This window comes from Symphalangus syndactylus, chromosome 21 (genome assembly GCF_028878055.3).
Source record: "Symphalangus syndactylus isolate Jambi chromosome 21, NHGRI_mSymSyn1-v2.1_pri, whole genome shotgun sequence".
NCBI classification, from domain to species: Eukaryota; Metazoa; Chordata; class Mammalia; order Primates; family Hylobatidae; genus Symphalangus; species Symphalangus syndactylus.
Window position 1 is genome coordinate 89,816,527 of NC_072443.2, and position 144,179 is coordinate 89,960,705.

Consider the following 144,179-nt stretch of genomic DNA (forward strand, 5'->3'; position numbering starts at 1 on the left):
ATACTTTTGATTGAGCAGATCTGAACACTCTTTCTGTTGAAAATGCAACTGTACATTTGGAGCGCTAAGAGCGTAGTAGTGGAAAAAGGAATATATTCAAATATAAACTACACAGAAGCATTCTGTGAAACTTCTTTCTGATCTGAGCATTCAGCTAACAGAGTTAAACCATACTTTTGATTGAGCAGTTTTGAAACACTCTGTCTGTAGAAAATGCAACTGGACATTGGTAGCGCTAAGTGGGTAATAGTGGAAAAAAGAATAAGTTCAAATATAAACTACACAGAAGCATTGTATGAAACTTCTTTCTGTTCTGTGCATTCAACTAACAGAGTTGAACCTTACTTTTGATTGAGCCGTTCTGAAACACACTTTCTGTAGAAACTGCAATTGGACATTCTGAGCACTAAGAGGCCTATATTGGGAAAAAGAATGTCTACAAATAAAAACTACACAGAAGAATTGTGTGAAACTTCTTTCTGTTCTGTTTGTTCAACTAAAAGAGTTGAACCTTAGTTTTGATTGAGCCGTTCTGTAACAGTCTTTCTGTAGAAAATGCAAGTGGAGATTCGGAGCGCTAAGAGGGTAATAGTGGAAAAAGGTATGTCTCCAAATATAAACTACACAGAATCATTCTGTGAAACTTCTTTCTGATCTGTGCATTCAGCTAACAGAGTTAAACCATACTTTTGATTGAGCAGATCTGAACACTCTTTCTGTAGAAAATGCAACTGGACATTTGGAGCGCTTAGAGAGTAGTAGTGGAAAAAGGAATATATTCAAATATAAACTACACAGAAGCATTCTGTGAAACTTCTTTCTGATCTGAGCATTCAGCTAACAGAGTTAAACCATACTTTTGATTGAGCAGTTTTGAAACACTCTGTCTGTAGAAAATGCAACTGGACATTCGTAGCGCTAAGTGGGTAATAGTGGAAAAAAGAATATGTTCAAATATAAACTACACAGAAGCATTGTATGAAACTTCTTTCTGTTCTGTGCATTCAACTAACAGAGTTGAACTTTACTTTTCATTGAGCCTTTCTGAAACACTCTTTCTGTAGAAACTGCAATTGGACATTCTGAGCGCTAAGAGGCCTCTATTGGGAAAAATAATATCTTCAAATAAAAACTACACAGAAGCATTGTGTGAAACTTATTTCTGATATGTTCATTAAGCTAATAGAGTTAAACCATACTTTTGATTGCGCAGTTCTGAACACTCTTTCTGTAGAAAATGCAAGTGGACATTCGGAGCGCTAAGAGGGTAATAATGGAAAAAGGAATATATTCAAATATAAACTACACAGTAGCATTCTGTGAAAATACTTTCTGTTCTGTGCATTCAACTAACAGAGTTGAACCTTACTTTTGATTGAGCCGTTCTGAAACACTCTTTCTGTACAAACTGCAATTGGACATACTAAGCGCTAAGAGGCCTACATTGGGAAAAAGAATATCTTCAAATAAAAACTACACAGATGCATTCTGTGAAAATTATTTCTGATCTGTAAATTCAGTTAACAGAGATAAAACATATTTTTGATTGAGCAGTTATGAAACACTCTTTTTGTAGAAAATGCAAGTGGAGATTCGGAGCGCTAAGAGGGTAATAGTGGAAAAAGGAATGTCTTCAAATATAAACTACACAGAATCATTCAGTGAAACTTCTTTCTGATCTGTGCATTCAGCTAACAGAGTTAAACCATACTTTTGATTGAGCAGATCTGAACACTCTTTCTGTTGAAAATGCAACTGGACATTTGGAGCGCTAAGAGCGTAGTAGTGGAAAAAGGAATTTATTCAAATATAAACTACACAAAAGCATTCTGTGAAACTTCTTTCTGATCTGAGCATTCAGCTAACAGAGTTAAACCATACTTTTGATTGAGCAGTTTTGAAACACTCTGTCTGTAGAAAATGCAACTGGACATTCGTAGCGCTAAGTGGGTAATAGTGGAAAAAAGAATAAGTTCAAATATAAACTACACAGAAGCATTGTATGAAACTTCTTTCTGTTCTGTGCATTCAACTAACAGAGTTGAACTTTACTTTTGATTGAGCCGTTCTGAAACACACTTTCTGTAGAAACTGCAATTGGACATTCTGAGCGCTAAGAGGCCTATATTGGGAGAAAGAATGTCTACAAATAAAAACTACACAGAAGAATTGTGTGAAACTTTTTTCTGTTCGGTTTGTTCAACTAAAAGAGTTGAACCTTAGTTTTGATTGAGCCGTTCTGTAACAGTCTTTCCGTAGAAAATGCAAGTGGAGATTCGGAGCGCTAAGAGGGTAATAGTGGAAAAAGGAATGTCTCCAAACATAAAAGACACAGAATCATTCTGTGAAACTTCTTTCTGATCTGTGCATTCAGCTAACAGAGTTAAACCATACTTTTGATTTAGCAGATCTGAACACTCTTTCTGTAGAAAATGCAACTGGACATTTGGAGCGCTAAGAGAGTAGTAGTGGAAAAGGGAATATATTCAAATATAAACTACACAGAAGCATTCTGTGAAACTTCTTTCTGATCTGAGCATTCAGCTAACAGAGTTAAACCATACTTTTGATTGAGCAGTTTTGAAACACTCTGTCTGTAGAAAATGCAACTGTACATTCGTAGCGCTAAGTGGGTAATAGTGGAAAAAAGAATATGTTCAAATATAAACTACACAGAAGCATTGTATGAAACTTCTTTCTGTTCTGTGCATTCAACTAACAGAGTTGAACCTTACTTTTGATTGAGCCTTTCTGAAACACTCTTTCTGTAGAAACTGCAATTGGACATTCTGAGCGCTAAGAGGCCTCTATTGGGAAAAATAATATCTTCAAATAAAAACTACACAGAAGCATTGTGTGAAACTTATTTCTGATATGTTCATTAAGCTAACAGACTTAATCCATACTTTTGATTGCGCAGTTCTGAACACCCTTTCTGTAGAAAATGCAAGTGGACATTCGGAGCGCTAAGAGGGTAATAATGGAAAAAGGAATATATTCAAATATAAACTACATAGTAGCATTCTGTGAAAATTCTTTCTGTTCTGTGCATTCAACTAACAGAGTTGAACCTTACTTTTGATTGAGCCGTTCTGAAACACTCTTTCTGTAGAAACTGCAATTGGACATTCTGAGCGCTAAGAGGCCTATATTGGGAAAAAGAATGTCTACAAATAAAAACTACACAGAAGAATTGTGTGAAACTTCTTTCTGTTCTGTTTGTTCAACTAAAAGAGTTGAACCTTAGTTTTGATTGAGCCGTTCTGTAACAGTCTTTCTGTAGAAAATGCAAGTGGAGATTCGGAGCGCTAAGAGGGTAATAGTGGAAAAAGGAATGTCTCCAAATATAAAAGACACAGAATCATTCTGTGAAACTTCTTTCTGATCTGTGCATTCAGCTAACAGATTTAAACCATACTTTTGATTGAGCAGATCTGAACACTCTTTCTGTTGAAAATGCAACTGGACATTTGGAGCGCTAAGAGAGTAGTAGTGGAAAAAGGAATATATTCAAATATAAACTACCCAGAAGCATTCTGTGAAACTTCTTTCTGATCTGAGCATTCAGCTAACAAAGTTAAACCATACTTTTGATTGAGCAGTTTTGAAACACTCTGTCTGTAGAAAATGCAACTGGACATTCGTAGCGCTAAGTGGGTAATAGTGGAAAAAAGAATATGTTCAAATATAAACTACACAGAAGCATTGTATGAAACTTCTTTCTGTTCTGTGCATTCAACTAACAGAGTTGAACCTTACTTTTGATTGAGCCGTTCTGAAACACTCTTTCTGTAGAAACTGCAATTGGACATTCTGAGCGCTAAGAGGCCTATATTGGGAAAAAGAATGTCTACAAATAAAAACTACACAGAAGAATTGTGTGAAACTTCTTTCTGTTCTGTTTGTTCAACTAAAAGTGTTTAACCTTAGTTTTGATTGAGCCGTTCTGAAACACTCTTTCTGTAGAAAATGCAAGTGGAGATTCGGAGCGCTAAGAGGGTAATAGTGGAAAAAAGGAATGTCTCCAAATTAAACTACACAGAATCATTCTGTGAAACTTCTTTCTGATCTGTGCATTCAGCTAACAGATTTAAACCATACTTTTGATTGAGCAGATCTGAACACTCTTTCTGTAGAAAATGCAACTGGACATTTGGAGCGCTAAGAGAGTAGTAGTGGAAAAAGGAATATATTCAAATATAAACTACACAGAAGCATTCTGTGAAACTTCTTTCTGATCTGAGCATTCAGCTAACAGAGTTAAACCATACTTCTGATTGAGCAGTTTTGAAACACACTGCCTGTAGAAAATGCAACTGGACATTCGTAGCGCTAAGTGGGTAATAGTGGAAAAAAGAATATGTTCAAATATAAACTACACAGAAGCATTGTATGAAACATCTTTCTGTTCTGTGCATTCAACTAACAGAGTTGAACCTTACTTTTGATTGAGCCGTTCTGAAACACTCTTTCTGTAGAAACTGCAATTGGACATTCTGAGCGCTAAGAGGCCTATATTGGGAAAAAGAATGTCTACAAATAAAAACTACACAGAAGAATTGTGTGAAACTTCTTTCTGTTCTGTTTGTTCAACTAAAAGTGTTTAACCTTAGTTTTGATTGAGCCGTTCTGAAACACTCTTTCTGTAGAAAATGCAAGTGGAGATTCGGAGCGCTAAGAGGGTAATAGTGGAAAAAAGGAATGTCTCCAAATTAAACTACACAGAATCATTCTGTGAAACTTCTTTCTGATCTGTGCATTCAGCTAACAGATTTAAACCATACTTTTGATTGAGCAGATCTGAACACTCTTTCTGTAGAAAATGCAACTGGACATTTGGAGCGCTAAGAGAGTAGTAGTGGAAAAAGGAATATATTCAAATATAAACTACACAGAAGCATTCTGTGAAACTTCTTTCTGATCTGAGCATTCAGCTAACAGAGTTAAACCATACTTCTGATTGAGCAGTTTTGAAACACACTGCCTGTAGAAAATGCAACTGGACATTCGTAGCGCTAAGTGGGTAATAGTGGAAAAAACAATATGTTCAAATATAAACTACACAGAAGCATTGTATGAAACTTCTTTCTGTTCTGTGCATTCAACTAACAGAGTTGAACCTTACTTTTGATTGAGCCTTTCTGAAACACTCTTTCTGTAGAAACTGCAATTGGACATTCTGAGCGCGAAGAGGCCTATATTGGGAAAAATAATATCTTCAAATAAAAACTACACAGAAGCATTGTGTGAAACTTATTTCTGATATGTTCATTAAGCTAACACAGTTAAACCATACTTTTGATTGCGCTGTTCTGAACACTCTTTCTGTAGAAAATGCAAGTGGACATTTGGAGCGCTAAGAGGGTAATAGTGGAAAAAGGAATATATTCAAATATAAACTACACAGTAGCATTCTGTGAAAATTCTTTCTGTTCTGTGCATTCAACTAACAGAGTTGAACCTTACTTTTGATTCAGCCGTTCTGAAACACTCTTTCTGTAGAAAATGCAATTGGACATGCTAAGCGCTAAGAGGCCTACATTGGGAAAAAGAATATCTTCAAATAAAAACTACACAGATGCATTCTGTGAAACTTATTTCTGATCTGTAAATTCACTTAACAGTGATAAAACATATTTTTGATTGAGCAGTTATGAAACACTCTTTTTGTAGAAAATGCAAGTGGAGTTTCGGAGCGCTAAGAGGGTAATAGTGGAAAAAGGAATGTCTTCAAATATAAACTACACAGAATCATTCGGTGAAACTTCTTTCTGATCTGTGCATTCAGCTAACAGAGTTAAACCATACTTTTGATTGAGCAGATCTGAACACTCTTTCTGTTGAAAATGCAACTGGACATTTGGAGCGCTAAGAGCGTAGTAGTGGAAAAAGGAATATATTCAAATATAAACTACACAGAAGCATTCTGTGAAACTTCTTTCTGATCTGAGCATTCAGCTAACAGAGTTAAACCATACTTTTGATTGAGTAGTTTTGAAACACTCTGTCTGTAGAAAATGCAACTGGACATTCGAAGCGCTAAGTGGGTAATAGTGGAAAAAAGAATATGTTCAAATATAAACTACACAGAAGCATTGTATGAAACTTCTTTCTATTCTGTGCATTCAACTAACAGAGTTGAACCTTACTTTTGATTGAGCCGTTCTGAAACACTCTTTCTGTAGAAACTGCAATTGGACATGCTAAGCGCTGAGAGGCCTACATTGGGAAAAATAATATCTTCAAAAAAAACTACACAGATGCATTCTGTGAAACTTATTTCTGATCTGTAAATTCAGTTAACAGAGATAAAATATATTTTTGATTGAGCAGTTATGAAACACTCTTTTTGTAGAAAATGCAAGTGGAGATTCGGAGCGCTAAGAGGGTAATAGTGGAAAAAGGAATGTCTTCAAATATAAACTACACAGAATCATTCGGTGAAACTTCTTTCTGATCTGTGCATTCAGCTAACAGAGTTAAACCATACTTTTGATTGAGCAGATCTGAACACTCTTTCTGTTGAAAATGCAACTGGACATTTGGAGCGCTAAGAGCGTAGTAGTGGAAAAAGGAATATATTCAAATATAAACTACACAGAAGCATTCTGTGAAACTTCTTTCTGATCTGAGCATTCAGCTAACAGAGTTAAACCATACTTTTGATTGAGCAGTTTTGAAACACTCTGTCTGTAGAAAATGCAACTGGACATTCGTAGCGCTAAGTGGGTAATAGTGGAAAAAAGAATATGTTCAAATATAAACTACACAGAAGCATTGTATGAAACATCTTTCTGTTCTGTGCATTCAACTAACAGATTTGAACCTTACTTTTGATTGAGCCTTTCTGAAACACACTTTCTGTAGAAACTGCAATTGGACATTCTGAGCGCTAAGAGGCCTATATTGGGAAAAAGAATGTCTACAAATAAAAACTACACAGAAGAATTGTGTGAAACTTCTTTCTGTTCTGTTTGTTCAACTAAAAGAGTTGAACCTTACTTTTGATTGACCCGTTCTGAAACACTCTTTCTGTAGAAAATGCAAGTGGAGATTCGGAGCGCTAAGAGGGTAATAGTGGAAAAAGGAATGTCTGCAAATATAAACTACACAGAATCATTCTGTGAAACTTCTTTCTGATCTGTGGATTCAGCTAACAGAGTTAAACCATACTTTTGATTGAGCAGATCTGAACACTCTTTCTGTAGAAAATGCAACTGGACATTTGGAGCGCTAAGAGAGTAGTAGTGGAAAAAAGAATATATTCAAATATAAACTACACAGAAGCATTCTGTGAAACTTCTTTCTGATCTGAGCATTCAGCAAACAGAGTTAAACCATACTTTTGATTGAGCAGTTTTGAAACACTCTGTCTGTAGAAAATGCAACTGGACATTCGTAGCGCTAAGTGGGTAATAGTGGAAAAAAGAATATGTTCAAATATAAACTACACAGAAGCATTGTATGAAACTTCTTTCTGTTCTGTGCATTCAACTAACAGAGTTGAACCTTACTTTTGATTGAGCCTTTCTGAAACACTCTTTCTGTAGAAACTGCAATTGGACATTCTGAGCGCTAAGAGGCCTCTATTGGGAAAAATAATATCTTCAAATAAAAACTACACAGAAGCATTGTGTGAAACTTATTTCTGATATGTTCATTAAGCTAACAGAGTTAAACCATACTTTTGATTGCGCAGTTCTGAACACTCTTTCTGTAGAAAATGCAAGTGGACATTCGGAGCGCTAAGAGGGTAATAGTGGAAAAAGGAATATATTCAAATATAAACTACACAGTAGCATTCTGTGAAAATTCTTTCTGTTCTGTGCATTCAACTAACAGAGTTGAACCTTACTTTTGATTGAGCCATTCTGAAACACTCTTTCTGTAGAGACTGCAATTGGACATGCTAAGCGTTAAGAGGCCTACATTGGGAAAAAGAATATCTTCAAATAAAAACTACACAGATGCATTCTGTGAAACTTATTTCTGATCTGTAAGTTCAGTTAACAGAGATAAAACATATTTTTGATTGAGCAGTTATGAAACACTCTTTTTGTAGAAAATGCAAGTGGAGATTCGGAGCGCTAAGAGGGTAATAGTGGAAAAGAATGTCTTCAAATATAAACTACACAGAATCATTCGGTGAAACTTCTTTCTGATCTGTGCATTCAGCTAACAGAGTTAAACCATACTTTTGATTGAGCAGATCTGAACATTCTTTCTGTTGAAAATGCAACTGGACATTTGGAGCGCTAAGAGCGTAGTAGTGGAAAAAGGAATATATTCAAATATAAACTGCACAGAAGCATTCTGTGAAACTTCTTTCTGATCTGAGCATTCAGCTAACAGAGTTAAACCATACTTTTGATTGAGCAGTTTTGAAACACTCTGTCTGTAGAAAATGCAACTGGACATTCGTAGCGCTAAGTGGGTAATAGTGGAAAAAAGAATATGTTCAAATATAAACTACACAGAAGCATTGTATGAAACTTCTTTCTGTTCTGTGCATTCAACTAACAGAGTTGAACCTTACTTTTGATTGAGCCGTTCTGAAACACTCTTTCTGTAAAAACTGCAATTGGACATTCTGAGAGCTAAGAGGCCTATATTGGGAAAAAGAATGTCTACAAATAAAAACTACACAGAAGAATTGTGTGAAACTTCTTTCTGTTCTGTTTGTTCAACTAAAAGAGTTGAACCTTAGTTTTGATTGAGCCGTTCTGAAACACTCTTTCTGTAGAAAATGCAAGTGGAGATTCGGAGCGCTAAGGGGGTAATATTGGAAAAAGGAATGTCTCCAAATATGAACTACACAGAATATTCTGTGAAACTTCTTTCTGATCTGTGCATTCAGCTAACAGAGTTAAACCATACTTTTGATTGAGCAGATCTGAACACTCTTTCTGTAGAAAATGCAACTGGACATTTGGAGCGCTAAGAGCGTAGTAGTGGAAAAAGGAATATATTCAAATATAAACTACACAGAAGCATTCTGTGAAGCTTCTTTCTGATCTGAGCGTTCAGCTAACAGAGTTAAACCATACTTTTGATTGAGCAGTTTTGAAACACACTGTCTGTAGAAAATGCAACTGGACATTCGTAGCGCTAAGTGTGTAATAGTGGAAAAAAAATATGTTCAAATATAAACTACACAGAAGCATTGTATGAAACTTCTTTCTGTTCTGTGCATTCAACTAACAGAGTTGAACCTTACTTTTGATTGAGCCTTTCTGAAACACTCTTTCTGTAGAAACTGCAATTGGACATTCTGAGCGCGAAGATGCCTATATTGGGAAAAATAATATCTTCAAATAAAAACTACACAGAAGCATTGTGTGAAACTTATTTCTGATATGTTCATTAAGCTAACAGAGTTAAACCATACTTTTGATTGCGCAGTTCTGAACAGTCTTTCTGTAGAAAATGCAAGTGGACATTCGGAGCGCTAAGAGGGTAATAGTGGAAAAAGGAATATATTCAAATATAAACTACACAGTAGCATTCTGTGAAAATTCTTTCTGTTCTGTGCATTCAACTAACAGAGTTGAACCTTACTTTTGATTGAGCCGTTCTGAAACACTCTTTCTGTAGAAACTGCAATTGGACATGCTAAGCGCTAAGAGGCCTACATTGGGAAAAAGAATATCTTCAAATAAAAACTACACAGATGCATTCTGTGAAACTTATTTCTGATCTGTAAATTCAGTTAACAGAGATAAAATATATTTTTGATTGAGCAGTTATGAAACACTCTTTTTGTAGAAAATGCAAGTGGAGATTCGGAGCGCTAAGGGGGTAATAGTGGAAAAAGGAATGTCTTCAAATATAAACTACACAGAATCATTCGGTGAAACTTCTTTCTGATCTGTGCATTCAGCTAACAGAGTTAAACCATACTTTTGATTGAGCAGATCTGAACACTCTTTCTGTTGAAAATGCAACTGGACATTTGGAGCGCTAAGAGAGTAGTAGTGGAAAAAGAAATATATTCAAATATAAACTACACAGAAGCATTCTGTGAAACTTCTTTCTGATCTGAGCATTCAGCTAACAGAGTTAAACCATACTTTTGATTGAGCAGTTTTGAAACACTCTGTCTGTAGAAAATGCAACTGGACATTCGTAGCGCTAAGTGGGTAATAGTGGAAAAAAGAATATGTTCAAATATAAACTACACAGAAGCATTGTATGAAACTTCTTTCTGTTCTGTGCATTCAACTAACAGAGTTGAACCTTACTTTTGATTGAGCCGTTCTGAAACACTCTTTCTGTAGAAACTGCAATTGGACATGCTAAGCGCTGAGAGGCCTACATTGGGAAAAATAATATCTTCAAAAAAAAACTACACAGATGCATTCTGTGAAACTTATTTCTGATCTGTAAATTCAGTTAACAGAGATAAAATATATTTTTGATTGAGCAGTTATGAAACACTCTTTTTGTAGAAAATGCAAGTGGAGATTCGGAGCGCTAAGAGGGTAATAGTGGAAAAAGGAATGTCTTCAAATATAAACTACACAGAATCATTCGGTGAAACTTCTTTCTGATCTGTGCATTCAGCTAACAGAGTTAAACCATACTTTGGATTGAGCAGATCTGAACACTCTTTCTGTAGAAAATGCAACTGGACATTTGGAGCGCTAAGAGAGTAGTAGTGGAAAAAAGAATATATTCAAATATAAACTACACAGAAGCATTCTGTGAAACTTCTTTCTGATCTGAGCATTCAGCAAACAGAGTTAAACCATACTTTTGATTGAGCAGTTTTGAAACACTCTGTCTGTAGAAAATGCAACTGGACATTCGTAGCGCTAAGTGGGTAATAGTGGAAAAAAGAATATGTTCAAATATAAACTACACAGAAGCATTGTATGAAACTTCTTTCTGTTCTGTGCATTCAACTAACAGAGTTGAACCTTACTTTTGATTGAGCCTTTCTGAAACACTCTTTCTGTAGAAACTGCAATTGGACATTCTGAGCGCTAAGAGGCCTCTATTGGGAAAAATAATATCTTCAAATAAAAACTACACAGAAGCATTGTGTGAAACTTATTTCTGATATGTTCATTAAGCTAACAGAGTTAAACCATACTTTTGATTGCGCAGTTCTGAACACTCTTTCTGTAGAAAATGCAAGTGGACATTCGGAGCGCTAAGAGGGTAATAGTGGAAAAAGGAATATATTCAAATATAAACTACACAGTAGCATTCTGTGAAAATTCTTTCTGTTCTGTGCATTCAACTAACAGAGTTGAACCTTACTTTTGATTGAGCCATTCTGAAACACTCTTTCTGTAGAGACTGCAATTGGACATGCTAAGCGTTAAGAGGCCTACATTGGGAAAAAGAATATCTTCAAATAAAAACTACACAGATGCATTCTGTGAAACTTATTTCTGATCTGTAAATTCAGTTAACAGAGATAAAACATATTTTTGATTGAGCAGTTATGAAACACTCTTTTTGTAGAAAATGCAAGTGGAGATTCGGAGCGCTAAGAGGGTAATAGTGGAAAAGAATGTCTTCAAATATAAACTACACAGAATCATTCGGTGAAACTTCTTTCTGATCTGTGCATTCAGCTAACAGAGTTAAACCATACTTTTGATTGAGCAGATCTGAACATTCTTTCTGTTGAAAATGCAACTGGACATTTGGAGCGCTAAGAGCGTAGTAGTGGAAAAAGGAATATATTCAAATATAAACTGCACAGAAGCATTCTGTGAAACTTCTTTCTGATCTGAGCATTCAGCTAACAGAGTTAAACCATACTTTTGATTGAGCAGTTTTGAAACACTCTGTCTGTAGAAAATGCAACTGGACATTCGTAGCGCTAAGTGGGTAATAGTGGAAAAAAGAATATGTTCAAATATAAACTACACAGAAGCATTGTATGAAACTTCTTTCTGTTCTGTGCATTCAACTAACAGAGTTGAACCTTACTTTTGATTGAGCCGTTCTGAAACACTCTTTCTGTAAAAACTGCAATTGGACATTCTGAGAGCTAAGAGGCCTATATTGGGAAAAAGAATGTCTACAAATAAAAACTACACAGAAGAATTGTGTGAAACTTCTTTCTGTTCTGTTTGTTCAACTAAAAGAGTTGAACCTTAGTTTTGATTGAGCCGTTCTGAATCACTCTTTCTGTAGAAAATGCAAGTGGAGATTCGGAGCGCTAAGGGGGTAATATTGGAAAAAGGAATGTCTCCAAATATGAACTACACAGAATATTCTGTGAAACTTCTTTCTGATCTGTGCATTCAGCTAACAGAGTTAAACCATACTTTTGATTGAGCAGATCTGAACACTCTTTCTGTAGAAAATGCAACTGGACATTTGGAGCGCTAAGAGCGTAGTAGTGGAAAAAGGAATATATTCAAATATAAACTACACAGAAGCATTCTGTGAAGCTTCTTTCTGATCTGAGCGTTCAGCTAACAGAGTTAAACCATACTTTTGATTGAGCAGTTTTGAAACACTCTGTCTGTAGAAAATGCAACTGGACATTCGTAGCGCTAAGTGGGTAATAGTGGAAAAAAGAATATGTTCAAATATAAACTACACAGAAGCATTGTATGAAACTTCTTTCTGTTCTGTGCATTCAACTAACAGAGTTGAACCTTACTTTTGATTGAGCCGTTCTGAAACACTCTTTCTGTAGAAACTGCAATTGGACATTCTGAGCGCTAAGAGGCCTATATTGGGAAAAAGAATGTCTACAAATAAAAACTACACAGAAGAATTGTGTGAAACTTCTTTCTGTTCTGTTTGTTGAACTAAAAGAGTTGAACCTTAGTTTTGATTGAGCCGTTCTGAAACACTCTTTCTGTAGAATATGCAAGTGGAGATTCGGAGCGCTAAGAGGGTAATAGTGGAAAAAGGAATGTCTCCAAATATAATCCACACAGAATCATTCTGTGAAACTTCTTTCTGATCTGTGCATTCAGCTAACAGAGTTTAACGATACTTTTGATTGAGCAGATCTGAACACTCTTTCTGTAGAAAATGCAACTGGACATTTGGAGCGCTAAGAGAGTAGTAGTGGAAAAAGGAATATATTCAAATATAAACTACACAGAAGCATTCTGTGAAACTTCTTTCTGATCTGAGCATTCAGCTAACAGAGTTAAACCATACTTTTGATTGAGCAGTTTTGAAACACACTGTCTGTAGAAAATGCAACTGGACATACGTAGCGCTAAGTGGGTAATAGTGGAAAAAAGAATATGTTCAAATATAAACTACACAGAAGCATTGTATGAAACTTCTTTCTGTTCTGTGCATTCAACTAACAGAGTTGAACCTTACTTTTGATTGAGCCGTTCTGAAACACTCTTTCTGTAGAAACTGCAATTGGACATGCTAAGCGCTAAGAGGCCTACATTGGGAAAAAGAATATCTTCAAATAAAAACTACACAGATGCATTCTGTGAAACTTATTACTGATCTGTAAATTCAGTTAACAGAGATAAAACATATTTTTGATTGAGCAGTTATGAAACACTCTTTTTGTAGAAAATGCAAGTGGAGATTCGGAGCGCTAAGAGGGTAACAGTGGAAAAAGGAATGTCTTCAAATATAAACTACACAGAATCATTCGGTGAAACTTCTTTCTGATCTTTGCATTCAGCTAACAGAATTAAACCATACTTTTGATTGAGCAGATCTGTACACTCTTTCTGTAGAAAATGCAACTGGACATTTGGAGCGCTAAGAGTGTAGTAGTGGAAAAAGGAATATATTCAAATATAAACTACACAGAAGCATTCTGTGAAACTTCTTTCTGATCTGAGCATTCAGCTAACAGAGTTAAACCATACTTTTGATTGAGCAGTTTTGAAACACTCTGTCTGTAGAAAATGCAACTGGACATTCGTAGCGCTAAGTGGGTAATAGTGGAAAAAAAATATGTTCAAATATAAACTACACAGAAGCATTGTATGAAACTTCTTTCTGTTCTGTGCATTCAACTAACAGAGTTGAACCTTACTTTTGATTGAGCCTTTCTGAAACACTGTTTCTGTAGAAACTGCAATTGGACATTCTGAGCGCTAAGAGGCCTCTATTGGGAAAAATAATATCTTCAAATAAAAACTACACAGAATCATTGTGTGAAACTTATTTCTGATATGTTCATTAAGCTAACAGAGTTAAACCATACTTTTGATTGCGCAGTTCTGAACACTCTTTCTGTAGAAAATGCAAGTGGACATTCGGAGCGCTAAGAGGGTAAAAGTGGAAAAAGGAATATATTCAAATATAAACTACACAGTAGCATTCTGTGAAAATTCTTTCTGTTCTGTGCATTCAACTAACAGAGTTGAACCTTACTTTTGATTGAGCCGTTCTGAAACACTCTTTCTGTAGAAACTGCAATTGGACATGCTAAGCGCTAAGAGGCCTACATTGGGAAAAAGAATATCTTCAAATAAAAACTACACAGATGCATTCTGTGAAACTTATTTCTGATCTGTAAATTCAGTTAACAGAGATAAAACATATTTTTGATTGAGCAGTTATGAAACACTCTTTTTGTAGAAAATGCAAGTGGACATTCGGAGCGCTAAGAGGCTAATAGTGGAAAAAGGTATATATTCAAATATAAACTACACAGTAGCATTCTGTGAAAATTCTTTCTGTTCTGTGCATTCAACTAACAGAGTTGAACCTTACTTTTGATTGAGCCGTTCTGAAACACTCTTTCTGTAGAAACTGCAATTGGACATTCTGAGCGCTAAGAGGCCTATATTGGGAAAAAGAATGTCTACAAATAAAAACTACACAGAAGAATTGTGTGAAACTTCTTTCTGTTCTGTTTGTTCAACTAAAAGATTTGAAACTTAGTTTTGATTGAGAAGTTCTGAAACACTCTTTCTGTAGAAAATGCAAGTGGAGATTCGGAGCGCTAAGAGGGTAATAGTGGAAAAAGGAATGTCTCCAAATATAAACTACACAGAATCATTCTGTGAAACTTCTTTCTGATCTGTGCATTCAGCTAACAGAGTTAAACCATACTTTTGATTGAGCAGATCAGAACAATCTTTCTGTAGAAAATGCAACTGGACATTTGGAGCGCTAAGAGAGTAGTAGTGGAAAAAGGAATATATTCAAATATAAACTACACAGAAGCATTCTGTGAAACTTCTTTCTGATCTGAGCATTCAGCCAACAGAGTTAAACCATACTTTTGATTGAGCAGTTTTGAAACACTCTGTCTGTAGAAAATGCAACTGGACACTCGTAGCGCTAAGTGGGTAATAGTGGAAAAAAGAGTATGTTCAAATATAAACTACACAGAAGCATTGTATGAAACTTCTTTCTGTTCTGTGCATTCAACTAACAGAGTTGAACCTTACTTTTGATTGAGCCTTTCTGAAACACTCCTTGTGTAGAAACTGCAATTGGACATTCTGAGCGCTAAGAGGCCTGTAATGGGAAAAATAATATCTTCAAATAAAAACTACACAGAAGCATTGTGTGAAACTTCTTTCTGTTCTGTTTGTTCAACTAAAAGAGTTGAACCTTAGTTTTGATTGAGCCGTTCTGAAACACTCTTTCTGTAGAAAATGCAAGTGGAGATTCGGAGCGCTAAGAGGGTAATAGTGGAAAAAGGAATGTCTCCAAATATAAACTACACAGAATCATTCTGTGAAACTTCTTTCTGATCTGTGCATTCAGCTAACAGAGTTAAACCATACTTTTGGTTGAGCAGATCTGAACACTCTTTCTGTAGAAAATGCAACTGGTCATTTGGAGCGCTAAGAGAGTAGTAGTGGAAAAAGGAATATATTCAAATATAAACTACACAGAAGCATTCTGTGAAACTTGTTTCTGATCTGAGCATTCAGGTAACAGAGTTAAACCATACTTTTGATTGAGCAGTTTTGAAACACTCTGTCTGTAGAAAATGCAACTGGACATTCGTAGCGCTAAGTGGGTAATAGTGGAATAAAGAATATGTTCAAATATAAACTACACAGAAGCATTGTATGAAACTTCTTTCTGTTCTGTGCATTCAACTAACAGAGTTGAACCTTACTTTTGATTGAGCCTTTCTGAAACACTCTTTCTGTAGAAACTGCAATTGGACATTCTGAGCGGTAAGAGGCCTATATTGGGAAAAAGAATGTCTACAAATAAAAACTACACAGAAGAATTGTGTGAAACTTTTTTCTGTTCTGTTTGTTCAACTAAAAGAGTTGAACCTTACTTTTGATTGACCCGTTCTGAAACACTCTTTCTGTAGAAAATGCAAGTGGAGATTCGGAGCGCTAAGAGGGTAATAGTGGAAAAAGGAATGTCTCCAAATATAAACTACACAGAATCATTCTGTGAAACTTCTTTCTGATCTGTGCATTCAGCTAACAGAGTTAAACCATATTTTGATTGAGCAGATCTGAACACTCTTTCTCTAGAAAATGCAACTGGACATTTGGAGCGCTAAGAGAGTAGTAGTGGAAAAAGGAATATATTCAAATATAAACTACACAGAAGCATTCTGTGAAACTTCTTTCTGATCTGAGCATTCAGCTAACAGAGTTAAACCATACTTTTGATTGAGCAGTTTTGAAACACTCTCTCTGTAGAAAATGCAACTGGACATTCGTAGCGCTAAGTGGGTAATAGTGGAATAAAGAATAGGTTCAAATATAAACTACACAGAAGCATTGTATGAAACTACTTTCTGTTCTGTGCATTCAACTAACAGAGTTGAACCTTACTTTTGATTGAGTCTTTCTGAAACACTCTTTCTGTAGAAACTGCAATTGGACATTCTGAGCGCTAAGAGGCCTCTGTTGGGAAAAATAATATCTTCAAATAAAAACTACACAGAAGCATTGTGTGAAACTTATTTCTGATATGTTCATTAAGCTAACAGAGTTAAACCATACTTTTGATTGCGCAGTTCTGAACACTCTTTCTGTAGAAAATGCAAGTGGACATTCGGAGCGCTAAGAGGGTAATAGTGGAAAAAGGAATATATTCAAATATAAACTACACAGTAGCATTCTGTGAAAATTCTTTCTGTTCTGTGCATTCAACTAACAGAGTTGAACCTTACTTTGGATTGAGCCGTTCTGAAACACTCTTTCTGTAGGAACTGCAATTGGACATGCTAAGCGCTAAGAGGCCTACATTGGGAAAAAGAATATCTTCAAATTAAAACTACACAGATGCATTCTGTGAAACTTATTTCTGATCTGAAAATTCAGTTAACAGAGATAAAACATATTTTTGATTGAGCAGTTATGAAACACTCTTTTTGTAGAAAATGCAAGTGGAGATTCGGAGTGCTAAGTGGGTAATAGTGGAAAAAGGAATGTCTTCAAATATAAACTACACGGAATCATTCGGTGAAACTTCTTTCTGATCTGTGCATTCAGCTAACAGAGTTAAACCATACTTTTGATTGAGCAGATCTGAACACTCTTTCTGTAGAAAATGCAACTGGACATTTGGAGCGCTAAGAGCGTAGTAGTGGAAAAAGGAATATATTCAAATATAAACTACACAGAAGCATTCTGTGAAACTTCTTTCTGATCTGAGCATTCAGCTAACAGAGTTAAACCATACTTTTGATTGAGCAGTTTTGAAACACTCTGTCTGTAGAAAATGCAACTGGACATTCGTAGCGCTAAGTGGGTAATAGTGGAAAAAAGAATGTGTTCAAATATAAACTACACAGAAGCATTTTATGAAATTTCTTTCTGTTCTGTGCATTGAACTAACAGAGTTGAACCTTACTTTTGATTGAGCCGTTCTGAAACACTCTTTCTGTAGAAACTGCAATTGGACATTCTGAGCGCTAAGGGGCCTATATTGGGAAAAAGAATGCCTACAAATAAAAACTACACAGAAGAATTGTGTGAAACTTCTTCCTGTTCTGTTTGTTCAACTAAAAGAGTTGAACCTTAGTTTTGATTGAGCCGTTCTGAAACATTTTTTCTGTAGAAAATGCAAGTGGAGATTCGGAGCGCTAAGAGGGTAATAGTGGAAAAAGTAATGTCTTCAAATATAAACTACACAGAATCATTCGGTGAAACTTCTTTCTGATCTGTGCATTCAGCTAACAGAGTTAAAACATACTTTTGATTGAGCAGATCTGAACACTCTTTCTGTTGAAATTGCAACTGGACAATTGGAGCGCTAAGAGCGTAGTAGTGGAAAAAGGAATATATTCAAATATAAACTACACAGAAGCATTCTGTGAAACTTCTTTCTGATCTGAGCATTCAGCTAACAGAGTTAAACCATACTTTTGATTGAGCAGTTTTGAAACACTCTGTCTGTAGAAAATGCAACTGGACATTCGTAGCGCTAAGTGGGTAATAGTGGAAAAAAGAATATGTTCAAATATGAACTGCACAGAAGCATTGTATGAAACTTCTTTCTGTTCTGTGCATTCAACTAACAGCGTTGAACCTTACTTTTGATTGAGCCGTTCTGAAACACTCTTTCTGTAGAAACTGCAATTGGACATTCTGAGCGCTAAGAGGCCTATATTGGGAAAAAGAATGTCTACAAATAAAAACTACACAGAAGAATTGTGTGAAACTTCTTTCTGTTCTGTTTGTTCAACTAAAAGAGTTGAACCTTACTTTTGATTGACCCGTTCTGAAACACTCTTTCTGTAGAAAATGCAAGTGGAGATTCGGAGCGCTAAGAGGGTAATAGTGGAAAAAGGAATGTCTCCAAATATAAACTACACAGAATCATTCTGTGAAACTTCTTTCTGATCTGTGCATTCAGCTAACAGAGTTAAACCATATTTTGATTCAGCAGATCTGAACACTCTTTCTCTAGAAAATGCAACTGGACATTTGGAGCGCTAAGAGAGTAGTAGTGGAAAAAGGAATATATTCAAATATAAACTACACAGAAGCATTCTGTGAAACTTCTTTCTGATCTGAGCATTCAGCTAACAGAGTTAAACCATACTTTTGATTGAGCAGTTTTGAAACACTCTGTCTGTAGAAAATGCAACTGGACATTCGTAGCGCTAAGTGGGTAATAGTGGAATAAAGAATATGTTCAAATATAAACTACACAGAAGCATTGTATGAAACTTCTTTCTGTTCTGTGCATTCAACTAACAGAGTTGAACCTTACTTTTGATTGAGCCTTTCTGAAACACTCTTTCTGTAGAAACTGCAATTGGACATTCTGAGCGCTAAGAGGCCTCTGTTGGGAAAAATAATATCTTCAAATAAAAACTACACAGAAGCATTGTGTGAAACTTATTTCTGATATGTTCATTAAGCTAACAGAGTTAAACCATACTTTTGATTGCGCAGTTCTGAACACTCTTTCTGTAGAAAATGCAAGTGGACATTCGGAGCGCTAAGAGGGTAATAGTGGAAAAAGGAATATATTCAAAAATAAACTACACAGTAGCATTCTGTGAAAATTCTTTCTGTTCTGTGCATTCAACTAACAGAGTTGAACCTTACTTTGGATTGAGCCGTTCTGAAACACTCTTTCTGTAGGAACTGCAATTGGACATGCTAAGCGCTAAGAGGCCTACATTGGGAAAAATAATATCTTCAAATTAAAATTACACAGATGCATTCTGTGAAACTTATTTCAGATCTGTAAATTCAGTTAACAGAGATAAAACATATTTTTGATTGAGCAGTTATGAAACACTCTTTTTGTAGAAAATGCAAGTGGAGATTCGGAGTGCTAAGAGGGTAATAGTGGAAAAAGGAATGTCTTCAAATATAAACTACACGGAATCATTCGGTGAAACTTCTTTCTGATCTGTGCATTCAGCTAACAGAGTTAAACCATACTTTTGATTGAGCAGATCTGAACACTCTTTCTGTAGAAAATGCAACTGGACATTTGGAGCGCTAAGAGCGTAGTAGTGGAAAAAGGAATATATTCAAATATAAACTACACAGAAGCATTATGTGAAACTTCTTTCTGATCTGAGCATTCAGCTAACAGAGTTAAACCATACTTTTGATTGAGCAGTTTTGAAACACTCTGTCTGTAGAAAATGCAACTGGACATTCGTAGCGCTAAGTGGGTAATAGTGGAAAAAAGAATATGTTCAAATATGAACTGCACAGAAGCATTGTATGAAACTTCTTTCTGTTCTGTGCATTCAACTAACAGCGTTGAACCTTACTTTTGATTGAGCCGTTCTGAAACACTCTTTCTGTAGAAACTGCAATTGGACATTCTGAGCGCTAAGAGGCCTATATTGGGAAAAAGAATGTCTACAAATAAAAACTACACAGAAGAATTGTGTGAAACTTCTTTCTGTTCTGTTTGTTCAACTAAAAGAGTTGAACCTTACTTTTGATTGAGCCGTTCTGAAACACTCTTTCTGTAGAAAATGCAAGTGGAGATTCGGAGCGCTAAGAGGGTAATAGTGGAAAAAGGAATGTCTTCAAATATAAACTACACAGAATCATTCTGTGAAACTTCTTTCTGATCTGTGCATTCAGCTAACAGAGTTAAACCATATTTTGATTCAGCAGATCCGAACACTGTTTCTCTAGAAAATGCAACTGGACATTTGGAGCGCTAAGAGTGTAGTAGTGGAAAAAGGAATATATTGAAATATAAACTACACAGAAGCATTCTGTGAAACTTCTTTCTGATCTGAGCATTCAGCTAACAGAGTTAAACCATACTTTTGATTGAGCAGTTTTGAAACACTCTGTCTGTAGAAAATGCAACTGGACATTCGTAGCGCTAAGTGGGTAATCGTGGAATAAAAAATATGTTCAAATATAAACTACACAGAAGCATTGTATGAAACTTCTTTCTGTTCTGTGCATTCAACTAACAGAGTTGAACCTTACTTTTGATGGAGCCTTTCTGAAACACTCTTTCTGTAGAAACTGTAATTGGACATTCTGAGTGCTAAGAGGCCTCTGTTGGGAAAAATAATATCTTCAAATAAAAACTACACAGAAGCATTGTGTGAAACTTATTTCTGATAGATTCATTAAGCTAACAGAGTTAAACCATACTTTTGATTGCGCAGTTCTGAACACTCTTTCTGTAGAAAATGCAAGTGGACATTCGGAGCGCTAAGAGGGTAATAGTGGAAAAAGGAATATATTCAAATATAAACTACACAGTAGCATTCTGTGAAAATTCTTTCTGTTCTGTGCATTCAACTAACCGAGTTGAACCTTACTTTTGATTGAGCTGTTCTGAAACACTCTTTCTGTAGAAACTGTAATTGGACATGCTAAGCGCTAAGAGGCCTACATTAGGAAAAAGAATATCTTCAAATAAAAACTACACAGATGCATTCTGTGAAACATATTTCTGATCTGTAAATTCAGTTAACAGAGATAAAACATATTTTTGATTGAGCCGTTATGAAACACTCTTTTTGTAGAAAATGCAAGTGGAGATTCGGAGCGCTAAGAGGGTAATAGTGGAAAAAGGAATGTCTTCAAATATAAACTACACGGAATCATTCGGTGAAACTTCTTTCTGATCTGTGCATTCAGCTAACAGAGTTAAACCATACTTTTGATTGAGCAGATCTGAACACACTTTCTGTAGAAAATGCAACTGGACATTTGGAGCGCTAAGAGCGTAGTAGTGGAAAAAGGAATATATTCAAATATAAACTACACAGAAGCATTCTGTGAAACTTCTTTCTGATCTGAGCATTCAGCTAACAGAGTTAAACCATACTTTTGATTGAGCAGTTTTGAAACACTCTGTCTGTAGAAAATGCAACTGGACATTCGTAGCGCTAAGTGGGTAATAGTGGAAAAAAGAATAAGTTCAAATATAAACTACACAGAAGCATTGTATGAAACTTCTTTCTGTTCTGTGCATTCAACTAACAGAGTTGAACCTTACTTTTAATTGAGCCGTTCTGAAACACTCTTTCTGTAGAAACTGCAATTGGACATTCTGAGCGCTAAGAGGCCTATATTGGGAAAAAGAATGTCTACAAATAAAAACTACACAGAAGAATTGTGTGAAACTTCTTTCTGTTCTGTTTGTTCAACTAAAAGAGTTGAACCTTAGTTTTGATTGAGCCGTTCTGAAACACTCTTTCTGTAGAAAATGCAAGTGGAGATTCGGAGCGCTAAGAGGGTAATAGTGGAAAAAGAAATGTCTTCAAATATAAACTACACAGAATCATTCGGTGAAACTTCTTTCTGATCTGTGCATTCAGCTAACAGAGTTAAACCATACTTTTGATTGAGCAGATCTGAACACTCTTTCTGTAGGAAATGCAACTGGACATTTGGAGCGCTAAGAGAGTAGTAGTGGAAAAAGGAATATATTCAAATATAAATACACAGAAGCATTCTGTGAAACTTCTTTCTGATCTGAGCATTCAGCTAACAGAGTTAAACCATACTTTTGATTGAGCAGTTTTGAAACACTCTGTCTGTAGAAAATGCAACTGGACATTCGTAGCGCTAAGTGGGTAATAGTGGAAAAAAGAATATGTTCAAATATAAACTACACAGAAGCATTGTATGAAACTTCTTTCTGTTGTGTGCATTCAACTAACAGAGTTGAACCTTACTTTTGATTGAGCCTTTCTGAAACACTCTTTCTGTAGAAACTGCAATTGGACATTCTGAGCGCTAAGAGGCCTCTATTGGGAAAAATAATATCTTCAAATAAAAACTACACAGAAGCACTGTGTGAAACTTATTTCTGATATGTTCATTAAGCTAACAGAGTTAAACCATACTTTTGATTGCGCAGTTCTGAACACTCTTTCTGTAGAAAATGCAAGTGGACATTCGGAGCGCTAAGAGGGTAATAGTGGAAAAAGGAATATATTCAAATATAAACTACACAGTAGCATTCTGTGAAAATACTTTCTGTTCTGTGCATTCAACTAACACAGTTGAACCTTACTTTTGATTGAGCCGTTCTGAAACACTCTTTCTGTAGAAACTGCAATTGGACATGCTAAGCGCTAAGAGGCCTACATTGGGAAAAAGAATATCTTCAAATAAAAACTACACAGATGCATTCTGTGAAACTTATTTCTGATCTGTAAATTCAGTTAACAGAGATAAAACATATTTTTGATTGAGCAGTTATGAAACACTCTTTTTGTAGAAAATGCAAGTGGAGATTCGGAGCGCTAAGAGGGTAATAGTGGAAAAAGGAATGTCTTCAAATATAAACTGCACGGAATCATTCGGTGAAACTTCTTTCTGATCTGTGCATTCAGCTAACAGAGTTAAACCATACTTTTGATTGAGCAGATCTGAACACTCTTTCTGTAGAAAATGCAACTGGACATTTGGAGCGCTAAGAGCGTAGTAGTGGAAAAAGGAATATATTGAAATATAAACTACACAGAAGCATTCTGTGAAACTTCTTTCTGATCTGAGCATTCAGCTAACAGAGTTAAACCATACTTTTGATTGAGCAGTTTTGAAACACTCTGTCTGTAGAAAATGCAACTGGACATTCGTAGCGCTAAGTGGGTAATCGTGGAATAAAAAATATGTTCAAATATAAACTACACAGAAGCATTGTATGAAACTTCTTTCTGTTCTGTGCATTCAACTAACAGAGTTGAACCTTACTTTTGATTGAGCCTTTCTGAAACACTCTTTCTGTAGAAACTGTAATTGGACATTCTGAGCGCTAAGAGGCCTCTGTTGGGAAAAATAATATCTTCAAATAAAAACTACACAGAAGCATTGTGTGAAACTTATTTCTGATAGATTCATTAAGCTAACAGAGTTAAACCATACTTTTGATTGCGCAGTTCTGAACACTCTTTCTGTAGAAAATGCAAGTGGACATTCGGAGCGCTAAGAGGGTAATAGTGGAAAAAGGAATATATTCAAATATAAACTACACAGTAGCATTCTGTGAAAATTCTTTCTGTTCTGTGCATTCAACTAACCGAGTTGAACCTTACTTTTGATTGAGCTGTTCTGAAACACTCTTTCTGTAGAAACTGTAATTGGACATGCTAAGCGCTAAGAGGCCTACATTAGGAAAAAGAATATCTTCAAATAAAAACTACACAGATGCATTCTGTGAAACATATTTCTGATCTGTAAATTCAGTTAACAGAGATAAAACATATTTTTGATTGAGCCGTTATGAAACACTCTTTTTGTAGAAAATGCAAGTGGAGATTCGGAGCGCTAAGAGGGTAATAGTGGAAAAAGGAATGTCTTCAAATATAAACTACACGGAATCATTCGGTGAAACTTCTTTCTGATCTGTGCATTCAGCTAACAGAGTTAAACCATACTTTTGATTGAGCAGATCTGAACACACTTTCTGTAGAAAATGCAACTGGACATTTGGAGCGCTAAGAGCGTAGTAGTGGAAAAAGGAATATATTCAAATATAAACTACACAGAAGCATTCTGTGAAACTTCTTTCTGATCTGAGCATTCAGCTAACAGAGTTAAACCATACTTTTGATTGAGCAGTTTTGAAACACTCTGTCTGTAGAAAATGCAACTGGACATTCGTAGCGCTAAGTGGGTAATAGTGGAAAAAAGAATATGTTCAAATATAAACTACACAGAAGCATTGTATGAAACTTCTTTCTGTTCTGTGCATTCAACTAACAGAGTTGAACCTTACTTTTAATTGAGCCGTTCTGAAACACTCTTTCTGTAGAAACTGCAATTGGACATTCTGAGCGCTAAGAGGCCTATATTGGGAAAAAGAATGTCTACAAATAAAAACTACACAGAAGAATTGTGTGAAACTTCTTTCTGTTCTGTTTGTTCAACTAAAAGAGTTGAACCTTAGTTTTGATTGAGCCGTTCTGAAACACTCTTTCTGTAGAAAATGCAAGTGGAGATTCGGAGCGCTAAGAGGGTAATAGTGGAAAAAGAAATGTCTTCAAATATAAACTACACAGAATCATTCGGTGAAACTTCTTTCTGATCTGTGCATTCAGCTAACAGAGTTAAACCATACTTTTGATTGAGCAGATCTGAACACTCTTTCTGTAGGAAATGCAACTGGACATTTGGAGCGCTAAGAGAGTAGTAGTGGAAAAAGGAATATATTCAAATATAAATACACAGAAGCATTCTGTGAAACTTCTTTCTGATCTGAGCATTCAGCTAACAGAGTTAAACCATACTTTTGATTGTGCAGTTTTGAAACACTCTGTCTGTAGAAAATGCAACTGGACATTCGTAGCGCTAAGTGGGTAATAGTGGAAAAAAGAATATGTTCAAATATAAACTACACAGAAGCATTGTATGAAACTTCTTTCTGTTCTGTGCATTCAACTAACAGAGTTGAACCTTACTTTTGATTGAGCCTTTCTGAAACACTCTTTCTGTAGAAACTGCAATTGGACATTCTGAGCGCTAAGAGGCCTCTATTGGGAAAAATAATATCTTCAAATAAAAACTACACAGAAGCACTGTGTGAAACTTATTTCTGATATGTTCATTAAGCTAACAGAGTTAAACCATACTTTTGATTGCGCAGTTCTGAACACTCTTTCTGTAGAAAATGCAAGTGGACATTCGGAGCGCTAAGAGGGTAATAGTGGAAAAAGGAATATATTCAAATATAAACTACACAGTAGCATTCTGTGAAAATACTTTCTGTTCTGTGCATTGAACTAACACAGTTGAACCTTACTTTTGATTGAGCCGTTCTGAAACACTCTTTCTGTAGAAACTGCAATTGGACATGCTAAGCGCTAAGAGGCCTACATTGGGAAAAAGAATATCTTCAAATAAAAACTACACAGATGCATTCTGTGAAACTTATTTCTGATCTGTAAATTCAGTTAACAGAGATAAAACATATTTTTGATTGAGCAGTTATGAAACACTCTTTTTGTAGAAAATGCAAGTGGAGATTCGGAGCGCTAAGAGGGTAATAGTGGAAAAAGGAATGTCTTCAAATATAAACTGCACGGAATCATTCGGTGAAACTTCTTTCTGATCTGTGCATTCAGCTAACAGAGTTAAACCATACTTTTGATTGAGCAGATCTGAACACTCTTTCTGTAGAAAATGCAACTGGACATTTGGAGCGCTAAGAGCGTAGTAGTGGAAAAAGGAATATATTGAAATATAAACTACACAGAAGCATTCTGTGAAACTTCTTTCTGATCTGAGCATTCAGCTAACAGAGTTAAACCATACTTTTGATTGAGCAGTTTTGAAACACTCTGTCTGTAGAAAATGCAACTGGACATTCGTAGCGCTAAGTGGGTAATAGTGGAAAAAAGAATGTGTTCAAATATAAACTACACAGAAGCATTGTATGAAACTTCTTTCTGTTCTGTGCATTCAACTAACAGAGTTGAACCTTACTTTTGATTGAGCCGTTCTGAAACACTCTTTCTGTAGAAACTGCAATTGGACATTCTGAGCGCTAAGAGGCCTATATTGGGAAAAAGAATGTCTACAAATAAAAACTACACAGAAGAATTGTGTGAAACTTCTTTCTGTTCTGTTTGTTCAACTAAAAGGGTTGAAACTTACTTTTGATTGAGCCGTTCTGAAACACTCTTTCTGTAGAAAATGCAAGTGGAGATTCGGAGCGCTAAGAGGGTAATAGTGGAAAAAGGACTGTCTCCAAATATAAACTACACAGAATCATTCTGTGAAACTTCTTTCTGATCTGTGCATTCAGCTAACAGAGTTAAACCATACTTTTTATTGAGCAGATCTGAACACTGTTTCTGTAGAAAATGCAACTGGACATTTGGAGTGCTAAGAGAGTAGTAGTGGAAAAAGGAATATATTGAAATATAAACTACACAGAAGCATTCTGTGAAACTTCTTTCTGATCTGAGCATTCAGGTAACAGAGTTAAACCATACTTTTGATTGAGCAGTTTTGAAACACTCTGTCTGTAGAAAATGCAACTGGACATTCGTAGCGCTAAGTGGGTAATCGTGGAATAAAAAATATGTTCAAATATAAACTACACAGAAGCATTGTATGAAACTACTTTCTGTTCTGTGCATTCAACTAACAGAGTTGAACCTTACTTTTGATTGAGCCTTTCTGAAACACTCTTTCTGTAGAAACTGTAATTGGACATTCTGAGCGCTAAGAGGTCTTTGTTGGGAAAAATAATATCTTCAAATAAAAACTACACAGAAGCATTGTGTGAAACTTATTTCTGATAGTTTCATTAAGCTAACAGAGTTAAACCATACTTTTGATTGCGCAGTTCTGAACACTCTTTCTGTAGAAAATGCAAGTGGACATTCGGAGCGCTAAGAGGGTAATAGTGGAAAAAGGAATATATTCAAATATAAACTACACAGTAGCATTCTGTGAAAATTCTTTCTGTTCTGTGCATTCAACTAACAGAGTTGAACCTTACTTTTGATTGAGCTGTTCTGAAACACTCTTTCTGTAGAAACTGCAATTGGACATGCTAAGCGCTAAGAGGCCTACATTGGGAAAAAGAATATCTTCAAATAAAAACTACACAGATGCATTCTGTGAAACATATTTCTGATCTGTAAATTCAGTTAACAGAGATAAAACATATTTTTGATTGAGCCGTTATGAAACACTCTTTGTAGAAAATGCAAGTGGAGATTCGGAGCGCTAAGAGGGTAATAGTGGAAAAAGGAATGTCTTCAAATATAAACTACACGGAATCATTCGGTGAAACTTCTTTCTGATCTGTGCATTCAGCTAACAGAGTTAAACCATACTTTTGATTGAGCAGATCTGAACACACTTTCTGTAGAAAATGCAACTGGACATTTGGAGCGCTAAGAGCGTAGTAGTGGAAAAAGGAATATATTCAAATATAAACTACACAGAAGCATTCTGTGAAACTTCTTTCTGATCTGAGCATTCAGCTAACAGAGTTAAACCATACTTTTGATTGAGCTGTTTTGAAACACTCTGTCTGTAGAAAATGCAACTGGAAATTCGTAGCGCTAAGTGGGTAATAGTGGAAAAAAGAATATGTTCAAATATAAACTACACAGAAACATTGTATGAAACTTCTTTCTGTTCTGTGCATTCAACTAACAGAGTTGAACCTTACTTTTGATTGAGCCGTTCTGAAACACTCTTTCTGTAGAAACTGCAATTGGACATTCTGAGCGCTAAGAGGCCTATATTGGGTAAAAGAATGTCTACAAATAAAAACTACACAGAAGAATTGTGTGAAACTTCTTTCTGTTCTGTTTGTTCAACTAAAAGAGTTGAACCTTAGTTTTGATTGAGCCGTTCTGAAACACTCTTTCTGTAGAAAATGCAAGTGGAGATTCGGAGCGCTAAGAGGGTAATAGTGGAAAAAGGAATGTCTTCAAATATAAACTACACAGAATCATTCTGTGAAACTTCTTTCTGATCTGTGCATTCAGCTAACAGAGTTAAACCATACTTTTGATTGAGCAGATCTGAACACTCTTTCTGTAGAAAATGCAACTGGACATTTGGAGCGCTAAGAGAGTAGTAGTGGAAAAAGGAATATATTCAAATATAAATACACAGAAGCATTCTGTGAAACTTCTTTCTGATCTGAGCATTCAGCTAACAGAGTTAAACCATACTTTTGATTGAGCAGTTTTGAAACACTCTGTCTGTAGAAAATGCAACTGGACATTCGTAGCGCTAAGTGGGTAATAGTGGAAAAAAGAATATGTTCAAATATAAACTACACAGAAGCATTGTATGAAACTTCTTTCTGTTCTGTGCATTCAACTAACAGAGTTGAACCTTACTTTTGATTGAGCCTTTCTGAAACTCTCTTTCTGTAGAAACTGCAATTGGACATTCTGAGCGCTAAGAGGCCTCTATTGGGAAAAATAATATCTTCAAATAAAAACTACACAGAAGCACTGTGTGAAACTTATTTCTGATATGTTCATTAAGCTAACAGAGTTAAACCATACTTTTGATTGCGCAGTTCTGAACACTCTTTCTGTAGAAAATGCAAGTGGACATTCGGAGCGCTAAGAGGGTAATAGTGGAAAAAAGAATATATTCAAATATAAACTACACAGTAGCATTCTGTGAAAATACTTTCTGTTCTGTGCATTCAACTAACACAGTTGAACCTTACTTTTGATTGAGCCGTTCTGAAACACTCTTTCTGTAGAAACTGCAATTGGACATGCTAAGCGCTAAGAGGCCTACATTGGGAAAAAGAATATCTTCAAATAAAAACTACACAGATGCATTCTGTGAAACTTATTTCTGATCTGTAAATTCAGTTAACAGAGATAAAACATATTTTTGATTGAGCAGTTATGAAACACTCTTTTTGTAGAAAATGCAAGTGGAGATTCGGAGCGCTAAGAGGGTAATAGTGGAAAAAGGAATGTCTTCAAATATAAACTACACGGAATCATTCGGTGAAACTTCTTTCTGATCTGTGCATTCAGCTAACAGAGTTAAACCATACTTTTGATTGAGCAGATCTGAACACTCTTTCTGTTGAAAATGCAACTGGACATTTGGAGCGCTAAGAGCGTAGTAGTGGAAAAAGGAATATATTCAAATATAAACTACACAGAAGCATTCTGTGAAACTTCTTTCTGATCTGAGCATTCAGCTAACAGAGTTAAACCATACTTTTGATTGAGCAGTTTTGAAACACTCTGTCTGTAGAAAATGCAACTGGACATTCGTAGCGCTAAGTGGGTAATAGTGGAAAAAAGAATAAGTTCAAATATAAACTACACAGAAGCATTGTATGAAACTTCTTTCTGTTCTGTGCATTCAACTAACAGAGTTGAACCTTACTTTTGATTGAGCCGTTCTGAAACACACTTTCTGTAGAAACTGCAATTGGACATTCTGAGCGCTAAGAGGACTATATTGGGAAAAAGAATGTCTACAAATAAAAACTACACAGAAGAATTGTGTGAAACTTCTTTCTGTTCTGTTTGTTCAACTAAAAGAGTTGAACCTTAGTTTTGATTGAGCCGTTCTGTAACAGTCTTTCTGTAGAAAATGCAAGTGGAGATTCGGAGCGCTAAGAGGGTAATAGTGGAAAATGGAATGTCTCCAAATATAAACTACACAGAATCATTCTGTGAAACTTCTTTCTGATCTGTGCATTCAGCTAACAGAGTTAAACCATACTTTTGATTGAGCAGATCTGAACACTCTTTCTGTAGAAAATGCAACTGGACATTTGGAGCGCTAAGAGAGTAGTAGTGGAAAAAGGAATATATTCAAATATAAACTACACAGAAGCATTCTGTGAAACTTCTTTCTGATCTGAGCGTTCAGCTAACAGAGTTAAACCATACTTTTGATTGAGCAGTTTTGAAACACTCTGTCTGTAGAAAATGCAACTGGACATTCGTAGCGCTAAGTGGGTAATAGTGGAAAAAAGAATATGTTCAAATATAAACTACACAGAAGCATTGTATGAAACTTCTTTCTGTTCTGTGCATTCAACTAACAGAGTTGAACCTTACTTTTGATTGAGCCTTTCTGAAACACTCTTTCTGTAGAAACTGCAATTGGACATTCTGAGCGCTAAGAGGCCTCTATTGGGAAAAATAATATCTTCAAATAAAAACTACACAGAAGAATTGTGTGAAACATATTTCTGATATGTTCATTAAGCTAACAGAGTTAAACCATAGTTTTGATCGCGCAGTTCTGAACTCTCTTTCTGTAGAAACTGCAAGTGGACATTCGGAGCGCTAAGAGGGTAATAGTGGAAAAAGGAATATATTCAAATATAAACTACACAGTAGCATTCTGTGAAAATTCTTTCTGTTCTGTGCATTCAACTAACAGAGTTGAACCTTACTTTTGATTGAGCCGTTCTGAAACACTCTTTCTGTAGAAACTGCAATTGGACATGCTAAGCGCTAAGAGGCCTACATTGGGAAAAAAATATCTTCAAATAAAAACTACACAGATGCATACTGTGAAACATATTTCTGATCTGTAAATTCAGTTAACAGAGATAAAACATATTTTTGATTGAGCAGTTATGAAACACTGTTTTTGTAGAAAATGCAAGTGGAGATTCGGAGCGCTAAGAGGGTAATAGTGGAAAAAGGAATGTCTTCAAATATAAACTACACAGAATCATTCGGTGAAACTTCTTTCTGATCTGTGCATTCAGCTAACAGAGTTAAACCATACTTTTGATTGAGCAGATCTGAACACTCTTTCTGTTGAAAATGCAACTGGACATTTGGAGCGCTAAGAGCGTATTAGTGGAAAAAGGAATATATTCAAATATAAACTACACAGAAGCATTCTGTGAAACTTCTTTCTGATCTGAGCATTCAGCTAACAGAGTTAAACCATACTTTTGATTGAGCAGTTTTGAAACACTCTGTCTGTAGAAAATGCAACTGGACATTCGTAGTGCTAAGTGGGTAATAGTGGAAAAAAGAATACGTTCAAATATAAACTACACAGAAGCATTGTATGAAACTTCTTTCTGTTCTGTGCATTCAACTAACAGAGTTGAACCTTACTTTTGATTGAGCCGTTCTGAAACACTCTTTCTGTAGAAACTGCAATTGGACATTCTGAGCGCTAAGAGGCCTATATTGGGAAAAAGAATGTCTACAAATAAAAAATACACAGAAGAATTGTGTGAAACTTCTTTCTGTTCTGTTTGTTCAACTAAAAGAGTTGAACCTTAGTTTAGATTGAGCCGTTCTGAAACACTCTTTCTGTAGAAATTGCAAGTGGAGATTCGGAGCGCTAAGAGGGTAATAGTGGAAGAAGGAATGTCTCCAAATATAAACTACAAAGAATCATTCTGTGAAACTTCTTTCTGATCTGTGCATTCAGCTAACAGAGTTAAACCATACTTTTGATTGAGCAGATCTGAACACTCTTTCTGTAGAAAATGCAACTGGACATTTGGAGCGCTAAGAGATTAGTAGTGGAAAAAGGAATATATTCAAATATAAACTACACAGAAGCATTCTGTGAAATTTCTTTCTGATCTGAGCATTCAGCTAACAGAGTTAAACCATACTTTTGATTGAGCAGTTTTGAAACACTCTGTAGAAAATGCAACTGGACATTCGTAGCGCTAAGTGGGTAATAGTGGAAAAAAGAATATGTTCAAATATAAACTACACGGAAGCATTGTATGAAACTTCTTTCTGTTCTGTGCATTCAACTAACAGAATTGAACCTTACTTTTGATTGAGCCTTTCTGAAACACTCTTTCTGTAGAAACTGCAATTGGACATTCTGAGCGCTAAGAGGCCTCTATTGGGAAAAATAATATCTTCAAATAAAAACTACACAGAAGCATTGTGTGAAACTTATTTCTGATATGTTCATTAAGCTAACAGAGTTAAACCATACTTTTGATTGCGCAGTTCTGAACACTCTTTCTGTAGAAAATGCAAGTGGACATTTGGAGCGCTAAGAGGGTAATAGTGGAAAAAGGAATATATTCAAATATAAACTACACAGTAGCATTCTGTGAAAATTCTTTCTGTTCTGTGCATTCAACTAACAGAGTTGAACCTTACTTTTGATTGAGCCTTTCTGAAACACTCTTTCTGTAGAAACTGCAATTGGACATGCTAAGCGCTAAGAGGCCTACATTGGGAAAAAGAATATCTTCAGATAAAAACTACACAGATGCATTCTGTGAAACTTATTTCTGATCTGTAAATTCAGTTAACAGAGATAAAACATATTTTTGATTGAGCAGTTATGAAACACTCTTTTTGTAGAAAATGCAAGTGGAGATTCGGAGCGCTAAGTGGGCAATAGTGGAAAAAGGAATGTCTTCAAATATAAACTACACGGAATCATTCGGTGAAACTTCTTTCTGATCTGTGCATTCAGCTAACAGAGTTAAACCATACTTTTGATTGAGCAGATCTGAACGCTCTTTCTGTAGAAAATGCAACTGGACATTTGGAGCGCTAAGGGCGTAGTAGTGGAAAAAGGAATATATTCAAATATAAACTACACAGAAGCATTCTGTGAAACTTCTTTCTGATCTGAGCATTCAGCTAACAGAGTTAAACCATACTTTTGATTGAGCAGTTTGGAAACACTCTGTCTGTAGAAAATGCAACTGGACATTCGTAGCGCTAAGTGGGTAATAGTGGAAAAAAGAATATGTTCAAATATAAACTACACAGAAGCATTGTATGAAACTTCTGTCTGTTCTGTGCATTCAACTAACAGAGTTGAACCTTACTTTTGATTGAGCCGTTCTGAAACACTCTTTCTGTAGAAACTGCAATTGGACATTCTGAGCGCTAAGAGGCCTATATTGGGAAAAAGAATGTCTACAAATAAAAACTACACAGAAGAATAGTGTGAAACTTCTTTCTGTTCTGTTTGTTCAACTAAAAGAGTTGAACCTTAGTTTTGATTGAGCCGTTCTGAAACACTCTTTCTGTAGAAAATGCAAGTGGAGATTCGGAGCGCTAAGAGGGTAATAGTGGAAAAAGGAATGTCTCCAAACATAAACTACACAGAATCATTCTGTGAAACTTCTTTCTGATCTGTGCATTCAGCTAACAGACTTAAACCATACCTTTGATTGAGCAGATCTGAACACTCTTTCTATAGAAAATGCAACTGGACATTTGGAGCGCTAATAGAGTAGTAGTGGAAAAAGGAATATATTCAAATATAAACTACACAGAAGCATTCTGTGAAACTTCTTTCTGATCTGAGCATTGAGCTAACAGAGTTAAACCATACTTTTGATTGAGCAGTTTTGAAACACTCTGTCTGTAGAAAATGCAACTGGACATTCGTAGCGCTAAGTGGGTAATAGTGGAAAAAAGAATATGTTCAAATATAAACTACACAGAAGCATTGTATGAAACTTCTTTCTGTTCTGTGCATTCAACTAACAGAGTTGAACCTTACTTTTGACTGAGCCTTTCTGAAACACTCTTTCTGTAGAAACTGCAATTGGACATTCTGAGCGGTAAGAGGCCTATATTGGGAAAAATAATATCTTCAAATAAAAACTACACAGAAGCATTGTGTGAAACTTATTTCTGATATGTTCATTAAGCTAACAGAGTTAAACCATACTTTTGATTGCGCAGTTCTGAACACTCTTTCTGTAGAAAATGCAAGTGGACATTTGGAGCGCTAAGAGGGTAATAGTGGAAAAAGGAATATATTCAAATATAAACTACACAGGAGCATCCTGTGAAAATTCTTTCTGTTCTGTGCATTCAACTAACAGAGTTGAACCTTACTTTTGATTGAGCCGTTCTGAAACACTCTTTCTGTAGAAACTGCAATTGGACATGCTAAGCGCTAAGAGGCCTACATTGGGAAAAAGAATATCTTCAAATAAAAACTACCCAGATGCATTCTGTGAAACTTATTTCTGATCTGTAAATTCAGTTAACAGAGATAAAACATATTTTTGATTGAGCAGTTATGAAACACTCTTTTTGTAGAAAATGCAAGTGGAGATTCGGAGCGCTAAGAGGGTAATAGTGGAAAAAGGAATGACTTCAAATATAAACTACACAGAATCATTCGGTGAAACTTCTTTCTGATCTGTGCATTCAGCTAACAGAGTTAAACCATACTTTTGATTGAGCAGATCTGAACACTCTTTCTGTAGAAAATGCAACTGGACATTTGGAGCGCTAAGAGCGTAGTAGCGGAAAAAGGAATATATTCAAATATAAACTACACAGAAGCATTCTGTGAAACTTCTTTCTGATCTGAGCATTCAGCTAACAGAGTTAAACCATACTTTTGATTGAGCAGTTTTGAAACACTCTGTCTGTAGAAAATGCAACTGGACATTCCTAGCGCTAAGTGGGTAATAGTGGAAAAAAGAATATGTTCAAATATAAACTACACAGAAGCATTGTATGAAACTTCTTTCTGTTCTGTGCATTCAACTAACAGAGTTGAACCTTACTTTTGATTGAGCCGTTCTGAAACACTCTTTCTGTAGAAACTGCAATTGGACATTCTGAGCGCTAAGAGGCCTCTATTGGGAAAAATAATATCTTCAAATAAAAACTACACAGAAGCATTGTGTGAAACTTATTTCTGATATGTTCATTAAGCTAACAGAGTTAAACCATACTTTTGATTGCACAGTTCTGAACACTATTTCTGTAGAAAATGCAAGTGGAGATTCGGAGCGCTAAGAGGGTAATAGTGGAAAAAGGAATGTCCCCAAATATAAACTACACAGAATCATTCTGTGAAACTTCTTTCTGATCCGTGCATTCAGCTAACAGAGTTAAACCATACTTTTGATTGAGCAGATCTGAACACTCTTTCTGTAGAAAATGCAACTGGACATTTGGAGCGCTAAGAGAGTAGTAGTGGAGAAAGGAATATATTCAAATATAAACTACACAGAAGCATTCTGTGAAACTTCTTTCTGATCTGAGCATTCAGCTAACAGAGTTAAACCATACTTTTGATTGAGCAGTTTTGAAACACTCTGTCTGTAGAAAATGCAACTGGACATTCGTAGCGCTAAGTGGGTAATAGTGGAAAAAAGAATATGTTCAAATATAAACTACACAGAAGCATTGTATGAAACTTCTTTCTGTTCTGTGCATTCAACTAACAGAGTTGAACCTTACTTTTGATTGAGCCTTTCTGAAACACTCTTTCTGTAGAAACTGCAATTGGACATTCTGAGCGCTAAGAGGCCTCTATTGGGAAAAATAATATCTTCAAATAAAAACTACACAGAAGCATTGTGTGAAACATATTTCTGATATGTTCATTAAGCTAACAGAGTTAAACCATACTTTTGATTGCGCAGTTCTGAACACTCTTTCTGTAGAAAATGCAAGTGGACATTCGGAGCGCTAAGAGGGTAATAGTGGAAAAAGGAATATATTCAAATATAAACTACACAGTAGCATTCTGTGAAAATTCTCTCTGTTCTGTGCATTCAACTAACAGAGTTGAACCTTACTTTTGATTGAGCCGTTCTGAAACACTCTTTCTGTAGAAATTGCAATTGGACATGCTAAGCGCTAAGAGGCCTACATTGGGAAGAAGAATATCTTCAAATAAAATCTACACAGATGCATTCTGTGAAACTTATTTCTGATCTGTAAATTCAGTTAACAGAGATAAAACATATTTTTGATTGAGCAGTTATGAAACACTCTTTTTGTAGAAAATGCAAGTGGAGATTCGGAGCGCTAAGAGGGTAATAGTGGAAAAAGGAATGTCTTCAAATATAAACTACACAGAATCATTCGGTGAAACTTCTTTCTGATCTGTGCATTCAGCTAACAGAGTTAAACCATACTTTTGATTGAGCAGATCTGAACACTCTTTCTGTAGAAAATGCAACTGGACATTTGGAGCGCTAAGAGCGTTGTAGTGGAAAAAGGAATATATTCAAATATAAACTACACAGAAGCATTCTGTGAAACTTCTTTCTGATCTGAGCATTCAGCTAACAGAGTTAAACCATACTTTTGATTGAGCAGTTTTGAAACACTCTGTCTGTAGAAAATGCAACTGGACATTCGTAGCGCTAAGTGGGTAATAGTGGAAAAAAGAATATATTCAAATATAAACTACACAGAAGCATTGTATGAAACTTCTTTCTGTTCTGTGCATTCAACTAACAGAGTTGAACCTTACTTTTGATTGAGCCGTTCTAAAACACTCTTTCTGTAGAAACTGCAATTGGACATTCTGAGCGCTAAGAGGCCTATATTGGGAAAAAGAATGTCTACAAATAAAAACTACACAGAAGAATTGTGTGAAACTTCTTTCTGTTCTGTTTGTTCAACTAAAAGAGTTGAACCTTAGTTTTGATTGAGCCGTTCTGAAACACTCTTTCTGTAGAAAATGCAAGTGGAGATTCGGAGTGCTAAGAGGGTAATAGTGGAAAAAGGAATGTCTCCAAATATAAACTACACAGAATCATTCTGTGAAACTTCTTTCTGATCCGTGCATTCAGCTAACAGAGTTAAACCATACTTTTGATTGAGCAGATCTGAACACTCTTTCTGTAGAAAATGCAACTGGACATTTGGAGCGCTAAGAGAGTAGTAGTGGAGAAAGGAATATATTCAAATATAAACTACACAGAAGCATTCTGTGAAACTTCTTTCTGATCTGAGCATTCAGCTAACAGAGTTAAACCATACTTTTGATTGAGCAGTTTTGAAACACTCTGTCTGTAGAAAATGCAACTGGACATTCGTAGCGCTAAGTGGGTAATAGTGGAAAAAAGAATATGTTCAAATATAAACTACACAGAAGCATTGTATGAAACTACTTTCTGTTCTGTGCATTCAACTAACAGAGTTGAACCTTACTTTTGATTGAGCCTTTCTGAAACACTCTTTCTGTAGAAACTGCAATTGGACATTCTGAGCGCTAAGAGGCCTCTATTGGGAAAAATAATATCTTCAAATAAAAACTACACAGAAGCATTGTGTGAAACTTATTTCTGATATGTTCATTAAGCTAACAGAGTTAAACCATACTTTTGATTGCACAGATCTGAACACTCTTTCTTTAGAAAATGCAAGTGGAGATTCGGAGCGCTAAGAGGGTAATAGTGGAAAAAGGAATATATTCAAATATAAACTACACAGTAGCATTCTGTGAAAATTCTTTCTGTTCTGTGCATTCAACTAACAGAGTTGAACCTTACTTTTGATTGAGTCGTTCTGAAACACTCTTTCTGTAGAAACTGCAATTGGACATGCTAAGCGCTAAGAGGCCTACATTGGGAAAAAGAATATCTTCAAATAAAAACTACACAGATGCATTCTGTGAAACTTATTTCTGATCTGTAAATTCAGTTAACAGAGATAAAACATATTTTTGATTGAGCAGTTATGAAACACTCTTTTTGTAGAAAATGCAAGTGGAGATTCGGAGCGCTAAGAGGGTAATAGTGGAAAAAGGAATGTCTTCAAATATAAACTACACGGAATCATTCGGTGAAACTTCTTTCTGATCTGTGCATTCAGCTAACAGAGTTAAACCATACTTTTGATTGAGCAGATCTGAACGCTCTTTCTGTAGAAAATGCAACTGGACATTTGGAGCGCTAAGGGCGTAGTAGTGGAAAAAGGAATATATTCAAATATAAACTACACAGAAGCATTCTGTGAAACTTCTTTCTGATCTGAGCATTCAGCTAACAGAGTTAAACCATACTTTTGATTGAGCAGTTTGGAAACACTCTGTCTGTAGAAAATGCAACTGGACATTCGTAGCGCTAAGTGGGTAATAGTGGAAAAAAGAATATGTTCAAATATAAACTACACAGAAGCATTGTATGAAACTTCTGTCTGTTCTGTGCATTCAACTAACAGAGTTGAACCTTACTTTTGATTGAGCCGTTCTGAAACACTCTTTCTGTAGAAACTGCAATTGGACATTCTGAGCGCTAAGAGGCCTATATTGGGAAAAAGAATGTCTACAAATAAAAACTACACAGAAGAATAGTGTGAAACTTCTTTCTGTTCTGTTTGTTCAACTAAAAGAGTTGAACCTTAGTTTTGATTGAGCCGTTCTGAAACACTCTTTCTGTAGAAAATGCAAGTGGAGATTCGGAGCGCTAAGAGGGTAATAGTGGAAAAAGGAATGTCTCCAAACATAAACTACACAGAATCATTCTGTGAAACTTCTTTCTGATCTGTGCATTCAGCTAACAGACTTAAACCATACCTTTGATTGAGCAGATCTGAACACTCTTTCTATAGAAAATGCAACTGGACATTTGGAGCGCTAATAGAGTAGTAGTGGAAAAAGGAATATATTCAAATATAAACTACACAGAAGCATTCTGTGAAACTTCTTTCTGATCTGAGCATTGAGCTAACAGAGTTAAACCATACTTTTGATTGAGCAGTTTTGAAACACTCTGTCTGTAGAAAATGCAACTGGACATTCGTAGCGCTAAGTGGGTAATAGTGGAAAAAAGAATATGTTCAAATATAAACTACACAGAAGCATTGTATGAAACTTCTTTCTGTTCTGTGCATTCAACTAACAGAGTTGAACCTTACTTTTGACTGAGCCTTTCTGAAACACTCTTTCTGTAGAAACTGCAATTGGACATTCTGAGCGGTAAGAGGCCTATATTGGGAAAAATAATATCTTCAAATAAAAACTACACAGAAGCATTGTGTGAAACTTATTTCTGATATGTTCATTAAGCTAACAGAGTTAAACCATACTTTTGATTGCGCAGTTCTGAACACTCTTTCTGTAGAAAATGCAAGTGGACATTTGGAGCGCTAAGAGGGTAATAGTGGAAAAAGGAATATATTCAAATATAAACTACACAGGAGCATCCTGTGAAAATTCTTTCTGTTCTGTGCATTCAACTAACAGAGTTGAACCTTACTTTTGATTGAGCCGTTGTGAAACACTCTTTCTGTAGAAACTGCAATTGGACATGCTAAGCGCTAAGAGGCCTACATTGGGAAAAAGAATATCTTCAAATAAAAACTACACAGATGCATTCTGTGAAACTTATTTCTGATCTGTAAATTCAGTTAACAGAGATAAAACATATTTTTGATTGAGCAGTTATGAAACACTCTTTTTGTAGAAAATGCAAGTGGAGATTCGGAGCGCTAAGAGGGTAATAGTGGAAAAAGGAATGACTTCAAATATAAACTACACAGAATCATTCGGTGAAACTTCTTTCTGATCTGTGCATTCAGCTAACAGAGTTAAACCATACTTTTGATTGAGCAGATCTGAACACTCTTTCTGTAGAAAATGCAACTGGACATTTGGAGCGCTAAGAGCGTAGTAGCGGAAAAAGGAATATATTCAAATATAAACTACACAGAAGCATTCTGTGAAACTTCTTTCTGATCTGAGCATTCAGCTAACAGAGTTAAACCATACTTTTGATTGAGCAGTTTTGAAACACTCTGTCTGTAGAAAATGCAACTGGACATTCCTAGCGCTAAGTGGGTAATAGTGGAAAAAAGAATATGTTCAAATATAAACTACACAGAAGCATTGTATGAAACTTCTTTCTGTTCTGTGCATTCAACTAACAGAGTTGAACCTTACTTTTGATTGAGCCGTTCTGAAACACTCTTTCTGTAGAAACTGCAATTGGACATTCTGAGCGCTAAGAGGCCTCTATTGGGAAAAATAATATCTTCAAATAAAAACTACACAGAAGCATTGTGTGAAACTTATTTCTGATATGTTCATTAAGCTAACAGAGTTAAACCATACTTTTGATTGCACAGTTCTGAACACTATTTCTGTAGAAAATGCAAGTGGAGATTCGGAGCGCTAAGAGGGTAATAGTGGAAAAAGGAATGTCTCCAAATATAAACTACACAGAATCATTCTGTGAAACTTCTTTCTGATCCGTGCATTCAGCTAACAGAGTTAAACCATACTTTTGATTGAGCAGATCTGAACACTCTTTCTGTAGAAAATGCAACTGGACATTTGGAGCGCTAAGAGAGTAGTAGTGGAGAAAGGAATATATTCAAATATAAACTACACAGAAGCATTCTGTGAAACTTCTTTCTGATCTGAGCATTCAGCTAACAGAGTTAAACCATACTTTTGATTGAGCAGTTTTGAAACACTCTGTCTGTAGAAAATGCAACTGGACATTCGTAGCGCTAAGTGGGTAATAGTGGAAAAAAGAATATGTTCAAATATAAACTACACAGAAGCATTGTATGAAACTTCTTTCTGTTCTGTGCATTCAACTAACAGAGTTGAACCTTACTTTTGATTGAGCCTTTCTGAAACACTCTTTCTGTAGAAACTGCAATTGGACATTCTGAGCGCTAAGAGGCCTCTATTGGGAAAAATAATATCTTCAAATAAAAACTACACAGAAGCATTGTGTGAAACATATTTCTGATATGTTCATTAAGCTAACAGAGTTAAACCATACTTTTGATTGCGCAGTTCTGAACACTCTTTCTGTAGAAAATGCAAGTGGACATTCGGAGCGCTAAGAGGGTAATAGTGGAAAAAGGAATATATTCAAATATAAACTACACAGTAGCATTCTGTGAAAATTCTCTCTGTTCTGTGCATTCAACTAACAGAGTTGAACCTTACTTTTGATTGAGCCGTTCTGAAACACTCTTTCTGTAGAAATTGCAATTGGACATGCTAAGCGCTAAGAGGCCTACATTGGGAAGAAGAATATCTTCAAATAAAATCTACACAGATGCATTCTGTGAAACTTATTTCTGATCTGTAAATTCAGTTAACAGAGATAAAACATATTTTTGATTGAGCAGTTATGAAACACTCTTTTTGTAGAAAATGCAAGTGGAGATTCGGAGCGCTAAGAGGGTAATAGTGGAAAAAGGAATGTCTTCAAATATAAACTACACAGAATCATTCGGTGAAACTTCTTTCTGATCTGTGCATTCAGCTAACAGAGTTAAACCATACTTTTGATTGAGCAGATCTGAACACTCTTTCTGTAGAAAATGCAACTGGACATTTGGAGCGCTAAGAGCGTTGTAGTGGAAAAAGGAATATATTCAAATATAAACTACACAGAAGCATTCTGTGAAACTTCTTTCTGATCTGAGCATTCAGCTAACAGAGTTAAACCATACTTTTGATTGAGCAGTTTTGAAACACTCTGTCTGTAGAAAATGCAACTGGACATTCGTAGCGCTAAGTGGGTAATAGTGGAAAAAAGAATATATTCAAATATAAACTACACAGAAGCATTGTATGAAACTTCTTTCTGTTCTGTGCATTCAACTAACAGAGTTGAACCTTACTTTTGATTGAGCCGTTCTAAAACACTCTTTCTGTAGAAACTGCAATTGGACATTCTGAGCGCTAAGAGGCCTATATTGGGAAAAAGAATGTCTACAAATAAAAACTACACAGAAGAATTGTGTGAAACTTCTTTCTGTTCTGTTTGTTCAACTAAAAGAGTTGAACCTTAGTTTTGATTGAGCCGTTCTGAAACACTCTTTCTGTAGAAAATGCAAGTGGAGATTCGGAGTGCTAAGAGGGTAATAGTGGAAAAAGGAATGTCTCCAAATATAAACTACACAGAATCATTCTGTGAAACTTCTTTCTGATCCGTGCATTCAGCTAACAGAGTTAAACCATACTTTTGATTGAGCAGATCTGAACACTCTTTCTGTAGAAAATGCAACTGGACATTTGGAGCGCTAAGAGAGTAGTAGTGGAGAAAGGAATATATTCAAATATAAACTACACAGAAGCATTCTGTGAAACTTCTTTCTGATCTGAGCATTCAGCTAACAGAGTTAAACCATACTTTTGATTGAGCAGTTTTGAAACACTCTGTCTGTAGAAAATGCAACTGGACATTCGTAGCGCTAAGTGGGTTATAGTGGAAAAAAGAATATGTTCAAATATAAACTACACAGAACCATTGTATGAAACTACTTTCTGTTCTGTGCATTCAACTAACAGAGTTGAACCTTACTTTTGATTGAGCCTTTCTGAAACACTCTTTCTGTAGAAACTGCAATTGGACATTCTGAGCGCTAAGAGGCCTCTATTGGGAAAAATAATATCTTCAAATAAAAACTACACAGAAGCATTGTGTGAAACTTATTTCTGATATGTTCATTAAGCTAACAGAGTTAAACCATACTTTTGATTGCACAGATCTGAACACTCTTTCTTTAGAAAATGCAAGTGGAGATTCGGAGCGCTAAGAGGGTAATAGTGGAAAAAGGAATATATTCAAATATAAACTACACAGTAGCATTCTGTGAAAATTCTTTCTGTTCTGTGCATTCAACTAACAGAGTTGAACCTTACTTTTGATTGAGTCGTTCTGAAACACTCTTTCTGTAGAAACTGCAATTGGACATGCTAAGCGCTAAGAGGCCTACATTGGGAAAAAGAATATCTTCAAATAAAAACTACACAGATGCATTCTGTGAAACTTATTTCTGATCTGTAAATTCAGTTAACAGAGATAAAACATATTTTTGATTGAGCAGTTATGAAACACTCTTTTTGTAGAAAATGCAAGTGGAGATTCGGAGCGCTAAGAGGGTAATAGTGGAAAAAGGAATGTCTTCAAATATAAACTACACGGAATCATTCGGTGAAACTTCTTTCTGATCTGTGCATTCAGCTAACAGAGTTAAACCATACTTTTGATTGAGCAGATCTGAACACTCTTTCTGTAGAAAATGCAACTGGACATTTGGAGCGCTAAGAGCGTAGTAGTGGAAAAAGGAATATATTCAAATATAAACTACACAGAAGCATTCTGTGAAACTTCTTTCTGATCTGAGCATTCAGCTAACAGAGTTAAACCATACTTTTGATTGAGCAGTTTTGAAACACTCTGTCTGTAGAAAATGCAACTGGACATTCGTAGCGCTAAGTGGGTAATAGTGGAAAAAAGAATATGTTCAAATATAAACTACACAGAAGCATTGTATGAAACTTCTTCCTGTTCTGTGCATTCAACTAACAGAGTTGAACCTTACTTTTGATTGAGCCGTTCTGAAACACTCTTTCTGTAGAAACTGCAATTGGACATTCTGAGCGCTAAGAGGCCTCTATTGGGAAAAATAATATCTTCAAATAAAAACTACACAGAAGCATTGTGTGAAACTTATTTCTGATATGTTCATTAAGCTAACAGAGTTAAACCATACTTTTGATTGCACAGTTCTGAACACTATTTCTGTAGAAAATGCAAGTGGACATTCGGAGCGCTAAGAGGGTAATAGTGGAAAAAGGAATGTCTCCAAATATAAACTACACAGAATCATTCTGTGAAACTTCTTTCTGATCCGTGCATTCAGCTAACAGAGTTAAACCATACTTTTGATTGAGCAGATCTGAACACTCTTTCTGTAGAAAATGCAACTGGACATTTGGAGCGCTAAGAGAGTAGTAGTGGAGAAAGGAATATATTCAAATATAAACTACACAGAAGCATTCTGTGAAACTTCTTTCTGATCTGAGCATTCAGCTAACAGAGTTAAACCATACTTTTGATTGAGCAGTTTTGAAACACACTGTCTGTAGAAAATGCAACTGGACATTCGTAGCGCTAAGTGGGTAATAGTGGAAAAAAGAATATGTTCAAATATAAACTACACAGAAGCATTGTATGAAACTTCTTTCTGTTCTGTGCATTCAACTAACAGAGTTGAACCTTACTTTTGATTGAGCCTTTCTGAAACACTCTTTCTGTAGAAACTGCAATTGGACATTCTGAGCGCTAAGAGGCCTCTATTGGGAAAAATAATATCTTCAAATAAAAACTACACAGAAGCATTGTGTGAAACATATTTCTGATATGTTCATTAAGCTAACAGAGTTAAACCATACTTTTGATTGCGCAGTTCTGAACACTCTTTCTGTAGAAAATGCAAGTGGACATTCGGAGCGCTAAGAGGGTAATAGTGGAAAAAGGAATATATTCAAATATAAACTACACAGTAGCATTCTGTGAAAATTCTCTCTGTTCTGTGCATTCAACTAACAGAGTTGAACCTTACTTTTGATTGAGCCGTTCTGAAACACTCTTTCTGTAGAAATTGCAATTGGACATGCTAAGCGCTAAGAGGCCTACATTGGGAAGAAGAATATCTTCAAATAAAATCTACACAGATGCATTCTGTGAAACTTATTTCTGATCTGTAAATTCAGTTAACAGAGATAAAACATATTTTTGATTGAGCAGTTATGAAACACTCTTTTTGTAGAAAATGCAAGTGGAGATTCGGAGCGCTAAGAGGGTAATAGTGGAAAAAGGAATGTCTTCAAATATAAACTACACAGAATCATTCGGTGAAACTTCTTTCTGATCTGTGCATTCAGCTAACAGAGTTAAACCATACTTTTGATTGAGCAGATCTGAACACTCTTTCTGTAGAAAATGCAACTGGACATTTGGAGCGCTAAGAGCGTTGTAGTGGAAAAAGGAATATATTCAAATATAAACTACACAGAAGCATTCTGTGAAACTTCTTTCTGATCTGAGCATTCAGCTAACAGAGTTAAACCATACTTTTGATTGAGCAGTTTTGAAACACTCTGTCTGTAGAAAATGCAACTGGACATTCGTAGCGCTAAGTGGGTAATAGTGGAAAAAAGAATATATTCAAATATAAACTACACAGAAGCATTGTATGAAACTTCTTTCTGTTCTGTGCATTCAACTAACAGAGTTGAACCTTACTTTTGATTGAGCCGTTCTAAAACACTCTTTCTGTAGAAACTGCAATTGGACATTCTGAGCGCTAAGAGGCCTATATTGGGAAAAAGAATGTCTACAAATAAAAACTACACAGAAGAATTGTGTGAAACTTCTTTCTGTTCTGTTTGTTCAACTAAAAGAGTTGAACCTTAGTTTTGATTGAGCCGTTCTGAAACACTCTTTCTGTAGAAAATGCAAGTGGAGATTCGGAGTGCTAAGAGGGTAATAGTGGAAAAAGGAATGTCTCCAAATATAAACTACACAGAATCATTCTGTGAAACTTCTTTCTGATCCGTGCATTCAGCTAACAGAGTTAAACCATACTTTTGATTGAGCAGATCTGAACACTCTTTCTGTAGAAAATGCAACTGGACATTTGGAGCGCTAAGAGAGTAGTAGTGGAGAAAGGAATATATTCAAATATAAACTACACAGAAGCATTCTGTGAAACTTCTTTCTGATCTGAGCATTCAGCTAACAGAGTTAAACCATACTTTTGATTGAGCAGTTTTGAAACACTCTGTCTGTAGAAAATGCAACTGGACATTCGTAGCGCTAAGTGGGTTATAGTGGAAAAAAGAATATGTTCAAATATAAACTACACAGAAGCATTGTATGAAACTACTTTCTGTTCTGTGCATTCAACTAACAGAGTTGAACCTTACTTTTGATTGAGCCTTTCTGAAACACTCTTTCTGTAGAAACTGCAATTGGACATTCTGAGCGCTAAGAGGCCTCTATTGGGAAAAATAATATCTTCAAATAAAAACTACACAGAAGCATTGTGTGAAACTTATTTCTGATATGTTCATTAAGCTAACAGAGTTAAACCATACTTTTGATTGCACAGATCTGAACACTCTTTCTTTAGAAAATGCAAGTGGAGATTCGGAGCGCTAAGAGGGTAATAGTGGAAAAAGGAATATATTCAAATATAAACTACACAGTAGCATTCTGTGAAAATTCTTTCTGTTCTGTGCATTCAACTAACAGAGTTGAACCTTACTTTTGATTGAGTCGTTCTGAAACACTCTTTCTGTAGAAACTGCAATTGGACATGCTAAGCGCTAAGAGGCCTACATTGGGAAAAAGAATATCTTCAAATAAAAACTACACAGATGCATTCTGTGAAACTTATTGCTGATCTGTAAATTCAGTTAACAGAGATAAAACATATTTTTGATTGAGCAGTTATGAAACACTCTTTTTGTAGAAAATGCAAGTGGAGATTCGGAGCGCTAAGAGGGTAATAGTGGAAAAAGGAATGTCTTCAAATATAAACTACACGGAATCATTCGGTGAAACTTCTTTCTGATCTGTGCATTCAGCTAACAGAGTTAAACCATACTTTTGATTGAGCAGATCTGAACACTCTTTCTGTAGAAAATGCAACTGGACATTTGGAGCGCTAAGAGCGTAGTAGTGGAAAAAGGAATATATTCAAATATAAACTACACAGAAGCATTCTGTGAAACTTCTTTCTGATCTGAGCATTCAGCTAACAGAGTTAAACCATACTTTTGATTGAGCAGTTTTGAAACACTCTGTCTGTAGAAAATGCAACTGGACATTCGTAGCGCTAAGTGGGTAATAGTGGAAAAAAGAATATGTTCAAATATAAACTACACAGAAGCATTGTATGAAACTTCTTGCTGTTCTGTGCATTCAACTAACAGAGTTGGACCTTACTTTTGATTGAGCCGTTCTGAAACACTCTTTCTGTAGAAACTGCAATTGGACATTCTGAGCGCTAAGAGGCCTCTATTGGGAAAAATAATATCTTCAAATAAAAACTACACAGAAGCATTGTGTGAAACTTATTTCTGATATGTTCATTAAGCTAACAGAGTTAAACCATACTTTTGATTGCACAGTTCTGAACACTATTTCTGTAGAAAATGCAAGTGGACATTCGGAGCGCTAAGAGGGTAATAGTGGAAAAAGGAATGTCTCCAAATATAAACTACACAGAATCATTCTGTGAAACTTCTTTCTGATCCGTGCATTCAGCTAACAGAGTTAAACCATACTTTTGATTGAGCAGATCTGAACACTCTTTCTGTAGAAAATGCAACTGGACGTTTGGAGCGCTAAGAGAGTAGTAGTGGAGAAAGGAATATATTCAAATATAAACTACACAGAAGCATTCTGTGAAACTTCTTTCTGATCTGAGCATTCAGCTAACAGAGTTAAACCATACTTTTGATTGAGCAGTTTTGAAACACTCTGTCTGTAGAAAATGCAACTGGACATTCGTAGCGCTAAGTGGGTTATAGTGGAAAAAAGAATATGTTCAAATATAAACTACACAGAAGCATTGTATGAAACTACTTTCTGTTCTGTGCATTCAACTAACAGAGTTGAACCTTACTTTTGATTGAGCCTTTCTGAAACACTCTTTCTGTAGAAACTGCAATTGGACATTCTGAGCGCTAAGAGGCCTCTATTGGGAAAAATAATATCTTCAAATAAAAACTACACAGAAGCATTGTGTGAAACTTATTTCTGATATGTTCATTAAGCTAACAGAGTTAAACCATACTTTTGATTGCACAGATCTGAACACTCTTTCTTTAGAAAATGCAAGTGGAGATTCGGAGCGCTAAGAGGGTAATAGTGGAAAAAGGAATGTCTCCAAATATAAACTACACAGAATCATTCTGTGAAACTTCTTTCTGATCTGTGCATTCAGCTAACAGAGTTAAACCATACTTTTGATTGAGCATATCTGAACACTCTTTCTGTAGAAAATGCAACTGGACATTAGGAGCGCTAAGAGCGTAGTAGTGGAAAAGGGAATATATTCAAATATAAACTACACAGAAGCATTCTGTGAAACTTCTTTCTGATCTGAGCATTCAGCTAACAGAGTTAAACCATACTTTTGATTGAGCAGTTTTGAAACACTCTGTCTGTAGAAAATGCAACTGGACATTCGTAGCGCTAAGTGGGTAATAGTGGAAAAAAGAATATGTTCAAATATAAACTACAAAGAAGCATTGTATGAAACTTCTTTCTGTTCTGTGCATTCAACTAACAGAGTTGAACCTTACTATTGATTGAGCCTTTCTGAAACACTCTTTCTGTAGAAACTGCAATTGGACATTCTGAGCGCTAAGAGGCCTCTATTGGGAAAAATAATATCTTCAAAAAAAACTGCACAGAAGCATTGTGTGAAACTTATTTCTGATATGTTCATTAAGCTAACAGAGTTAAACCATACTTTTGATAGCGCAGTTCTGAACACTCTTTCTGTAGAAAATGCAAGTGGACATTCGGAGCGCTAAGAGGGTAATAGTGGAAAAAGGAATATATTCAAATATAAACTACACAGTAGCATTCTGTGAAAATTCTTTCTGTTCTGTGCATTCAACTAACTGAGTTGAACCTTACTTTTGATTGAGCCGTTCTGAAACACTCTTTCTGTAGAAACTGCAATTGGACATGCTAAGCGCTAAGAGGCCTACATTGGGAAAAAGAATATCTTCAAATCAAAACTACACAGATGCATTCTGTGAAACTTATTTCTGATCTGTAAATTCAGTTAACAGAGATAAAACATATTTTTGATTGAGCAGTTATGAAACACACTTTTTGTAGAAAATGCAAGTGGAGATTCGGAGCGCTAAGAGGGTAATAGTGGAAAAAGGAATGTCTACAAATATAAACTACACGGAATCATTCGGTGAAACTTCTTTCTGATCTGTGCATTCAGCTAACAGAGTTAAACCATACTTTTGATTGAGCAGATCTGAACACTCTTTCTGTACAAAATGCAACTGGACATTTGGAGCGCTAAGAGCGTAGTAGTGGAAAAAGGAATATATTCAAATATAAACTACACAGAAGCATTCTGTGAAACTTCTTTCTGAACTGAGCATTCAGCTAACAGAGTTAAACCATACTTTAATTGAGCAGTTTTGAAAAACTCTGTCTGTAGAAAATGCAACTGTACATTCGTAGCGCTAAGTGGGTAATAGTGGAAAAAATAATATGTTCAAATATAAACTACACAGAAGCATTGTATGAAACTTCTTTCTGTTATGTGCATTCAACTAACAGAGTTGAACCTTACTTTGATTGAGCCGTTCTGAAACACTCTTTCTGTAGAAACTGCAATTGGACATTCTGAGCGCTAAGAGGCCTATATTGGGAAAAAGAATGTCTACAAATAAAAACTACACAGAAGAATTGTGTGAAACTTCTTTCTGTTCTGTTCGTTCAACTAAAAGAGTTGAACCTTAGTTTTGATTGAGCCGTTCTGAAACACTCTTTCTGTAGAAAATGCAAGTGGAGATTCGGAGCGCTAAGAGGGTAATAGTGGAAAAAGGAATGTCTCCAAATATAAACTACACAGAATCATTATGTGAAACTCCTTTCTGATCTGTGCATTCGGCTAACAGAGTTAAACCATTCTTTTGATTGAGCAGATCTGAACACTCTTTCTGTAGAAAAATGCAACTGGACATTTGGAGCGCTAAGAGAGTAGTAGTGGAAAAAGGAATATATTCAAATATAAACTACACAGAAGCATTCTGTGAAACTTCTTTCTGATCTGAGCATTCAGCTAACAGAGTTAAACCATACTTTTGATTGAGCAGTTTTGAAACACTCTGTCTGTAGAAAATGCAACTGGACATTCGTAGCGCTAAGTGGGTAATAGTGGAAAAAAGAATATTTTCAAATATAAACTACACAGAAGCATTGTATGAAACTTCTTTCTGTTCTGTGCATTCAACTAACAGAGTTGAACCTTACTTTTGATTGAGCCTTTCTGAAACACTCTTTCTGTAGAAACTGCAATTGGACATTCTGAGCGCTAAGAGGCCTATATTGGGAAAAATAATATCTTCAAATAAAAACTACACAGAAGCATTGTGTGAAACTTATTTCTGATATATTCATTAAGCTAACAGAGTTAACCCATAGTTTTGATTGCGCAGTTCTGAACACTCTTTCTGTAGAAAATGCAAGTGGACATTCGGAGCGCTAAGAGGGTAATAGTGGAAAAAGGAATATATTCAAATATAAACTACACAGTAGCATTCTGTGAAAATTCTTTCTGTTCTTTGCATTCAACTAACAGAGTTGAACCTTACTTTTGATTGAGCCGTTCTGAAACACTCTTTCTGTGGAAACTGCAATTGGACATGCTAAGCGCTAAGAGGCCTACATTGGGAAAAAGAATATCTTCAAATAAAAACTACACAGATGCATTCTGTGAAAATTATTTCTGATCTGTAAATTCAGTTAACAGAGATAAAACATATTTTTGATTGAGCAGTTATGAAACACTCTTTTAGTAGAAAATGCAAGTGGAGATTCGGAGCGCTAAGAGGGTAATAGTGGAAAAAGGAATGTCTTCAAGTATAAACTACACGGAATCATTCGGTGAAACTTCTTTCTGATCTGTGCATTCAGCTAACAGAGTTAAACCATACTTTTGATTGAGCAGATCTGAACACTCTTTCTGTAGAAAATGCAACTGGACTTTTGGAGCGCTAAGAGCGTAGTAGTGGAAAAAGGAATATATTCAAATATAAACTACACAGAAGCATTCTGTGAAACTTCTTTCTGATCTGAGCATTCAGCTAACAGAGTTAAACCATACTTTTGATTGAGCAGTTTTGAAACACTCTGTCTGTAGAAAATGCAACTGGACATTCGTAGCGCTAAGTGGGTAATAGTGGAAAAAAGAATATGTTCAAATATAAACTACACAGAAGCATTGTATGAAACTTCTTTCTGTTCTGTGCATTCAACTAACAGAGTTGAACCTTACGTTTGATTGAGCCGTTCTGAAACACTCTTTCTGTAGAAACTGCAATTGGACATTCTGAGCGCTAAGAGGCCTATATTGGGAAAAAGAATGTCTACAAATAAAAACTACACAGAAGAATTGTGTGAAACTTCTTTCTGTTCTGTTTGTTCAACTAAAAGAGTTGAATCTTTGTTTTGATTGAGCCGTTCTGAAAAACTCTTTCTGTAGGAAATGCAAGTGGAGATTCGGAGCGCTAAGAGGGTAATAGTGGAAAAAGGAATGTCTCCAAATATAAACTACACAGAATCATTCTGTGAAACTTCTTTCGGATCTGTGCATTCAGCTAACAGAGTTAAACCATACTTTTGATTGAGCAAATCTAAACACTCTTTCTGTAGAAAATGCAACTGGACATTTGGAGCGCTAAGAGAGTAGTAGTGGAAAAAGGAATATATTCAAATATAAACTACACAGAAGCATTCTGTGAAACTTCTTTCTGATCTGAGCATTCAGCTAACAGAGTTAAACCATACTTTTGATTGAGCAGTTTTGAAACACTCTGTCTGTAGAAAATGCAACTGGACATTCGTAGCGCCAAGTGGGTAATAGTGGAAAAAAGAATATGTTCAAATATAAACTACACAGAAGCATTGTATGAAATTTCTTTCTGTTCTGTGCATTCAACTAACAGAGTTGAACCTTACTTTTGATTGAGCCTTTCTGAAACACTCTTTCTGTAGAAATTGCAATTAGACGTTCTGAGCGCTAAGAGGACTATATTGGGAAAAATAATATCTTCAAATAAAAACTACACAGAAGCATTGTGTGAAACTTATTTCTGATATGTTCATTAAGCTAACAGAGTTAAACCATACTTTTGATTGCACAGTTCAGAACACTCCTTCTGTAGAAAATGCAAGTGGACATTCGGAGCGCTAAGAGGGTAATAGTGGAGAAAGGAATATATTCAAATATAAACTACACAGTAGCATTCTATGAAAATTCTTTCTGTTCTGTGCATTCAACTAACAGAGTTGAACCTTACTTTTGATTGAGCCGTTCTGAAACACTCTTTCTGTAGAAGCTGCAATTGGACATGCTAAGCGCTAAGAGGCCTACATTGGGGAAAAGAATATCTTCAAATAAAAACTACACAGATGCATTCTGTGAAACTTATTTCTGATCTGTAAATTCAGTTAACAGAGATAAAACATATTTTTGATTGAGCAGTTATGAAACACTCTTTTTGTAGAAAATGCAAGTGGAGATTCGGAGCGATAAGTTGGTAATAGTGGAAAAAGGAATGTCTTCAAATATAAACTACACGGAATCATTCGGTGAAACTTCTTTCTGATCTGTGTATTCAGGTAACAGAGTTAAACCATACCTTTGATTGAGCAGATCTGAACACTCTTTCTGTAGAAAATGCAACTGGACATTTGGAGCGCTAAGAGCGTAGTAGTGGAAAAAGGAATATATTCAAATATAAACTACACAGAAGCATTCTGTGAAACTTCTTTCTGATCTGAGCATTCAGCTTACAGAGTTAAACCATACTTTTGATTGAGCAGTTTTGAAACACTCTGTCTGTAGAAAATGCAACTGGACATTCGTAGCGCTAAGTGGGTAATAGTGGAAAAAAGAATATGTTCAAATATAAACTACACAGAAGCATTGTATGAAACTTCTTTCTGTTCTGTGCATTCAACTAACAGAGTTGAACCTTACTTTTGATTGAGCCGTTCTGAAACACTCTTTCTGTAGAAACTGCAATTGGACATTCTGAGCGCTAAGAGGCCTATATTGGGAAAAAGGATGTCTACAAATAAAAACTACACAGAAGAATTGTGTGAAACTCCTTTCTGTTCTGTTTGTTCAACTAAAAGAGTTGAACCTTAGTTTTGATTGAGCCGTTCTGAAACACTCTTTTGTAGAAAATGCAAGTGGAGATTCGGAGCGCTAAGAGGGTAATAGTGGAAAAAGGAATGTCTCCAAATATAAACTACACAGAATCATTCTGTGAAACTTCTTTCTGATCTGTACATTCAGCTAACAGAGTTAAACCATACTTTTGATTGAGCAGATCTGAACACTCTTTCTGTAGAAAATGCAACTGGACCTTTTGAGCGCTAAGAGTGTAGTAGTGGAAAAAGGAATATATTCAAATATAAACTACACAGAAGCGTTCTGTGAAACTTCTTTCTGATCTGAGCATTCAGCTAACAGAGTTAAACCATACTTTTGATTGAGCAGTTTTGAAACACTCTGTCTGTAGAAAATGCAACTGGACATTCGTAGCGCTAAGTGGGTAATAGTGGAAAAAAGAATATGTTCAAATATAAACTACATAGAAGCATTGTATGAAATTCCTTTCTGTTCTGTGCATTCAACTAACAGAGTTGAACCTTAGTTTTGATTGAGCCTTTCTGAAACACTCTTTCTGTAGAAACTGCAATTGGACATTCTGAGCGCTAAGAGGCCTATATTGGGAAAAATAATATCTTCAAATAAAAACTACACAGAAGCATTGTGTGAAACTTATTTCTGATATGTTCATTAAGCTAACAGAGTTAAACCATACTTTTGATTGCACAGTTCTGAACACTCTTTCTGTAGATAATGCAAGTGGACATTCGGATCGCTAAGAGGGTAATAGTGGAAAAAGGAATATATTCAAATATAAACTACACAGTAGCATTCTGTGAAAATTCTTTCTGTTCTGTGCATTCAACTAACAGAGTTGAACCTTACTTTTGATTGAGCCGTTCTGAAACACTCTTTCTGTAGAAACTGCAATTGGACATGCTAAGCGCTAAGAGGCCTACATTGGGAAAAAGAATATCTTCAAATAAAAACTACACAGATGCATTCTGTGAAACTTATTTCTGATCTGTAAATTCAGTTAACAGAGATAAAACATATTTTTGATTGAGCAGTTATGAAACACTCTTTTTGTAGAAAATGCAAGTGGAGATTCGGAGCGCTAAGAGGGAAATAGTGGAAAAAGGAATGTCTTCAAATATAAACTACACAGAATCATTCGGTGAAACTTCCTTCTCATGTGTGCATTCAGCTAACAGAGTTAAACCATACTTTTGATTGAGCAGATCTGAACACTCTTTCTGTAGAAAATGCAACTGGACATTTGGAGCGCTAAGAGCGTAGTAGTGGAAAAAGGAATATATTCAAATATAAACTACTCAGAAGCATTCTGTGAATCTTCTTTCTGATCTGAGCATTCAGCTAACAGAGTTAAACCATACTTTTGATTGAGCAGTTTTGAAACACTCTGTCTGTAGAAAATGCAACTGGACATTCGTAGCGCAAATTGGGTAATAGTGGAAAAAAGAATATGTTCAAATATAAACTACACAGAAGCATTGTATGAAACTTCTTTCTGTTCTGTGCATTCAACTAACAGAGTTGAACCTTACTTTTGATTGAGCCGTTCTGAAACACTCTTTCTGTAGAAACTGCAATTGGACATTCTGAGCGCTAAGAGGCCTATATTGGGAAAAAGAATGTCTACAAATAAAAACTACACAGAAGAATTGTGTGAAACTTCTTTCTGTTCTGTTTGTTCAACTAAAAGAGTTGAACCTTAGTTTTGATTGAGCCGTTCTGAAACACTCTTTTGTAGAAAATGCAAGTGGAGATTCGGAGCGCTAAGAGGGTAATAGTGGAAAAAGGAATGTCTCCAAATATAAACTACACAGAATCATTCTGTGAAACTTCTTTCTGATCTGTGCATTCAGCTAACAGAGTTAAACCATACTTTTGATTGAGCAGATCTGAACACTCTTTCTGTAGAAAATGCAACTGGACATTTGGAGCGCTAAGAGAGTAGTAGTGGAAAAAGGAATATATTCAAATATAAACTACACAGAAGCATTCTGTGAAACTTCTTTCTGATCTGAGCATTCAGCTAACAGAGTTAAACCATAAATTTGATTGAGCAGATTTGAAACACTCTGTCTGTAGAAAATGCAACTGGACATTCGTAGCGCTAAGTGGGTAATAGTGGAAAAAAGAATATGTTCAAATATAAACTACACAGAAGCATTGTATGAAACTTCTTTCTGTTCTGTGCATTCAACTAACAGAGTTGAACCTTACTTTTGATTGAGCCTTTCTGAAACACTCTTTCTGTAGAAACTGAAATTGGACATTCTGAGCGCTAAGAGGCCTATATTGGGAAAAATAATATCTTCAAATAAAAACTACACAGAAGCATTGTGTGAAACTTATTTCTGATATGTTCATTAAGCTAACAGAGTTAAACCATACTTTTGATTGCGCAGTTCTGAACACTCTTTCTGTAGAAAATGCAAGTGGACATTCGGAGCGCTAAGAGGGTAATAGTGGAAAAAGGAATATATTCAAATATAAACTACACAGTAGCATTCTGTGAAAATACTTTCTGTTTTGTGCATTCAACTAACAGAGTTGAAGCTTACTTTTGATTGAGCCGTTCTGAAACACTCTTTCTGTAGAAACTGCAATTGGACATGCTAAGCGCTAAGAGGCCTACATTGGGAAAAAGGATATCTTCAAATAAAAACTACACAGATGCATTCTGTGAAACTTATTTCTGATCTGTAAATTCAGTTAACAGAGATAAAACATATTTTTGATTGAGCAGTTATGAAACACTCTTTTTGTAGAAAATGCAAGTGGAGATTCGGAGCGCTAAGAGGGAAATAGTGGAAAAAGGAATGTCTTCAAATATAAACTACACGGAATCATTCGGTGAAACATCCTTCTGATGTGTGCATTCAGCTAACAGAGTTAAACCATACTTTTGATTGAGCAGATCTGAACACTCTTTCTGTAGAAAATGCAACTGGACATTTGGAGCGCTAAGAGCGTAGTAGTGGAAAAAGGAATATATTCAAATATAAACTACACAGAAGCATTCTGTGAAACTTCTTTCTGATCTGAGCATTCAGCTAACAGAGTTAAACCATACTTTTGATTGAGCAGTTTTGAAACACTCTGTCTGTAGAAAATGCAACTGGACATTCGTAGCGCTAAGTGGGTAATAGTGGAAAAAAGAATATGTTCAAATATAAACTACACAGAAGCATTGTATGAAACTTCTTTCTGTTCTGTGCATTCAACTAACAGAGTTGAACCTTACTTTTGATTGAGCCGTTCTGAAACACTCTTTCTGTAGAAACTGCAATTGGACATTCTGAGCGCTAAGAGGCCTATATTGGGAAAAAGAATGTCTACAAATAAAAACTACACAGAAGAATTGTGTGAAACTTCTTTCTGTTCTGTTTGTTCAACTAAAAGAGTTGAACCTTAGTTTTGATTGAGCCGTTCTGAAACACTCTTTCTGTAGAAAATGCAAGTGGAGATTCGGAGCGCTAAGAGGGTAATAGTGGAAAAAGGAATGTCTCCAAATATAAACTACACAGAATCATTCTGTGAAACTTCTTTCTGATCTGTGCATTCAGCTAACAGGGTTAAACCATACTTTTGATTGAGCAGATCTGAACACTCTTTCTGTAGAAAATGCAACCGGACATTTGGAGCGCTAAGAGAGTAGTAGTGGAAAAAGGAATATATTCAAATATAAACTACACAGAAGCATTCTGTGAAACTTCTTTCTGATCTGAGCATTCAGCTAACAGAGTTAAACCATACATTTGATTGAGCAGATTTGAAACACTCTGTCTGTAGCAAATGCAACTGGACATTCGTAGCGCTAAGTGGGTAATAGTGCAAAAAAGAATATGTTCAAATATAAACTACACAGAAGCATTGTATGAAACTTCTTTCTGTTCGGTGCATTCAACTAACAGAGTTGAACCTTACATTTGATTGAGCCTTTCTGAAACACTCTTTCTGTAGAAACTGCAATTGGACATTCTGAGTGCTAAGAGGCCTATATTGGGAAAAATAATATCTTCAAATAAAAACTACACAGAAGAATTGTGTGAAACTTATTTCTGATATGTTCATTAAGCTAACAGAGTTAAACCATACTTTTGATTGCGCAGTTCTCAACACTCTTTCTGTAGAAAATGCAAGTGGACATTCGGAGCGCTAAGAGGGTAATAGTGGAAAAAGGAATATATTCAAATATAAACTACACAGTAGCATTCTGTGAAAATTCTTTCTGTTCTGTGCATTCAACTAACAGAGTTGAACTTTACTTTTGATTGAGCCGTTCTGAAACACTCTTTCTGTAGAAACTGCAATTGGACATGCTAAGCGCTAAGAGGCCTACATTGGGAAAAAGGATATCTTCAAATAAAAACTACACAGATGCATTCTGTGAAACTTATTTCTGATCTGTAAATTCAGTTAACAGAGATAAAACATATTTTTGATTGAGCAGTTATGAAACACTCTTTTTGTAGAAAATGCAAGTGGAGATTCGGAGCGCTAAGAGGGAAATAGTGGAAAAAGGAATGTCTTCAAATATAAACTACACAGAATCATTCGGTGAAACATTCTTCTGATGTGTGCATTCAGCTAACAGAGTTAAACCATACTTTTGATTGAGCAGATCTGAACACTGTTTCTGTAGAAAATGCAACTGGACTTTTGGAGCGCTAAGAGCGTAATAGTGGAAAAAGGAATATATTCAAATATAAACTACACAGAAGCATTCTGTGAAACTTCTTTCTGATCTGAGCATTCAGCTAACAGAGTTAAACCATACTTTTGATTGAGCAGTTTTGAAACACTCTGTCTGTAGAAAATGCAACTGGACATTCGTAGCGCTAAGTGGGTAATAGTGGAAAAAAGAATATGTTCAAATATAAACTACACAGAAGCATTGTATGAAACTTCTTTCTGTTCTGTGCATTCAACTAACAGAGTTGAACCTTACTTTTGATTGAGCCGTTCTGAAACACTCTTTCTGTAGAAACTGGAATTGGACATTCTGAGCGCTAAGAGGCCTATATTGGGAAAAAGAATGTCTACAAATAAAAACTACACAGAAGAATTGTGTGAAACTTCTTTCTGTTCTGTTTGTTCAACTAAAAGAGTTGAACCTTAGTTTTGATTGAGCCGTTCTGAAACACTCTTTTGTAGAAAATGCAAGTGGAGATTCGGAGCGCTAAGAGGGTAATAGTGGAAAAAGGAATGTCTCCAAATATAAACTACACAGAATCATTCTGTGAAACTTCTTTCTGATCTGTGCATTCAGCTAACAGAGTTAAACCATACTTTTGATTGAGCAGATCTGAACACTCTTTCTGTAGAAAATGCAACTGGACATTTGGAGCGCTAAGAGAGTAGTAGTGGAAAAAGGAATATATTCAAATATAAACTACACAGAAGCATTCTGTGAAACTTCTTTCTGATCTGAGCATTCAGCTAACAGAGTTAAACCATAAATTTGATTGAGCAGATTTGAAACACTCTGTCTGTAGAAAATGCAACTGGACATTCGTAGCGCTAAGTGGGTAATAGTGGAAAAAAGAATATGTTCAAATATAAACTACACAGAAGCATTGTATGAAACTTCTTTCTGTTCTGTGCATTCAACTAACAGAGTTGAACCTTACTTTTGATTGAGCCTTTCTGAAACACTCTTTCTGTAGAAACTGAAATTGGACATTCTGAGCGCTAAGAGGCCTATATTGGGAAAAATAATATCTTCAAATAAAAACTACACAGAAGCATTGTGTGAAACTTATTTCTGATATGTTCATTAAGCTAACAGAGTTAAACCATACTTTTGATTGCGCAGTTCTGAACACTCTTTCTGTAGAAAATGCAAGTGGACATTCGGAGCGCTAAGAGGGTAATAGTGGAAAAAGGAATATATTCAAATATAAACTACACAGTAGCATTCTGTGAAAATACTTTCTGTTTTGTGCATTCAACTAACAGAGTTGAAGCTTACTTTTGATTGAGCCGTTCTGAAACACTCTTTCTGTAGAAACTGCAATTGGACATGCTAAGCGCTAAGAGGCCTACATTGGGAAAAAGGATATCTTCAAATAAAAACTACACAGATGCATTCTGTGAAACTTATTTCTGATCTGTAAATTCAGTTAACAGAGATAAAACATATTTTTGATTGAGCAGTTATGAAACACTCTTTTTGTAGAAAATGCAAGTGGAGATTCGGAGCGCTAAGAGGGAAATAGTGGAAAAAGGAATGTCTTCAAATATAAACTACACGGAATCATTCGGTGAAACATCCTTCTGATGTGTGCATTCAGCTAACAGAGTTAAACCATACTTTTGATTGAGCAGATCTGAACACTCTTTCTGTAGAAAATGCAACTGGACATTTGGAGCGCTAAGAGCGTAGTAGTGGAAAAAGGAATATATTCAAATATAAACTACACAGAAGCATTCTGTGAAACTTCTTTCTGATCTGAGCATTCAGCTAACAGAGTTAAACCATACTTTTGATTGAGCAGTTTTGAAACACTCTGTCTGTAGAAAATGCAACTGGACATTCGTAGCGCTAAGTGGGTAATAGTGGAAAAAAGAATATGTTCAAATATAAACTACACAGAAGCATTGTATGAAACTTCTTTCTGTTCTGTGCATTCAACTAACAGAGTTGAACCTTACTTTTGATTGAGCCGTTCTGAAACACTCTTTCTGTAGAAACTGCAATTGGACATTCTGAGCGCTAAGAGGCCTATATTGGGAAAAAGAATGTCTACAAATAAAAACTACACAGAAGAATTGTGTGAAACTTCTTTCTGTTCTGTTTGTTCAACTAAAAGAGTTGAACCTTAGTTTTGATTGAGCCGTTCTGAAACACTCTTTCTGTAGAAAATGCAAGTGGAGATTCGGAGCGCTAAGAGGGTAATAGTGGAAAAAGGAATGTCTCCAAATATAAACTACACAGAATCATTCTGTGAAACTTCTTTCTGATCTGTGCATTCAGCTAACAGGGTTAAACCATACTTTTGATTGAGCAGATCTGAACACTCTTTCTGTAGAAAATGCAACCGGACATTTGGAGCGCTAAGAGAGTAGTAGTGGAAAAAGGAATATATTCAAATATAAACTACACAGAAGCATTCTGTGAAACTTCTTTCTGATCTGAGCATTCAGCTAACAGAGTTAAACCATACATTTGATTGAGCAGATTTGAAACACTCTGTCTGTAGCAAATGCAACTGGACATTCGTAGCGCTAAGTGGGTAATAGTGCAAAAAAGAATATGTTCAAATATAAACTACACAGAAGCATTGTATGAAACTTCTTTCTGTTCTGTGCATTCAACTAACAGAGTTGAACCTTACATTTGATTGAGCCTTTCTGAAACACTCTTTCTGTAGAAACTGCAATTGGACATTCTGAGTGCTAAGAGGCCTATATTGGGAAAAATAATATCTTCAAATAAAAACTACACAGAAGAATTGTGTGAAACTTATTTCTGATATGTTCATTAAGCTAACAGAGTTAAACCATACTTTTGATTGCGCAGTTCTCAACACTCTTTCTGTAGAAAATGCAAGTGGACATTCGGAGCGCTAAGAGGGTAATAGTGGAAAAAGGAATATATTCAAATATAAACTACACAGTAGCATTCTGTGAAAATTCTTTCTGTTCTGTGCATTCAACTAACAGAGTTGAACTTTACTTTTGATTGAGCCGTTCTGAAACACTCTTTCTGTAGAAACTGCAATTGGACATGCTAAGCGCTAAGAGGCCTACATTGGGAAAAAGGATATCTTCAAATAAAAACTACACAGATGCATTCTGTGAAACTTATTTCTGATCTGTAAATTCAGTTAACAGAGATAAAACATATTTTTGATTGAGCAGTTATGAAACACTCTTTTTGTAGAAAATGCAAGTGGAGATTCGGAGCGCTAAGAGGGAAATAGTGGAAAAAGGAATGTCTTCAAATATAAACTACACAGAATCATTCGGTGAAACATTCTTCTGATGTGTGCATTCAGCTAACAGAGTTAAACCATACTTTTGATTGAGCAGATCTGAACACTGTTTCTGTAGAAAATGCAACTGGACTTTTGGAGCGCTAAGAGCGTAATAGTGGAAAAAGGAATATATTCAAATATAAACTACACAGAAGCATTCTGTGAAACTTCTTTCTGATCTGAGCATTCAGCTAACAGAGTTAAACCATACTTTTGATTGAGCAGTTTTGAAACACTCTGTCTGTAGAAAATGCAACTGGACATTCGTAGCGCTAAGTGGGTAATAGTGGAAAAAAGAATATGTTCAAATATAAACTACACAGAAGCATTGTATGAAACTTCTTTCTGTTCTGTGCATTCAACTAACAGAGTTGAACCTTACTTTTGATTGAGCCGTTCTGAAACACTCTTTCTGTAGAAACTGCAATTGGACATTCTGAGCGCTAAGAGGCCTATATTGGGAAAAAGAATGTCTACAAATAAAAACTACACAGAAGAATTGTGTGAAACTTTTTCTGTTCTGTTTGTTCAACTAAAAGAGTTGAACCTTAGTTTTGATTGAGCCGTTCTGAAACACTCTTTCTGTAGAAAATGCAAGTGGAGATTCAGAGCGCTAAGAGGGTAATAGTGGAAACAGGAATGTCTCCAAATATAAACTACACAGAATCATTCTGTGAAACTTCTTTCTGATCTGTGCATTCAGCTAACAGAGTTAAACCATACTTTTGATTGAGCAGATCTGAACACTCTTTCTGTAGAAAATGCAACTGGACATTTGGAGCGCTAAGAGAGTAGTAGTGGAAAAAGGAATATATTCAAATATAAACTACACAGAAGCATTCTGTGAAACTTCTTTCTGATCTGAGCATTCAGCTAACAGAGTTAAACCATACATTTGATTGAGCAGATTTGAAACACTCTGTCTGTAGAAAATGCAACTGGACATTCGTAGCGCTAAGTGGGTAATAGTGGAAAAAAGAATATGTTCAAATATAAACTACACAGAAGCATTGTATGAAACTTCTTTCTGTTCTGTGCGTTCAACTAAGAGAGTTGAACCTTACTTTTGATTGAGCCTTTCTGAAACACTCTTTCTGTAGAAACTGCAATTGGACATTCTGAGCGCTAAGAGGCCTCTATTGGGAAAAATAATATCTTCAAATAAAAACTACACAGAAGCATTGTGTGAAACTTATTTCTGATATGTTCATTAAGCTAACAGAGTTAAACCATACTTTTGATTGCGCAGTTCTGAACACTCTTTCTGTAGAAAATGCAAGTGGACATTCGGAGCGCTAAGAGGGTAATAGTGGAAAAAGGAATATATTCAAATATAAACTACACAGTAGCATTCTGTGAAAATTCTTTCTGTTCTGTGCATTCAACTAACAGAGTTGAACCTTACTTTTGATTGAGCCGTTCTGAAACACTCTTTCTGTAGAAACTGCAATTGGACATGCTAAGCGCTAAGAGGCCTACATTGGGAAAAAGGATATCTTCAAATAAAAACTACACAGATGCATTCTGTGAAACTTATTTCTGATCTGTAAATTCAGTTAACAGAGATAAAACATATTTTTGATTGAGCAGTTATGAAACACTCTTTTTGTAGAAAATGCAAGTGGAGATTCGGAGCGCTAAGAGGGAAATAGTGGAAAAAGGAATGTCTTCAAATATAAACTACACAGAATCATTCGGTGAAACATTCTTCTGATGTGTGCATTCAGCTAACAGAGTTAAACCATACTTTTGATTGAGCAGATCTGAACACTCTTTCTGTAGAAAATGCAACTGGACATTTGGAGCGCTAAGAGCGTAGTCTTGGAAAAAGGAATATATTCAAATATAAACTACACAGAAGCATTCTGTGAAACTTCTTTCTGATCTTAGCATTCAGCTAACAGAGTTAAACCATACTTTTGATTGAGCAGTTTTGAAACACTCTGTCTGTAGAAAATGCAACTGGACATTCGTAGCGCTAAGTGGGTAATAGTGGAAAAAAGAATATGTTCAAATATAAACTACACAGAAGCATTGTATGAAACTTCTTTCTGTTCTGTGCATTCAACTAACAGAGTTGAACCTTACTTTTGATTGAGCCGTTCTGAAACACTCTTTCTGTAGAAACTGCAATTGGACATTCTGAGCGCTAAGAGGCCTATATTGGGAAAAAGAATGTCTACAAATAAAAACTACACAGAAGAATTGTGTGAAACTTCTTTCTGTTCTGTTTGTTCAACTAAAAGAGTTGAACCTTAGTTTTGATTGAGCCGTTCTGAAACACTCTTTCTGTAGAAAATGCAAGTGGAGATTCGGAGCGCTAAGAGGGTAATAGTGGAAAAAGGAATGTCTCCAAATATAAACTACACAGAATCATTCTGTGAAACTTCTTTCTGATCTGTGCATTCAGCTAACAGAGTTAAACCATACTTTTGATTGAGCAGATCTGAACACTCTTTCTGTAGAAAATGCAACTGGACATTTGGAGCGCTAAGAGAGTAGTAGTGGAAAAAGGAATATATTCAAATATAAACTACACAGAAGCATTCTGTGAAACTTCTTTCTGATCTGAGCATTCAGCTAACAGAGTTAAACCATACATTTGATTGAGCATATTTGAAACACTCTGTCTGTAGAAAATGCAACTGGACATTCGTAGCGCTAAGTGGGTAATAGTGGAAAAAAGAATATGTTCAAATATAAACTACACAGAAGCATTGTATGAAACTTCTTTCTGTTCTGTGCATTCAACTAACAGAGTTGAACCTTACATTTGATTGAGCCTTTCTGAAACACTCTTTCTGTAGAAACTGCAATTGGACATTCTGAGCGCTAAGAGGCCTATATTGGGAAAAATAATATCTTCAAATAAAAACTACACAGAAGCATTGTGTGAAACTTATTTCTGATATGTTCATTAAGCTAACAGAGTTAAACGATACTTTTGATTGCGCAGTTCTGAACACTCTTTCTGTAGAAAATGCAAGTGGACATTCGGAGCGCTAAGAGGGTAATAGTGGAAAAAGGAATATATTCAAATATAAACTACACAGTAGCATTCTGTGAAAATTCTTTCTGTTCTGTGCATTCAACTAACAGAGTTGAACCTTACTTTTGATTGAGCCGTTCTGAAACACTCTTTCTGTAGAAACTGCAATTGGACATGCTAAGCACTAAGAGGCCTACATTGGGAAAAAGAATATCTTCAAATAAAAACTACACAGATGCATTCTGTTAAACTTATTTCTGATCTGTAAATTGAGTTAACAGAGATAAAACATATTTTTGATTGAGCAGTTATGAAACACTCTTTTTGTAGAAAATGCAAGTGGAGATTCGGAGCGCTAAGAGGGTAATAGTGGAAAAAGGAATGTCTTCAAATATAAACTACACAGAATCATTCGGTGAAACTTCTTACTGATCTGTGCATTCAGGTAACAGAGTTAAACCATACCTTTGATTGAGCAGATCTGAACACTCTTTCTGTAGAAAATGCAACTGGACATTTGGAGCGCTAAGAGCGTAGTAGTGGAAAAAGGAATATATTCAAATATAAACTACACAGAAGCATTCTGTGAAACTTCTTTCTGATCTGAGCATTCAGCTAACAGATTTAAACCATACTTTTGATTGAGCAGTTTTGAAACACTCTGTCTGTAGAAAATGCAACTGGACATTCGTAGCGCTAAGTGCGTAATAGTGGAAAAAAGAATATGTTCAAATATAAACTACACAGAAGCATTGTATGAAACTTCTTTCTGTTCTGTGCATTCAACTAACAGAGATGAACCTTACTTTTGATTGAGCCGTTCTGAAACACTCTTTCTGTAGAAACTGCAATTGGACATTCTGAGCGCTAAGAGGCCTATATTGGGAAAAAGAATGTCTACAAATAAAAACTACACAGAAGAATTGTGTGAAACTCCTTTCTGTTCTGTTTGTTCAACTAAAAGAGTTGAACCTTAGTTTTGATTGAGCCGTTCTGAAACACTCTTTTGTAGAAAATGCAAGTGGAGATTCGGAGCGCTAAGAGGGTAATAGTGGAAAAAGGAATGTCTCCAAATATAAACTACACAGAATCATTCTGTGAAACTTCTTTCTGATCTGTACATTCAGCTAACAGAGTTAAACCATACTTTTGATTGAGCAGATCTGAACACTCTTTCTGTAGAAAATGCAACTGGACATTTGGAGTGCTAAGAGAGTAGTAGTGGAAAAAGGAATATATTCAAATATAAACTACACAGAAGCATTCTGTGAAACTTCTTTCTGATCTGAGCATTCAGCTAACAGAGTTAAACCATACATTTGATTGAGCAGATTTGAAACACTCTGTCTGTAGAAAATGCAACTGGACATTCGTAGCGCTAAGTGGGTAATAGTGGAAAAAAGAATATGTTCAAATATAAACTACACAGAAGCATTGTATGAAACTTCTTTCTGTTCTGTGCATTCAACTAACAGAGTTGAACCTTACATTTGATTGAGCCTTTCTGAAACACTCTTTCTGTAGAAACTGCAATTGGACATTCTGAGCGCTAAGAGGCCTATATTGGGAAAAATAATATCTTCAAATAAAATCTACACAGAAGAATTGTGTGAAACTTATTTCTGATATGTTCATTAAGCTAACAGAGTTAAACCATACTTTTGATTGCGCAGTTCTCAACACTCTTTCTGTAGAAAATGCAAGTGGACATTCGGAGCGCTAAGAGGGTAATAGTGGAAAAAGGAATATATTCAAATATAAAATACACAGTAGCATTCTGTGAAAATTCTTTCTGTTCTGTGCATTCAACTAACAGAGTTGAACCTTACTTTTGATTGAGCCGTTCTGAAACACTCTTTCTGTAGAAACTGCAATTGGACATGCTAAGCGCTAAGAGGCCTACATTGGGAAAAAGGATATCTTCAAATAAAAACTACACAGATGCATTCTGTGAAACTTATTTCTGATCTGTAAATTCAGTTAATAGAGATAAAACATATTTTTGATTGAGCAGTTATGAAACACTCTTTTTGTAGAAAATGCAAGTGGAGATTCGGAGCGCTAAGAGGGAAATAGTGGAAAAAGGAATGTCTTCAAATATAAACTACACAGAATCATTCGGTGAAACATTCTTCTGATGTGTGCATTCAGCTAACAGAGTTAAACCATACTTTTGATTGAGCAGATCTGAACACTCTTTCTGTAGAAAATGCAACTGGACTTTTGGAGCGCTAAGAGCGTAGTAGTGGAAAAAGGAATATATTCAAATATAAACTACACAGAAGCATTCTGTGAAACTTGTTTCTGATCTGAGCATTCAGCTAACAGAGTTAAACCATACTTTTGATTGAGCAGTTTTGAAACACTCTGTCTGTAGAAAATGCAACTGGACATTCGTAGCGCTAAGTGGGTAATAGTGGAAAAAAGAATATGTTCAAATATAAACTACACAGAAGCATTGTATGAAACTTCTTTCTGTTCTGTGCATTCAACTAACAGAGTTGAACCTTACTTTTGATTGAGCCGTTCTGAAACACTCTTTCTGTAGAAACTGCAATTGGACATTCTGAGCGCTAAGAGGCCTATATTGGGAAAAAGAATGTCTACAAATAAAAACTACACAGAAGAATTGTGTGAAACTTCTTTCTGTTCTGTTTGTTCAACTAAAAGAGTTGAACCTTAGTTTTGATTGAGCCGTTCTGAAACACTCTTTCTGTAGAAAATGCAAGTGTAGATTCAGAGCGCTAAGAGGGTAATAGTGGAAACAGGAATGTCTCCAAATATAAACTACACAGAATCATTCTGTGAAACTTCTTTCTGATCTGTGCATTCAGCTAACAGAGTTAAACCATACTTTTGATTGAGCAGATCTGAACACTCTTTCTGTAGAAAATGCAACTGGACATTTGGAGCGCTAAGAGAGTAGTAGTGGAAAAAGGAATATATTCAAATATAAACTACACAGAATCATTCTGTGAAATTTCTTTCTGATCTGTGCATTCAGCTAACAGAGTTAAAACATACTTTTGATTGAGCAGATCTGAACACTCTTTCTGTAGAAAATGCAACTGGACATTTGGAGCGCTAAGAGAGTAGTAGTGGAAAAAGGAATATATTCAAATATAAACTACACAGAAGCATTCTGTGAAACTTCTTTCTGATCTGAGCATTCAGCTAACAGAGTTAAACCATACATTTGATTGAGCAGATTTGAAACACTCTGTCTGTAGAAAATGCAACTGGACATTCGTAGCGCTAAGTGGGTAATAGTGGAAAAAAGAATATGTTCAAATATAAACTACACAGAAGCATTGTATGAAACTTCTTTCTGTTCTGTGCATTCAACTAACAGAGTTGAACCTTACTTTTGATTGAGCCTTTCTGAAACACTCTTTCTGTAGAAACTGCAATTGGACATTCTGAGCGCTAAGAGGCCTATATTGGGAAAAATAATATCTTCAAATAAAAACTACACAGAAGCATTGTGTGAAACTTATTTCTGATATGTTCATTAAGCTAACAGAGTTAAACCATACTTTTGATTGCGCAGTTCTGAACACTCTTTCTGTAGAAAATGCAAGTGGACATTTGGAGCGCTAAGAGGGTAATAGTGGAAAAAGGAATATATTCAAATATAAACTACACAGTAGCATTCTGTGAAAATTCTTTCTGTTCTGTGCATTCAACTAACAGAGTTGAACCTTACTTTTGATTGAGCCGTTCTGAAACACTCTTTCTGTAGAAACTGCAATTGGACATGCTAAGCGCTAAGAGGCCTACATTGGGAAAAAGGATATCTTCAAATAAAAACTACACAGATGCATTCTGTGAAACTTATTTCTGATCTGTAAATTCAGTTAACAGAGATAAAACATATTTTTGATTGAGCAGTTATGAAACACTCTTTTTGTAGAAAATGCAAGTGGAGATTCGGAGCGCTAAGAGGGAAATAGTGGAAAAAGGAATGTCTTCAAATATAAACTACACGGAATCATTCGGTGAAACATTCTTCTGATGTGTGCATTCAGCTAACAGAGTTAAACCATACTTTTGATTGAGCAGATCTGAACACTCTTTCTGTAGAAAATGCAACTGGACTTTTGGAGCGCTAAGAGCGTAGTAGTGGAAAAAGGAATATATTCAAATATAAACTACACAGAAGCATTCTGTGAAACTTCTTTCTGATCTGAGCATTCAGCTAACAGAGTTAAACCATACTTTTGATTGAGCAGTTTTGAAACACTCTGTCTGTAGAAAATGCAACTGGACATTCGTAGCGCTAAGTGGGTAATAGTGGAAAAAAGAATATGTTCAAATATAAACTACACAGAAGCATTGTATGAAACTTCTTTCTGTTCTGTGCATTCAACTAACAGAGTTGAACCTTACTTTTGATTGAGCCGTTCTGAAACACTCTTTCTGTAGAAACTGCAATTGGACATTCTGAGCGCTAAGAGGCCTATATTGGGAAAAAGAATGTCTACAAATAAAAACTACACAGAAGAATTGTGTGAAACTTCTTTCTGTTCTGTTTGTTCAACTAAAAGAGTTGAACCTTAGTTTTGATTGAGCCGTTCTGAAACACTCTTTTGTAGAAAATGCAAGTGGAGATTCGGAGCGCTAAGAGGGTAATAGTGGAAAAAGGAATGTCTCCAAATATAAACTACACAGAATCATTCTGTGAAACTTCTTTCTGATCTGTGCATTCAGCTAACAGAGTTAAACCATACTTTTGATTGAGCAGATCTGAACACTCTTTCTGTAGAAAATGCAACTGGACATTTGGAGCGCTAAGAGAGTAGTAGTGGAAAAAGGAATATATTCAAATATAAACTACACAGAAGCATTCTGTGAAACTTCTTTCTGATCTGAGCATTCAGCTAACAGAGTTAAACCATAAATTTGATTGAGCAGATTTGAAACACTCTGTCTGTAGAAAATGCAACTGGACATTCGTAGCGCTAAGTGGGTAATAGTGGAAAAAAGAATATGTTCAAATATAAACTACACAGAAGCATTGTATGAAACTTCTTTCTGTTCTGTGCATTCAACTAACAGAGTTGAACCTTACTTTTGATTGAGCCTTTCTGAAACACTCTTTCTGTAGAAACTGAAATTGGACATTCTGAGCGCTAAGAAGCCTATATTGGGAAAAATAATATCTTCAAATAAAAACTACACAGAAGCATTGTGTGAAACTTATTTCTGATATGTTCATTAAGCTAACAGAGTTAAACCATACTTTTGATTGCGCAGTTCTGAACACTCTTTCTGTAGAAAATGCAAGTGGACATTCGGAGCGCTAAGAGGGTAATAGTGGAAAAAGGAATATATTCAAATATAAACTACACAGTAGCATTCTGTGAAAATACTTTCTGTTTTGTGCATTCAACTAACAGAGTTGAACCTTACTTTTGATTGAGCCGTTCTGAAACACTCTTTCTGTAGAAACTGCAATTGGACATGCTAAGCGCTAAGAGGCCTACATTGGGAAAAAGGATATCTTCAAATAAAAACTACACAGATGCATTCTGTGAAACTTATTTCTGATCTGTAAATTCAGTTAACAGAGATAAAACATATTTTTGATTGAGCAGTTATGAAACACTCTTTTTGTAGAAAATGCAAGTGGAGATTCGGAGCGCTAAGAGGGAAATAGTGGAAAAAGGAATGTCTTCAAATATAAACTACACGGAATCATTCGGTGAAACATCCTTCTGATGTGTGCATTCAGCTAACAGAGTTAAACCATACTTTTGATTGAGCAGATCTGAACACTCTTTCTGTAGAAAATGCAACTGGACATTTGGAGCGCTAAGAGCGTAGTAGTGGAAAAAGGAATATATTCAAATATAAACTACACAGAAGCATTCTGTGAAACTTCTTTCTGATCTGAGCATTCAGCTAACAGAGTTAAACCATACTTTTGATTGAGCAGTTTTGAAACACTCTGTCTGTAGAAAATGCAACTGGACATTCGTAGCGCTAAGTGGGTAATAGTGGAAAAAAGAATATGTTCAAATATAAACTACACAGAAGCATTGTATGAAACTTCTTTCTGTTCTGTGCATTCAACTAACAGAGTTGAACCTTACTTTTGATTGAGCCGTTCTGAAACACTCTTTCTGTAGAAACTGCAATTGGACATTCTGAGCGCTAAGAGGCCTATATTGGGAAAAAGAATGTCTACAAATAAAAACTACACAGAAGAATTGTGTGAAACTTCTTTCTGTTCTGTTTGTTCAACTAAAAGAGTTGAACCTTAGTTTTGATTGAGCCGTTCTGAAACACTCTTTCTGTAGAAAATGCAAGTGGAGATTCGGAGCGCTAAGAGGGTAATAGTGGAAAAAGGAATGTCTCCAAATATAAACTACACAGAATCATTCTGTGAAACTTCTTTCTGATCTGTGCATTCAGCTAACAGAGTTAAACCATACTTTTGATTGAGCAGATCTGAACACTCTTTCTGTAGAAAATGCAACCGGACATTTGGAGCGCTAAGAGAGTAGTAGTGGAAAAAGGAATATATTCAAATATAAACTACACAGAAGCATTCTGTGAAACTTCTTTCTGATCTGAGCATTCAGCTAACAGAGTTAAACCATACATTTGATTGAGCAGATTTGAAACACTCTGTCTGTAGAAAATGCAACTGGACATTCGTAGCGCTAAGTGGGTAATAGTGGAAAAAAGAATATGTTCAAATATAAACTACACAGAAGCATTGTATGAAACTTCTTTCTGTTCTGTGCATTCAACTAACAGAGTTGAACCTTACATTTGATTGAGCCTTTCTGAAACACTCTTTCTGTAGAAACTGCAATTGGACATTCTGAGTGCTAAGAGGCCTATATTGGGAAAAATAATATCTTCAAATAAAAACTACACAGAAGAATTGTGTGAAACTTATTTCTGATATGTTCATTAAGCTAACAGAGTTAAACCATACTTTTGATTGCGCAGTTCTCAACACTCTTTCTGTAGAAAATGCAAGTGGACATTCGGAGCGCTAAGAGGGTAATAGTGGAAAAAGGAATATATTCAAATATAAACTACACAGTAGCATTCTGTGAAAATTCTTTCTGTTCTGTGCATTCAACTAACAGAGTTGAACCTTACTTTTGATTGAGCCGTTCTGAAACACTCTTTCTGTAGAAACTGCAATTGGACATGCTAAGCGCTAAGAGGCCTACATTGGGAAAAAGGATATCTTCAAATAAAAACTACGCAGATGCATTCTGTGAAACTTATTTCTGATCTGTAAATTCAGTTAACAGAGATAAAACATATTTTTGATTGAGCAGTTATGAAACACTCTTTTTGTAGAAAATGCAAGTGGAGATTCGGAGCGCTAAGAGGGAAATAGTGGAAAAAGGAATGTCTTCAAATATAAACTACACAGAATCATTCGGTGAAACATTCTTCTGATGTGTGCATTCAGCTAACAGAGTTAAACCATACTTTTGATTGAGCAGATCTGAACACTGTTTCTGTAGAAAATGCAACTGGACTTTTGGAGCGCTAAGAGCGTAATAGTGGAAAAAGGAATATATTCAAATATAAACTACACAGAAGCATTCTGTGAAACTTCTTTCTGATCTGAGCATTCAGCTAACAGAGTTAAACCATACTTTTGATTGAGCAGTTTTGAAACACTCTGTCTGTAGAAAATGCAACTGGACATTCGTAGCGCTAAGTGGGTAATAGTGGAAAAAAGAATATGTTCAAATATAAACTACACAGAAGCATTGTATGAAACTTCTTTCTGTTCTGTGCATTCAACTAACAGAGTTGAACCTTACTTTTGATTGAGCCGTTCTGAAACACTCTTTCTGTAGAAACTGCAATTGGACATTCTGAGCGCTAAGAGGCCTATATTGGGAAAAAGAATGTCTACAAATAAAAACTACACAGAAGAATTGTGTGAAACTTTTTCTGTTCTGTTTGTTCAACTAAAAGAGTTGAACCTTAGTTTTGATTGAGCCGTTCTGAAACACTCTTTCTGTAGAAAATGCAAGTGGAGATTCAGAGCGCTAAGAGGGTAATAGTGGAAACAGGAATGTCTCCAAATATAAACTACACAGAATCATTCTGTGAAACTTCTTTCTGATCTGTGCATTCAGCTAACAGAGTTAAACCATACTTTTGATTGAGCAGATCTGAACACTCTTTCTGTAGAAAATGCAACTGGACATTTGGAGCGCTAAGAGAGTAGTAGTGGAAAAAGGAATATATTCAAATATAAACTACACAGAAGCATTCTGTGAAACTTCTTTCTGATCTGAGCATTCAGCTAACAGAGTTAAACCATACATTTGATTGAGCAGATTTGAAACACTCTGTCTGTAGAAAATGCAACTGGACATTCGTAGCGCTAAGTGGGTAATAGTGGAAAAAAGAATATGTTCAAATATAAACTACACAGAAGCATTGTATGAAACTTCTTTCTGTTCTGTGCGTTCAACTAAGAGAGTTGAACCTTACTTTTGATTGAGCCTTTCTGAAACACTCTTTCTGTAGAAACTGCAATTGGACATTCTGAGCGCTAAGAGGCCTCTATTGGGAAAAATAATATCTTCAAATAAAAACTACACAGAAGCATTGTGTGAAACTTATTTCTGATATGTTCATTAAGCTAACAGAGTTAAACCATACTTTTGATTGCGCAGTTCTGAACACTCTTTCTGTAGAAAATGCAAGTGGACATTCGGAGCGCTAAGAGGGTAATAGTGGAAAAAGGAATATATTCAAATATAAACTACACAGTAGCATTCTGTGAAAATTCTTTCTGTTCTGTGCATTCAACTAACAGAGTTGAACCTTACTTTTGATTGAGCCGTTCTGAAACACTCTTTCTGTAGAAACTGCAATTGGACATGCTAAGCGCTAAGAGGCCTACATTGGGAAAAAGGATATCTTCAAATAAAAACTACACAGATGCATTCTGTGAAACTTATTTCTGATCTGTAAATTCAGTTAACAGAGATAAAACATATTTTTGATTGAGCAGTTATGAAACACTCTTTTTGTAGAAAATGCAAGTGGAGATTCGGAGCGCTAAGAGGGAAATAGTGGAAAAAGGAATGTCTTCAAATATAAACTACACAGAATCATTCGGTGAAACATTCTTCTGATGTGTGCATTCAGCTAACAGAGTTAAACCATACTTTTGATTGAGCAGATCTGAACACTCTTTCTGTAGAAAATGCAACTGGACATTTGGAGCGCTAAGAGCGTAGTCTTGGAAAAAGGAATATATTCAAATATAAACTACACAGAAGCATTCTGTGAAACTTCTTTCTGATCTTAGCATTCAGCTAACAGAGTTAAACCATACTTTTGATTGAGCAGTTTTGAAACACTCTGTCTGTAGAAAATGCAACTGGACATTCGTAGCGCTAAGTGGGTAATAGTGGAAAAAAGAATATGTTCAAATATAAACTACACAGAAGCATTGTATGAAACTTCATTCTGTTCTGTGCATTCAACTAACAGAGTTGAACCTTACTTTTGATTGAGCCGTTCTGAAACACTCTTTCTGTAGAAACTGCAATTGGACATTCTGAGCGCTAAGAGGCCTATATTGGGAAAAAGAATGTCTACAAATAAAAACTACACAGAAGAATTGTGTGAAACTTCTTTCTATTCTGTTTGTTCAACTAAAAGAGTTGAACCTTAATTTTGATTGAGCCGTTCTGAAACACTCTTTCTGTAGAAAATGCAAGTGGAGATTCGGAGCGCTAAGAGGGTAATAGTGGAAAAAGGAATGTCTCCAAATATAAACTACACAGAATCATTCTGTGAAACTTCTTTCTGATCTGTGCATTCAGCTAACAGAGTTAAACCATACTTTTGATTGAGCAGATCTGAACACTCTTTCTGTAGAAAATGCAACTGGACATTTGGAGCGCTAAGAGAGTAGTAGTGGAAAAAGGAATATATTCAAATATAAACTACACAGAAGCATTCTGTGAAACTTCTTTCTGATCTGAGCATTCAGCTAACAGAGTTAAACCATACATTTGATTGAGCATATTTGAAACACTCTGTCTGTAGAAAATGCAACTGGACATTCGTAGCGCTAAGTGGGTAATAGTGGAAAAAAGAATATGTTCAAATATAAACTACACAGAAGCATTGTATGAAACTTCTTTCTGTTCTGTGCATTCAACTAACAGAGTTGAACCTTACATTTGATTGAGCCTTTCTGAAACACTCTTTCTGTAGAAACTGCAATTGGACATTCTGAGCGCTAAGAGGCCTATATTGGGAAAAATAATATCTTCAAATAAAAACTACACAGAAGCATTGTGTGAAACTTATTTCTGATATGTTCATTAAGCTAACAGAGTTAAACGATACTTTTGATTGCGCAGTTCTGAACACTCTTTCTGTAGAAAATGCAAGTGGACATTCGGAGCGCTAAGAGGGTAATAGTGGAAAAAGGAATATATTCAAATATAAACTACACAGTAGCATTCTGTGAAAATTCTTTCTGTTCTGTGCATTCAACTAACAGAGTTGAACCTTACTTTTGATTGAGCCGTTCTGAAACACTCTTTCTGTAGAAACTGCAATTGGACATGCTAAGCACTAAGAGGCCTACATTGGGAAAAAGAATATCTTCAAATAAAAACTACACAGATGCATTCTGTTAAACTTATTTCTGATCTGTAAATTCAGTTAACAGAGATAAAACATATTTTTGATTGAGCAGTTATGAAACACTCTTTTTGTAGAAAATGCAAGTGGAGATTCGGAGCGCTAAGAGGGTAATAGTGGAAAAAGGAATGTCTTCAAATATAAACTACACAGAATCATTCGGTGAAACTTCTTACTGATCTGTGCATTCAGCTAACAGTGTTAAACCATACATTTGATTGAGCAGATCTGAACACTCTTTCTGTTGAAAATGCAAATGGACGTTTGGAGCGCTAAGAGCGTAGTAGTGGAAAAAGGAATATATTCAAATATAAACTACACAGAAGCATTCTGTGAAACTTCTTTCTGATATGTGCATTCAGCTAACAGAGTTAAACCATACATTTGATTGAGCAGTTTTGAAACACTCTGTCTGTAGAAAATGCAACTGGACATTCGTAGCGCTAAGTGGGTAATAGTGGAAAAAAGAATATGTTCAAATATAAACTACACAGAAGCATTGTATGAAACTTCTTTCTGTTCTGTGCATTCAACTAACAGAGTTGAACCTTACTTTTGATTGAGCCGTTCTGAAACACACTTTCTGTAGAAACTGCAATTGGATATTCTGAGCGCTTAGAGGCCTATATTGGGAAAAAGAATGTCTACAAATAAAAACTACACAGAAGAATTGTGTGAAACTTCTTTCTGTTCTGTTTGTTCAACTAAAAGAGTTGAACCTTAGTTTTGATTGAGCCGTTCTGTAACAGTCTTTCTGTAGAAAATGCAAGTGGAGATTCGGAGCGCTAAGAGGGTAATAGTGGAAAAAGGAATGTCTACAAATATAAACTACACAGAATCATTCTGTGAAACTTCTTTCTGATATGTGCATTCAGCTAACAGAGTAAAATCATACTTTTGATTGAGCAGATCTGAACACTCTTTCTGTAGAAAATGCAACTGGACATTTGGAGCGCTAAGAGAGTAGTAGTGGAAAAAGGAATATATTCAAATATAAACTACACAGAAGCATTCTGTGAAACTTCTTTCTGATCTGAGCATTCAGCTAACAGAGTTAAACCATACTTTTGATTGAGCAGTTTTGAAACACTCTGTCTGTAGAAAATGCAACTGGACATTCGTAGCGCTAAGTGGGTAATAGTGGAAAAAAGAATATGTTCAAATATAAACTACACAGAAGCATTGTATGAAACTTCTTTCTGTTCTGTGCATTCAACAAACGGAGTTGAACCTTACTTTTGATTGAGCCTTTCTGAAACACTCTTTCTGTAGAAACTGCAATTGGACATTCTGAGCGCTAAGAGGACTCTATAGATAAAAATAATATCTTCAAATAAAAACTACACAGAAGCATTGTGTGAAACTTATTTCTGATATGTTCATTAAGCTAACAGTGTTAAACCATACTTTTGATTGCGCAGTTCTGAACACTCTTTCTGTAGAAAATGCAAGTGGACATTCGGAGCGCTAAGAGGGTAATAGTGGAAAAAGGAATATATTCAAATATAAACTACACAGTAGCATTCTGTGAAAATTCTTTCTGTTCTGTGCATTCAACTAACAGAGTTGAACCTTACTTTTGATTGAGCCGTTCTGAAACACTCTTTCTGTAGAAGCTGCAATTGGACATGCTAAGCGCTAAGAGGCCTACATTGGGGAAAAGAATATCTTCCAATAAAAACTACACAGATGCATTCTGTGAAACTTATTTCTGATCTGTAAATTCAGTTAACAGAGATAAAACATATTTTTGATTGAGCAGTTATGAAACACTCTTTTTGTAGAAAATGCAAGTGGAGATTCGGAGCGATAAGTTGGTAATAGTGGAAAAAGGAATGTCTTCAAATATAAACTACACGGAATCATTCGGTGAAACTTCTTTCTGATCTGTGTATTCAGGTAACAGAGTTAAACCATACCTTTGATTGAGCAGATCTGAACACTCTTTCTGTAGAAAATGCAACTGGACATTTGGAGCGCTAAGAGCGTAGTAGTGGAAAAAGGAATATATTCAAATATAAACTACACAGAAGCATTCTGTGAAACTTCTTTCTGATCTGAGCATTCAGCTAACAGATTTAAACCATACTTTTGATTGAGCAGTTTTGAAACACTCTGTCTGTAGAAAATGCAACTGGACATTCGTAGCGCTAAGTGCGTAATAGTGGAAAAAAGAATATGTTCAAATATAAACTACACAGAAGCATTGTATGAAACTTCTTTCTGTTCTGTGCATTCAACTAACAGAGTTGAACCTTACTTTTGATTGAGCCGTTCTGAAACACTCTTTCTGTGGAAACTGCAATTGGACATTCTGAGCGCTAAGAGGCCTATATTGGGAAAAAGAATGTCTACAAATAAAAACTACACAGAAGAATTGTGTGAAACTCCTTTCTGTTCTGTTTGTTCAACTAAAAGAGTTGAACCTTAGTTTTGATTGAGCCGTTCTGAAACACTCTTTTGTAGAAAATGCAAGTGGAGATTCGGAGCGCTAAGAGGGTAATAGTGGAAAAAGGAATGTCTCCAAATATAAACTACACAGAATCATTCTGTGAAACTTCTTTCTGATCTGTACATTCAGCTAACAGAGTTAAACCATACTTTTGATTGAGCAGATCTGAACACTCTTTCTGTAGAAAATGCAACTGGACCTTTTGAGCGCTAAGAGTGTAGTAGTGGAAAAAGGAATATATTCAAATATAAACTACACAGAAGCGTTCTGTGAAACTTCTTTCTGCTCTGAGCATTCAGCTAACAGAGTTAAACCATACTTTTGATTGAGCAGTTTTGAAACACTCTGTCTGTAGAAAATGCAACTGGACATTCGTAGCGCTAAGTGGGTAATAGTGGAAAAAAGAATATGTTCAAATATAAACTACACAGAAGCATTGTATGAAATTCCTTTCTGTTCTGTGCATTCAACTAACAGAGTTGAACCTTAGTTTTGATTGAGCCTTTCTGAAACACTCTTTCTGTAGAAACTGCAATTGGACATTCTGAGCGCTAAGAGGCCTATATTGGGAAAAATAATATCTTCAAATAAAAACTACACAGAAGCATTGTGTGAAACTTATTTCTGATATTTTCATTAAGCTAACAGAGTTAAACCATACTTTTGATTGCACAGTTCTGAACACTCTTTCTGTAGATAATGCAAGTGGACATTCGGATCGCTAAGAGGGTAATAGTGGAAAAAGGAATATATTCAAATATAAACTACACAGTAGCATTCTGTGAAACTTCTTTCTGATCTGTGCATTCAGCTAACAGAGTTAAACCATACTTTTGATTGAGCAGATCTGAACACTCTTTCTGTAGAAAATGCAACTGGACATTTGGAGTGCTAAGAGAGTAGTAGTGGAAAAAGGAATATATTCAAATATAAACTACACAGAAGCATTCTGTGAAACTTCTTTCTGATCTGAGCATTCAGCTAACAGAGTTAAACCATACATTTGATTGAGCAGATTTGAAACACTCTGTCTGTAGAAAATGCAACTGGACATTCGTAGCGCTAAGTGGGTAATAGTGGAAAAAAGAATATGTTCAAATATAAACTACACAGAAGCATTGTATGAAACTTCTTTCTGTTCTGTGCATTCAACTAACAGAGTTGAACCTTACATTTGATTGAGCCTTTCTGAAACACTCTTTCTGTAGAAACTGCAATTGGACATTCTGAGCGCTATGAGGCCTATATTGGGAAAAATAATATCTTCAAATAAAATCTACACAGAAGAATTGTGTGAAACTTATTTCTGATATGTTCATTAAGCTAACAGAGTTAAACCATACTTTTGATTGCGCAGTTCTCAACACTCTTTCTGTAGAAAATGCAAGTGGACATTCGGAGCGCTAAGAGGGTAATAGTGGAAAAAGGAATATATTCAAATATAAAATACACAGTAGCATTCTGTGAAAATTCTTTCTGTTCTGTGCATTCAACTAACAGAGTTGAACCTTACTTTTGATTGAGCCGTTCTGAAACACTCTTTCTGTAGAAACTGCAATTGGACATGCTAAGCGCTAAGAGGCCTACATTGGGAAAAAGGATATCTTCAAATAAAAACTACACAGATGCATTCTGTGAAACTTATTTCTGATCTGTAAATTCAGTTAATAGAGATAAAACATATTTTTGATTGAGCAGTTATGAAACACTCTTTTTGTAGAAAATGCAAGTGGAGATTCGGAGCGCTAAGAGGGAAATAGTGGAAAAAGGAATGTCTTCAAATATAAACTACACAGAATCATTCGGTGAAACATTCTTCTGATGTGTGCATTCAGCTAACAGAGTTAAACCATACTTTTGATTGAGCAGATCTGAACACTCTTTCTGTAGAAAATGCAACTGGACTTTTGGAGCGCTAAGAGCGTAGTAGTGGAAAAAGGAATATATTCAAATATAAACTACACAGAAGCATTCTGTGAAACTTCTTTCTGATCTGAGCATTCAGCTAACAGAGTTAAACCATACTTTTGATTGAGCAGTTTTGAAACACTCTGTCTGTAGAAAATGCAACTGGACATTCGTAGCGCTAAGTGGGTAATAGTGGAAAAAAGAATATGTTCAAATATAAACTACACAGAAGCATTGTATGAAACTTCTTTCTGTTCTGTGCATTCAACTAACAGAGTTGAACCTTACTTTTGATTGAGCCGTTCTGAAACACTCTTTCTGTAGAAACTGCAATTGGACATTCTGAGCGCTAAGAGGCCTATATTGGGAAAAAGAATGTCTACAAATAAAAACTACACAGAAGAATTGTGTGAAACTTCTTTCTGTTCTGTTTGTTCAACTAAAAGAGTTGAACCTTAGTTTTGATTGAGCCGTTCTGAAACACTCTTTCTGTAGAAAATGCAAGTGTAGATTCAGAGCGCTAAGAGGGTAATAGTGGAAACAGGAATGTCTCCAAATATAAACTACACAGAATCATTCTGTGAAACTTCTTTCTGATCTGTGCATTCAGCTAACAGAGTTAAACCATACTTTTGATTGAGCAGATCTGAACACTCTTTCTGTAGAAAATGCAACTGGACATTTGGAGCGCTAAGAGAGTAGTAGTGGAAAAAGGAATATATTCAAATATAAACTACACAGAAGCATTCTGTGAAACTTCTTTCTGATCTGAGCATTCAGCTAACAGAGTTAAACCATACATTTGATTGAGCAGATTTGAAACACTCTGTCTGTAGAAAATGCAACTGGACATTCGTAGCGCTAAGTGGGTAATAGTGGAAAAAAGAATATGTTCAAATATAAACTACACAGAAGCATTGTATGAAACTTCTTTCTGTTCTGTGCATTCAACTAAGAGAGTTGAACCTTACTTTTGATTGAGCCTTTCTGAAACACTCTTTCTGTAGAAACTGCAATTGGACATTCTGAGCGCTAAGAGGCCTATATTGGGAAAAATAATATCTTCAAATAAAAACTACACAGAAGCATTGTGTGAAACTTATTTCTGATATGTTCATTAAGCTAACAGAGTTAAACCATACTTTTGATTGCGCAGTTCTGAACACTCTTTCTCTAGAAAATGCAAGTGGACATTTGGAGCGCTAAGAGGGTAATAGTGGAAAAAGGAATATATTCAAATATAAACTACACAGTAGCATTCTGTGAAAATTCTTTCTGTTCTGTGCATTCAACTAACAGAGTTGAACCTTACTTTTGATTGAGCCGTTCTGAAACACTCTTTCTGTAGAAACTGCAATTGGACATGCTAAGCGCTAAGAGGCCTACATTGGGAAAAAGGATATCTTCAAATAAAAACTACACAGATGCATTCTGTGAAACTTATTTCTGATCTGTAAATTCAGTTAACAGAGATAAAACATATTTTTGATTGAGCAGTTATGAAACACTCTTTTTGTAGAAAATGCAAGTGGAGATTCGGAGCGCTAAGAGGGAAATAGTGGAAAAAGGAATGTCTTCAAATATAAACTACACGGAATCATTCGGTGAAACATTCTTCTGATGTGTGCATTCAGCTAACAGAGTTAAACCATACTTTTGATTGAGCAGATCTGAACACTCTTTCTGTAGAAAATGCAACTGGACTTTTGGAGCGCTAAGAGCGTAGTAGTGGAAAAAGGAATATATTCAAATATAAACTACACAGAAGCATTCTGTGAAACTTCTTTCTGATCTGAGCATTCAGCTAACAGAGTTAAACCATACTTTTGATTGAGCAGTTTTGAAACACTCTGTCTGTAGAAAATGCAACTGGACATTCGTAGCGCTAAGTGGGTAATAGTGGAAAAAAGAATATGTTCAAATATAAACTACACAGAAGCATTGTATGAAACTTCTTTCTGTTCTGTGCATTCAACTAACAGAGTTGAACCTTACTTTTGATTGAGCCGTTCTGAAACACTCTTTCTGTAGAAACTGCAATTGGACATTCTGAGCGCTAAGAGGCCTATATTGGGAAAAAGAATGTCTACAAATAAAAACTACACAGAAGAATTGTGTGAAACTTCTTTCTGTTCTGTTTGTTCAACTAAAAGAGTTGAACCTTAGTTTTGATTGAGCCGTTCTGAAACACTCTTTCTGTAGAAAATGCAAGTGGAGATTCGGAGCGCTAAGAGGGTAATATTGGAAACAGGAATGTCTCCAAATATAAACTACACAGAATCATTCTGTGATACTTCTTTCTGATCTGTGCATTCAGCTAACAGAGTTAAACCATACTTTTGATTGAGCAGATCTGAACACTCTTTCTGTAGAAAATGCAACTGGACATTTGGAGCGCTAAGAGAGTAGTAGTGGAAAAAGGAATATATTCAAATATAAACTACACAGAAGCATTCTGTGAAACTTCTTTCTGATCTGAGCATTCAGCTAACAGAGTTAAACCATACATTTGATTGAGCAGATTTGAAACACTCTGTCTGTAGAAAATGCAACTGGACATTCGTAGCGCTAAGTGGGTAATAGTGGAAAAAAGAATATGTTCAAATATAAACTACACAGAAGCATTGTATGAAACTTCTTTCTGTTCTGTGCATTCAACTAAGAGAGTTGAACCTTACATTTGATTGAGCCTTTCTGAAACACTCTTTCTGTAGAAACTGCAATTGGACATTCTGAGCGCTAAGAGGCCTCTATTGGGAAAAATAATATCTTCAAATAAAAACTACACAGAAGCATTGTGTGAAACTTATTTCTGATATGTTCATTAAGCTAACAGAGTTAAACCATACTTTTGATTGCGCAGTTCTGAACACTCTTTCTGTAGAAAATGCAAGTGGACATTCGGAGCGCTAAGAGGGTAATAGTGGAAAAAGGAATATATTCAAATATAAACTACACAGTAGCATTCTGTGAAAATTCTTTCTGTTCTGTGCATTCAACTAACAGAGTTGAACCTTACTTTTGATTGAGCCGTTCTGAAACACTCTTTCTGTAGAAACTGCAATTGGACATGCTAAGCGCTAAGAGGCCTACATTGGGAAAAAGGATATCTTCAAATAAAAACTACACAGATGCATTCTGTGAAACTTATTTCTGATCTGTAAATTCAGTTAACAGAGATAAAACATATTTTTGATTGAGCAGTTATGAAACACTCTTTTTGTAGAAAATGCAAGTGGAGATTCGGAGCGCTAAGAGGGAAATAGTGGAAAAAGGAATGTCTTCAAATATAAACTACACAGAATCATTCGGTGAAACATTCTTCTGATGTGTGCATTCAGCTAACAGAGTTAAACCATACTTTTGATTGAGCAGATCTGAACACTCTTTCTGTAGAAAATGCAACTGGACTTTTGGAGCGCTAAGAGCGTAGTAGTGGAAAAAGGAATATATTCAAATATAAACTACACAGAAGCATTCTGTGAAACTTCTTTCTGATCTGAGCATTCAGCTAACAGAGTTAAACCATACTTTTGATTGAGCAGTTTTGAAACACTCTGTCTGTAGAAAATGCAACTGGACATTCGTAGCGCTAAGTGGGTAATAGTGGAAAAAAGAATATGTTCAAATATAAACTACACAGAAGCATTGTATGAAACTTCTTTCTGTTCTGTGCATTCAACTAACAGAGTTGAACCTTACTTTTGATTGAGCCGTTCTGAAACACTCTTTCTGTAGAAACTGCAATTGGACATTCTGAGCGCTAAGAGGCCTATATTGGGAAAAAGAATGTCTACAAATAAAAACTACACAGAAGAATTGTGTGAAACTTCTTTCTGTTCTGTTTGTTCAACTAAAAGAGTTGAACCTTAGTTTTGATTGAGCCGTTCTGAAACACTCTTTCTGTAGAAAATGCAAGTGGAGATTCAGAGCGCTAAGAGGGTAATAGTGGAAACAGGAATGTCTCCAAATATAAACTACACAGAATCATTCTGTGAAACTTCTTTCTGATCTGTGCATTCAGCTAACAGAGTTAAACCATACTTTTGATTGAGCAGATCTGAACACTCTTTCTGTAGAAAATGCAACTGGACATTTGGAGCGCTAAGAGAGTAGTAGTGGAAAAAGGAATATATTCAAATATAAACTACACAGAAGCATTCTGTGAAACTTCTTTCTGATCTGAGCATTCAGCTAACAGAGTTAAACCATACATTTGATTGAGCAGATTTGAAACACTCTGTCTGTAGAAAATGCAACTGGACATTCGTAGCGCTAAGTGGGTAATAGTGGAAAAAAGAATATGTTCAAATATAAACTACACAGAAGCATTGTATGAAACTTCTTTCTGTTCTGTGTATTCAACTAAGAGAGTTGAACCTTACTTTTGATTGAGCCTTTCTGAAACACTCTTTCTGTAGAAACTGCAATTGGACATTCTGAGCGCTAAGAGGCCTATATTGGGAAAAATAATATCTTCAAATAAAAACTACACAGAAGCATTGTGTGAAACTTATTTCTGATATGTTCATTAAGCTAACAGAGTTAAACCATACTTTTGATTGCGCAGTTCTGAACACTCTTTCTGTAGAAAATGCAAGTGGACATTTGGAGCGCTAAGAGGGTAATAGTGGAAAAAGGAATATATTCAAATATAAACTACACAGTAGCATTCTGTGAAAATTCTTTCTGTTCTGTGCATTCAACTAACAGAGTTGAACCTTACTTTTGATTGAGCCGTTCTGAAACACTCTTTCTGTAGAAACTGCAATTGGACATGCTAAGCGCTAAGAGGCCTACATTGGGAAAAAGGATATCTTCAAATAAAAACTACACAGATGCATTCTGTGAAACTTATTTCTGATCTGTAAATTCAGTTAACAGAGATAAAACATATTTTTGATTGAGCAGTTATGAAACACTCTTTTTGTAGAAAATGCAAGTGGAGATTCGGAGCGCTAAGAGGGAAATAGTGGAAAAAGGAATGTCTTCAAATATAAACTACACAGAATCATTCGGTGAAACATTCTTCTGATGTGTGCATTCAGCTAAGAGAGTTAAACCATACTTTTGATTGAGCAGATCTGAACACTCTTTCTGTAGAAAATGCAACTGGACTTTTGGAGCGCTAAGAGCGTAGTAGTGGAAAAAGGAATATATTCAAATATAAACTACACAGAAGCATTCTGTGAAACTTCTTTCTGATCTGAGCATTCAGCTAACAGAGTTAAACCATACTTTTGATTGAGCAGTTTTGAAACACTCTGTCTGTAGAAAATGCAACTGGACATTCGTAGCGCTAAGTGGGTAATAGTGGAAAAAAGAATATGTTCAAATATAAACTACACAGAAGCATTGTATGAAACTTCTTTCTGTTCTGTGCATTCAACTAACAGAGTTGAACCTTACTTTTGATTGAGCCGTTCTGAAACACTCTTTCTGTAGAAACTGCAATTGGACATTCTGAGCGCTAAGAGGCCTATATTGGGAAAAAGAATGTCTACAAATAAAAACTACACAGAAGAATTGTGTGAAACTTCTTTCTGTTCTGTTTGTTCAACTAAAAGATTTGAACCTTAGTTTTGATTGAGCCGTTCTGAAACACTCTTTCTGTAGAAAATGCAAGTGGAGATTCAGAGCGCTAAGAGGGTAATAGTGGAAACAGGAATGTCTCCAAATATAAACTACACAGAATCATTCTGTGAAACTTCTTTCTGATCTGTGCATTCAGCTAACAGAGTTAAACCATACTTTTGATTGAGCAGATCTGAACACTCTTTCTGTAGAAAATGCAACTGGACATTTGGAGCGCTAAGAGAGTAGTAGTGGAAAAAGGAATATATTCAAATATAAACTACACAGAAGCATTCTGTGAAACTTCTTTCTGATCTGAGCATTCAGCTAACAGAGTTAAACCATACATTTGATTGAGCAGATTTGAAACACTCTGTCTGTAGAAAATGCAACTGGACATTCGTAGCGCTAAGTGGGTAATAGTGGAAAAAAGAATATGTTCAAATATAAACTACACAGAAGCATTGTATGAAACTTCTTTCTGTTCTGTGCATTCAACTAAGAGAGTTGAACCTTACTTTTCATTGAGCCTTTCTGAAACACTCTTTCTGTAGAAACTGCAATTGGACATTCTGAGCGCTAAGAGGCCTCTATTGGGAAAAATAATATCTTCAAATAAAAACTACACAGAAGCATTGTGTGAAACTTATTTCTGATATGTTCATTAAGCTAACAGAGTTAAACCATACTTTTGATTGCGCAGTTCTGAACACTCTTTCTGTAGAAAATGCAAGTGGACATTCGGAGCGCTAAGAGGGTAATAGTGGAAAAAGGAATATATTCAAATATAAACTACACAGTAGCATTCTGTGAAAATTCTTTCTGTTCTGTGCATTCAACTAACAGAGTTGAACCTTACTTTTGATTGAGCCGTTCTGAAACACTCTTTCTGTAGAAACTGCAATTGGACATGCTAAGCGCTAAGAGGCCTACATTGGGAAAAAGGATATCTTCAAATAAAAACTACACAGATGCATTCTGTGAAACTTATTTCTGATCTGTAAATTCAGTTAACAGAGATAAAACATATTTTTGATTGAGCAGTTATGAAACACTCTTTTTGTAGAAAATGCAAGTGGAGATTCGGAGCGCTAAGAGGGAAATAGTGGAAAAAGGAATGTCTTCAAATATAAACTACACAGAATCATTCGGTGAAACATTCTTCTGATGTGTGCATTCAGCTAACAGAGTTAAACCATACTTTTGATTGAGCAGATCTGAACACTCTTTCTGTAGAAAATGCAACTGGACATTTGGAGCGCTAAGAGCGTAGTCTTGGAAAAAGGAATATATTCAAATATAAACTACACAGAAGCATTCTGTGAAACTTCTTTCTGATCTTAGCATTCAGCTAACAGAGTTAAACCATACTTTTGATTGAGCAGTTTTGAAACACTCTGTCTGTAGAAAATGCAACTGGACATTCGTAGCGCTAAGTGGGTAATAGTGGAAAAAAGAATATGTTCAAATATAAACTACACAGAAGCATTGTATGAAACTTCTTTCTGTTCTGTGCATTCAACTAACAGAGTTGAACCTTACTTTTGATTGAGCCGTTCTGAAACACTCTTTCTGTAGAAACTGCAATTGGACATTCTGAGCGCTAAGAGGCCTATATTGGGAAAAAGAATGTCTACAAATAAAAACTACACAGAAGAATTGTGTGAAACTTCTTTCTGTTCTGTTTGTTCAACTAAAAGAGTTGAACCTTAGTTTTGATTGAGCCGTTCTGAAACACTCTTTCTGTAGAAAATGCAAGTGGAGATTCGGAGCGCTAAGAGGGTAATAGTGGAAAAAGGAATGTCTCCAAATATAAACTACACAGAATCATTCTGTGAAACTTCTTTCTGATCTGTGCATTCAGCTAACAGAGTTAAACCATACTTTTGATTGAGCAGATCTGAACACTCTTTCTGTAGAAAATGCAACTGGACATTTGGAGCGCTAAGAGAGTAGTAGTGGAAAAAGGAATATATTCAAATATAAACTACACAGAAGCATTCTGTGAAACTTCTTTCTGATCTGAGCATTCAGCTAACAGAGTTAAACCATACATTTGATTGAGCAGATTTGAAACACTCTGTCTGTAGAAAATGCAACTGGACATTCGTAGCGCTAAGTGGGTAATAGTGGAAAAAAGAATATGTTCAAATATAAACTACACAGAAGCATTGTATGAAACTTCTTTCTGTTCTGTGCATTCAACTAACAGAGTTGAACCTTACATTTGATTGAGCCTTTCTGAAACACTCTTTCTGTAGAATCTGCAATTGGACATTCTGAGCGCTAAGAGGCCTATATTGGGAAAAATAATATCTTCAAATTAAAACTACACAGAAGCTTTGTGTGAAACTTATTTCTGATATGTTCATTAAGCTAACAGAGTTAAACCATACTTTTGATTGCGCAGTTCTGAACACTCTTTCTGTAGAAAATGCAAGTGGACATTCGGAGCGCTAAGAGGGTAATAGTGGAAAAAGGAATATATTCAAATATAAACTACACAGTAGCATTCTGTGAAAATTCTTTCTGTTCTGTGCATTCAACTAACAGAGTTGAACCTTACTTTTGATTAAGCCGTTCTGAAACACTCTTTCTGTAGAAACTGCAATTGGACATGCTAAGCGCTAAGAGGCCTACATTGGGAAAAAGAATATCTACAAATAAAAACTACACAGATGCATTCTGTGAAACTTATTTCTGATCTGTAAATTCAGTTAACAGAGATAAAACATATTTTTGATTGAGCAGTTATGAAACTCTCTTTTTGTAGAAAATGCAAGTGGAGATTCGGAGCGCTAAGAGGGTAATAGTGGAAAAAAGAATATCTTCAACTATAAACTACACAGAATCATTCGGTGAAACTTCTTTCTGATCTGTGCATTCAGCTAACAGAGTTAAACCATACTTTTGATTGAGCAGATCTGAACACTCTTTCTGTAGAAAATGCAACTGGACATTTGGAGCGCTAAGAGCGTAGTAGTGGAAAAAGGAATATATTCAAATATAAACTACACAGAAGCATTCTGTGAAACTTCTTTCTGATCTGAGCATTCAGCTAACAGAGTTAAACCATACTTTTGATTGAGCAGTTTTGAAACCCTCTGTCTGTAGAAAATGCAACTGGACATTCGTAGCGCTAAGTGGGTAATAGTGGAAAAAAGAATATGTTCAAATATAAACTACACAGAAGCATTGTATGAAACTTCTTTCTGTTCTGTGCATTCAACTAACAGAGTTGAACCTTACTTTTGATTGAGCCGTTCTGAAACACTCTTTCTGTAGAAACTGCAATTGGACATTCTGAGCGCTAAGAGGCCTATATTGGGAAAAAGAATGTCTACAAATAAAAACTACACAGAAGAATTGTGTGAAACTTCTTTCTGTTCTGTTTGTTCAACTAAAAGATTTGAACCTTAGTTTTGATTGAGCCGTTCTGAAACACTCTTTCTGTAGAAAATGCAAGTGGAGATTCAGAGCGCTAAGAGGGTAATAGTGGAAACAGGAATGTCTCCAAATATAAACTACACAGAATCATTCTGTGAAACTTCTTTCTGATCTGTGCATTCAGCTAACAGAGTTAAACCATACTTTTGATTGAGCAGATCTGAACACTCTTTCTGTAGAAAATGCAACTGGACATTTGGAGCGCTAAGAGAGTAGTAGTGGAAAAAGGAATATATTCAAATATAAACTACACAGAAGCATTCTGTGAAACTTCTTTCTGATCTGAGCATTCAGCTAACAGAGTTAAACCATACATTTGATTGAGCAGATTTGAAACACTCTGTCTGTAGAAAATGCAACTGGACATTCGTAGCGCTAAGTGGGTAATAGTGGAAAAAAGAATATGTTCAAATATAAACTACACAGAAGCATTGTATGAAACTTCTTTCTGTTCTGTGCATTCAACTAAGAGAGTTGAACCTTACTTTTCATTGAGCCTTTCTGAAACACTCTTTCTGTAGAAACTGCAATTGGACATTCTGAGCGCTAAGAGGCCTCTATTGGGAAAAATAATATCTTCAAATAAAAACTACACAGAAGCATTGTGTGAAACTTATTTCTGATATGTTCATTAAGCTAACAGAGTTAAACCATACTTTTGATTGCGCAGTTCTGAACACTCTTTCTGTAGAAAATGCAAGTGGACATTCGGAGCGCTAAGAGGGTAATAGTGGAAAAAGGAATATATTCAAATATAAACTACACAGTAGCATTCTGTGAAAATTCTTTCTGTTCTGTGCATTCAACTAACAGAGTTGAACCTTACTTTTGATTGAGCCGTTCTGAAACACTCTTTCTGTAGAAACTGCAATTGGACATGCTAAGCGCTAAGAGGCCTACATTGGGAAAAAGGATATCTTCAAATAAAAACTACACAGATGCATTCTGTGAAACTTATTTCTGATCTGTAAATTCAGTTAACAGAGATAAAACATATTTTTGATTGAGCAGTTATGAAACACTCTTTTTGTAGAAAATGCAAGTGGAGATTCGGAGCGCTAAGAGGGAAATAGTGGAAAAAGGAATGTCTTCAAATATAAACTACACAGAATCATTCGGTGAAACATTCTTCTGATGTGTGCATTCAGCTAACAGAGTTAAACCATACTTTTGATTGAGCAGATCTGAACACTCTTTCTGTAGAAAATGCAACTGGACATTTGGAGCGCTAAGAGCGTAGTCTTGGAAAAAGGAATATATTCAAATATAAACTACACAGAAGCATTCTGTGAAACTTCTTTCTGATCTTAGCATTCAGCTAACAGAGTTAAACCATACTTTTGATTGAGCAGTTTTGAAACACTCTGTCTGTAGAAAATGCAACTGGACATTCGTAGCGCTAAGTGGGTAATAGTGGAAAAAAGAATATGTTCAAATATAAACTACACAGAAGCATTGTATGAAACTTCTTTCTGTTCTGTGCATTCAACTAACAGAGTTGAACCTTACTTTTGATTGAGCCGTTCTGAAACACTCTTTCTGTAGAAACTGCAATTGGACATTCTGAGCGCTAAGAGGCCTATATTGGGAAAAAGAATGTCTACAAATAAAAACTACACAGAAGAATTGTGTGAAACTTCTTTCTGTTCTGTTTGTTCAACTAAAAGAGTTGAACCTTAGTTTTGATTGAGCCGTTCTGAAACACTCTTTCTGTAGAAAATGCAAGTGGAGATTCGGAGCGCTAAGAGGGTAATAGTGGAAAAAGGAATGTCTCCAAATATAAACTACACAGAATCATTCTGTGAAACTTCTTTCTGATCTGTGCATTCAGCTAACAGAGTTAAACCATACTTTTGATTGAGCAGATCTGAACACTCTTTCTGTAGAAAATGCAACTGGACATTTGGAGCGCTAAGAGAGTAGTAGTGGAAAAAGGAATATATTCAAATATAAACTACACAGAAGCATTCTGTGAAACTTCTTTCTGATCTGAGCATTCAGCTAACAGAGTTAAACCATACATTTGATTGAGCAGATTTGAAACACTCTGTCTGTAGAAAATGCAACTGGACATTCGTAGCGCTAAGTGGGTAATAGTGGAAAAAAGAATATGTTCAAATATAAACTACACAGAAGCATTGTATGAAACTTCTTTCTGTTCTGTGCATTCAACTAACAGAGTTGAACCTTACATTTGATTGAGCCTTTCTGAAACACTCTTTCTGTAGAATCTGCAATTGGACATTCTGAGCGCTAAGAGGCCTATATTGGGAAAAATAATATCTTCAAATTAAAACTACACAGAAGCTTTGTGTGAAACTTATTTCTGATATGTTCATTAAGCTAACAGAGTTAAACCATACTTTTGATTGCGCAGTTCTGAACACTCTTTCTGTAGAAAATGCAAGTGGACATTCGGAGCGCTAAGAGGGTAATAGTGGAAAAAGGAATATATTCAAATATAAACTACACAGTAGCATTCTGTGAAAATTCTTTCTGTTCTGTGCATTCAACTAACAGAGTTGAACCTTACTTTTGATTAAGCCGTTCTGAAACACTCTTTCTGTAGAAACTGCAATTGGACATGCTAAGCGCTAAGAGGCCTACATTGGGAAAAAGAATATCTACAAATAAAAACTACACAGATGCATTCTGTGAAACTTATTTCTGATCTGTAAATTCAGTTAACAGAGATAAAACATATTTTTGATTGAGCAGTTATGAAACTCTCTTTTTGTAGAAAATGCAAGTGGAGATTCGGAGCGCTAAGAGGGTAATAGTGGAAAAAAGAATATCTTCAACTATAAACTACACAGAATCATTCGGTGAAACTTCTTTCTGATCTGTGCATTCAGCTAACAGAGTTAAACCATACTTTTGATTGAGCAGATCTGAACACTCTTTCTGTAGAAAATGCAACTGGACATTTGGAGCGCTAAGAGCGTAGTAGTGGAAAAAGGAATATATTCAAATATAAACTACACAGAAGCATTCTGTGAAACTTCTTTCTGATCTGAGCATTCAGCTAACAGAGTTAAACCATACTTTTGATTGAGCAGTTTTGAAACACTCTGTCTGTAGAAAATGCAACTGGACATTCTTAGCGCTAAGTGGGTAATAGTGGAAAAACGAATATGTTCAAATATAAACTACACAGAAGCATTGTATGAAACTTCTTTCTGTTCTGTGCATTCAACTAACAGAGTTGAACCTTACTTTTGATTGAGCCGTTCTGAAACACTCTTTCTGTAGAAACTGCAATTGGACATTCTGAGCGCTAAGAGGCCTATATTGGGAAAATGAATGTCTACAAATAAAAACTACACAGAAGAATTGGGTGAAACTTCTTTCTGTTCTGTTTGTTCAACTAAAAGAGTTGAACCTTAGTTTTGATTGAGCCGTTCTGAAACACTCTTTCTGTAGAAAATGAAAGTGGAGATTCGGAGCGCTAAGAGGGTAATAGTGGAAAAAGCAATGTCTCCAAATAAAAACGACACGGAATCATTCTGTGAAACTTCTTTCTGATCTGTGCATTCAGCTAACAGAGTTAAAACATACTTTTGATTGAGCAGATCTGAACACTCTTTCTGTAGAAAATGCAACTGGACATTTGGAGCGCTAAGGGAGTAGTAGTGGAAAAAGGAATATATTCAAATATAAACTACACAGAAGCATTCTGTGAAACTTCTTTCTGATCTGAGCATTCAGCTAACAGAGTTAAACCATACTTTTGATTGAGCAGTTTTGAAACACTCTGTCTGTAGAAAATGCAACTGGACATTCGTAGTGCTAAATGGGTAATAGTGGAAGAAAGAATACGTTCAAATATAAACTACACAGAAGCATTGTATGAAACTTCTTTCTGTTCTGTGCATTCAACTAACAGAGTTGAACCTTACTTTTGATTGAGCCGTTCTGAAACACTCTTTCTGTAGAAACTGCAATTGGACATTCTGAGCGCTAAGAGGCCTATATTGGGAAAAAGAATGTCTACAAATAAAAACTACACAGAAGAATTGTGTGAAACTTCTTTCTGTTCTGTTTGTTCAACTAAAAGAGTTGAACCTTAGTTTTGATTGAGCCGTTCTGAAACTCTCTTTCTTTAGAAAATGCAAGTGGAGATTCGGAGCGCTAAGAGGGTAATAGTGGAAAAAGGAATGTCTCCAAATATAAACTACACAGAATCATTCTGTGAAACTTCTTTCTGATCTGTGCATTCAGCTAACAGAGTTAAAACATACTTTTGATTGAGCAGATCTGAACACTCTTTCTGTAGAAAATGCAACTGGACATTTGGAGCGCTAAGAGAGTAGTAGTGGAAAAAGGAATATATTCAAATATAAACTACACAGAAGCATTCTGTGAAACTTCTTTCTGATCTGAGCATTCAGCTAACAGAGTTAAACCATACTTTTGATTGAGCAGTTTTGAAACACTCTGTCTGTAGAAAATGCAACTGGACATTCGTAGCGCTAAGTGGGTAATAGTGGAAAAAAGAATATGTTCAAATATAAACTACACAGAAGCATTGTATGAAACTCCTTTCTGTTCTGTGCATTCAACTAACAGAGTTGAACCTTACTTTTGATTGAGCCGTTCTGAAACACTCTTTCTGTAGAAACTGCAATTGGACATTCTGAGCGCTAAGAGGCCTATATTGGGAAAAAGAATGTCTAAAATAAAAACTACACAGAAGAATTGTGTGAAACTTCTTTCTGTTCTGTTTGTTCAACTAAAAGAGTTGAACCTTAGTTTTGATTGAGCCGTTCTGAATCACTCTTTCTGTAGAAAATGCAAGTGGAGTTTCGGAGCGCTAAGATGGTAATAGTGGAAAAAGGAATGTCTCCAAATATAAACTACACAGAATCATTCTGTGAAACTTCTTTCTGATCTGTGCATTCAGCTAACAGAGTTAAACCATACTTTTGATTGAGCAGTTTTGAAACACTCTGTCTGTAGAAAATGCAACTGGACATTCGTAGCGCTAAGTGGGTAGTAGTGGAAAAAAGAATATGTTCAAATATAAACTACACAGAAGCATTGTATGAAACTTCTTTCTGTTCTGTGCATTCAACTAACAGAGTTGAACCTTACTTTTGATTGAGCCTTTCTGAAACACTCTTTCTGTAGAAACTGCAATTGGACATTCTGAGCGCTAAGAGGCCTATATTGGGAAAAATAATATCTTCAAATAAAAACTACACAGAAGCATTGTGTAAAACTTATTTCTGACATGTTCATTAAGCTAACAGAGTTAAACCATACTTTTGATTGCGCAGTTCTGAACACTCTTTCTGTAGAAAATGCAACTGGACATTCGTAGCGCTAAGTGGGTAATAGTGGAAAAAAGAATATGTTCAAATATAAACTACACAGAAGCATTGTATGAAACTTCTTTCTGTTCTGTGCATTCAACTAACAGAGTTGATCCTTACTTTTGATTGAGCCGTTCTGAAACACTCTTTCTGTAGAAACTGCAGTTGGACATTCTGAGCGCTAAGAGGCCTATATTGGGAAAAAGAATGTCTACAAATAAAAACTACACAGAAGAATTGTGTGAAACATCTTTCTGTTCTGTTTGTTCAACTAAAAGAGTTGAACCTTAGTTTTGATTGAGCCGTTCTGAAACACTCTTTCTGTAGAAAATGCAAGTGGAGATTCGGAGCGCTAAGAGGGTAATAGTGGAAAAAGGAATGTCTCCAAATATAAACTACACAGAATCATTCTGTGAAACTTCTTTCTGATCTGTGCATTCAGCTAACAGAGTTAAACCATACTTTTGATTGAGCAGATCTGAACACTCTTTCTGTAGAAAATGCAACTGGACATTTGGAGCGCTAAGAGAGTAGTAGTGGAAAAAGGAATATATTCAAATATAAACTACACAGAAGCATTCTGTGAAACTTCTTTCTGATCTGAGCATTCAGCTAACAGAGTTAAACCATACTTTTGATTGAGCAGTTTTGAAACACTCTGTCTGTAGAAAATGCAACTGGACATTCGTAGCGCTAAGTGGGTAATAGTGGAAAAAAGAATATGTTCAAATATAAACTACACAGAAACATTGTATGAAACTTCTTTCTGTTCTGTGCATTCAACTAACAGAGTTGAACCTTACTTTTGATTGAGCCTTTCTGAAACACTCTTTCTGTAGAAACTGCAATTGGACATTCTGAGCGCTAAGAGGCCTATATTGGGAAAAAGAATGTCTACAAATAAAAACTACACAGAAGGATTGTGTGAAACTTCTTTCTGTTCTGTTTGTTCAACTAAAAGAGTTCAAGCTTAGTTTTGATTGAGCCGTTCTGAATCACTCTTTCTGTAGAAAATGCAAGTGGAGATTCGGAGCCCTAATAGGGTAATAGTGGAAAAAGGAATGTCTCCAAATATAAACTACACAGAATCATTCTGTGAAACTTCTTTCTGATCTGTGCATTCAGCTAACAGTGTTAAACCATACTTTTGATTGAGCAGATCTGAACACTCTTTCTGTAGAAAATGCAACTGGACATTTGGAGCGCTAAGAGAGTAGTAGTGGAAAAAGGAATATATTCAAATATAAACTACACAGAAGCATTCTGTGAAACTTCTTTCTGATCTCAGCATTCAGCTAACAGAGTTAAACCATACTTTTGATTGAGCAGTTTTGAAACACTCTGTCTGTAGAAAATGCAACTGGACATTCGTAGCGCTAAGTGGGTAATAGTGGAAAAAAGAATATGTTCAAATATAAACTACACAGAAGCACTGTATGAAACTACTTTCTGTTCTGTGCATTCAACTAACAGAGTTGAACCTTACTTTTGATTGAGCCTTTCTTAAACACTGTTTCTGTAGAAACTGCAATTGGACATTCTGAGCGCTAAGAGGCCTCTATTGGGAAAAATAATATCTTCAAATAAAAACTACACAGAAGCATTGTGTGAAACTTATTTCTGATATGTTCATTAAGCTAACAGAGTTAAACCATACTTTTGATTGCGCAGTTCTGAACACTCTTTCTGTAGAAAATGCAAGTGGACATTCGGAGCGCTAAGAGGGTAATAGTGGAAAAAGGAATATATTCAAATATAAACTACACAGTAGCATTCTGTGAAAATTCTTTCTGTTCTGTGCATTCAACTAACAGAGTTGAACCTTACTTTTGATTGAGCCGTTCTGAAACACTCTTTCTGTAGAAACTGCAATTGGACATGCTAAGCGCTAAGAGGCCTACATTGGGAAAAAGAATATCTTCAAATAAAAACTACACAGATGCATTCTGTGAAACTTATTTCTGATCTGTAAATTCAGTTAACAGAGATAAAACATATTTTTGATTGAGCAGTTATGAAACACTCTTTTTGTAGAAAATGCAAGTGGAGATTCGGAGCGCTAAGAGGGTAATAGTGGAAAAAGGAATGTCTTCAAATATAAACTACACAGAATCATTCGGTGAAACTTCTTTCTGATCTGTGCATTCAGCTAACAGTGTTAAACCATACTTTTGATTGAGCAGATCTGAACACTCTTTCTGTTGAAAATGCAACTGGACGTTCGGAGCGCTAAGAGCGTAGTAGTGGAAAAAGGAATATATTCAAATATAAACTACACAGAAGCATTCTGTGAAACTTCTTTCTGATCTGAGCATTCAGCTAACAGAGTTAAACCATACATTTGATTGAGCAGTTTTGAAACACTCTGTCTGTAGAAAATGCAACTGGACATTCGTAGCGCTAAGTGGGTAATAGTGGAAAAAAGAATATGTTCAAATATAAATTACACAGAAACACTGTATGAAACTTCTATCTGTTCTGTGCATTCAACTAACAGAGTTGAACCTTACTTTTGATTGAGCCGTTCTGAAACACACTTTCTGTAGAAACTGCAATTGGATATTCTGAGCGCTTAGAGGCCTATATTGGGAAAAAGAATGTCTACAAATAAAAACTACACAGAAGAATTGTGTGAAACTACTTTCTGTTCTGTTTGTTCAACTAAAAGAGTTGAACCTTAGTTTTGATTGAGCCGTTCTGTAACAGTCTTTCTGTAGAAAATGCAAGTGGAGATTCGGTGCGCTAGAGGGTAATAGTGGAAAAAGGAATGTCTCCAAATATAAACTACACAGAATCATTCTGTGAAACTTCTTTCTGATCTGTGCATTCAGCTAACAGAGTTAAACCATACTTTTGATTGAGCAGATCTGAACACTCTTTCTGTAGAAAATGCAACTGGACATTTGGAGCGCTAAGAGAGTAGTAGTGGAAAAAGGAATATATTCAAATATAAACTACACAGAAGCATTCTGTGAAACTTCTTTCTGATCTGAGCATTCAGCTAACAGAGTTAAACCATACTTTTGATTGAGCAGTTTTGAAACACTCTGTCTGTAGAAAATGCAACTGGACATTCGTAGCGCTAAGTGGGTAATAGTGGAAAAAAGAATATGTTCAAATATAAACTACACAGAAGCATTGTATGAAACTTCTTTCTGTTCTGTGCATTCAACTAACAGAGTTGAACCTTACTTTTGATTGAGCCGTTCTGAAACACTCTTTCTGTAGAAACTGCAATTGGACATTCTGAGCGCTTAGAGGCCTATATTGGGAAAAAGAATGTCTACAAATAAAAACTACACAGAAGAATTGTGTGAAACTTCTTTCTGTTCTGTTTGTTCAACTAAAAGAGTTGAACCTTAGTTTTGATTGAGCCGTTCTGTAACAGTCTTTCTGTAGAAAATGCAAGTGGAGATTCAGAGCGCTAAGAGGGTAATAGTGGAAAAAGGAATGTCTACAAATATAAACTACACAGAATCATTCTGTGAAACTTCTTTCTGATCTGTGCATTCAGCTAACAGAGTTAAACCATACTTTTGATTGAGCAGATCTGAACACTCTTTCTGTAGAAAATGCAACTGGACATTTGGAGCGCTAAGAGAGTAGTAGTGGAAAAAGGAATATATTCAAATATAAACTACACAGAAGCATTCTGTGAAACTTCTTTCTGATCTGAGCATTCAGCTAACAGAGTTCAACCATACTTTTGATTGAGCAGTTTTGTAACACTCTGTCTGTAGAAAATGCAACTGGACATTCGTAGCGCTAAGTGGGTAATAGTGGAAAAAAGAATATGTTCAAATATAAACTACACAGAAGCATTGTATGAAACTTCTTTCTGTTCTGTGCATTCAACTAACAGAGTTGAACCTTACTTTTGATTGAGCCTTTCTTAAACACTGTTTCTGTAGAAACTGCAATTGGACATTCTGAGCGCTAAGAGGCCTCTATTGGGAAAAATAATATCTTCAAATAAAAACTACACAGAAGCATTGTGTGAAACTTATTTCTGATATGTTCATTAAGCTAACAGAGTTAAACCATACTTTTGATTGCGCAGTTCTGAACACTCTTTCTGTAGAAAATGCAAGTGGACATTCGGAGCGCTAAGAGGGTAATAGTGGAAAAAGGAATATATTCAAATATAAACTACACAGTAGCATTCTGTGAAAATTCTTTCTGTTCTGTGCATTCAACTAACAGAGTTGAACCTTACTTTTGATTGAGCCGTTCTGAAACACTCTTTCTGTAGAAACTGCAATTGGACATGCTAAGCGCTAAGAGGCCTACATTGGGAAAAAGAATATCTTCAAATAAAAACTACACAGATGCATTCTGTGAAACTTATTTCTGATCTGTAAATTCAGTTAACAGAGATAAAACATATTTTTGATTGAGCAGTTATGAAACACTCTTTTTGTAGAAAATGCAAGTGGAGATTCGGAGCGCTAAGAGGGTAATAGTGGAAAAAGGAATGTCTTCAAATATAAACTACACAGAATCATTCGGTGAAACTTCTTTCTGATCTGTGCATTCAGCTAACAGTGTTAAACCATACTTTTGATTGAGCAGATCTGAACACTCTTTCTGTTGAAAATGCAACTGGACGTTCGGAGCGCTAAGAGCGTAGTAGTGGAAAAAGGAATATATTCAAATATAAACTACACAGAAGCATTCTGTGAAACTTCTTTCTGATCTGAGCATTCAGCTAACAGAGTTAAACCATACATTTGATTGAGCAGTTTTGAAACACTCTGTCTGTAGAAAATGCAACTGGACATTCGTAGCGCTAAGTGGGTTATAGTGGAAAAAAGAATATGTTCAAATATAAATTACACAGAAACACTGTATGAAACTTCTTTCTGTTCTGTGCATTCAACTAACAGAGTTGAACCTTACTTTTGATTGAGCCGTTCTGAAACACACTTTCTGTAGAAACTGCAATTGGATATTCTGAGCGCTTAGAGGCCTATATTGGGAAAAAGAATGTCTACAAATAAAAACTACACAGAAGAATTGTGTGAAACTTCTTTCTGTTCTGTTTGTTCAACTAAAAGAGTTGAACCTTAGTTTTGATTGAGCCGTTCTGTAACAGTCTTTCTGTAGAAAATGCAAGTGGAGATTCGGAGCGCTAGAGGGTAATAGTGGAAAAAGGAATGTCTCCAAATATAAACTACACAGAATCATTCTGTGAAACTTCTTTCTGATCTGTGCATTCAGCTAACAGAGTTAAACCATACTTTTGATTGAGCAGATCTGAACACTCTTTCTGTAGAAAATGCAACTGGACATTTGGAGCGCTAAGAGAGTAGTAGTGGAAAAAGGAATATATTCAAATATAAACTACACAGAAGCATTCTGTGAAACTTCTTTCTGATCTGAGCATTCAGCTAACAGAGTTAAACCATACTTTTGATTGAGCAGTTTTGAAACACTCTGTCTGTAGAAAATGCAACTGGACATTCGTAGCGCTAAGTGGGTAATAGTGGAAAAAAGAATATGTTCAAATATAAACTACACAGAAGCATTGTATGAAACTTCTTTCTGTTCTGTGCATTCAACTAACAGAGTTGAACCTTACTTTTGATTGAGCCGTTCTGAAACACTCTTTCTGTAGAAACTGCAATTGGACATTCTGAGCGCTTAGAGGCCTATATTGGGAAAAAGAATGTCTACAAATAAAAACTACACAGAAGAATTGTGTGAAACTTCTTTCTGTTCTGTTTGTTCAACTAAAAGAGTTGAACCTTAGTTTTGATTGAGCCGTTCTGTAACAGTCTTTCTGTAGAAAATGCAAGTGGAGATTCAGAGCGCTAAGAGGGTAATAGTGGAAAAAGGAATGTCTACAAATATAAACTACACAGAATCATTCTGTGAAACTTCTTTCTGATCTGTGCATTCAGCTAACAGAGTTAAACCATACTTTTGATTGAGCAGATCTGAACACTCTTTCTGTAGAAAATGCAACTGGACATTTGGAGCGCTAAGAGAGTAGTAGTGGAAAAAGGAATATATTCAAATATAAACTACACAGAAGCATTCTGTGAAACTTCTTTCTGATCTGAGCATTCAGCTAACAGAGTTCAACCATACTTTTGATTGAGCAGTTTTGTAACACTCTGTCTGTAGAAAATGCAACTGGACATTCGTAGCGCTAAGTGGGTAATAGTGGAAAAAAGAATATGTTCAAATATAAACTACACAGAAGCATTGTATGAAACTTCTTTCTGTTCTGTGCATTCAACTAACAGAGTTGAACCTTACTTTTGATTGAGCCTTTCTTAAACACTGTTTCTGTAGAAACTGCAATTGGACATTCTGAGCGCTAAGAGGCCTCTATTGGGAAAAATAATATCTTCAAATAAAAACTACACAGAAGCATTGTGTGAAACTTATTTCTGATATGTTCATTAAGCTAACAGAGTTAAACCATACTTTTGATTGCGCAGTTCTGAACACTCTTTCTGTAGAAAATGCAAGTGGACATTCGGAGCGCTAAGAGGGTAATAGTGGAAAAAGGAATATATTCAAATATAAACTACACAGTAGCATTCTGTGAAAATTCTTTCTGTTCTGTGCATTCAACTAACAGAGTTGAACCTTACTTTTGATTGAGCCGTTCTGAAACACTCTTTCTGTAGAAACTGCAATTGGACATGCTAAGCGCTAAGAGGCCTACATTGGGAAAAAGAATATCTTCAAATAAAAACTACACAGATGCATTCTGTGAAACTTATTTCTGATCTGTAAATTCAGTTAACAGAGATAAAACATATTTTTGATTGAGCAGTTATGAAACACTCTTTTTGTAGAAAATGCAAGTGGAGATTCGGAGCGCTAAGAGGGTAATAGTGGAAAAAGGAATGTCTTCAAATATAAACTACACAGAATCATTCGGTGAAACTTCTTTCTGATCTGTGCATTCAGCTAACAGTGTTAAACCATACTTTTGATTGAGCAGATCTGAACACTCTTTCTGTTGAAAATGCAACTGGACGTTCGGAGCGCTAAGAGCGTAGTAGTGGAAAAAGGAATATATTCAAATATAAACTACACAGAAGCATTCTGTGAAACTTCTTTCTGATCTGAGCATTCAGCTAACAGAGTTAAACCATACATTTGATTGAGCAGTTTTGAAACACTCTGTGTGTAGAAAATGCAACTGGACATTCGTAGCGCTAAGTGGGTTATAGTGGAAAAAAGAATATGTTCAAATATAAATTACACAGAAACACTGTATGAAACTTCTTTCTGTTCTGTGCATTCAACTAACAGAGTTGAACCTTACTTTTGATTGAGCCGTTCTGAAACACACTTTCTGTAGAAACTGCAATTGGATATTCTGAGCGCTTAGAGGCCTATATTGGGAAAAAGAATGTCTACAAATAAAAACTACACAGAAGAATTGTGTGAAACTTCTTTCTGTTCTGTTTGTTCAACTAAAAGAGTTGAACCTTAGTTTTGATTGAGCCGTTCTGTAACAGTCTTTCTGTAGAAAATGCAAGTGGAGATTCGGAGCGCTAGAGGGTAATAGTGGAAAAAGGAATGTCTCCAAATATAAACTACACAGAATCATTCTGTGAAACTTCTTTCTGATCTGTGCATTCAGCTAACAGAGTTAAAACATACTTTTGATTGAGCAGATCTGAACACTCTTTCTGTAGAAAATGCAACTGGACATTTGGAGCGCTAAGAGAGTAGTAGTGGAAAAAGGAATATATTCAAATATAAACTACACAGAAGCATTCTGTGAAACTTCTTTCTGATCTGAGCATTCAGCTAACAGAGTTAAACCATATTTTTGATTGAGCAGTTTTGAAACACTCTGTCTGTAGAAAATGCAACTGGACATTCGTAGCGCTAAGTGGGTAATAGTGGAAAAAAGAATATGTTCAAATATAAACTACACAGAAGCATTGTATGAAACTTCTTTCTGTTCTGTGCATTCAACTAACAGAGTTGAACCTTACTTTTGATTGAGCCGTTCTGAAACACTCTTTCTGTAGAAACTGCAATTGGACATTCTGAGCGCTTAGAGGCCTATATTGGGAAAAAGAATGTCTACAAATAAAAACTACACAGAAGAATTGTGTGAAACTTCTTTCTGTTCTGTTTGTTCAACTAAAAGAGTTGAACCTTAGTTTTGATTGAGCCGTTCTGTAACAGTCTTTCTGTAGAAAATGCAAGTGGAGATTCAGAGCGCTAAGAGGGTAATAGTGGAAAAAGGAATGTCTACAAATATAAACTACACAGAATCATTCTGTGAAACTTCTTTCTGATCTGTGCATTCAGCTAACAGAGTTAAACCATACTTTTGATTGAGCAGATCTGAACACTCTTTCTGTAGAAAATGCAACTGGACATTTGGAGCGCTAAGAGAGTAGTAGTGGAAAAAGGAATATATTCAAATATAAACTACACAGAAGCATTCTGTGAAACTTCTTTCTGATCTGAGCATTCAGCTAACAGAGTTCAACCATACTTTTGATTGAGCAGTTTTGTAACACTCTGTCTGTAGAAAATGCAACTGGACATTCGTAGCGCTAAGTGGGTAATAGTGGAAAAAAGAATATGTTCAAATATAAACTACACAGAAGCATTGTATGAAACTTCTTTCTGTTCTGTGCATTCAACTAACAGAGTTGAACCTTACTTTTGATTGAGCCTTTCTTAAACACTGTTTCTGTAGAAACTGCAATTGGACATTCTGAGCGCTAAGAGGCCTCTATTGGGAAAAATAATATCTTCAAATAAAAACTACACAGAAGCATTGTGTGAAACTTATTTCTGATATGTTCATTAAGCTAACAGAGTTAAACCATACTTTTGATTGCGCAGTTCTGAACACTCTTTCTGTAGAAAATGCAAGTGGACATTCGGAGCGCTAAGAGGGTAATAGTGGAAAAAGGAATATATTCAAATATAAACTACACAGTAGCATTCTGTGAAAATTCTTTCTGTTCTGTGCATTCAACTAACAGAGTTGAACCTTACTTTTGATTGAGCCGTTCTGAAACACTCTTTCTGTAGAAACTGCAATTGGACATGCTAAGCGCTAAGAGGCCTACATTGGGAAAAAGAATATCTTCAAATAAAAACTACACAGATGCATTCTGTGAAACTTATTTCTGATCTGTAAATTCAGTTAACAGAGATAAAACATATTTTTGATTGAGCAGTTATGAAACACTCTTTTTGTAGAAAATGCAAGTGGAGATTCGGAGCGCTAAGAGGGTAATAGTGGAAAAAGGAATGTCTTCAAATATAAACTACACAGAATCATTCGGTGAAACTTCTTTCTGATCTGTGCATTCAGCTAACAGTGTTAAACCATACTTTTGATTGAGCAGATCTGAACACTCTTTCTGTTGAAAATGCAACTGGACGTTCGGAGCGCTAAGAGCGTAGTAGTGGAAAAAGGAATATATTCAAATATAAACTACACAGAAGCATTCTGTGAAACTTCTTTCTGATCTGAGCATTCAGCTAACAGAGTTAAACCATACATTTGATTGAGCAGTTTTGAAACACTCTGTGTGTAGAAAATGCAACTGGACATTCGTAGCGCTAAGTGGGTTATAGTGGAAAAAAGAATATGTTCAAATATAAATTACACAGAAACACTGTATGAAACTTCTTTCTGTTCTGTGCATTCAACTAACAGAGTTGAACCTTACTTTTGATTGAGCCGTTCTGAAACACACTTTCTGTAGAAACTGCAATTGGATATTCTGAGCGCTTAGAGGCCTATATTGGGAAAAAGAATGTCTACAAATAAAAACTACACAGAAGAATTGTGTGAAACTTCTTTCTGTTCTGTTTGTTCAACTAAAAGAGTTGAACCTTAGTTTTGATTGAGCCGTTCTGTAACAGTCTTTCTGTAGAAAATGCAAGTGGAGATTCGGAGCGCTAGAGGGTAATAGTGGAAAAAGGAATGTCTCCAAATATAAACTACACAGAATCATTCTGTGAAACTTCTTTCTGATCTGTGCATTCAGCTAACAGAGTTAAAACATACTTTTGATTGAGCAGATCTGAACACTCTTTCTGTAGAAAATGCAACTGGACATTTGGAGCGCTAAGAGAGTAGTAGTGGAAAAAGGAATATATTCAAATATAAACTACACAGAAGCATTCTGTGAAACTTCTTTCTGATCTGAGCATTCAGCTAACAGAGTTAAACCATACTTTTGATTGAGCAGTTTTGAAACACTCTGTCTGTAGAAAATGCAACTGGACATTCGTAGCGCTAAGTGGGTAATAGTGGAAAAAAGAATATGTTCAAATATAAACTACACAGAAGCATTGTATGAAACTTCTTTCTGTTCTGTGCATTCAACTAACAGAGTTGAACCTTACTTTTGATTGAGCCGTTCTGAAACACTCTTTCTGTAGAAACTGCAATTGGACATTCTGAGCGCTTAGAGGCCTATATTGGGAAAAAGAATGTCTACAAATAAAAACTACACAGAAGAATTGTGTGAAACTTCTTTCTGTTCTGTTTGTTCAACTAAAAGAGTTGAACCTTAGTTTTGATTGAGCCGTTCTGTAACAGTCTTTCTGTAGAAAATGCAAGTGGAGATTCAGAGCGCTAAGAGGGTAATAGTGGAAAAAGGAATGTCTACAAATATAAACTACACAGAATCATTCTGTGAAACTTCTTTCTGATCTGTGCATTCAGCTAACAGAGTTAAACCATACTTTTGATTGAGCAGATCTGAACACTCTTTCTGTAGAAAATGCAACTGGACATTTGGAGCGCTAAGAGAGTAGTAGTGGAAAAAGGAATATATTCAAATATAAACTACACAGAAGCATTCTGTGAAACTTCTTTCTGATCTGAGCATTCAGCTAACAGAGTTAAGCCATACTTTTGATTGAGAAGTTTTGAAACACTCTGTCTGTAGAAAATGCAACTGGACATTCGTAGCGCTAAGTGGGTAATAGTGGAAAAAAGAATATGTTCAAATATAAACTACACAGACGCATTGTATGAAACTTCTTTCCGTTCTGTGCATTCAACTAACAGAGTTGAACCTTACTTTTGATTGAGCCTTTCTTAAACACTGTTTCTGTAGAAACTGCAATTGGACATTCTGAGTGCTAAGAGGCCTCTAATGGGAAAAATAATATCTTCAAATAAAAACTACACAGAAGCATTGTGTGAAACTTATTTCTGATATGTTCATTAAGCTAACAGAGTTAAACCATACTTTTGATTGCACAGTTCTGAACACTCTTTCTGTAGAAAATGCAAGTGGACATTCGGAGCGCTAAGAGGGTAATAGTGGAAAAAGGAATATATTCAAATATAAACTACACAGTAGCATTCTGTGAAAATTCTTTCTGTTCTGTGCATTCAACTAACAGAGTTGAACCTTACTTTTGATTGAGCCGTTCTGAAACACTCTTTCTGTAGAAACTGCAATTGGACATGCTAAGCGCTAAGAGGCCTACATTGGGAAAAAGAATATCTTCAAATAAAAACTACACAGATGCATTCTGTGAAACTTATTTCTGATCTGTAAATTCAGTTAACAGAGATAAAACATATTTTTGATTGAGCAGTTATGAAACACTCTTTTTGTAGAAAATGCAAGTGGAGATTCGGAGCGCTAAGAGGGTAATAGTGGAAAAAGGAATGTCTTCAAATATAAACTACACAGAATCATTCGGTGAAACTTCTTTCTGATCTGTGCATTCAGCTAACAGTGTTAAACCATACTTTTGATTGAGCAGATCTGAACACTCTTTCTGTTGAAAATGCAACTGGACGTTCGGAGCGCTAAGAGCGTAGTAGTGGAAAAAGGAATATATTCAAATATAAACTACACAGAAGCATTCTGTGAAACTTCTTTCTGATCTGAGCATTCAGCTAACAGAGTTAAACCATACTTTTGATTGAGCAGTTTTGAAACACTCTGTCTGTAGAAAATGCAACTGGACATTCGTAGCGCTAAGTGGGTAATAGTGGAAAAAAGAATATGTTCAAATATAAACTACACAGAAGCATTGTATGAAACTTCTTTCTGTTCTGTGCATTCAACTAACAGAGTTGAACCTTACTTTTGATTGAGCCGTTCTGAAACACACTTTCTGTAGAAACTGCAATTGGATATTCTGAGCGCTTAGAGGCCTATATTGGGAAAAAGAATGTCTACAAATAAAAACTACACAGAAGAATTGTGTGAAACTTCTTTCTGTTCTGTTTGTTCAACTAAAAGAGTTGAACCTTAGTTTTGATTGAGCCGTTCTGTAACAGTCTTTCTGTAGAAAATGCAAGTGGAGATTCGGAGCGCTAGAGGGTAATAGTGGAAAAAGGAATGTCTACAAATATAAACTACACAGAATCATTCTGTGAAACTTCTTTCTGATCTGTGCATTCAGCTAACAGAGTTAAACCATACTTTTGATTGAGCACATCTGAACACTCTTTCTGTAGAAAATGCAACTGGACATTTGGAGCGCTAAGAGAGTAGTAGTGGAAAAAGGAATATATTCAAATATAAACTACACAGAAGCATTCTGTGAAACTTCTTTCTGATCTGAGCATTCAGCTAACAGAGTTAAACCATACTTTTGATTGAGCAGTTTTGAAACACTCTGTAGAAAATGCAACTGGACATTCGTAGCGCTAAGTGGGTAATAGTGGAAAAAAGAATATGTTCAAATATAAACTACACAGAAGCATTGTATGAAACTTCTTTCTGTTCTGTGCATTCAACTAACAGAGTTGAACCTTACTTTTGATTGAGCCGTTCTGAAACACTCTTTCTGTAGAAACTGCAATTGGACATTCTGAGCGCTAAGAGGCCTCTATTGGGAAAAATAATATCTTCAAATAAAAACTACACAGAAGCATTGTGTGAAACTTATTTCTGATATGTTCATTAAGCTAACAGAGTTAAACCATACTTTTGATTGCGCAGTTCTGAACACTCTTTCTGTAGAAAATGCAAGTGGACATTCGGAGCGCTAAGAGGGTAATAATGGAAAAAGGAATATATTCAAATATAAACTACACAGTAGCATTCTGTGAAAATTCTTTCTGTTCTGTGCATTCAACTAACAGAGTTGAACCTTACTTTTGATTGAGCCGTTCTGAAACACTCTTCCTGTACAAACTGCAATTGGACATGCTAAGCGCTAAGAGGCCTACATTGGGAAAAAGAATATCTTCATATAAAAACTACACAGATGCATTCTGTGAAACTTATTTCTGATCTGTGAATTCAGTTAACAGAGATAAAACATATTTTTGATTGAGCAGTTATGAAACACTCTTTTTGTAGAAAATGCAAGTGGAGATTCGGAGCGCTAAGAGGGTAATAGTGGAAAAAGGAATGTCTTCAAATATAAACTACACAGAATCATTCGGTGAAACTTCTTTCTGATCTGTGCATTCAGCTAACTGAGTTAAACCATACTTTTGATTGAGCAGATCTGAACACTCTTTCTGTTGAAAATGCAACTGGACATTTGGAGCGCTAAGAGCGTAGTAGTGGAAAAAGGAATATATTCAAATATAAACTACACAGAAGCATTCTGTGAAACTTCTTTCTGATCTGAGCATTCAGCTAACAGAGTTAAACCATACTTTTGATTGAGCAGTTGTGAAACACTCTGTCTGTAGAAAATACAACTGGACATTCGTAGCGCTAAGTGGGTAATAGTGGAAAAAATAATATGTTCAAATATAAACTACACAGAAGCATTGTATGAAACTTCTTTCTGTTCTGTGCATTCAACTAACAGAGTTGAACGTTACTTTTGATTGAGCCGTTCTGAAACACTCTTTCTGTAGAAACTGCAATTGGACATTCTGAGCGCTAAGAGGCCTATATTGGGAAAAAGAATGTCTACAAATAAAAACTACACAGAAGAATTGTGTGAAACATCTTTCTGTTCTGTTTGTTCAACTAAAAGAGTTGAACCTTAGTTTTGATTGAGCCGTTCTGAAACACTCTTTCTGTAGAAAATGCAAGTGGAGATTCGGAGCGCTAAGGGGGTAATAGTGGAAAAAGGAATGTCTCCAAATATAAACTACACAGAATCATTCTGTGAAACTTCTTTCTGATCTGTGCATTCAGCTAACAGAGTTAAACCACACTTTTGATTGAGCAGATCTGAACACTCTTTCTGTAGAAAATGCAACTGGACATTTGGAGCGCTAAGAGAGTAGTAGTGGAAAAAGGAATATATTCAAATATAAACTACACAGAAGCATTCTGTGAAACTTCTTTCTGATCTGAGCATTCAGCTAACAGAGTTAAACCATACTTTTGATTGAGCAGTTTTGAAACACTCTGTCTGTAGAAAATGCAACTGGACATTCGTAGCGCTAAGTGGGTAATAGTGGAAAAAAGAATATGTTCAAATATAAACTACACAGAAGCATTGTATGAAACTACTTTCTGTTCTGTGCATTCAACTAACAGAGTTGAACCTTACTTTTGATTGAGCCTTTCTGAAACACTCTTTCTGTAGAAACTGCAATTGGACATTCTGAGCGCTAAGAGGCCTCTATTGGGAAAAATAATATCTTCAAATAAAAACTACACAGAAGCATTGTGTGAAACTTATTTCTGATATGTTCATTAAGCTAACAGAGTTAAACCATACTTTTGATTGCGCAGTTCTGAACACTCTTTCTGTAGAAAATGCAAGTGGACATTCGGAGCGCTAAGAGGGTAATAGTGGAAAAAGGAATATATTCAAATATAAACTACACAATAGCATTCTGTGAAAATTCTTTCTGTTCTGTTCATTCAACTAACAGAGTTGAACCTTACTTTTGATTGAGCCGTTCTGAAACACTCTTTCTGTAGAAAGTGCAATTGGACATGCTAAGCGCTAAGAGGCCTACATTGGGAAAAAGAATATCTTCAAATAAAAACTACACAGATGCATTCTGTGGAACTTATTTCTGATCTGTAAATTCAGTTAACAGAGATAAAACATATTTTTGATTGAGCAGTTATGAAACACTCTTTTTGTAGAAAATGCAAGTGGAGATTCGGAGCGCTAAGAGGGTAATAGTGGAAAAAGGAATGTCTTCAAATATAAACTACACAGAATCATTCGGTGAAACTTCTTTCTGATCTGTGCATTCAGCTAACAGAGTTAAACTATACTTTTGATTGAGCAGATCTGAACACTCTTTCTGTTGAAAATGCAACTGGACATTTGGAGCGTTAAGAGCGTAGTAGTGGAAAAAGGAATATATTCAAATATAAACTACACAGAAGCATTCTGTGAAACTTCTTTCTGATCTGAGCATTCAGCTAACAGAGTTAAACCATACTTTTGATTGAGCAGTTTTGAAACACTCTGTCTGTAGAAAATGCAACTGGACATTCGTAGCGCTAAGTGGGTAATAGTGGAAAAAAGAATAAGTTCAAATATAAACTACACAGAAGCATTGTATGAAACTTCTTTCTGTTCTGTGCATTCAACTAACAGAGTTGAACCTTACTTTTGATTGAGCCGTTCTGAAACACTCTTTCTGTAGAAACTGCAATTGGACATTCTGAGCGCTAAGAGGCCTATATTGGGAAAAAGAATGTCTACAAATAAAAACTACACAGAAGAATTGTGTGAAACTTCTTTCTGTTCTGTTTGTTCAACTAAAAGAGTTGAACCTTAGTTTTGATTGAGCCGTTCTGTAACAGTCTTTCTGTAGAAAATGCAAGTGGAGATTCGGAGCGCTAAGAGGGTAATAGTGGAAAAAGGAATGTCTCCAAATATAAACTACACAGAATCATTCTGTGAAAATTCTTTCTGATCTGTGCATTCAGCTAACAGAGTAAAACCATACTTTTGATTGAGCAGATCTGAACACTCTTTCTGTAGAAAATGCAACTGGACATTTGGAGCGCTAAGAGAGTAGTAGTGGAAAAAGGAATATATTCAAATATAAACTACACAGAAGCATTCTGTGAAACTTCTTTCTGATCTGAGCATTCAGCTAACAGAGTTAAACCATACTTTTGATTGAGCAGTTTTGAAACACTCTGTCTGTAGAAAATGCAACTGGACATTCGTAGCGCTAAGTGGGTAATAGTGGAAAAAAGAATATGTTCAAATATAAACTACACAGAAGCATTGTATGAAACTTCTTTCTGTTCTGTGCATTCAACTAACAGAGTTGAACCTTAATTTTGATTGAGCCTTTCTGAAACACTCTTTCTGTAGAAACTGCAATTGGACATTCTGAGCGCTAAGAGGCCTCTATTGGGAAAAATAATATCTTCAAATAAAAACTACACAGAAGCATTGTGTGAAACTTATTTCTGATATGTTCATTAAGCTAACAGAGTTAAACCATACTTTTGATTGCGCAGTTCTGAACACTCTTTCTGTAGAAAATGCAAGTGGACATTCGGAGCGCTAAGAGGGTAATAGTGGAAAAAGTAATGTATTCAAATATAAACTACACAGTAGCATTCTGTGAAAATTCTTTCTGTTCTGTGCATTCAACTAACAGAGTTGAACCTTACTTTTGATTGAGCCGTTCTGAAACACTCTTTCTGTAGAAACTGCAATTGGACATGCTAAGCGCTAAGAGGCCTACATTGGGAAAAAGAATATCTTCAAATAAAAACTACACAGATGCATTCTGTGAAACTTATTTCTGATCTGTAAATTCAGTTAACAGAGATAAAACATATTTTTGATTGAGCAGTTATGAAACACTCTTTTTGTAGAAAATGCAAGTGGAGATTCGGAGCGCTAAGAGGGTAATAGTGGAAAAAGGAATGTCTTCAAATATAAACTACACAGAATCATTCGGTGAAACTTCTTTCTGATCTGTGCATTCAGCTAACAGAGTTAAACCATACTTTTGATTGAGCAGATCTGAACACTCTTTCTGTTGAAAATGCAACTGGACATTTGGAGCGCTAAGAGCGTAGTAGTGGAGAAAGGAATATATTCAAATATAAACTACACGGAAGCATTCTGTGAAACTTCTTTCTGATCTGAGCATTCAGCTAACAGAGTTAAACCATACTTTTGATTGAGCAGTTGTGAAACACTCTGTCTGTAGAAAATACAACTGGACATTCGTAGCGCTAAGTGGGTAATAGTGGAAAAAATAATATGTTCAAATATAAACTACACAGAAGCATTGTATGAAACTTCTTTCTGTTCTGTGCATTCAACTAACAGAGTTGAACGTTACTTTTGATTGAGCCGTTCTGAAACACTCTTTCTGTAGAAACTGCAATTGGACATTCTGAGCGCTAAGAGGCCTATATTGGGAAAAAGAATGTCTACAAATAAAAACTACACAGAAGAATTGTGTGAAACATCTTTCTGTTCTGTTTGTTCAACTAAAAGAGTTGAACCTTAGTTTTGATTGAGCCGTTCTGAAACACTCTTTCTGTAGAAAATGCAAGTGGAGATTCGGAGCGCTAAGGGGGTAATAGTGGAAAAAGGAATGTCTCCAAATATAAACTACACAGAATCATTCTGTGAAACTTCTTTCTGATCTGTGCATTCAGCTAACAGAGTTAAACCACACTTTTGATTGAGCAGATCTGAACACTCTTTCTGTAGAAAATGCAACTGGACATTTGGAGCGCTAAGAGAGTAGTAGTGGAAAAAGGAATATATTCAAATATAAACTACACAGAAGCATTCTGTGAAACTTCTTTCTGATCTGAGCATTCAGCTAACAGAGTTAAACCATACTTTTGATTGAGCAGTTTTGAAACACTCTGTCTGTAGAAAATGCAACTGGACATTCGTAGCGCTAAGTGGGTAATAGTGGAAAAAAGAATATGTTCAAATATAAACTACACAGAAGCATTGTATGAAACTACTTTCTGTTCTGTGCATTCAACTAACAGAGTTGAACCTTACTTTTGATTGAGCCTTTCTGAAACACTCTTTCTGTAGAAACTGCAATTGGACATTCTGAGCGCTAAGAGGCCTCTATTGGGAAAAATAATATCTTCAAATAAAAACTACACAGAAGCATTGTGTGAAACTTATTTCTGATATGTTCATTAAGCTAACAGAGTTAAACCATACTTTTGATTGCGCAGTTCTGAACACTCTTTCTGTAGAAAATGCAAGTGGACATTCGGAGCGCTAAGAGGGTAATAGTGGAAAAAGGAATATATTCAAATATAAACTACACAATAGCATTCTGTGAAAATTCTTTCTGTTCTGTTCATTCAACTAACAGAGTTGAACCTTACTTTTGATTGAGCCGTTCTGAAACACTCTTTCTGTAGAAAGTGCAATTGGACATGCTAAGCGCTAAGAGGCCTACATTGGGAAAAAGAATATCTTCAAATAAAAACTACACAGATGCATTCTGTGGAACTTATTTCTGATCTGTAAATTCAGTTAACAGAGATAAAACATATTTTTGATTGAGCAGTTATGAAACACTCTTTTTGTAGAAAATGCAAGTGGAGATTCGGAGCGCTAAGAGGGTAATAGTGGAAAAAGGAATGTCTTCAAATATAAACTACACAGAATCATTCGGTGAAACTTCTTTCTGATCTGTGCATTCAGCTAACAGAGTTAAACTATACTTTTGATTGAGCAGATCTGAACACTCTTTCTGTTGAAAATGCAACTGGACATTTGGAGCGCTAAGAGCGTAGTAGTGGAAAAAGGAATATATTCAAATATAAACTACACAGAAGCATTCTGTGAAACTTCTTTCTGATCTGAGCATTCAGCTAACAGAGTTAAACCATACTTTTGATTGAGCAGTTTTGAAACACTCTGTCTGTAGAAAATGCAACTGGACATTCGTAGCGCTAAGTGGGTAATAGTGGAAAAAAGAATAAGTTCAAATATAAACTACACAGAAGCATTGTATGAAACTTCTTTCTGTTCTGTGCATTCAACTAACAGAGTTGAACCTTACTTTTGATTGAGCCGTTCTGAAACACTCTTTCTGTAGAAACTGCAATTGGACATTCTGAGCGCTAAGAGGCCTATATTGGGAAAAAGAATGTCTACAAATAAAAACTACACAGAAGAATTGTGTGAAACTTCTTTCTGTTCTGTTTGTTCAACTAAAAGAGTTGAACCTTAGTTTTGATTGAGCCGTTCTGTAACAGTCTTTCTGTAGAAAATGCAAGTGGAGATTCGGAGCGCTAAGAGGGTAATAGTGGAAAAAGGAATGTCTCCAAATATAAACTACACAGAATCATTCTGTGAAACTTCTTTCTGATCTGTGCATTCAGCTAACAGAGTAAAACCATACTTTTGATTGAGCAGATCTGAACACTCTTTCTGTAGAAAATGCAACTGGACATTTGGAGCGCTAAGAGAGTAGTAGTGGAAAAAGGAATATATTCAAATATAAACTACACAGAAGCATTCTGTGAAACTTCTTTCTGATCTGAGCATTCAGCTAACAGAGTTAAACCATACTTTTGATTGAGCAGTTTTGAAACACTCTGTCTGTAGAAAATGCAACTGGACATTCGTAGCGCTAAGTGGGTAATAGTGGAAAAAAGAATATGTTCAAATATAAACTACACAGAAGCATTGTATGAAACTTCTTTCTGTTCTGTGCATTCAACTAACAGAGTTGAACCTTAATTTTGATTGAGCCTTTCTGAAACACTCTTTCTGTAGAAACTGCAATTGGACATTCTGAGCGCTAAGAGGCCTCTATTGGGAAAAATAATATCTTCAAATAAAAACTACACAGAAGCATTGTGTGAAACTTATTTCTGATATGTTCATTAAGCTAACAGAGTTAAACCATACTTTTGATTGCGCAGTTCTGAACACTCTTTCTGTAGAAAATGCAAGTGGACATTCGGAGCGCTAAGAGGGTAATAGTGGAAAAAGTAATGTATTCAAATATAAACTACACAGTAGCATTCTGTGAAAATTCTTTCTGTTCTGTGCATTCAACTAACAGAGTTGAACCTTACTTTTGATTGAGCCGTTCTGAAACACTCTTTCTGTAGAAACTGCAATTGGACATGCTAAGCGCTAAGAGGCCTACATTGGGAAAAAGAATATCTTCAAATAAAAACTACACAGATGCATTCTGTGAAACTTATTTCTGATCTGTGAATTCAGTTAACAGAGATAAAACATATTTTTGATTGAGCAGTTATGAAACACTCTTTTTGTAGAAAATGCAAGTGGAGATTCGGAGCGCTAAGAGGGTAATAGTGGAAAAAGGAATGTCTTCAAATATAAACTACACAGAATCATTCGGTGAAACTACTTTCTGATCTGTGCATTCAGCTAACAGAGTTAAACCATACTTTTGATTGAGCAGATCTGAACACTCTTTCTGTTGAAAATGCAACTGTACATTTGGAGCGCTAAGAGCGTAGTAGTGGAAAAAGGAATATATTCAAATATAAACTACACAGAAGCATTCTGTGAAACTTCTTTCTGATCTGAGCATTCAGCTAACAGAGTTAAACCATACTTTTGATTGAGCAGTTTTGAAACACTCTGTCTGTAGAAAATGCAACTGGACATTCGTAGCGCTAAGTGGGTAATAGTGGAAAAAAGAATAAGTTCAAATATAAACTACACAGAAGCATTGTATGAAACTTCTTTCTGTTCTGTGCATTCAACTAACAGAGTTGAACCTTACTTTTGATTGAGCCGTTCTGAAACACACTTTCTGTAGAAACTGCAATTGGACATTCTGAGCACTAAGAGGCCTATATTGGGAAAAAGAATGTCTACAAATAAAAACTACACAGAAGAATTATGTGAAACTTCTTTCTGTTCTGTTTGTTCAACTAAAAGAGTTGAACCTTAGTTTTGATTGAGCCGTTCTGTAACAGTCTTTCTGTAGAAAATGCAAGTGGAGATTCGGAGCGCTAAGAGGGTAATAGTGGAAAAAGGAATGTCTCCAAATATAAACTACACAGAATCATTCTGTGAAACTTCTTTCTGATCTGTGCATTCAGCTAACAGAGTTAAACCATACTTTTGATTGAGCAGATCTGAACACTCTTTCTGTAGAAAATGCAACTGGACATTTGGAGCGCTAAGAGAGTAGTAGTGGAAAAGGGAATATATTCAAATATAAACTACACAGAAGCATTCTGTGAAATTTCTTTCTGATCTGAGCATTCAGCTAACAGAGTTAAACCATACTTTTGATTGAGCAGTTTTGAAACACTCTGTCTGTAGAAAATGCAACTGGACATTCGTAGCGCTAAGTGGGTAATAGTGGAAAAAAGAATATGTTCAAATATAAACTACACAGAAGCATTGTATGAAACTTCTTTCTGTTCTGTGCATTCAACTAACAGAGTTGAACCTTACTTTTGATTGAGCCTTTCTGAAACACTCTTTCTGTAGAAACTGCAATTGTACATTCTGAGCGCTAAGAGGCCTCTATTGGGAAAAATAATATCTTCAAATAAAAACTACACAGAAGCATTGTGTGAAACTTATTTCTGATATGTTTATTAAGCTAACAGAGTTAAACCATACTTTTGATTGCGCAGTTCTGAACACTCTTTCTGTAGAAAATGCAAGTGGACATTCGGAGCGCTAAGAGGGTAATAGTGGAAAAAGTAATGTATTCAAATATAAACTACACAGTAGCATTCTGTGAAAATTCTTTCTGTTCTGTGCATTCAACTAACAGAGTTGAACCTTACTTTTGCTTGAGCCGTTCTGAAACACTCTTTCTGTAGAAACTGCAATTGGACATGCTAAGCGCTAAGAGGCCTACATTGGGAAAAAGAATATCTTCAAATAAAAACTACACAGATGCATTCTGTGAAACTTATTTCTGATCTGTGAATTCAGTTAACAGAGATAAAACATATTTTTGATTGAGCAGTTATGAAACACTCTTTTTGTAGAAAATGCAAGTGGAGATTCGGAGCGCTAAGAGGGTAATAGTGGAAAAAGGAATGTCTTCAAATATAAACTACACAGAATCATTCGGTGAAACTACTTTCTGATCTGTGCATTCAGCTAACAGAGTTAAACCATACTTTTGATTGAGCAGATCTGAACACTCTTTCTGTTGAAAATGCAACTGTACATTTGGAGCGCTAAGAGCGTAGTAGTGGAAAAAGGAATATATTCAAATATAAACTACACAGAAGCATTCTGTGAAACTTCTTTCTGATCTGAGCATTCAGCTAACAGAGTTAAACCATACTTTTGATTGAGCAGTTTTGAAACACTCTGTCTGTAGAAAATGCAACTGGACATTCGTAGCGCTAAGTGGGTAATAGTGGAAAAAAGAATAAGTTCAAATATAAACTACACAGAAGCATTGTATGAAACTTCTTTCTGTTCTGTGCATTCAACTAACAGAGTTGAACCTTACTTTTGATTGAGCCTTTCTGAAACACTCTTTCTGTAGAAACTGCAATTGGACATTCTGAGCGCTAAGAGGCCTCTATTGGGAAAAATAATATCTTCAAATAAAAACTACACAGAAGCATTGTGTGAAACTTATTTCTGATATGTTCATTAAGCTAACAGAGTTAAACCATACTTTTGATTGCGCAGTTCTGAACACTCTTTCTGTAGAAAATGCAAGTGGACATTCGGAGCGCTAAGAGGGTAATAGTGGAAAAAGGAATATATTCAAATATAAACTACACAGTAGCATTCTGTGAAAATTCTTTCTGTTCTGTGCATTCAACTAACAGAGTTGAACCTTACTTTTGATTGAGCCGTTCTGAAACACTCTTTCTGTAGAAACTGCAATTGGACATGCTAAGCGCTAAGAGGCCTACATTGGGAAAAAGAATATCTTCAAATAAAAACTACACAGATGCATTCTGTGAAACTTATTTCTGATCTGTAAATTCAGTTAACAGAGATAAAACATATTTTTGATTGAGCAGTTATGAAACACTCTTTTTGTAGAAAATGCAAGTGGAGATTCGGAGCGCTAAGAGGGTAATAGTGGAAAAAGGAATGTCTTCAAATATAAACTACACAGAATCATTCGGTGAAACTTCTTTCTGATCTGTGCATTCAGCTAACAGAGTTAAACCATACTTTTGATTGAGCAGATCTGAACACTCTTTCTGTTGAAAATGCAACTGGACATTTGGAGCGCTAAGAGCGTAGTAGTGGAAAAAGGAATATATTCAAATATAAACTACACAGAAGCATTCTGTGAAACTTCTTTCTGATCTGAGCATTCAGCTAACAGAGTTAAACCATACTTTTGATTGAGCAGTTGTGAAACACACTGTCTGTAGAAAATACAACTGGACATTCGTAGCGCTAAGTGGGTAATAGTGGAAAAAATAATATGTTCAAATATAAACTACACAGAAGCATTGTATGAAACTTCTTTCTGTTCTGTGCATTCAACTAACAGAGTTGAACGTTACTTTTGATTGAGCCGTTCTGAAACACTCTTTCTGTAGAAACTGCAATTGGACATTCTGAGCGCTAAGAGGCCTATATTGGGAAAAAGAATGTCTACAAATAAAAACTACACAGAAGAATTGTGTGAAACATCTTTCTGTTCTGTTTGTTCAACTAAAAGAGTTGAACCTTAGTTTTGATTGAGCCGTTCTGAAACACTCTTTCTGTAGAAAATGCAAGTGGAGATTCGGAGCGCTAAGGGGGTAATAGTGGAAAAATTAATGTCTCCAAATATAAACTACACAGAATCATTCTGTGAAACTTCTTTCTGATCTGTGCATTCAGCTAACAGAGTTAAACCATAATTTTGATTGAGCAGATCTGAACACTCTTTCTGTAGAAAATGCAACTGGACATTTGGAGCGCTAAGAGAGTAGTAGTGGAAAAAGGAATATATTCAAATATAAACTACACAGAAGCATTCTGTGAAACTTCTTTCTGATCTGAGCATTCAGCTAACAGAGTTAAACCATACTTTTGATTGAGCAGTTTTGAAACACTCTGTCTGTAGAAAATGCAACTGGACATTCGTAGCGCTAAGTGGGTAATAGTGGAAAAAAGAATATGTTCAAATATAAACTACACAGAAGCATTGTATGAAACTACTTTCTGTTCTGTGCATTCAACTAACAGAGTTGAACCTTACATTTGATTGAGCCTTTCTGAAACACTCTTTCTGTAGAAACTGCAATTGGACATTCTGAGCGCTAAGAGGCCTCTATTGGGAAAAATAATATCTTCAAATAAAAACTACACAGAAGCATTGTGTGAAACTTATTTCTGATATGTTCATTAAGCTAACAGAGTTAAACCATACTTTTGATTGCGCAGTTCTGAACACTCTTTCTGTAGAAAATGCAAGTGGACATTCGGAGCGCTAAGAGGGTAATAGTGGAAAAAGGAATATATTCAAATATAAACTACACAGTAGCATTCTGTGAAAATTCTTTCTGTTCTGTTCATTCAAATAACAGAGTTGAACCTTACTTTTGATTGAGCCGTTCTGAAACACTCTTTCTGTAGAAAGTGCAATTGGACATGCTAAGCGCTAAGAGGCCTACATTGGGAAAAAGAATATCTTCAAATAAAAACTACACAGATGCATTCTGTGGAACTTATTTCTGATCTGTAAATTCAGTTAACAGAGATAAAACATATTTTTGATTGAGCAGTTATGAAACACTCTTTTTGTAGAAAATGCAAGTGGAGATTCGGAGCGCTAAGAGGGTAATAGTGGAAAAAGGAATGTCTTCAAATATAAACTACACAGAATCATTCGGTGAAACTTCTTTCTGATCTGTGCATTCAGCTAACAGAGTTAAACTATACTTTTGATTGAGCAGATCTGAACACTCTTTCTGTTGAAAATGCAACTGGACAATTGGAGCGCTAAGAGCGTAGTAGTGGAAAAAGGAATATATTCAAATATAAACTACACAGAAGCATTCTGTGAAACTTCTTTCTGATCTGAGCATTCAGCTAACAGAGTTAAACCATACTTTTGATTGAGCAGTTTTGAAACACTCTGTCTGTAGAAAATGCAACTGGACATTCGTAGCGCTAAGTGGGTAATAGTGGAAAAAAGAATAAGTTCAAATATAAACTACACAGAAGCATTGTATGAAACTTCTTTCTGTTCTGTGCATTCAACTAACAGAGTTGAACCTTACTTTTGATTGAGCCGTTCTGAAACACTCTTTCTGTAGAAACTGCAATTGGACATTCTGAGCGCTAAGAGGCCTATATTGGGAAAAAGAATGTCTACAAATAAAAACTACACAGAAGAATTGTGTGAAACTTCTTTCTGTTCTGTTTGTTCAACTAAAAGAGTTGAACCTTAGTTTTGATTGAGCCGTTCTGTAACAGTCTTTCTGTAGAAAATGCAAGTGGAGATTCGGAGCGCTAAGAGGGTAATAGTGGAAAAAGGAATGTCTCCAAATATAAACTACACAGAATCATTCTGTGAAACTTCTTTCTGATCTGTGCATTCAGCTAACAGAGTAAAACCATACTTTTGATTGAGCAGATCTGAACACTCTTTCTGTAGAAAATGCAACTGGACATTTGGAGCGCTAAGAGAGTAGTAGTGGAAAAAGGAATATATTCAAATATAAACTACACAGAAGCATTCTGTGAAACTTCTTTCTGATCTGAGCATTCAGCTAACAGAGTTAAACCATACTTTTGATTGAGCAGTTTTGAAACACTCTGTCTGTAGAAAATGCAACTGGACATTCGTAGCGCTAAGTGGGTAATAGTGGAAAAAAGAATATGTTCAAATATAAACTACACAGAAGCATTGTATGAAACTTCTTTCTGTTCTGTGCATTCAACTAACAGAGTTGAACCTTACTTTTGATTGAGCCGTTCTGAAACACTCTTTCTGTAGAAACTGCAATTGGACATTCTGAGCGCTAAGAGGCCTCTATTGGGAAAAATAATATCTTCAAATAAAAACTACACAGAAGCATTGTGTGAAACTTATTTCTGATATGTTCATTAAGCTAACAGAGTTAAACCATACTTTTGATTGCGCAGTTCTGAACACTCTTTCTGTAGAAAATGCAAGTGGACATTCGGAGCGCTAAGAGGGTAATAGTGGAAAAAGGAATATATTCAAATATAAACTACACAGTAGCATTCTGTGAAAATTCTTTCTGTTCTGTGCATTCAACTAACAGAGTTGAACCTTACTTTTGATTGTGCCGTTCTGAAACACTCTTTCTGTAGAAACTGCAATTGGACATGCTAAGCGCTAAGAGGCCTACATTGGGAAGAAGAATATCTTCAAATAAAAACTACACAGATGCATTCTGTGAAACTTATTTCTGATCTGTAAATTCAGTTAACAGAGATAAAAGATATTTTTGATTGAGCAGTTATGAAACACTCTTTTTGTAGAAAATGCAAGTGGAGATTCGGAGCGCTAAGAGGGTAATAGTGGAAAAAGGAATGTCTTCAAATATAAACTACACAGAATCATTCGGTGAAACTTCTTTCTGATCTGTGCATTCAGCTAACAGAGTTAAACCATACTTTTGATTGAGCAGATCTGAACACTCTTTCTGTAGAAAATGCAACTGGACATTTGGAGCGCTAAGAGCGTAGTAGTGGAAAAAGGAATATATTCAAATATAAACTACACAGAAGCATTCTGTGAAACTTCTTTCTGATCTGAGCATTCAGCTAACAGAGTTAAACCATACTTTTGATTGAGCAGTTTTGAAACACTCTGTCTGTAGAAAATGCAACTGGACATTCGTAGCGCTAAGTGGGTAATAGTGGAAAAAAGAATATGTTCAAATATAAACTACACAGAAGCATTGTATGAAACTTCTTTCTGTTCTGTGCATTCAACTAACAGAGTTGAACCTTACTTTTGATTGAGCCGTTCTGAAACACTCTTTCTGTAGAAACTGCAATTGGACATTCTGAGCGCTAAGAGGCCTATATTGGGAAAATGAATGTCTACAAATAAAAACTACACAGAAGAATTGTGTGAAACTTCTTTCTGTTCTGTTTGTTCAACCAAAAGAGTTGAACCTTAGTTTTGATTGAGCCGTTCTGAAACACTCTTTCTGTAGAAAATGCAAGTGGAGATTCGGAGCGCTAAGAGGGTAATAGTGGAAAAAGGAATGTCTCCAAATATAAACTACACAGAATCATTCTGTGAAACTTCTTTCTGATCCGTGCATTCAGCTAACAGAGTTAAACCATACTTTTTATTGAGCAGATCTGAACACTCTTTCTGTAGAAAATGCAACTGGACATTTGGAGCGCTAAGAGCGTAGTAGTGGAGAAAGGAATGTATTCAAATATAAACTACACAGAAGCATTCTGTGAAACTTCTTTCTGATCTGAGCATTCAGCTAACAGAGTTAAACCATACTTTTGATTGAGCAGTTTTGAAACACTCTGTCTGTAGAAAATGCAACTGGACATTCGTAGCGCTAAGTGGGTAATAGTGGAAAAAAAATATGTTCAAATATAAACTACACAGAAGCATTGTATGAAACTTCTTTCTGTTCTGTGCATTCAACTAACAGAGTTGAACCTTACTTTTGATTGAGCCTTTCTGAAACACTCTTTCTGTAGAAACTGCAATTGGACATTCTGAGCGCTAAGAGGCCTCTATTGGGAAAAATAATATCTTCAAATAAAAACTACACAGAAGCATTGTGTGAAACTTATTTCTGATATGTTCATTAAGCTAACAGAGTTAAACCATACTTTTGATTGCGCAGTTCTGAACACTCTTTCTGTAGAAAATGCAAGTGGACATTCGGAGCGCTAAGAGGGTAATAGTGGAAAAAGGAATATATTCAAATATAAACTACACAGTAGCATTCTGTGAAAATTCTTTCTGTTCGGTGCATTCAACTAACAGAGTTGAACCTTACTTTTGATTGAGCCATTCTGAAACACTCTTTCTGTAGAAACTGCAATTGGACATGCTAAGCGCTAAGAGGCCTACATTGGGAAAAAGAATATCTTCAAATAAAAACTACACAGATGCATTCTGTGAAACTTATTACTGATCTGTAAATTCAGTTAACAGAGATAAAACATATTTTTGATTGAGCAGTTATGAAACACTCTTTTTGTAGAAAATGCAAGTGGAGATTCGGAGCGCTAAGAGGGTAATAGTGGAAAAAGGAATGTCTTCAAGTATAAACTACACAGAATCATTCGGTGAATCTTCTTTCTGATCTGTGCATTCAGCTAACAGAGTTAAACCATACTTTTGATTGAGCAGATCTGAACACTCTTTCTGTAGAAAATGCAACTGGACATTTGGAGCGCTAAGAGCGTAGTAGTGGAAAAAGGAATATATTCAAATATAAACTACACAGAAGCATTCTGTGAAACTTCTTTCTGATCTGAGCATTCAGCTAACAGAGTTAAACCATACTTTTGATTGAGCAGTTTTGAAACACTCTGTCTGTAGAAAATGCAACTGGACATTCGTAGCGCTAAGTGGGTAATAGTGGAAAAAAGAATATGTTCAAATATAAACTACACAGAAGCATTGTATGAAACTTCTTTCTGTTCTGTGCATTCAACTAACAGAGTTGAACCTTACTTTTGATTGAGCCGTTCTGAAACACTCTTTCTGTAGAAACTGCAATTGGACATTCTGAGCGCTAAGAGGCCTATATTGGGAAAAAGAATGTCTACAAATAAAAACTACACAGAAGAATTGTGTGAAACTTCTTTCTGTTCTGTTTGTTCAACCAAAAGAGTTGAACCTTAGTTTTGATTGAGCCGTTCTGAAACACTCTTTCTGTAGAAAATGCAAGTGGAGATTCGGAGCGCTAAGAGGGTAATAGTGGAAAAAGGAATGTCTCCAAATATAAACTACACAGAATCATTCTGTGAAACTTCTTTCTGATCCGTGCATTCAGCTAACAGAGTTAAACCATACTTTTTATTGAGCAGATCTGAACACTCTTTCTGTAGAAAATGCAACTGGACATTTGGAGCGCTAAGAGAGTAGTAGTGGAGAAAGGAATGTATTCAAATATAAACTACACAGAAGCATTCTGTGAAACTTCTTTCTGATCTGAGCATTCAGCTAACAGAGTTAAACCATACTTTTGATTGAGCAGTTTTGAAACACTCTGTCTGTAGAAAATGCAACTGGACATTCGTAGCGCTAAGTGGGTAATAGTGGAAAAAAAATATGTTCAAATATAAACTACACAGAAGCATTGTATGAAACTTCTTTCTGTTCTGTGCATTCAACTAACAGAGTTGAACCTTACTTTTGATTGAGCCTTTCTGAAACACTCTTTCTGTAGAAACTGCAATTGGACATTCTGAGCGCTAAGAGGCCTCTATTGGGAAAAATAATATCTTCAAATAAAAACTACACAGAAGCATTGTGTGAAACTTATTTCTGATATGTTCATTAAGCTAACAGAGTTAAACCATACTTTTGATTGCGCAGTTCTGAACACTCTTTCTGTAGAAAATGCAAGTGGACATTCGGAGCGCTAAGAGGGTAATAGTGGAAAAAGGAATATATTCAAATATAAACTACACAGTAGCATTCTGTGAAAATTCTTTCTGTTCGGTGCATTCAACTAACAGAGTTGAACCTTACTTTTGATTGAGCCGTTCTGAAACACTCTTTCTGTAGAAACTGCAATTGGACATGCTAAGCGCTAAGAGGCCTACATTGGGAAAAAGAATATCTTCAAATAAAAACTACACAGATGCATTCCGTGAAACTTATTTCTGATCTGTAAATTCAGTTAACAGAGATAAAACATATTTTTGATTGAGCAGTTATGAAACACTCTTTTTGTAGAAAATGCAAGTGGAGATTCGGAGCGCTAAGAGGGTAATAGTGGAAAAAGGAATGTCTTCAAATATAAACTACACAGAATCATTCGGTGAATCTTCTTTCTGATCTGTGCATTCAGCTAACAGAGTTAAACCATACTTTTGATTGAGCAGATCTGAACACTCTTTCTGTAGAAAATGCAACTGGACATTTGGAGCGCTAAGAGCGTAGTAGTGGAAAAAGGAATATATTCAAATATAAACTACACAGAAGCATTCTGTGAAACTTCTTTCTGATCTGAGCATTCAGCTAACAGAGTTAAACCATACTTTTGATTGAGCAGTTTTGAAACCCTCTGTCTGTAGAAAATGCAACTGGACATTCGTAGCGCTAAGTGGGTAATAGTGGAAAAAAGAATATGTTCAAATATAAACTACACAGAAGCATTGTATGAAACTTCTTTCTGTTCTGTGCATTCAACTAACAGAGTTGAACCTTACTTTTGATTGAGCCGTTCTGAAACACTCTTTCTGTAGAAACTGCAATTGGACATTCTGAGCGCTAAGAGGCCTATATTGGGAAAAAGAATGTCTACAAATAAAAACTACACAGAAGAATTGTGTGAAACTTCTTTCTGTTCTGTTTGTTCAACTAAAAGAGTTGAACCTTAGTTTTGATTGAGCCGTTCTGTAACAGTCTTTCTGTAGAAAATGCAAGTGGAGATTCGGAGCGCTAAGAGGGTAATAGTGGAAAAAGGAATGTCTCCAAATATAAACTACACAGAATCATTCTGTGAAACTTCTTTCTGATCTGTGCATTCAGCTAACAGAGTAAAACCATACTTTTGATTGAGCAGATCTGAACACTCTTTCTGTAGAAAATGCAACTGGACATTTGGAGCGCTAAGAAAGTAGTAGTGGAAAAAGGAATATATTCAAATATAAACTACACAGAAGCATTCTGTGAAACTTCTTTCTGATCTGAGCATTCAGCTAACAGAGTTAAACCATACTTTTGAGTGAGCAGTTTTGAAACACTCTGTCTGTAGAAAATGCAACTGGACATTCGTAGCGCTAAGTGGGTAATAGTGGAAAAAAGAATATGTTCAAATATAAACTACACAGAAGCATTGTATGAAACTACTTTCTGTTCTGTGCATTCAACTAACAGAGTTGAACCTTACTTTTGATTGAGCCTTTCTGAAACACTCTTTCTGTAGAAACTGCAATTGGACATTCTGAGCGCTAAGAGGCCTCTATTGGGAAAAATAATATCTTCAAATAAAAACTACACAGAAGCATTGTGTGAAACTTATTTCTGATATGTTCATTAAGCTAACAGAGTTAAACCATACTTTTGATTGCGCAGTTCTGAACACTCTTTCTGTAGAAAATGCAAGTGGACATTCGGAGCGCTAAGAGGGTAAGAGTGGAAAAAGGAATATATTCAAATATAAACTACACAGTAGCATTCTGTGAAAATTCTTTCTGTTCGGTGCATTCAACTAACAGAGTTGAACCTTACTTTTGATTGAGCCGTTCTGAAACACTCTTTCTGTAGAAACTGCAATTGGACATGCTAAGCGCTAAGAGGCCTACATTGGGAAAAAGAATATCTTCAAATAAAAACTACACAGATGCATTCTGTGAAACTTATTTCTGATCTGTAAATTCAGTTAACAGAGATAAAACATATTTTTGATTGAGCAGTTATGAAACACTCTTTTTGTAGAAAATGCAAGTGGAGATTCGGAGCGCTAATAGGGTAATAGTGGAAAAAGGAATGTCTTCAAATATAAACTACACAGAATCATTCGGTGAATCTTCTTTCTGATCTGTGCATTCAGCTAACAGAGTTAAAACATACTTTTGATTGAGCAGATCTGAACACTCTTTCTGTAGAAAATGCAACTGGACATTTGGAGCGCTAAGAGCGTAGTAGTGGAAAAAGGAATATATTCAAATATAAACTACACAGAAGCATTCTGTGAAACTTCTTTCTGATCTGAGCATTCAGCTAACAGAGTTAAACCATACTTTTGATTGAGCAGTTTTGAAACACTCTGTCTGTAGAAAATACAACTGGACATTCGTAGCGCTAAGTGGGTAATAGTGGAAAAAAGAATATGTTCAAATATAAACTACACAGAAGCATTGTATGAAACTTCTTTCTGTTCTGTGCATTCAACTAACAGAGTTGAACCTTACTTTTGATTGAGCCGTTCTGAAACACTCTTTCTGTAGAAACTGCAATTGGACATTCTGAGCGCTAAGAGGCCTATATTGGGAAAAAGAATGTCTACAAATAAAAACTACACAGAAGAATTGTGTGAAACTTCTTTCTGTTCTGTTTGTTCAACTAAAAGAGTTTAACCTTAGTTTTGATTGAGCCGTTCTGAAACACTCTTTCTGTAGAAAATGCAAGTGGAGATTCGGAGCGCTAAGAGGGTAATAGTGGAAAAAGGAGTGTCTCCAAATATAAACTACACAGAATCATTCTGTGAAACTTCTTTCTGATCCGTGCATTCAGCTAACAGAGTTAAACCATACTTTTTATTGAGCAGATCTGAACACTCTTTCTGTAGAAAATGCAACTGGACATTTGGAGCGCTAAGAGAGTAGTAGTGGAGAAAGGAATATATTCAAATATAAACTACACAGAAGCATTCTGTGAAACTTCTTTCTGATCTGAGCATTCAGCTAACAGAGTTAAACCATACTTTTGAGTGAGCAGTTTTGAAACACTCTGTCTGTAGAAAATGCAACTGGACATTCGTAGCGCTAAGTGGGTAATAGTGGAAAAAAGAATATGTTCAAATATAAACTACACAGAAGCATTGTATGAAACTACTTTCTGTTCTGTGCATTCAACTAACAGAGTTGAACCTTACTTTTGATTGAGCCTTTCTGAAACACTCTTTCTGTAGAAACTGCAATTGGACATTCTGAGCGCTAAGAGGCCTCTATTGGGAAAAATAATATCTTCAAATAAAAACTACACAGAAGCATTGTGTGAAACTTATTTCTGATATGTTCATTAAGCTAACAGAGTTAAACCATACTTTTGATTGCGCAGTTCTGAACACTCTTTCTGTAGAAAATGCAAGTGGACATTCGGAGCGCTAAGAGGGTAATAGTGGAAAAAGGAATATATTCAAATATAAATTACACAGTAGCATTCTGTGAAAATTCTTTCTGTTCTGTGCATTCAACTAACAGAGTTGAACCTTACTTTTGATTGTGCCGTTCTGAAACACTCTTTCTGTAGAAACTGCAATTGGACATGCTAAGCGCTAAGAGGCCTACATTGGGAAGAAGAATATCTTCAAATAAAAACTACACAGATGCATTCTGTGAAACATATTTCTGATCTGTAAATTCAGTTAACAGAGATAAAAGATATTTTTGATTGAGCAGTTATGAAACACTCTTTTTGTAGAAAACGCAAGTGGAGATTCGGAGCGCTAAGAGGGTAATAGTGGAAAAAGGAATGTCTTCAAATATAAACTACACAGAATCATTCGGTGAAACTTCTTTCTGATCTGTGCATTCAGCTAACAGAGTTAAACCATACTTTTGATTGAGCAGATCTGAACACTCTTTCTGTAGAAAATGCAACTGGACATTTGGAGCGCTAAGAGCGTAGTAGTGGAAAAAGGAATATATTCAAATATAAACTACACAGAAGCATTCTGTGAAACTTCTCTCTGATCTGAGCATTCAGCTAACAGAGTTAAACCATACTTTTGATTGAGCAGTTTTGAAACACTCTGTCTGTAGAAAATGCAACTGGACATTCGTAGCGCTAAGTGGGTAATAGTGGAAAAAAGAATATGTTCAAATATAAACTACACAGAAGCATTGTATGAAACTTCTTTCTGTTCTGTGCATTCAACTAACAGAGTTGAACCTTACTTTTGATTGAGCCGTTCTGAAACACTCTTTCTGTAGAAACTGCAATTGGACATTCTGAGCGCTAAGAGGCCTATATTGGGAAAAAGAATGTCTACAAATAAAAACTACACAGAAGAATTGTGTGAAACTTCTTTCTGTTCTGTTTGTTCAACCAAATGAGTTGAACCTTAGTTTTGATTGAGCCGTTCTGAAACACTCTTTCTGTAGAAAATGCAAGTGGAGATTCGGAGCGCTAAGAGGGTAATAGTGGAAAAAGGAATGTCTCCAAATATAAACTATACAGAATCATTCTGTGAAACTTCTTTCTGATCTGTGCATTCAGCTAACAGAGTTAAACCATACTTTTGATTGAGCAGATCTGAACACTCTTTCTGTAGAAAATGCAACTGGACATTTGGAGCGCTAAGAGCGTAGTAGTGGAAAAAGGAATATATTCAAATATAAACTACACAGAAGCATTCTGTGAAACTTCTTTCTGATCTGAGCATTCAGCTAACAGAGTTAAACCATACTTTTGATTGAGCAGTTTTGAAACACTCTGTCTGTAGAAAATACAACTGGACATTCGTAGCGCTAAGTGGGTAATAGTGGAAAAAAGAATATGTTCAAATATAAACTACACAGAAGCATTGTATGAAACTTCTTTCTGTTCTGTGCATTCAACTAACAGAGTTGAACCTTACTTTTGATTGAGCCGTTCTGAAACACTCTTTCTGTAGAAACTGCAATTGGACATTCTGAGCGCTAAGAGGCCTATATTGGGAAAAAGAATGTCTACAAATAAAAACTACACAGAAGAATTGTGTGAAACTTCTTTCTGTTCTGTTTGTTCAACTAAAAGAGTTGAACCTTAGTTTTGATTGAGCCGTTCTGAAACACTCTTTCTGTAGAAAATGCAAGTGGAGATTCGGAGCGCTAAGAGGGTAATAGTGGAAAAAGGAGTGTCTCCAAATATAAACTACACAGAATCATTCTGTGAAACTTCTTTCTGATCCGTGCATTCAGCTAACAGAGTTAAACCATACTTTTTATTGAGCAGATCTGAACACTCTTTCTGTAGAAAATGCAACTGGACATTTGGAGCGCTAAGAGAGTAGTAGTGGAGAAAGGAATATATTCAAATATAAACTACACAGAAGCATTCTGTGAAACTTCTTTCTGATCTGAGCATTCAGCTAACAGAGTTAAACCATACTTTTGAGTGAGCAGTTTTGAAACACTCTGTCTGTAGAAAATGCAACTGGACATTCGTAGCGCTAAGTGGGTAATAGTGGAAAAAAGAATATGTTCAAATATAAACTACACAGAAGCATTGTATGAAACTACTTTCTGTTCTGTGCATTCAACTAACAGAGTTGAACCTTAATTTTGATTGAGCCTTTCTGAAACACTCTTTCTGTAGAAACTGCAATTGGATATTCTGAGCGCTAAGAGGCCTCTATTGGGAAAAATAATATCTTCAAATAAAAACTACACAGAAGCATTGTGTGAAACTTATTTCTGATATGTTCATTAAGCTAACAGAGTTAAACCATACTTTTGATTGCGCAGTTCTGAACACTCTTTCTGTAGAAAATGCAAGTGGACATTCGGAGCGCTAAGAGGGTAATAGTGGAAAAAGGAATATATTCAAATATAAATTACACAGTAGCATTCTGTGAAAATTCTTTCTGTTCTGTGCATTCAACTAACAGAGTTGAACCTTACTTTTGATTGTGCCGTTCTGAAACACTCTTTCTGTAGAAACTGCAATTGGACATGCTAAGCGCTAAGAGGCCTACATTGGGAAGAAGAATATCTTCAAATAAAAACTACACAGATGCATTCTGTGAAACATATTTCTGATCTGTAAATTCAGTTAACAGAGATAAAAGATATTTTTGATTGAGCAGTTATGAAACACTCTTTTTGTAGAAAATGCAAGTGGAGATTCGGAGCGCTAAGAGGGTAATAGTGGAAAAAGGAATGTCTTCAAATATAAACTACACAGAATCATTCGGTGAAACTTCTTTCTGATCTGTGCATTCAGCTAACAGAGTTAAACCATACTTTTGATTGAGCAGATCTGAACACTCTTTCTGTAGAAAATGCAACTGGACATTTGGAGCGCTAAGAGCGTAGTAGTGGAAAAAGGAATATATTCAAATATAAACTACACAGAAGCATTCTGTGAAACTTCTCTCTGATCTGAGCATTCAGCTAACAGAGTTAAACCATACTTTTGATTGAGCAGTTTTGAAACACTCTGTCTGTAGAAAATGCAACTGGACATTCGTAGCGCTAAGTGGGTAATAGTGGAAAAAAGAATATGTTCAAATATAAACTACACAGAAGCATTGTATGAAACTTCTTTCTGTTCTGTGCATTCAACTAACAGAGTTGAACCTTACTTTTGATTGAGCCGTTCTGAAACACTCTTTCTGTAGAAACTGCAATTGGACATTCTGAGCGCTAAGAGACCTATATTGGGAAAAAGAATGTCTACAAATAAAAACTACACAGAAGAATTGTGTGAAACTTCTTTCTGTTCTGTTTGTTCAACCAAAAGAGTTGAACCTTAGTTTTGATTGAGCCGTTCTGAAACACTCTTTCTGTAGAAAATGCAAGTGGAGATTCGGAGCGCTAAGAGGGTAATAGTGGAAAAAGGAATGTCTCCAAATATAAACTACACAGAATCATTCTGTGAAACTTCTTTCTGATCCGTGCATTCAGCTAACAGAGTTAAACCATACTTTTTATTGAGCAGATCTGAACACTCTTTCTGTAGAAAATGCAACTGGACATTTGGAGCGCTAAGAGCGTAGTAGTGGAGAAAGGAATGTATTCAAATATAAACTACACAGAAGCATTCTGTGAAACTTCTTTCTGATCTGAGCATTCAGCTAACAGAGTTAAACCATACTTTTGATTGAGCAGTTTTGAAACACTCTGTCTGTAGAAAATGCAACTGGACATTCGTAGCGCTAAGTGGGTAATAGTGGAAAAAAAATATGTTCAAATATAAACTACACAGAAGCATTGTATGAAACTTCTTTCTGTTCTGTGCATTCAACTAACAGAGTTGAACCTTACTTTTGATTGAGCCTTTCTGAAACACTCTTTCTGTAGAAACTGCAATTGGACATTCTGAGCGCTAAGAGGCCTCTATTGGGAAAAATAATATCTTCAAATAAAAACTACACAGAAGCATTGTGTGAAACTTATTTCTGATATGTTCATTAAGCTAACAGAGTTAAACCATACTTTTGATTGCGCAGTTCTGAACACTCTTTCTGTAGAAAATGTAAGTGGACATTCGGAGCGCTAAGAGGGTAATAGTGGAAAAAGGAATATATTCAAATATAAACTACACAGTAGCATTCTGTGAAAATTCTTTCTGTTCGGTGCATTCAACTAACAGAGTTGAACCTTACTTTTGATTGAGCCATTCTGAAACACTCTTTCTGTAGAAACTGCAATTGGACATGCTAAGCGCTAAGAGGCCTACATTGGGAAAAAGAATATCTTCAAATAAAAACTACACAGATGCATTCTGTGAAACTTATTACTGATCTGTAAATTCAGTTAACAGAGATAAAACATATTTTTGATTGAGCAGTTATGAAACACTCTTTTTGTAGAAAATGCAAGTGGAGATTCGGAGCGCTAAGAGTGTAATAGTGGAAAAAGGAATGTCTTCAAATATAAACTACACAGAATCATTCGGTGAATCTTCTTTCTGATCTGTGCATTCAGCTAACAGAGTTAAACCATACTTTTGATTGAGCAGATCTGAACACTCTTTCTGTAGAAAATGCAACTGGACATTTGGAGCGCTAAGAGCGTAGTAGTGGAAAAAGGAATATATTCAAATATAAACTACACAGAAGCATTCTGTGAAACTTCTTTCTGATCTGAGCATTCAGCTAACAGAGTTAAACCATACTTTTGATTGAGCAGTTTTGAAACACTCTGTCTGTAGAAAATGCAACTGGACATTCGTAGCGCTAAGTGGGTAATAGTGGAAAAAAGAATATGTTCAAATATAAACTACACAGAAGCATTGTATGAAACTTCTTTCTGTTCTGTGCATTCAACTAACAGAGTTGAACCTTACTTTTGATTGAGCCGTTCTGAAACACTCTTTCTGTAGAAACTGCAATTGGACATTCTGAGCGCTAAGAGGCCTATATTGGGAAAAAGAATGTCTACAAATAAAAACTACACAGAAGAATTGTGTGAAACTTCTTTCTGTTCTGTTTGTTCAACCAAAAGAGTTGAACCTTAGTTTTGATTGAGCCGTTCTGAAACACTCTTTCTGTAGAAAATGCAAGTGGAGATTCGGAGCGCTAAGAGGGTAATAGTGGAAAAAGGAATGTCTCCAAATATAAACTACACAGAATCATTCTGTGAAACTTCTTTCTGATCCGTGCATTCAGCTAACAGAGTTAAACCATACTTTTTATTGAGCAGATCTGAACACTCTTTCTGTAGAAAATGCAACTGGACATTTGGAGCGCTAAGAGAGTAGTAGTGGAGAAAGGAATGTATTCAAATATAAACTACACAGAAGCATTCTGTGAAACTTCTTTCTGATCTGAGCATTCAGCTAACAGAGTTAAACCATACTTTTGATTGAGCAGTTTTGAAACACTCTGTCTGTAGAAAATGCAACTGGACATTCGTAGCGCTAAGTGGGTAATAGTGGAAAAAAAATATGTTCAAATATAAACTACACAGAAGCATTGTATGAAACTTCTTTCTGTTCTGTGCATTCAACTAACAGAGTTGAACCTTACTTTTGATTGAGCCTTTCTGAAACACTCTTTCTGTAGAAACTGCAATTGGACATTCTGAGCGCTAAGAGGCCTCTATTGGGAAAAATAATATCTTCAAATAAAAACTACACAGAAGCATTGTGTGAAACTTATTTCTGATATGTTCATTAAGCTAACAGAGATAAACCATACTTTTGATTGCGCAGTTCTGAACACTCTTTCTGTAGAAAATGCAAGTGGACATTCGGAGCGCTAAGAGGGTAATAGTGGAAAAAGGAATATATTCAAATATAAACTACACAGTAGCATTCTGTGAAAATTCTTTCTGTTCGGTGCATTCAACTAACAGAGTTGAACCTTACTTTTGATTGAGCCGTTCTGAAACACTGTTTCTGTAGAAACTGCAATTGGACATGCTAAGCGCTAAGAGGCCTACATTGGGAAAAATAATATCTTCAAATAAAAACTACACAGATGCATTCCGTGAAACTTATTTCTGATCTGTAAATTCAGTTAACAGAGATAAAACATATTTTTGATTGAGCAGTTATGAAACACTCTTTTTGTAGAAAATGCAAGTGGAGATTCGGAGCGCTAAGAGGGTAATAGTGGAAAAAGGAATGTCTTCAAATATAAACTACACAGAATCATTCGGTGAATCTTCTTTCTGATCTGTGCATTCAGCTAACAGAGTTAAACCATACTTTTGATTGAGCAGATCTGAACACTCTTTCTGTAGAAAATGCAACTGGACATTTGGAGCGCTAAGAGCGTAGTAGTGGAAAAAGGAATATATTCAAATATAAACTACACAGAAGCATTCTGTGAAACTTCTTTCTGATCTGAGCATTCAGCTAACAGAGTTAAACCATACTTTTGATTGAGCAGTTTTGAAACACTCTGTCTGTAGAAAATGCAACTGGACATTCGTAGCGCTAAGTGGGTAATAGTGGAAAAAAGAATATGTTCAAATATAAACTACACAGAAGCATTGTATGAAACTTCTTTCTGTTCTGTGCATTCAACTAACAGAGTTGAACCTTACTTTTGATTGAGCCTTTCTGAAACACTCTTTCTGTAGAAACTGCAATTGGACATTCTGAGCGCTAAGAGGCCTATATTGGGAAAAAGAATGTCTACAAATAAAAACTACACAGAAGAATTGTGTGAAACTTCTTTCTGTTCTGTTTGTTCAACTAAAAGAGTTGAACCTTAGTTTTGATTGAGCCGTTCTGAAACACTCTTTCTGTAGAAAATGCAAGTGGAGATTCGGAGCGCTAAGAGGGTAATAGTGGAAAAAGGAATGTCTCCAAATATAAACTACACAGAATCATTCTGTGAAACTTCTTTCTGATCCGTGCATTCAGCTAACAGAGTTAAACCATACTTTTTATTGAGCAGATCTGAACACTCTTTCTGTAGAAAATGCAACTGGACATTTGGAGCGCTAAGAGAGTAGTAGTGGAGAAAGGAATATATTCAAATATAAACTACACAGAAGCATTCTGTGAAACTTCTTTCTGATCTGAGCATTCAGCTAACAGAGTTAAACCATACTTTTGAGTGAGCAGTTTTGAAACACTCTGTCTGTAGAAAATGCAACTGGACATTCGTAGCGCTAAGTGGGTAATAGTGGAAAAAAGAATATGTTCAAATATAAACTACACAGAAGCATTGTATGAAACTACTTTCTGTTCTGTGCATTCAACTAACAGAGTTGAACCTTACTTTTGATTGAGCCTTTCTGAAACACTCTTTCTGTAGAAACTGCAATTGGACATTCTGAGCGCTAAGAGGCCTCTATTGGGAAAAATAATATCTTCAAATAAAAACTACACAGAAGCATTGTGTGAAACTTATTTCTGATATGTTCATTAAGCTAACAGAGTTAAACCATACTTTTGATTGCGCAGTTCTGAACACTCTTTCTGTAGAAAATGCAAGTGGACATTCGGAGCGCTAAGAGGGTAATAGTGGAAAAAGGAATATATTCAAATATAAACTACACAGTAGCATTCTGTGAAAATTCTTTCTGTTCTGTGCATTCAACTAACAGAGTTGAACCTTACTTTTGATTGTGCCGTTCTGAAACACTCTTTCTGTAGAAACTGCAATTGGACATGCTAAGCGCTAAGACTCCTACATTGGGAAGAAGAATATCTTCAAATAAAAACTACACAGATGCATTCTGTGAAACTTATTTCTGATCTGTAAATTCAGTTAACAGAGATAAAAGATATTTTTGATTGAGCAGTTATGAAACACTCTTTTTGTAGAAAATGCAAGTGGAGATTCGGAGCGCTAAGAGGGTAATAGTGGAAAAAGGAATGTCTTCAAATATAAACTACACGGAATCATTCGGTGAAACTTCTTTCTGATCTGTGCATTCAGCTAACAGAGTTAAACCATACTTTTGATTGAGCAGATCTGAACACTCTTTCTGTAGAAAAAGCAACTGGACATTTGGAGCGCTAAGAGCGTAGTAGTGGAAAAAGGAATATATTCAAATATAAACTACACAGAAGCATTCTGTGAAACTTCTTTCTGATCTGAGCATTCAGCTAACAGAGTTAAGCCATACTTTTGATTGAGCAGTTTTGAAACACTCTGTCTGTAGAAAATGCAACTGGACATTCGTAGCGCTAAGTGGGTAATAGTGGAAAAAAGAATATGTTCAAATATAAACTACACAGAAGCATTGTATGAAACTTCTTTCTGTTCTGTGCATTCAACTAACAGAGTTGAACCTTACTTTTGATTGAGCCGTTCTGAAACACTCTTTCTGTAGAAACTGCAATTGGACATTCTGAGCGCTAAGAGGCCTATATTGGGAAAAAGAATGTCTACAAATAAAAACTACACAGAAGAATTGTGTGAAACTTCTTTCTGTTCTGTTTGTTCAACTAAAAGAGTTGAACCTTAGTTTTGATTGAGCCGTTCTGAAACACTCTTTCTGTAGAAAATGCAAGTGGAGATTCGGAGCGCTAAGAGGGTAATAGTGGAAAAAGGAATGTCTCCAAATATAAACTACACAGAATCATTCTGTGAAACTTCTTTCTGATCCGTGCCTTCAGCTAACAGAGTTAAACCATACTTTTTATTGAGCAGATCTGAACACTCTTTCTGTAGAAAATGCAACTGGACATTTGGAGCGCTAAGAGAGTAGTAGTGGAGAAAGTAATATATTCAAATATAAACTACACAGAAGCATTCTGTGAAACTTCTTTCTGATCTGAGCATTCAGCTAACAGAGTTAAACCATACTTTTGAGTGAGCAGTTTTGAAACACTCTGTCTGTAGAAAATGCAACTGGACATTCGTAGCGCTAAGTGGGTAATAGTGGAAAAAAGAATATGTTCAAATATAAACTACACAGAAGCATTGTATGAAACTACTTTCTGTTCTGTTCATTCAACTAACAGAGTTGAACCTTACTTTTGATTGAGCCTTTCTGAAACACTCTTTCTGTAGAAACTGCAATTGGACATTCTGAGCGCTAAGAGGCCTCTACTGGGAAAAATAATATCTTCAAATAAAAACTACACAGAAGCATTGTGTGAAACTTATTTCTGATATGTTCATTAAGCTAACAGAGTTAAACCATACTTTTGATTGCGCAGTTCTGAACACTCTTTCTGTAGAAAATGCAAGTGGACATTCGGAGCGCTAAGAGGGTAATAGTGGAAAAAGGAATATATTCAAATATAAACTACACAGTAGCATTCTGTGAAAATACTTTCTGTTCTGTGCATTCAACTAACAGAGTTGAACCTTACTTTTGATTGTGCCGTTCTGAAACACTCTTTCTGTAGAAACTGCAATTGGACATGCTAAGCGCTAAGACTCCTACATTGGGAAGAAGAATATCTTCAAATAAAAACTACACAGATGCATTCTGTGAAACTTATTTCTGATCTGTAAATTCAGTTAACAGAGATAAAAGATATTTTTGATTGAGCAGTTATGAAACACTCTTTTTGTAGAAAATGCAAGTGGAGATTCGGAGCGCTAAGAGGGTAATAGTGGAAAAAGGAATGTCTTCAAATATAAACTACACGGAATCATTCGGTGAAACTTCTTTCTGATCTGTGCATTCAGCTAACAGAGTTAAACCATACTTTTGATTGAGCAGTTTTGAAACACTCTGTCTGTAGAAAATGCAACTGGACATTCGTAGCGCTAAGTGGGTAATAGTGGAAAAAAGAATGTGTTCAAATATAAACTACACAGAAGCATTGTATGAAACTTCTTTCTGTTCTGTGCATTCAACTAACAGAGTTGAACCTTACTTTTGATTGAGCCGTTCTGAAACACTCTTTCTGTAGAAACTGCAATTGGACATTCTGAGCGCTAAGAGGCCTATATTGGGAAAAAGAATGTCTACAAATAAAAACTACACAGAAGAATTGTGTGAAACTACTTTCTGTTCTGTTTCTTCAACCAAAAGAGTTGAACCTTAGTTTTGATTGAGCCGTTCTGAAACACTCTTTCTGTAGAAAATGCAAGTGGAGATTCGGAGCGCTAAGAGGGTAATAGTGGAAAAAGGAATGTCTCCAAATATAAACTACACAGAATCATTCTGTGAAACTTCTTTCTGATCCGTGCATTCAGCTAACAGAGTTAAACCATACTTTTTATTGAGCAGATCTGAACACTCTTTCTGTAGAAAATGCAACTGGACATTTGGAGCGCTAAGAGCGTAGTAGTGGAGAAAGGAATGTATTCAAATATAAACTACACAGAAGCATTCTGTGAAACTTCTTTCTGATCTGAGCATTCAGCTAACAGAGTTAAACCATACTTTTGATTGAGCAGTTTTGAAACACTCTGTCTGTAGAAAATGCAACTGGACATTCGTAGCGCTAAGTGGGTAATAGTGGAAAAAAGAATATGTTCAAATATAAACTACACAGAAGCATTGTATGAAACTTCTTTCTGTTCTGTGCATTCAACTAACAGAGTTGAACCTTACTTTTGATTGAGCCTTTCTGAAACACTCTTTCTGTAGAAACTGCAATTGGACATTCTGAGCGCTAAGAGGCCTATATTGGGAAAAAGAATGTCTACAAATAAAAACTACACAGAAGAATTGTGTGAAACTTCTTTCTGTTCTGTTTGTTCAACTAAAAGAGTTGAACCTTAGTTTTGATTGAGCCGTTCTGAAACACTCTTTCTGTAGAAAATGCAAGTGGAGATTCGGAGCGCTAAGAGGGTAATAGTGGAAAAAGGAATGTCTCCAAATATAAACTACACAGAATCATTCTGTGAAACTTCTTTCTGATCCGTGCATTCAGCTAACAGAGTTAAACCATACTTTTTATTGAGCAGATCTGAACACTCTTTCTGTAGAAAATGCAACTGGACATTTGGAGCGCTAAGAGAGTAGTAGTGGAGAAAGGAATATATTCAAATATAAACTACACAGAAGCATTCTGTGAAACTTCTTTCTGATCTGAGCATTCAGCTAACAGAGTTAAACCATACTTTTGAGTGAGCAGTTTTGAAACACTCTGTCTGTAGAAAATGCAACTGGACATTCGTAGCGCTAAGTGGGTAATAGTGGAAAAAAGAATATGTTCAAATATAAACTACACAGAAGCATTGTATGAAACTACTTTCTGTTCTGTGCATTCAACTAACAGAGTTGAACCTTACTTTTGATTGAGCCTTTCTGAAACACTCTTTCTGTAGAAACTGCAATTGGACATTCTGAGCGCTAAGAGGCCTCTATTGGGAAAAATAATATCTTCAAATAAAAACTACACAGAAGCATTGTGTGAAACTTATTTCTGATATGTTCATTAAGCTAACAGAGTTAAACCATACTTTTGATTGCGCAGTTCTGAACACTCTTTCTGTAGAAAATGCAAGTGGACATTCGGAGCGCTAAGAGGGTAATAGTGGAAAAAGGAATATATTCAAATATAAACTACACAGTAGCATTCTGTGAAAATTCTTTCTGTTCTGTGCATTCAACTAACAGAGTTGAACCTTACTTTTGATTGTGCCGTTCTGAAACACTCTTTCTGTAGAAACTGCAATTGGACATGCTAAGCGCTAAGACTCCTACATTGGGAAGAAGAATATCTTCAAATAAAAACTACACAGATGCATTCTGTGAAACTTATTTCTGATCTGTAAATTCAGTTAACAGAGATAAAAGATATTTTTGATTGAGCAGTTATGAAACACTCTTTTTGTAGAAAATGCAAGTGGAGATTCGGAGCGCTAAGAGGGTAATAGTGGAAAAAGGAATGTCTTCAAATATAAACTACACGGAATCATTCGGTGAAACTTCTTTCTGATCTGTGCATTCAGCTAACAGAGTTAAACCATACTTTTGATTGAGCAGATCTGAACACTCTTTCTGTAGAAAAAGCAACTGGACATTTGGAGCGCTAAGAGCGTAGTAGTGGAAAAAGGAATATATTCAAATATAAACTACACAGAAGCATTCTGTGAAACTTCTTTCTGATCTGAGCATTCAGCTAACAGAGTTAAGCCATACTTTTGATTGAGCAGTTTTGAAACACTCTGTCTGTAGAAAATGCAACTGGACATTCGTAGCGCTAAGTGGGTAATAGTGGAAAAAAGAATATGTTCAAATATAAACTACACAGAAGCATTGTATGAAACTTCTTTCTGTTCTGTGCATTCAACTAACAGAGTTGAACCTTACTTTTGATTGAGCCGTTCTGAAACACTCTTTCTGTAGAAACTGCAATTGGACATTCTGAGCGCTAAGAGGCCTATATTGGGAAAAAGAATGTCTACAAATAAAAACTACACAGAAGAATTGTGTGAAACTTCTTTCTGTTCTGTTTGTTCAACTAAAAGAGTTGAACCTTAGTTTTGATTGAGCCGTTCTGAAACACTCTTTCTGTAGAAAATGCAAGTGGAGATTCGGAGCGCTAAGAGGGTAATAGTGGAAAAAGGAATGTCTCCAAATATAAACTACACAGAATCATTCTGTGAAACTTCTTTCTGATCCGTGCCTTCAGCTAACAGAGTTAAACCATACTTTTTATTGAGCAGATCTGAACACTCTTTCTGTAGAAAATGCAACTGGACATTTGGAGCGCTAAGAGAGTAGTAGTGGAGAAAGGAATATATTCAAATATAAACTACACAGAAGCATTCTGTGAAACTTCTTTCTGATCTGAGCATTCAGCTAACAGAGTTAAACCATACTTTTGAGTGAGCAGTTTTGAAACACTCTGTCTGTAGAAAATGCAACTGGACATTCGTAGCGCTAAGTGGGTAATAGTGGAAAAAAGAATATGTTCAAATATAAACTACACAGAAGCATTGTATGAAACTACTTTCTGTTCTGTTCATTCAACTAACAGAGTTGAACCTTACTTTTGATTGAGCCTTTCTGAAACACTCTTTCTGTAGAAACTGCAATTGGACATTCTGAGCGCTAAGAGGCCTCTACTGGGAAAAATAATATCTTCAAATAAAAACTACACAGAAGCATTGTGTGAAACTTATTTCTGATATGTTCATTAAGCTAACAGAGTTAAACCATACTTTTGATTGCGCAGTTCTGAACACTCTTTCTGTAGAAAATGCAAGTGGACATTCGGAGCGCTAAGAGGGTAATAGTGGAAAAAGGAATATATTCAAATATAAACTACACAGTAGCATTCTGTGAAAATTCTTTCTGTTCTGTGCATTCAACTAACAGAGTTGAACCTTACTTTTGATTGTGCCGTTCTGAAACACTCTTTCTGTAGAAACTGCAATTGGACATGCTAAGCGCTAAGACTCCTACATTGGGAAGAAGAATATCTTCAAATAAAAACTACACAGATGCATTCTGTGAAACTTATTTCTGATCTGTAAATTCAGTTAACAGAGATAAAAGATATTTTTGATTGAGCAGTTATGAAACACTCTTTTTGTAGAAAATGCAAGTGGAGATTCGGAGCGCTAAGAGGGTAATAGTGGAAAAAGGAATGTCTTCAAATATAAACTACACGGAATCATTCGGTGAAACTTCTTTCTGATCTGTGCATTCAGCTAACAGAGTTAAACCATACTTTTGATTGAGCAGATCTGAACACTCTTTCTGTAGAAAAAGCAACTGGACATTTGGAGCGCTAAGAGCGTAGTAGTGGAAAAAGGAATATATTCAAATATAAACTACACAGAAGCATTCTGTGAAACTTCTTTCTGATCTGAGCATTCAGCTAACAGAGTTAAACCATACTTTTGATTGAGCAGTTTTGAAACACTCTGTCTGTAGAAAATGCAACTGGACATTCGTAGCGCTAAGTGGGTAATAGTGGAAAAAAGAATGTGTTCAAATATAAACTACACAGAAGCATTGTATGAAACTTCTTTCTGTTCTGTGCATTCAACTAACAGAGTTGAACCTTACTTTTGATTGAGCCGTTCTGAAACACTCTTTCTGTAGAAACTGCAATTGGACATTCTGAGCGCTAAGAGGCCTATATTGGGAAAAAGAATGTCTACAAATAAAAACTACACAGAAGAATTGTGTGAAACTACTTTCTGTTCTGTTTCTTCAACCAAAAGAGTTGAACCTTAGTTTTGATTGAGCCGTTCTGAAACACTCTTTCTGTAGAAAATGCAAGTGGAGATTCGGAGCGCTAAGAGGGTAATAGTGGAAAAAGGAATGTCTCCAAATATAAACTACACAGAATCATTCTGTGAAACTTCTTTCTGATCCGTGCATTCAGCTAACAGAGTTAAACCATACTTTTTATTGAGCAGATCTGAACACTCTTTCTGTAGAAAATGCAACTGGACATTTGGAGCGCTAAGAGAGTAGTAGTGGAGAAAGGAATGTATTCAAATATAAACTACACAGAAGCATTCTGTGAAACTTCTTTCTGATCTGAGCATTCAGCTAACAGAGTTAAACCATACTTTTGATTGAGCAGTTTTGAAACACTCTGTCTGTAGAAAATGCAACTGGACATTCGTAGCGCTAAGTGGGTAATAGTGGAAAAAAAATATGTTCAAATATAAACTACACAGAAGCATTGTATGAAACTTCTTTCTGTTCTGTGCATTCAACTAACAGAGTTGAACCTTACTTTTGATTGAGCCTTTCTGAAACACTCTTTCTGTAGAAACTGCAATTGGACATTCTGAGCGCTAAGAGGCCTCTATTGGGAAAAATAATATCTTCAAATAAAAACTACACAGAAGCATTGTGTGAAACTTATTTCTGATATGTTCATTAAGCTAACAGAGTTAAACCATACTTTTGATTGCGGAGTTCTGAACACTCTTTCTGTAGAAAATGCAAGTGGACATTCGGAGCGCTAAGAGGGTAATAGTGGAAAAAGGAATATATTCAAATATAAACTACACAGTAGCATTCTGTGAAAATTCTTTCTGTTCGGTGCATTCAACTAACAGAGTTGAACCTTACTTTTGATTGAGCCGTTCTGAAACACTCTTTCTGTAGAAACTGCAATTGGACATGCTAAGCGCTAAGAGGCCTACATTGGGAAAAAGAATATCTTCAAATAAAAACTACACAGATGCATTCTGTGAAACTTATTACTGATCTGTAAATTCAGTTAACAGAGATAAAACATATTTTTGATTGAGCAGTTATGAAACACTCTTTTTGTAGAAAATGCAAGTGGAGATTCGGAGCGCTAAGAGGGTAATAGTGGAAAAAGGAATGTCTTCAAATATAAACTACACAGAATCATTCGGTGAATCTTCTTTCTGATCTGTGCATTCAGCTAACAGAGTTAAACCATACTTTTGATTGAGCAGATCTGAACACTCTTTCTGTAGAAAATGCAACTGGACATTTGGAGCGCTAAGAGCGTAGTAGTGGAAAAAGGAATATATTCAAATATAAACTACACAGAAGCATTCTGTGAAACTTCTTTCTGATCTGAGCATTCAGCTAACAGAGTTAAACCATACTTTTGATTGAGCAGTTTTGAAACACTCTGTCTGTAGAAAATGCAACTGGACATTCGTAGCGCTAAGTGGGTAATAGTGGAAAAAAGAATATGTTCAAATATAAACTACACAGAAGCATTGTATGAAACTTCTTTCTGTTCTGTGCATTCAACTAACAGAGTTGAACCTTACTTTTGATTGAGCCGTTCTGAAACACTCTTTCTGTAGAAACTGCAATTGGACATTCTGAGCGCTAAGAGGCCTATATTGGGAAAAAGAATGTCTACAAATAAAAACTACACAGAAGAATTGTGTGAAACTTCTTTCTGTTCTGTTTGTTCAACCAAAAGAGTTGAACCTTAGTTTTGATTGAGCCGTTCTGAAACACTCTTTCTGTAGAAAATGCAAGTGGAGATTCGGAGCGCTAAGAGGGTAATAGTGGAAAAAGGAATGTCTCCAAATATAAACTACACAGAATCATTCTGTGAAACTTCTTTCTGATCCGTGCATTCAGCTAACAGAGTTAAACCATACTTTTTATTGAGCAGATCTGAACACTCTTTCTGTAGAAAATGCAACTGGACATTTGGAGCGCTAAGAGAGTAGTAGTGGAGAAAGGAATGTATTCAAATATAAACTACACAGAAGCATTCTGTGAAACTTCTTTCTGATCTGAGCATTCAGCTAACAGAGTTAAACCATACTTTTGATTGAGCAGTTTTGAAACACTCTGTCTGTAGAAAATGCAACTGGACATTCGTAGCGCTAAGTGGGTAATAGTGGAAAAAAAATATGTTCAAATATAAACTACACAGAAGCATTGTATGAAACTTCTTTCTGTTCTGTGCATTCAACTAACAGATTTGAACCTTACTTTTGATTGAGCCTTTCTGAAACACTCTTTCTGTAGAAACTGCAATTGGACATTCTGAGCGCTAAGAGGCCTCTATTGGGAAAAATAATATCTTCAAATAAAAACTACACAGAAGCATTGTGTGAAACTTATTTCTGATATGTTCATTAAGCTAACAGAGTTAAACCATAATTTTGATTGCGCAGTTCTGAACACTCTTTCTGTAGAAAATGCAAGTAGACATTCGGAGCGCTAAGAGGGTAATAGTGGAAAAAGGAATATATTCAAATATAAACTACACAGTAGCATTCTGTGAAAATTCTTTCTGTTCGGTGCATTCAACTAACAGAGTTGAACCTTACTTTTGATTGAGCCGTTCTGAAACACTCTTTCTGTAGAAACTGCAATTCGACAGGCTAAGCGCTAAGAGGCCTACATTGGGAAGAAGAATATCTTCAAATAAAAACTACACAGATGCATTCTGTGAAACTTATTTCTGATCTGTAAATTCAGTTAACAGAGATAAAAGATATTTTTGATTGAGCAGTTATGAAACACTCTTTTTGTAGAAAATGCAAGTGGAGATTCGGAGCGCTAAGAGGGTAATAGTGGAAAAAGGAATGTCTTCAAATATAAACTACACAGAATCATTCGGTGAAACTTCTTTCTGATCTGTGCATTCAGCTAACAGAGTTAAACCATACTTTTGATTGAGCAGATCTGAACACTCCTTCTGTAGAAAATGCAACTGGACATTTGGAGCGCTAAGAGCGTAGTAGTGGAAAAAGGAATATATTCAAATATAAACTACACAGAAGCATTCTGTGAAACTTCTTTCTGATCTGAGCATTCAGCTAACAGAGTTAAACCATACTTTTGATTGAGCAGTTTTGAAACACTCTGTCTGTAGAAAATGCAACTGGACATTCGTAGCGCTAAGTGGGTAATAGTGGAAAAAAGAATATGTTCAAATATAAACTACACAGAAGCATTGTATGAAACTTCTTTCTGTTCTGTGCATTCAACTAACAGAGTTGAACCTTACTTTTGATTGAGCCTTTCTGAAACACTCTTTCTGTAGAAACTGCAATTGGACATTCTGAGCGCTAAGAGGCCTATATTGGGAAAAAGAATGTCTACAAATAAAAACTACACAGAAGAATTGTGTGAAACTTCTTTCTGTTCTGTTTGTTCAACTAAAAGAGTTGAACCTTAGTTTTGATTGAGCCGTTCTGAAACACTCTTTCTGTAGAAAATGCAAGTGGAGATTCGGAGCGCTAAGAGGGTAATAGTGGAAAAAGGAATGTCTCCAAATATAAACTACACAGAATCATTCTGTGAAACTTCTTTCTGATCCGTGCATTCAGCTAACAGAGTTAAACCATACTTTTTATTGAGCAGATCTGAACACTCTTTCTGTAGAAAATGCAACTGGACATTTGGAGCGCTAAGAGAGTAGTAGTGGAGAAAGGAATATATTCAAATATAAACTACACAGAAGCATTCTGTGAAACTTCTTTCTGATCTGAGCATTCAGCTAACAGAGTTAAACCATACTTTTGAGTGAGCAGTTTTGAAACACTCTGTCTGTAGAAAATGCAACTGGACATTCGTAGCGCTAAGTGGGTAATAGTGGAAAAAAGAATATGTTCAAATATAAACTACACAGAAGCATTGTATGAAACTACTTTCTGTTCTGTGCATTCAACTAACAGAGTTGAACCTTACTTTTGATTGAGCCTTTCTGAAACACTCTTTCTGTAGAAACTGCAATTGGACATTCTGAGCGCTAAGAGGCCTCTATTGGGAAAAATAATATCTTCAAATAAAAACTACACAGAAGAATTGTGTGAAACTTATTTCTGATATGTTCATTAAGCTAACAGAGTTAAACCATACTTTTGATTTCGCAGTTCTGAACACTCTTTCTGTAGAAAATGCAAGTGGACATTCGGAGCGCTAAGAGGGTAATAGTGGAAAAAGGAATATATTCAAATATAAACTACACAGTAGCATTCTGTGAAAATTCTTTCTGTTCTGTGCATTCAACTAA